The sequence below is a fragment of the Pteropus vampyrus genome, unplaced genomic scaffold (genome assembly GCF_000151845.1).
Source record: "Pteropus vampyrus isolate Shadow unplaced genomic scaffold, Pvam_2.0 Scaffold260, whole genome shotgun sequence".
Lineage (NCBI taxonomy): Eukaryota > Metazoa > Chordata > Mammalia > Chiroptera > Pteropodidae > Pteropus > Pteropus vampyrus.
Genome location: NW_011889041.1, coordinates 197,956 through 337,748, shown reverse-complemented (window position 1 = coordinate 337,748; position 139,793 = coordinate 197,956). Strand labels below are relative to the sequence as shown.

At 34.9% G+C, this 139,793-nt stretch overlaps 4 protein-coding genes and 3 pseudogenes across 7 annotated transcripts in view; 4 read left to right on the top strand and 3 right to left on the bottom strand.

The window, feature by feature from the left end:
• Positions 1-8,460: 8,460 nt before the first annotated feature.
• KIAA1586 (KIAA1586 ortholog) lies at positions 8,461-15,972 on the top strand. Of its 3 annotated transcripts, none has more exons than XM_023520363.1 (4): positions 8,461-8,715; positions 9,240-9,323; positions 12,198-12,275; positions 13,165-15,972. In XM_023520363.1, the coding sequence occupies exons 2-4, from the start codon at positions 9,240-9,242 to the stop codon at positions 15,337-15,339; spliced, it is 2,337 nt and encodes a 778-aa protein (XP_023376131.1). In that variant the 5' UTR covers positions 8,461-8,715; the 3' UTR covers positions 15,340-15,972. The 3 variants fall into 3 exon arrangements, with proteins under 3 accessions (XP_023376131.1, XP_011373305.1, XP_011373306.1); XM_011375003.2 differs by having other exon boundaries at positions 8,461-8,722; XM_011375004.2 differs by lacking the exon at positions 8,461-8,715 and adding an exon at positions 8,759-9,056.
• Positions 15,973-38,722: 22,750 nt separating this feature from the next.
• Positions 38,723-109,751, top strand: ZNF451 (zinc finger protein 451). Of its 2 annotated transcripts, XM_011375001.2 has the most exons (15): positions 38,728-39,072; positions 39,595-39,678; positions 46,214-46,294; positions 67,657-67,782; positions 71,846-71,957; positions 75,721-75,871; positions 77,089-77,215; positions 81,115-81,268; positions 81,760-81,907; positions 85,111-86,714; positions 88,552-88,695; positions 89,723-89,853; positions 90,701-90,887; positions 98,170-98,238; positions 107,986-109,751. In XM_011375001.2, exons 1-15 carry the CDS (start codon positions 39,052-39,054, stop codon positions 108,030-108,032), a joined length of 3,186 nt encoding a protein of 1,061 aa, XP_011373303.1. In that variant the 5' UTR covers positions 38,728-39,051; the 3' UTR covers positions 108,033-109,751. The 2 variants fall into 2 exon arrangements, with proteins under 2 accessions (XP_011373304.1, XP_011373303.1); XM_011375002.2 differs by lacking the exons at positions 67,657-67,782; positions 71,846-71,957; positions 75,721-75,871; ... (7 more) ...; positions 98,170-98,238; positions 107,986-109,751 and adding an exon at positions 47,685-57,798 and having other exon boundaries at positions 38,723-39,072.
• LOC111729382 lies at positions 62,138-62,256 on the top strand (annotated as a pseudogene).
• Positions 69,578-69,696, bottom strand: LOC111729379 (annotated as a pseudogene).
• LOC105302068 lies at positions 105,489-106,448 on the bottom strand (annotated as a pseudogene).
• Positions 109,752-111,648: 1,897 nt separating the features above from the next.
• On the top strand, positions 111,649-123,652 carry BAG2 (BCL2 associated athanogene 2). The gene is made up of 3 exons (XM_011374999.2): positions 111,649-112,116; positions 119,922-120,031; positions 122,254-123,652. Exons 1-3 carry the CDS (start codon positions 112,004-112,006, stop codon positions 122,664-122,666), a joined length of 636 nt encoding a protein of 211 aa, XP_011373301.1. The 5' UTR covers positions 111,649-112,003; the 3' UTR covers positions 122,667-123,652.
• Positions 123,653-126,223: 2,571 nt separating this feature from the next.
• Positions 126,224-139,793, bottom strand: part of RAB23 (RAB23, member RAS oncogene family) — a 21,471-nt gene continuing 7,901 nt past the window's right edge. The window contains exons 3-6 of the mRNA XM_011375000.2: positions 134,024-134,180; positions 132,419-132,501; positions 131,515-131,607; positions 126,224-130,013 (exon numbers count right to left, since the gene is read on the bottom strand). Coding sequence (XP_011373302.1) covers positions 129,874-130,013; positions 131,515-131,607; positions 132,419-132,501; positions 134,024-134,180 — 473 coding nt within the window. The 3' untranslated portion in view covers positions 126,224-129,873. The remainder of the gene's footprint in view (positions 130,014-131,514; positions 131,608-132,418; positions 132,502-134,023; positions 134,181-139,793) is intronic.

Here is a 139,793-nt window from a genome sequence, read left to right as displayed (position 1 = left end):
TATCATTGTATTATTATATCTATGTTATTTGTATTACATTAAATAATATTACCTAAACTCTCAGAGTCCCAGACGATCCTGGTTATAATAATGCCATTGATGATGGTGGAGATAACACATCACTCCACCCAAACTCTTCCTTACTTCACTGTTAGGATTCACTAATTTCTTTTATTTCTTTCTGTAAGGAATCAGGAGAAAAATGAAATGTCACTCAATATTCTTTCTTTTTCACAAATTTCCTGATTATTTGCATAATTGTCACAAATTTATTTTTCTAGATAAACGTTTAAGTTCTTTTGTCAATATTTTACTCTAAAAAAAATACTGCTGAAATTTTTCTTGGAATTATACTTAAGTAATTTTCTAATCTGAGAAGAATTTATCTTTACAAAACTGATTCTTCCTAAGAACAAGGTCAGAGTTAAATTATAGCTTTTCTATTCCTCAGTAAACATTTTCATTTTTTAATATAGTTCCTACACATTTCTTGGTATTTTAATGCATAGGTTATTTTATTTTTATTATTGGTATATAATTGATCATTGCTATATAAAAGAATTATTTGTCTTTCTTTTTTAAGCATCGAATCTACTGTACTTTTAAGCATCTACCTTACTGTATTCCTTTTTTCTTCTTGTTTTCCTGGCCAAAAGAAATTCTTCAAATAATGATAGTTTTGCCTCTCCTTTTTAACATTTTTTGCTATTTTCTCATCCTTATTTCATTGAATTGCTTACAATTCCCAAAATAATGTTAAATAATATTAATGGTAGTAGGCTTGTTCATTGTATCCCTCACTTGGTCTCTGTCAGTAAAATAGGGGATGAATGGCATCTATCTCATTATAGTTTAGTTTGCATTTCTCTACTTATGGATGATTAAAGGGGCATTTGTATTACTTCTCTTGTAAATAGTCTGTTAGCATCTTTCTTTGTTAACTTACTTAAAATATCAAGTTGTTAAGAGCTGAAAGGGACCATGGAGTCTATTTCCTCATGTTAACAGATGTGGAAGGTAACCCAGGAGAAGTTAGTGTCCAGGAACTGCTTCTCTCAAATTTACTGCAAGACCTATAAATTAAACTGGCTACTGAGCCATTCTTGCTTGACTATGAGACAGCAAATGGTCCCAACTCCTCCATTTTTCACCTAAAATACCCTGTGTGAAATGTAGGGCACCGTGTGAAATATAGTGTACTGTGGACAAGCAGGCATTCCTTCTGAAACCTAGAACCAAATTAAATTATTGGGACTGAACTTGGGTCCTAAGGCTTAGGATAGATTTCAAGTAGACTTCAAAGCAAAGAACATCACCTGGGATATATAGAGGGCTTTTTCATAATGGTGAAAGGATCAATTCATCAACAGTACAATCCTAAAGATTTAAGTACCAAATAACAGAGCTTTTAAGACATATGAAGCAAAAACTGATAGAGACAGATAAGGAGAAATAGAGAAATCCACAATTATAACTGGAGATTTCAAAACACTTTCCTCAAAAATTATAGATCAAGTAGACAGAACATCAAAAAGAGTATAGAAGACTTGAACAATACTATCAACCAATCTGACTTAATTGAGATTTATAGAACATTCTACACAATGACACTAAAGCACATATACTTTTTTAAGTATATGCAAAAGTGTTTTCCATGATAGACTACAGTCTAGACCATAAAACAAATCTCAATAAATTTGAAAGGATTCAAATCATACAAAGTATATTCTCAGAGCCTAATTAATTAAATTAGAAATCAATGGCAAAGATATTCTGAAAGTTCCCAAATATTTGAAATTAAATTTTATACTTCTAAAAAATTCATGGAGATAAAATACTGCCATTTGCGACAACCTGGATAGACCTCGAGATAATCATGCTAAGTGAAATGAGCCAGACTGAAAAAGGTGACAATCACATAATATCACTTATATGTGAGATATAAACTTAAAAGCAACAAATGAACAGAGCAAACAGAGACTCGGGAACATGGACAATGGACTAGTGGTTACCAGAGGGTAGGGGGTTGGGGAGGAGGGAAGAGGTAGACAGGGTAAATGGAGTCAAATATAGCGGTGTAGGGGGAGGGTGAAGTGGGTAAAGGGGATCAAATATATGGTAGTTGAAGGAAACTGGACTCTGTGTGGTAATCACACAATAAAATATATAGATGTCAAAATATAATGTATACTTCAAAATTATATAATTGTATTAACCAATGTTACCCCAATAAATGTTAAATAAATAAATAGATAGATAAATAAATAACTCATGGGACAAAGAAGAATTCAAAAGGGAAATTAGGCAGTACTTTTAACTAATGGAAAATTAAAACAGATATCAAAATTTGTGGGATGTACCTAAAGCAGTGCTTAAAGCAAAGTGTATAATATTAAATGCTACGTTAGAAAAAAGAAAAATCTCAAGCCTGCTTATCTCAGTCTTTCCCTTAAGAAAATAAAAAAGGAAGAGCTAGTGAACCTCAAATTAAGCAAAAGAAAGAAATAAAGTAGATCAGAGCAAAAATCAATGAAATACCAAACAGGTAAATAATAAAGTCTATAAAATCAAAAAGTGATTCTTTGAGAAGATAAATGAGGTTAATAAACTTCTAATCAGACATGTCAGGAACAAAAGAGGAAAGACACAAATTACCAAAATCAAGAATGGGAAAAGTGACATCACTATAAATCCTAAAAATATTAAGAGAATACCATGAACAGCATTATGACAACAAATTCAACAACTTAGATGAAATAGATACATTTCTTGAAAAGTATAAATTACCAAAGCTCACTCAAGAAGAAATAGATAACCTAAAAATTTTTCTTTTAACTTTTCTTTTACCTTAAAAATTTTTAAATCAATGTAATTTATTATGCTAGAAGACTAAAAGAGAAAAACCATATGATCACTGTAATAGATGCATAAAAAGCATTTGGCAAAATCATATATATATATATATATATATATATATATACATATATATATACATATATATATTTTTTTTTAATACATACTATACTTTCACAATCAAGATAGTTAAGCTGTTTTTCTGGAGTATGTTCAGAGTTGGCATATAACCCATACATAACAGCAGTGCTGTAATTTTAGTCATTTTATATTTAACGGTCCAAAATATATTATGTTCAAAAAACATTGTTTATGAATGTCAACTAGTTTATTATCCTTCAAAATCGCACTCCACCCTACTCATACACACTAATCTACATCACTGAAAATAACAAAAGATGATACCTAACAGAGCCTCACCTCTATATAGAAGTTCTAATTGACTCAAAAAGCAAAGGGCTACCCTGCACTAGAAAGGTGCAGATTAAATTCTCAACCTTTGAAAATGAGCAAAAATGCTCCAGTGCAATCACTATAGCCATGTATTTGGGCTTTGTATTTACAGCATTAGATATGAGAGCTAAATGAGGCCACATACATTGCAGTAAACTAACTCATCACCAAAAATAAAATAGAAAAGGATTTGAAGAGATTTTTGTCATTCCAATAGCACAGACTTGAAAAACTGAACACTTAGGCAAAACTCCTACATCTCTCTTTAATTAAGAGGTCATTGCCATACTTACAGGTTTCAAGGCAGGATAGTTAACCTAAGGAAGACCATCCCACCCTCTAGGATGCAGCTCTGGAATTTTTCCTCAGTTCCTTACTCAGCCCTCTCCCTGTTTTGATTTCAAGCTTGAGACCCCAGCATGAGAAACAAACCAAATCCAGGAGACAAGATAGATGGCCTTGGGCCACATCCTCCCCTCCTGATGGCATGGGAAACAAGCCAGGACCAGGAAGCAGGCTGGATAGCTTTGTACACTTCCCACCCACATGAAAACATAATTCAGATGGCTCACAGCAGACTTTCTGAGCTGCCCGTACTTTTCTCTTAAGTATGTACTTTCACTTTAATAAAGCTTGCACTTTCCTGCTTGCTATTTGTCATGTCTTTGAATTTCTTCTCACAACATAAGACAAGAACCTGGTCACTGGAGCTCCGGGGTTGGGGTCTCTGTTGAGCTCTCTGGCATCCGTTTGAGATAGTAATCTGTATTAGGGTGTAATTAAACAAAAATGCTCTTAACTACCACAAACTTGGGTCCAGTGCCATAGCACTCTTTTTGTTTCCTTCAAAGAATCATTCGCTCTTGAAGTAAAAGGTTTTTAAGGCGCAGTTCATCAAAAACCTATTGTATAGCCAGCTTAAAAATGGAAGTTCCACCTGGTTACAATAATATATATACCTAAGTAATATGTGATTTACCAGATAGGCAAATGTCTCTATCTTAAAGTCACCTAAGAAAATTTTTTCTTCATTTTCTTATTCAGAAAGGAAACATTCTGTAAAAAACAACAACAAAAAAGAAATTACAGAATTAGGTTTATAACAATAATCCATACACACCAGACCTATTGGTAAAGGTTCAATAGGGTAGAGATCTAGAAATTAAACCCACCCAGGTTTCTGAATAGGAATCATGAGGAAGGGAGTTAGGGAACATCAGTGATTTTTAGAAATTTCTTTCCAAAATACCCAGACCCTTGGGAGGGCTCAAATCTTAAGCCCCAATCAGTTACCATCTTAAATGGGAGGTACCAGTGTTAAAGAAATAGGACTTGGGGAGGAGGAGAGAGGATGGAACGAAGCCACAGACAGAAGTGGAAATTTCAAAGACAAATTGTTTTAGAAATTTTATACATTTTTCAAGGACCAGCTTTGATGTCTTTAGGAGGTTCTGTAGATAGGTAGGTAGGTAGATAGATGATAGATAGATAGATAGATAGATAGATAGATAGATAGATAGATAGATAGATAGATACATACATACATAAACAAGCTTTAGGGCACTGCCCCTTGGAATGGACCCAAAATTACTTAGTACTTGGAATGGTTTATAGTGCAGGTGGATACAAATTCATAGCTAACTGTTATGCCCGTTCTGGCCATCACGTTTCCACTGACCTTTAGAGGTTTTCAGGATGGCTTTACAGCTGTGCAGAGCATACTGGTGGTAATTTGAGCTCTGGTTGAATCATAAAGTGGGAATGAGCAGAGTACAGAAGGCACACTGTCTATAAATGAGGAGACTTAGAGGTGAAAAATTTCTCCACCAGGATTAAGCTCTGAGGTAGAGATCTGAGACTGGCTCCATTCCCTATAATGTTGATCTTTAACAAATAGACAGCCAGATATGTCTCCAGGAAAATAGGTTTATTCAGGAACAATAAAGAATTGCAATTCGAGACATGCAGTCTAATGGCAAAGCACTTAAGTCCAAAGAACAGAAGAGATGAAGATTCTTTTATGGGCTTAGGAGGAGCTGCTGTAAAGGAAGAATCCATTGGAGGAAACTGAAAGTTCAAAATATAATTTTCATTGGCTGAGTTATGGCAGTCTCCCATTGTCTGAGCTATTACTGGACAGGGAAGAATCTTTTCTTCCTCCTGCTGAGGTAATAGCGGTATCACTTCCTGTTGGAGATGCAAGGTACATCTCTTCCTGTTGGGGTCAGTACTGTACATTAAGTGACATGTGCATAAACGTAAATCTTAAGTCTTCTCACCACACACACAAAATGGTAACTATGTGAGGTGATAGAATGTTAATTAACTTGATTGTGGTAATCATTTCACAACATGTTGTACTACCCAAAGTGATCTGCAGATTCAATTGCAATCTCTATCAAAATTCCAATGGCATTTTCACAAAAATAGAACAAACAATCCTAAAATTTTTATGGAACCACACAAAACCCTGAATAGCCAAAGCTATCCTGAGAAAGAAGAACAAAGTTGGAGGCATCACATTCCTGATTTCAAATTATATTACATCACATTCCTGATTTCAAATGATATATAACAAAGAATATATCATTGTTTTCTCAACACCAATTATTGATTAAAGCTAGAGTAATCAATAATTGGTGTTGGGAAAACAATGATATATTCTTTATTATATTGACAGATGACTGGATAAAGACAATGCAATAAATATATATACAGTGGAATATTATTCTGCCTTAAAAAAGAAGGAAATTCTGCCATTTTGCAGCAACATGAATGAACCCAGAGGACACTATGCTAAGTGAAATAAACCAAAGTAAAACAAATATTATTTCACTATGCTAAGTGAAAGAAACCAGACAAGGTAAAACAAATATTGCATGATCTCATACGCAGAATCTAAAAAAGTTGAACTCATAGAATTAGAAAGTAGAACGGTTGTTTTCAGGTGTTGTGGGGGTGTGGGAAATCGGAAGATGTTGGCCCAACGGTATAAACTTTCAGTTACAATATTAATAAGTTCTGGAGATCTAATGTATAGCATAGTGGCTATAGCTGATAAATATTGTACACTTGAAATTTGCTAAGAGAGTAAATTTTAAGTGTTCTCACCACAAATACAAAATAGTAACTCTGTGAGGTGATGTATATGTTAATTAACTTGATTGTGGTAATCATTTCACAATGTGTAATATCAAAAACTGTCATACACCTAAATATACACAATTTTTATTTGCCAATCATACCTCAATGAAGCTAAGGAAAAATTAGTTTTATTTTTGTAATAGCAATGAACAATCAGAAATTAAAATTTGAAAAACTATACCCATTACAATAGCATTCAAAAATATGAAATACTTAGCGATTAATCTGACGAGATAGGTAAAACCTCCATACATTGAAAACTACAAAACATTGTTGAGAGTGCTCTTGGCTTTAGCGTTGTTTTCTTAGAAATCTCCATGCCATGAGAATTAAGTGGAAGAAGAAGTGAATGCACAGGCTGAAGCGCAAAAGAAGAAAGATGAAGAAGAGGTCCAAGTAAACTGCTAGCTTGTGCACCTGTGGAAGCCACAGCGGAAATAAGGAAAGCTGGAGACCAGGGACTCTAATACAAATTCTTGGACTGCATGCCTGCTGTCTAGAACTTCTCAGTGGATCTAGAATATCCACCACCATTTGATCACCGCAACCACCTTTTGAGAGACCTACCTTGCTTGTACAAAAGCAATGGACTAGTTCTGCTCTCGGTTATGGCTGAATGTAACGTGTACATTACCTCTTATACTGTCTTAGCTAAAGAAAAAAAAAAGCATTGCTGAGAGAAATTAAAGGAGACCTACATTTGTCATTCGGGTAATGCGAATTAAAATTTCAGTGTAGTATCACTGCACACCTACTAGGATATCTAAAATTGAAAAGACTATCCTTGCAACAATTACTGAATTGAGAGAAAGAGCATATTTGGGCTCTAGACACATACTTACTGATTGTTTCCCAGGCAGTAAGTACAAGTCCCAAATTTAGTTGGTACAAATTCAGCTGTAGTTACAGTGCACTTTGTGGAAATGCAAAATAAATAAATAAATAAATAACCGATTTATCTAATACTAGCTATAAACATAAATAATCACATGCCACATTTTCATTAGACGAGCAAAACAGGTCTCTGAGTAAGTGAATCTCTGCTGGGCTCAAATAACATACATAGATAAAGTCAGCTGAAAAATTAAAAAGACACAATACTTCTCCCGAAGAAATACTGCACTTATAGCGTCAAGGTGACTTTGGTGACTACTGCTTAATGAGAAAATTTGTTCTCTAAAATCATGGAATATCAGACATTTTGTTGTTTGAAAATGTATCAGTAATAATATGTCCTTCCTTGATTAGTCATTTCAACACAGAGCCATCCTCATATTCCAAACCCAGTTCAGGGCCACAGATAAGGGGTTTCTGGGACAACATTTAGTATCTATGTTAACTTGGTAGTTTCTAAGCTAACATGATCCAAGTCGACATTGCAGTCCAGACATGATTTGAATTCTTTGCATATAGCCGTAATTGGCTTTGAACCTATAAAAATACTATTTCACTTAAATTTCACCTATATTTCCCTTTCTTTAAACTCTTCTAATAAAAGTATCCATTCCTTTGAATGGTGAGATGCCTCACAGCTTCTCTGTTGTATGACCTCACTCAGTATAGACAGGAGTCAAAATCATAAAAGTGATTTGGGGAGACTGCAGATTTGTCAGACTACAGGTGATCTAAGGCTGATAGGGCTAATAGGAAACTCTTTAAAAGAATGTTGTTCTCAATTAACCTTTGTTTCATCAATGTTATTTGTTCACAATCGTTTGTGTGTACATATTGAAACGAAGAAGGTTGGCTGCTATATGGTAAGTCGACATCTGAGTAAATCACAAAAAAGAATTTTAACGCCATCGATCCATTATCTAGGCCAACATCTGACTGTAAAAATAAGGGAGAGATTGAGAAAGGTCTTCTACTATTCTGTTTCAGTGGAATAGCAGCCCGGAAAAACGCATACGCAAGCTCACTCCCTTTCCACTCTTCAAATACGCTCAGGGTGGTCTACGGTGCGCCGACAACTACAATTCCCAGCACCCTGCGCGGTGCGGGGACGGAAAGCCGGGACTGTGCCAAAGAGGTCCCGGAGGCTAGCGGGCCAAAGCCGGCCGCTCCTCTCTAAGTAGCTTTGCACCTCTTTCTGCCTGCCGCGTCGGTGGCGTCGGCGCTCACATAGAGGCTTGTCACAGCGGCGCGAAGCGGTGCTGGGCGGGAAAGGAGGTCTTGGCGGCGGCACGGACAGCAGCGACAGCGGCGGCTGCAGGGACAGCAGGCGCGGTGGTGCTGTCAGGCGGTCGAGGAAATGGGAGACCCAGGGTCCGAGGTGTAGTGGCGCGTCGGGGCGTGGGTTCTCCCAGGCGGACCGCCAAGGTCTGAGGCCTGGTGCTCGGCAGCAGCCGCGGGGCGATGCCCGAAGCGTCTCGAGCCGAGCCCAGGTTTTGGGGCTAGTGCATGGTCTGAGCGAGGAAGCAGCGGCAGCAATGGCCCCCCTGCCGCCCCCAGCCCCCTGCACCAGCTCCAGAATTCCGTGTTGCCGCTGCTCTGCCGGTGGGAGCGACTTTTTGAGACAGGCTTGCTCTTGATAGTAACTTGCATCCCACCTCCTTGAGCAGGTGCATTGGTACCTTGTTTTCGTCGTCCAGTCCCTACAGCCCCAGGTATTCAGAGGCATAACCAGACTCCATCGAGTTGTGTTCTTAGTCGCGTTGCGTGGAATTAGGCTCAGTTAGGTTTCCTTTAAAGCTCTTCATTTTACGTTCCTTTAGGGAAGATCTGTTGCTGCAAGTACGTGGCTGTACAGATAACCGTGTTTTGTTTTATTTATTTATTTATTTTTGTAGATGGTAGAATCTGTCTCTCCAGCTGGGCCTGAGGCATCTGAGTCCACAGCGGATGAAAATGAAGATGATATTCAGTTTGTTAGTGTAAGTAGCAATGACGTTCGGGTTTTTCCCAGAGTCAGAGACTGTGTGTGGTAAGCCATTATGTGATTAAACCTCACTTGTTCATAATTCAGCAAATATGTATGCATGCCCGATAGGTACTAGACAGTGTGAGCATGGCATAGGATTAGAAAATTTACCAAAATTGGTCTCTGAGCAATTACAGTTAGCCATCACAGGGACTGTGGCCTAAAGTACATGTTACAGTTAATCACTCTTCTCATGCCTTCATTTAGAGCCATTTTAAAATTAATCTACGCAAAGTTCTAAGCTCTTAAGACTGTTTTGAAATGGGGTAAGAATATCTTCTAAAAGATGACACACATCTTACAGATGGGAGGGACAGCTAAAGATGAGGAAAGAGGTAGAAAACAAGGTTTGCAAGAATTCAAAACCTAAGCATTATTGTAGCTTCATAATATGAAGGCAGATAGCTTGAAGGTCTCACGAACCTCTGTGGTCATGATGTTACAGCATAGTTCAACAATTGATGTTCATTATGAAGATCCCTTTGGGACAGTAGTTTTCAAGCAATATTAAGTGTAAATGTGGAGGTTCCCAGACTGCACCTCAAACTTATTGAATCAGAATTTGAAGGTGGGTACTGGGAATCTGTTTTTTGGCACAAATGCAGATATATATGAATCTCTGAACACACTTTATAAAGCATTGGTTTCGAAAATCGAAGGGGGTGTTATGATACATTCGGTATAATTTTCACCCAAAACTGTTACAAAGGTTCTATTTAAAGTGGTAATTTTGCTAGCTAAAGTCGCTCCTACTTGAAACCACTCTCTAATTTCTGTGAGGAGTTCAAGTTTGCTATTACAGGTGTATTTTTTTTAAATGAGTGTTTAATATGTGTATGTTTTTTAGTTGCTGTATGTTTAACCTCATAAATCACTTGTATTTTAAATCAAACTATTTCCTCCCTAAACATTGTGATGTTAATATTGTTTATTGTTCTAGTAAGGGCTCTAGAAATTCTTTATAAGATTATTTCCTTGACATTCTTTTCCATTAATAGTGCATGTGGTACCATTTTCTTGACACTTGGAACTTATAAATTTGGGGATACCAAGAGGGTTTGTATGCTGACTCTGCCTACTCTGTGGTGAGGAGTAAATGATGTAGCTGTGAAAATTGAAGAGCCACAGTGTCTGCTTTTATACTGAAGAAAAATTGGGAAGAGGATTCTGCAGGTCTATAGGAAAAGTTACTTTGGTTTCTCCTGACAGTGATATAAAGACAGAAATGAATGAGACACCGTAATCCTGATGGTATTTTGTGTAACCATAATCAGGAGTGACACATGTTTATGATCTGCACACCTTATTTGAGAAACACAGAAGGAATCTACAAAATTAAGTTTGGAAAAATAAATAGGTATAGGTAATTACCCTGAGGAATAAATAATTATATTGTACATTCTGACTGAGTTAATATATCAGCTTATGTTTAGCTGAGGTTTAATACCCTTAATTTAAATTTCATTTTAAATATAGAGAATTCTTTGTATTATGCATCCAGAGTTTTGTACATCCAGCTTGATAGAACCTCTTGTATTAAGTTTCATTTGCAAATAGAGAGAAGATCGAAGATTTGACAGCCCCATAAGGAAACGTGAATTAAGTATTCTAAGTGTAATTCTAAGTGCAGTACCAGAAAGAACCTAGTAAAAATATTCCTATTGCCTTTAAATGCTGCCACATTTTTTTTAAAAAAAGGTAATTTAATTCTTCTCTAAAATACATTTAGAGACATAATTTATTTCCTCTTTAACCCTACCTTATGCTGGGCTCCACCAGGATATGCTTATTTCTCTGTGTTTTTATAGTACCATCCAGAGAGATGAAGTGCTGCCAGGGACAGTTCTCTGCTTGAGGGTTCTCCATATACAAAAAGAAAAAATTTTATGTTCTTTTTATATCTTTTGTCAAGAAGTATGTTGCAGCTTAATGTGTTCTGGTTTGGATTCCTCAGACTTCTCGTGTAAATCTAATTTTCCAGCCTTCGTCTGTATTGTGGCACAGCATCCTCTTTGTATTCTGCCATATACTTAACCCCAAACTAAATAAAATGTGCTGAAAGAAAGAAACAATAAAAATTTGGCAGTACAAAAAAAGTGCTTATCTTTGGTGTAAGTTTTATGAAGTATACATAAAAGAGTGTACTTCTTCATTGTTCTCCTTGCCTTCTATTTTAGTACTACATATATCATTTGTCTGGATTATCTTGTTACTAGTCTTTCTACACTTAATAGTCTCCTAATCTTCCAAGAGCTCTGATGTTCCCATCTCAACATTATTTATTGATTCTTTTGCCTATAGAATAAAATCTAGGTTTCTGACTGTTTAAGGCCTAGTCTGTGTTGAAGGTAGTATGTATGTAAAGAAAGAACTGATTAAAAAAAAAGGGATCAAGAAGATTCAGGTTTCGATGTTTGATTGAATAAGGGTGTGGAAGAAGAAGCAGAGCTACCAAAGAACTCCATGATTTTTAGTTTAGCTATCTAAGAGATTACTGATAAGCACCCCAGTTAAAAAACACTGTACCATGATATCTGTGTCTTTTTATCACTACTCTTATACTATTTTCCATTTCCAAAAGAATCACATGGCTTTATTCCTCTGTAGAGTTAGACTCTTTTTGAATTTTGCTTTCATTACATATTCATATTCATCAACTCAGAATCTTTTCCTATGCTGCTTTTATTTCTGATTATTCTGTGCCACTACAAGGCCTTCTCAGAAGAATTCTTGCTAATTCTAACAACAAAAAACTCCACTGATTGTAAATGCAAGTTTGGTTTCGATGATTGTTCATGACTTATACATTTGCTCTCTTCCTTTTTAGGAAGGACCATCAAGACCTGTTCTTGAATATATTGATCTGGTCTGTGGGGATGAAGAGCCTACCACCTATCATAGTGATGTGAGTATATTATATTTATGTTTTCTCATTTCTGTGATTAGGTGCAATAGTGTGCTGGAGGTGGATTGAACTGGCTTGCTAGAACCAGTTAAATTTTCAGGAAGTTCAAGAGCTGATTGTTAAACATAGCCATTATTAACAATCACAGTATATAAACTTACAAGTAAATTATTGTTACATTTAAGATAATAAATACTCAAAACTCATTATGTCCTATTATCTATACATTCGAGGTATTTACATCTGTTGTATCTGTATGGTAGAAATACTATATTACTCCCTTCAGCATGATGGCAGGATTTATACCAAGGTAATCAGTAAACTAGAAATCAGGGCTTGATTTATTGTTGATTGTCTAAACTTACAAAAGTGAATATAAAATGTTGATGCAAATTAAACCTAAAAATGAGATACATCTCTAGCTGCTAGGCTGTCTGCTACACAAAAAATTGAGGAAAATCTTCAATATTTAAAAAATCTTTCATTGATTCAACAAAGATGTTAATGTTGTCATTGATAAATGAGTGGAATTCTGATAAACATCATCATTATTTTCACTTTCATCGTATTCATTAATGTAAATGAAGATATCAACCACTCTTCACTTTGGAACTATATTCATTTGCAAATCATATGAGCAACTTCCTTGTTGAATTGGATGATAAACATAGTCAGATTTTGTGACATTGGCTATAGAATTTTAAAAACCAATAGTGGATTTTTCAAGAAATAGTAATTTGTATTGAAGTTATAAGTGTAAACTAAAAATCAAGGTAAGTATTTTAGTTTAAATTTCAAAGATTATACAAAGAAATTATTAATAAAACTTTTTACATTAACCCTTAGAGTGTTAACATGAATTTTACTTACATGTAAAATTATTTTTCAGATTCTGTTCCCCAAAATGCCAAAACGACAGGGTGATTTTTTGCGTTTTTTAAATGTGAAGAAGTTGAAAACAGAAAGTAATAATAGGAACAAAAATCATTGTGGATTGCCTAAGTTGAAGGAATCACATTTCAAATATGTGGAAAAACCAGTCATTGAAGAAAAGCCATCATGTTCATCAAAGGAAGAAATAGATAACCTTGTGCTTCCAGATTGTTGGAATGAAAAACAGGCATTTATGTTCACAGAACAGTACAAATGGCTTGAAATAAAAGAAGGTAAATTAGGATGTAAGGATTGTTCAACAGTTCGGCATTTGGGATCAAAAGCAGAAAAGCATGTTCATGTGTCCAAGGAATGGATTGCATATTTAGTAACCCCTAATGGCAGTAATAAAACTACTAGACAAGCTTCTCTGCGAAAAAAAATTAAGGAACATGATATTTCTAAAGCTCATGGTAAAATTCAGGATTTGTTAAAGGAATCAACTAATGACTCAATTTCTAACATAGGGGATAAACAAAATAATAAAAATATTGATGCTACTGTAAAAGTTTTCAATGTTGTTTACAGTTTAGTAAAACATAACAGACCTTTATCTGATATTGAGGGGGCAATAGAATTACAAGAGAAAAATGGAGAGGTAAATTGTTTAAATACAAGATACAGTGCAACAAGAATAGCAGAACATATTGCAAAAGAAATGAAGATGAAGATATTTAAGAATATTATAGAAGAAAATGCCAAAATCTGCGTCATAATTGATGAGGCATCTACAGTTTCAAAGAAAAGCACCCTAGTGATTTATCTCCAGTGCACAGCTCAGTCAGTACCTGCACCAGTTATGTTATTTGTTGCTTTAAAAGAATTGGTGTCAACTACAGCAGAGTGTATTGTCAGTACGTTATTGAGTACTTTAAATGATTATGGTTTTACTAATGAATATTTGAAAGCAAATTTAATTGCATTTTGTTCTGATGGTGCTAATACAATGCTGGGAAGAAAATCTGGAGTAGCTACAAAGATGTTAGAAAATTTTCCTGAAATCATTATTTGGAACTGTTTAAACCATCGATTGCAATTGTCACTTGATGATTCAATATCAGAAATAAAACACGTTAATCATTTTAAAATATTTATTGATAAAATTTATTCCATTTATCATCAGTCTAATAAAAATCAAAACAAGCTTTTAGAACCTGTAGCTAAAGATCTTGAAATTGAAATTGTTAAAATTGGCCGGGTAATGGGACCAAGATGGGCAGCATGTAGTTTACAAGCTGCCACTGCAGTATGGTGCGCATATCCTATATTATATCTGCATTTTTCTCATTCTTATTCTGGTTTGGCAAATAGATTAGCTAATATTAATTTCTTGCAAGACCTTGCTTTAATGATTGACATTCTTGAAGAATTTTCACTACTTTCTACTGCATTACAGTCGAGATCAACTAACATTCAAAAAGCACAAAAATTAATCAAACGCACCATAAGGGCATTGGAAAATTTAAAAATTGGTACTGGAAAACATGAGTCTCAAATCGAAGGTCTGATTAAGTCAGATAAGTTTAAAGATATTCCATTTAATAAAAATAAGAAATTTAAAGCCCTTCCTAGGAATTTGTTACTAGAAAATATAATTCAACACATGAACTTACGTCTTTTATCTGACAGACAGTATGAGGAAAGTATTTTTAATTATTTTGATTTGCTAGAACCTTCTACATGGCCTTACGAAGAAATAACTTCACCATGGGTAGCTGGTGAAAAAAAGTTATTTCATCTATGTGAACTGTTAAAATATGAAATTGATTTAAAAGATTTTCGAGAATTTGTAAGTAATAACATAAAATCAAACAATGTTTCAATTCCTACAACCATACAAAAAGCTAAAAAGATAGTTGGCACTATTGCAATCAATAGTGCTGAAGCTGAAAGAGGTTTCAATTTAATGAACATAATTTGTACAAGAGTAAGAAATAGTTTAACAGTAGATCACATATCAGATTTAATGACAATAAATTTATTGGGGAAAGAGTTAGCAGATTGGGATGCAATTCCATTTGTAAAATCCTGGTCAAATTGCAACCATAGGTTGGCTACAGATACAAGAGTTAGGCAAAAATCATCAAAAGCCTTTTATGAGAATCAGTTGGCTATATGGAACTTAAAATAAAGAGTATTTATGCTTTTATCATTTGTAAGTAGTGTGCTATACATCTTTTATACATATACATAAATTTTTTTTGAAAGCCAGCTGTTAAATTTTTACCAGTTTGTTGCTACTTAAAAGACATTCACCAAAAACAAAGCGGATGTTTTTTTTAGGAGGGATAGGTTTTTGGTGATTAGCCCATATCTGCTAGAGTTGACCATAACACATATTTCAAGGAGTCCTGTACAGAAAATCCAACCATTTCCACTTTTGCTTTGTTTTAGTAAGGAGGCAAAAGAATAACATAATCCAGATAAATTCTAAGCCCTGGAAATTATGTCAAAAGAAATGGAATAAAAACTGTAAGCCTTTTGACTCTTGTCTTTCTCATTTCCATATCTGTTCTGTCTAATATAGTAACCACTAGCTACATGTGACTATTAAGCACTCAAAATGAGTTCAGTAGGACTAAGAAAGTAAGTCTTTTATTTAAATATAAAAACGAAAACAGTGTAAAATATTTTTGTTTCACTTAACTTTTTTTTCTTTAGAAATATGTTTAACTTTGTTACCTTGTTTAAAACGTGATTGTTGTAGTGTGCCTGTCAAACTCCTGTACCATGTCTAGTGTTACATAAAAACATTACTGATTGAGTTAGTGTTGACAGATGGATTCAATGCAAATTATTTTTTTCTATAAATCAACATAACATGTTTATCTAAACACTTTGTACAGACAACAGGAAGTAGCGATATTTATGTAAATTGTAATTGGTAATTGAAGTACTTATTTTAATTATAATTAAATTATTTTTCTAGTTTAGACATGAATATGAACAAATTTTAAAATTTAAAATGAAGGCATACTGAAAAAGTCAACTGGAGATGCAGAAACTAGTACTACAACTGGAACAGTAAACAGACTAGAAGAAGGTATGTTGCGGATTTCATGATAAATGACAATTTCAGTTTGCTGTGACAGAAAAACAAGCTGCTATTTACTAAAAAATTAGAGACCAAAGTGGACAATATTGAGATAGTTTTAGCAAATGCATAATGAATGAATGAAGTTATTTTTCACAGGTCAAAAAAGAATATAAGTTTGGCCAGATAGAAAACAGCTTAGATTCTTTCATGAAAAAACTAGTTTTAGATAAATAGGATAAATTATTTGTTTTAATTTATTCAGAAATTGTTAGAAAATTATGAGTTAAAGCCTAAACATGTTTTATTAAAAAAAAAGAAAAAGTGATGTCTTTAGTTAAGTCATTAAATATTATAGAATACAGGACCTAACAATAGTAAAGATTAATTAATTCAAAATCCAAAAAATTGCAAGTATTTTTCTTTAGTTTTAGATGAGTTATGTAAGAGACACCACCCAAGTAATACTTTAAGTATATTTTGTGTCACAGGACTTAGAAATTTGTGAAGAAACCATTTTGATTCATGGCCTAAAAAATCAAACTTGTATAGCTATTATTTAATCTTTAACATTTGTCAGAAGAGTTTCAGCTAGATGAGAATAAATTATTTTCTGTCACAATAAATGGTGTTCCAGCTAGGTTAGGTCAAAAGTCAGATTTCATTGGAATTTTTAAATGAGCCTGATGTTTCCCTTATTTCTTTGTTCCACCAAATGATACAGTTTAAAAATATTTGTGCTTAGTTTTCTAAAATGGTTTCTGACAGATGTCATGGTTATAATTGTTAAGTGTCCATTATATGAGTGCAGTGCTATAAATCAACATCAGTTTATAGGCTTACTGAAGAATTAGGAGACAATGAATTTAGTGATCTTGTATAGTCTATTAGTTGGTTGAATTGTGGAAGGGTGCTACAAAACCTCCTGTACTGTTAATACCAGTTCAAAATTTGCAACAACAGAAATGCTAGCCAAATATTTAATCATCAAAGAGAAAATGGTAGTTTGTTTGCTCCCCAATATCACATGGTATATGAATGATCTAAATTTGAAGCTCCAAGGAAGAAAAAACCAACTTATACTCTACCTAGACAAGTACTAAAATTTATTTTGAAATCAAAACTTTTAAAAATAAAAATTTTACACATTATTCTAATATAAATTGGTATGTATAAGATTTTAACTATATTTGACAGTTATGCAAATGTACTACAAAACTACAAGAAAATTTGAAAAATGTTTTATTGATAAATTTAGAGTTGCTTTTTAATTTACTAATAACTGAATTCAGTGTTAACTATACTCAGCTGACTCGAGATTTATTGACTTAGACAAATGTAGTTTTCAAACTGATATGTTTTTGCTCAGAATGCAAATCAATTCTTTTTAAAATTATGAATGGGATTTTCCTCAGCGTGGATGTAAATAATAAAGGGAATGATTTTCTTTCAGTTATTGGAAAACTTAACTCTTTGGAACAATTTGGGTGTATGAATCCACTTTTTCAACTGTAAATTTATGAAATTTATATACAAATCAAGTATTTGTGGTAAAGAAGGCATTCAGATGAAATAAGCGATGCTTTAAGTGTTAAATACACATCAAATTTTAAAGACAGCATGTAAATTATCACATTAATAACTTAATATGTTGAAATAATATTTTGGATATACTGAGTTAAATATTAAAATTTATTTGTACTTTAGAATTACATATGTGGCTTACATTATACAGTTGACACTTAAACAACATAGGTTTGAACTGCATGGGTCCACTTATATGTGGATTTTTTTCAGTAAATACTGTAAATGTATTTTCCTTAAGGTTTTCTTAACATTTTCTTTAGCTTTATTGTGAGAATACAGTATATAATGTATATACAATATATGTGTTAAGCGTTTGTTCTCAGTAAGGCTTCTGGTCAACAGTAGGCTATTAATAGTTAAATTTTCTGGGAGGTTAAAAGTTACATGTGGATTTTTAACTGTGCTAGGGAATCAGCACCCCTAACCCCTGCATTGTTCAAGGGTCAACTCTAGTTCTATTGGACAGTACTACCCATTATCATTGTAACTCTCAAATCTGGGTTTCTTCTATCCAGACCTCACTCTTGACTTCAAGATCCATAGTCATCTGCCTTTTTATAATTTTCACATTGTTGCCCCATAGGCATCTCAAACTTGAACATGGCCAAAGCAGAACTTATCAATCCCTTATTGTATTTGTTTTGGAGAATGACACAATCTTTGAGCATTGTGCTCAAACTAAAAACTTGGAAGACATCTGAAACCTTTTCTTGATCCTCTTTCTGTGTCTCTTCTACCTTTTAAATATCTCTGTAATCTGTATTTTCTTCACTATACCCATTGTGGTTATCTTATTTCAGGCCTTTGTTTTTTTTGCTTAAATTACTATAATAACTTCCTAACAAGTCTCCCTATCTTCATTCTTGCCCCTTCTTAATCCACGCTCTGTACTCAGAATGGCCATTCTAAAATACATATTTATTCTTATAACTTTTATTAGGAAGACAGGAAGACATTCAGACTCAGATAACAGAAAACCCAACTTAAATCACTGAGGTGGACTTATAATTTTGAATAGCAAGGGATCTGGAGATGACTGCAGGCTTTGCTGAATGGCGTCATTGCTGTGTTATCTAGGATGCTTTTGGTCTTGCCTTTAGCATTACGAGATGACTGGCATAATTTTAGACATACTGGGTTTAAGGCAAGTTAAAGGGTAGAGCAAGCCCTGGATATCCATCAGGAAATCAAAAGCTTTGCCAGAAGTATTTCAAATAGATTTACATTTCACTGGCTAGAACTATGTCAAAATGGCCATCCCTCACTGCAAGGGAGGCTTAGAATGGGAGCTTTTCCTTTTCATAACTTCTATAGTAAAGGTAGACAGGAGAGAGGAGAGTGGAGGTGGGTTAGCCTGTCTGTGAAGTTTATCATATTTTTCCTCTTGAAAATCCTTCACTGGTTCCCCACTTTCTTCAAAATACTGAAGTTCAACCTTTCTGGTTCCCTTATAATAAAAGTTCAGTCTTTTTGCCTTTCTCCCCTAGTAGATAGCAAGTTTCTTGAAAGGAGTCTATAACCCTGGTTATTAGCAGTTCCTAGCACATTGTAAAGGCTCAATAAACGTTTCTTTAGTATTTGAAGTTTCCTACATATTAGTTTATTTTTATGAGTCTTTACATCTCCAAATATTTCTACTTCCCAGTGGACTTCTAAGGGAAATAAAATGCTCTTAAATTTCAAGTATATTTTTATGCCTTAATTAACATTTCATGGTTACTTTCAAGATATATTGAGGTACCCTTAAAATGAGTTGAAAATATCTCCTGTTTTATTTTTTACTGTAGAGATTTTCATGGTTGCGACAATTTTTAACAAGAATTTTAATATTTAGTGTTTTTTAAAAGTTGCATTTGGTAATATGAAAAACACAGACATCACCTTATAACCAACTTACTTTATAATCAGTAGTGTCACCAGTTTCATTGTGTAAATTTCTGTTTTGGTGTCAAATGATATTTCTTTACTTTTCATGACTTAAATTAGGAAGGTCAGAACAGTCTTAATATGAAATATATGTATTAGTCCATATAAGGGTTAAATAGTGCTGCACTTTGCTAATCTTCAAGTTCAACTAATTTTGAGAAGTAGTGCAAGTTTGACTGAAAGGCATGAGATATGGTAAATAGAGAAATATAAAACCATTTTCTTGTTAATTTCTTTAAAATAAAGCAAAAATTATAACATGGTTTGTCATATGTAGTAGACACATGACAACTAGAGCATAAAAGGCGGAGTGGTAGTATAGAGAAGTATATGGTTACAATGTTTCTGTGTATTAAGTAGTGCAACATTAACTAGGTAGAAAGTTAAGAATGGATCATAATTTTTAGAATAACAATTTTGAAAAGAATGCAAAGAGGTATAACAAAAAGATAAAATGAAAAATTTTTAAGTGTTTAAATTTTTTAAGTTGGGAGATGGTATAGAAGAACAAAAAAAAGAAGACAAACAAAACTCATACAATTGTAGTTATAAACATAGCCATAGCAATAATTACATTAAATACTAATGGTCTAAATATACAAATTAATAAGGCAGAGATTACCAAAATGAGTAAATAGCAGACCCAACTATATCTATCTATAAGAAATAGATTTTAGATATAAAAATCACAATTTGAATGTAAATGGATGGAGAAATGTACTTTGCCCTCTTCCTCACAACTAAAACCTTAAACATTACATATCAACAAAAGAAGACTGAAAGATGAAGGGAACGCCAATAAGCTAGGGACCCTAGAACTCACGGAATGACAGTGATGAGTTCCCTGAATTTTCTGTTTGCCTCATATATCTCAGGCTTGGAGCTGAAGAAGCTAGCAACTTGGAAATACCAATGAATGCAGGCAGAAAAAAAAGCTCTGCAAAAAACCTGCCCTCTATAGTCAAAGGATCAGGAAAAGGTAGGCTAGCGAGACAGAAAACATTATTTTACACAGTAACTTCTGTTCTTCAGCAAATGCTGCAGAAAGAAATGTGGCTTCGCCCTCACCCAATCTGGCAAAGACTAAATAGGGAGCCCAGACTTCCGTCTTTGCCAGCTTATAATGAATCCCACCCCAGTGGGCTGGTGTCAGAGGGAGTCTAATGGAGAGCCATGACTTACCTTTGCCCAGCATTAAGGATCCCCTCCTCCTACCTCAGGTGTTAACAGAAGCTAACTTAGGGAGCTGGGACTTCTTCATTACCTGGGAGTGACAAAGCAGAAACATTCCCCTTTCTGCTCCTAAAGTGGTGTCTGAGGAAACCAAACCAACTAAAGCAGAAAGTTTAAGAACTGGAGTCTCATAACATAGTACCAATATATCTAGGTTTCGATTTAAAAAAATGTCATTCCAAAAACCAGTAATATCTTGACTAAAAAAAAAAAGATGCCAACATTGAGTTGACAGAGATGTTAGAATTATGACACATATTTTTAAGTAGCTGTTATTAAATGCTTCAACAAACAATTAAGATCATGCTTACAAAACAAATGAGAACATAAAATATCTCAGCACAGAAATAGTCAAACAGCAAAGAAATAGGAGATATGAAGAAGAACCAAATGGGAATTTTAGAATTGAAAAATACTATAACCTAAATCATTCAATAAATAAACACAATGGATTGACTTAACAGAACAATGGGTGGGACAGAGGAATCTGTGAACTTGATAGAATAAAAGGACCCAGCCACAGGAACCTGTGGAAATATGAAAAGGAACTAATATTCATGTTATGAGAGCCGAGGAGTGGAAAGAGGGCAGAGCTAAAAACATATTTGAAGAAATATTCTCCAAAAATGTCCCACACTGAGCAAAGACAGAAACCTCAATTTATGAAGCTGAATAAACTTTAAACAGGGTAAATCCAAAGAAATCTACACCTATATATATATCAGAGTCAAACTTCTGAAAACTTAAGGCAAAGAAAAATCTTGAAAGCATTGAGGGAGAAAGACGCCTTACATATAGGAGAAAATAATTTGAATGACAGAAGAGGCCAGAAAGAAGTGGCACATTTTTCAAATACTAAAAGAACTGTCAACACGAAATACTGTGTCTAGGGAAAATATCCTTCAGGAATGAAGGAGAAATTGAAACATTCTTACGTGAAGGAAAACTAAGAAAATTTGTCATCAACAGACTATGCTAGAAGAATGGCTAAAGGAAGTCTATAAACAAACCATTAAAGGAGGAATCTTGAGACATAAGGAAGTAAATACAGTAAGTAAAAATAAGAGTAAACATGAAACAGAAGTCTTATTTGAAAGTGGACTTAGATTAGTAGTAAGTGTATGTTTCAAATGCTAGAGTAACTAAAATATTTTTTTTAAGTATAATTGATATGATGAGAGGAGATAAAATATAATCATAGAAAAACTATCGGTTAAAACCAGAATAGGAGGAGAGTGGAAGACAAAACAAAAGAAAGAACAAGGTCACATATAGTAAGGTTATAAATGTTGTATAAATCCATCTATATCAATAATCACTTTAAATGTGAATGGTCTAAATATACCAATTAAAAGAGAGTGTCAAGTATACACAGAAAACAAGATCCAACTATATGTTGTCTATAAGAAGTACTTAGGTATAAAACTAATAAAATATGTATAAGATCTGTATGAGGAGAACTCATGAAAGAAATCAAAGTTCTCAATAAATTCCAGTTTCATGGATAATAAAACTCAATATTGTTAAAGATGTCAGTTGTTCTTACTTGATTTATAGAGTCAGTGCAACCCCATTCAAAATCCCAGCAAGTTACTTTGTGGATATCAACAGACTGATTCTAAGGTTCATATGGAAAGGCAAAGGCCCAGAATAGCCAGCATACTACTGAAGAAAACAAAACTGAAGAAAAGAACAGTATTGAAGAAAAGAAGGGGAAAAAAATAAATACGTGACTTCAAGATATATTATAAAGTGATAGTAATCAAGGTAGTTTTGGTATTGGCAAAAGAATGAACAAGTAGATTAATGGAACCAAATAGAGAGCCCAGAAGTAGACCCACAAACACAATCAACTGATCTTTTACATAGAAGCAAATACAACTCAAAGGAGAAAGGATCGTCTTTTCACCAAATGGTATTGGAACAACTGAACATCCACATGCACAAAGACATTGTGGTACATCTGTAGCTTAGAATACTACTCAGCAATAAAAAGAAACAAACTATTGATAGTTAAAAAACTTAGATGACTCTCTAAGAAATTATCCTGTGTGAAAAAAGTCAATTTCAAACAATTACATATTGTATAATTCCATTTGTATAATATTCTTGAAATGACAGAAATTTTTAAATAGAATATTAGTGGTTGCCAGGGGTTAAGGAGGTGGTGAGGATGGGAGGGAAGTGACTATGACCCTAAAAGGGCAATATTAGGGTTCTTGCAATGGAACTGTTCTGCACCTTGACCATATCACTGTCAATATCCTGGCTGTGATATTGTACTAGAGTTTTACAAGATTTTCCAAGGGGATACTGAGAAAAAAATACATGGAATCTCTCTGTATTATGTCTTATAATGCATGTGAATCTATTTTACAGAAAAAATTAAAACACTTAAATCTTGGCATGATTAATGAGTGAATCAGATACAGTACTACCCAGTTTGTGTAGTGCTATATTTTTTTCTCCTAAGTTGGTTAACGCAACAGAAACCTGAATGTAATGACACATATTCACCCCTATATATACTTTCGTGGGGGTGAGGGCATTTTCCTAAGAGTCATTATTAGCAAAGCATTGTATACTGCATATCATCAAATTTATACAAGTTTTAATGTGTCCAAGAACTAGCAACCCTTGTCCTACTGCCCTGTGATAGACTGTGCCCTACACCCTGTAGTGAGTTCAAGGAAGCAGCCATTGGCCTAGTTTTGAAGGGACAACTTAAAGATGATCTAGTAGGATCCCTCTTTTTTGTACACAGTGAACCAAAGTTTCAGGAGGTTAAATAAATTGCCATGGTCACATAGTTTGTCATGAACAAATAATCAACACTATCGAATGGTTCTTTGTATTTACTAGCCAATATTTTAGAGACTAAAAATGTGATTATCTATATAACCTTGGAGAATTGATTGATCTCTTTGAACTTCGATTTACTCATCTTTCAAAGGATAATATAATAACCCCTATATGGTTCTAGGTTTTGTGAGGCCTGTTGCTTATTGAATTTGGTGAGCTCTATTAAAAAAAAAAAAAAACCCACAAAATTATGAATACACTGTTAGGTACAATTTGAAATATTTATTTAGACCAATAAAAGCATACATTTTGAGTATCTCTTCATTTGATAACTTTGTAATATCCTTTTCTATAGAAGGAAGATAAAGCTAATTTAGAGTATCTTCTAAAATAGTTGATGGAAATTTGCTTATTTTTGACATTATACAGAGGTTTCTTTCAAATTCTCAACTTTTTATTAGTAATACAATATAATTTTTATCATTGTCAAATTTGAAGAAACCTCTATTGAGTTTCTTTGATATCTGAGCTATAAGATTTCAGAGCATTTCAAATTTTCTGTGGAGTGACTGCTCTTCAATATTCTTTGAATCGACCACATTCAAAATATTTCTAGAACACATCCCAAATTGAGATGGCCTGCAATAATGTAATTATACATAGAGGAGATTTTTAAAGCACAAAGTTATATTCTAGTCAGTCCTTAATAAAATCTCAGAAATGCTCACTAGCACCTCATAGTTATAATAGGAGGGGAAAGTATAAATGAGGGGCTGTCGAAATAGAAGGAGAGGGTGATCTTACCTGATTATGATTGAAATATCTAATTTTTGCAAACTTCGTAAAAACATATAAACTTGTAAAGATATTTCTAGGGCCCCTTTTTGGGAAGATATCCATGCAAGTAAACTTAATTGCTGTTATATTCTGACACTGACCTAGTTCATTGTGTTCTTTTGAGTTTTAATGGGGTAAGGCAGACTTGGGAAATTTTCAGACACTTCCCAAGTAATCAGTGTGTGTTACCTGAAAAATGACAGAATGGTTGATAATTTTTTAAAGATAGTTGTTAAGTATGTGTGTAGGGGGGTTCATTTTACTTGGGGTTTTAAAACTTCCTTAACAAATTTCTTTTGAAGTCAATTGAGACAAAAAAATAATAATTAAATATAAAATACTTTGTTTTCTATCCTGGAATTCCTCTGAATAAATTATGTAATATCTAACTCACTTCATGAATAATGGTTATTAACCATTTGTATTTTTAAATAAGATCGTTGTAGATACAAAAGTAACGTACAACTATTAATAGTATTATAAAACAATGACAAAAATTTGCCTTATTTTTTAAAATTTGCTTTTTATAGGTATTACAGGTACCCGAAACAAAGAACCTTCAGTTCTAAATCTAACATTGGATTTTGTTGGAGAATCTACAGCCTCCCTGGCAGTGAGCACAAAGAAATGTGCAGTGACAGAGACATCTGTAACATCGCTGGCTCTCCTGATGGAGCAACAACCTTGCTAAAGAAGCATTGGATCCAACAAGAGAAATTCTGGCAGCCAAATAAGCATGAACTATGTTGTTTGGAAATACACATTTCCCCATCCCAAAATAAAATTAGTATATGGAAAAGTTTTAAGTTCATTCCTATATCAAACCAAGTTCCAGAAAAAAAAGAGTTAAAATTGAAGCCATAGAGTAAAAACATTGATAAATATCTTTTTGTTCTATAAAGGGAAAGGACATTCTCAATATAAAAGCAGTTCAGCAAAAGTGGCAAAGTAAAAACTATGAGTTCCTGAATATCTGTTCTGTGGTCTTCCTCCATGGAAATGATAGTTTTGTTAAGATTTTTACCCCGTGGTTTCATTTTCATCTGTCACAGCATTTTTCTGTGAATGTCTTTCATGCATTTGTCAATTTTGCAGCTTTCTTTCACATGTTTTTAAATAAAATGTATGGATGCTGTGCCATAGTCTTTCTTGAACACATTTTTTAATGACATGGTTTTTCCTGGTCCAGCTATTTGCATGTGGATTCATGGATGGTGAAAGGGGCCTGGATTCCTTTCCAGGCTTCAAACTTTTCAAAGGCCTTCTCTTTACTGTCACAGACCACTCATCTGGTGGGTATGGATCCTCAGAAATTTTTCTGTATAGCCCTGCTTCTTCTGCTTCTCTGACCTAAGCTGAGTCTGGAAGGATTTCTGTCACCAGGCTTGCATCCTCAGGTCTTTCGCCAGCAGCAGCAAGCAGAGGAACAAGCTCTGGCACTTCCAGGTAAGCCCTTCACCTTGAAGGGTTATGATTTTGCTAGATCTTTCTGAGATCTGCTAGGAGCCCTGTAGATACTCTGTGCCTTTGTCTCTGCATCCCAACCTCCTGTCTTCTGCTGAAGTTCAGCTGACTTTACTCCTCAGTTGTTAGATTTATAAGATAGATTTTTCATTTCTGGATGAGTTTCTTCTTTTCAGGAGGTGTAATTTTACTGGTACTGAGATCTGCCACTTATGAGCCCTGTTGAGGTTCTCCACATTTTCTTAAATTTTAATTTTAATTCTTTGTTCTGCTGATTTTGTGTGTCACCTGTTTGCTGAGAAAGTGGGGCAATATTTTTTTAATTTTTGTTTTCTTGTTTCTATTTTTTCCTTGTTGCTCTTTTTGCTTTCTCTGAGAAGGAAAAGGACAGTGAGGTAACCAATTTATTCATACCAGAGTTACAGCCAGTGTTGCTATTCAGAAGTCGAATGCAACTCGGATCCTCATTCTTTTATTCAGAACCTGTCTCCTTATACTCCTTGAGGCTCTTTTAATCTTTTCTCTGATATACTAGAATTGGATAAAAATGTGCCTGTTGTTTATCTTTTTTTATTCATTGTGCTGGGTACGTCATGGACCCTTTCAATCTGGATACTTGTATCCTTCAATTCTGGGAAATTTTATTTTACTGTTTTTGTATACTTTCTATATAACATTCTCCTCCCCACTCATCATTTTATCTCCTAGAATTCCAATTATCCTGGGAATTCAGTGATCATGTACTGAGTCTCCTATCTTTTCTCTACATTTTAAAAAAGCCTCTGGGCTTTTTTTTTTTTTTTTCCCTCCTGTTTTTGAGAGATTTCCTTGGCTATATAACTTTCAGCCATCTATTGAATTTTTAATTTTGACTGTCAAAATTCTAGTTTCCACGACCTGTTTCTTGTTCTCTGTTTTCCTTTTCATTAAAATACTGTGCTTATTTCTGGATGCCCTTTATTCCTCTGGAAAAAATGTTTTTAAATATTTTCTGGGCATTATTTGTTTCACTCAAGATCCTTTTTCTCATTATCTTAAATTTTCTTTTCCTCTCCAGGGCCTGTTTTATCCTTGAATGTTCTTTTATATTTAATCTATTACCTGAGGAGCTTCATTTGCGAGTAATTGGGTAGAAAGCCATTTCTTTTTTTGAGGGGGTGAGTATTCTACATGTCAGTCTGATGTTGAGTCTTTTGGTTGGTGCTGTGTTCTTCAGAAGATCCCTTGGTTCTCCTGGCTGATAATAGTTTGCACACAGGACAGGAATAAGGGGCTGAAGGTGACCATATTCCTAAAAACAGACTTTCAATGAATTCTTTTTTCACCTCTAACGCGTCCCACACCTACACTTGGTGTCCTGGGCCCTGGATATCTCCTTTTAACTTAATATGGTGAATGTCTTATGAGTTGCTACATGGAAATGAGTAAGAGGAGAGATTTACAGTTTCCGTGTGCAGTCTTTCAACCTCTCTTTGTTATGTAGAACCTTCATCTATTGTACTTGCTGTCAATTCTTTGCCTGTCTTGGGTTTCCTGGGGCAAACTGATTTGCTTTCTCTCCTGTGAAAGCAGTTACTACTCCATCTATTTTCTGTCTCCCAAAGTTTTCTCAATTGTCTAATGACATAATACCAGATAATGCCTCATAAAGTTGTATGGATCAAATGAAGTTATGTATGTTATATGCATAACAGCATGTGGCATGTAATAATTATTCTATAAATGTAGTTATTTATTTTATATAACCTCTCAAAATCTCCAACAGTCCTAGTGATGTTAATTCTCTAGTGATAGTGCCCCCCCAAATCTGTCTTTGTGAACTTATCAATTTCTTTATATTCATTTTAGGAAAAAAAATTAAGAGAGAAATGAAATAAATTCACACTTTAATTCTGCCATTTCCATGTCTTAATTACTAGAAATTTATAAGTTATAAAATGATAATTATAACAGTATTTTCTTTTTAAAGAATATTTTGACTACTCATACATTTATTAATCCAGATAAATTCTATCATCATTTTGATTGTTCTTCCTCAATCCTTTACCCCAAAATACCCTTGAAATTTTGATGGGAATTACACTTAGGCAATTTTCAAATCTGGAAAGAAGTTATATCTCAACAAAATTCATTCTTCCAATTCAGAAACAAGGTCAGCTTATATTACAGTTTTTCTTTTCCTCAGTATACTTTTCCATTTTTTCATAATAGTGCTACACGCTTATGAATTTAATTCTTATGTATTATATATTTTCATATTTTATATGTTGTTACTCTAAATGGAACTTTGTTTTTACTTTCATAATGGATCATAGCTGTATAGAAAAATGGTGATATTTATATGTATTCCTTGTAAGTCTCCACACTATTCTCTTGATTTGGTTTTCTAGGCACAGGGAAAAAACTATTTTCTGCAAATAATGGTCATTTTACCTCCTCTTTCTCATACTTTTTGCAACTTTGCTATTCTTATCTCATAGCATTGCTTATGATTTCCAAAGATAAGAGTAGTGGTTGCAGACATGTTTATTTTATCCTCACTTGAATAGGAATCTTTTTAGTGTTGTGTCTACCTGATTACTTGTTTTGGTTAGATATATGACATTCTTTAACAAGTGTCCCAATGATTTGTATTTTGCTGTGTTAAGATTGTACACACACACACACACACACACACACACACACACACCTCACACATATACTCACTAAAGGAAAACAATTATTTGGGATTCTAATAGATATCTGAGTCCTTTGTAGTAGATAAGCTATATCCTCAGAGAAAAAAATGGACTGTATTGTATTGAGAGTGGTGGAACCCAGAAGCACAAAAGGAGGGGAAGGGGGAAGAAAGGAGCTTTTCTAGGGTCATTTGCTGCCCACACAATTCCATTTTATGATCATACTAACAGTGTATGAACACTATGCCTCATGACTTTGAAAGTAATCTATTTGGCATTATTTTCTTCTATCATGAATTAAACTGAACATGTGAACAGCAGTTTGGCTATCAGTTAACACAGAAAAAGCACTTGACAAAATTCAGCACTCATTTGTGATAAAAACAACAAAAAACTACAAAAACTTATAGTTAATATATTTAATGGTACAAGAGTGGATGCTTTCCCCCTAAGATCAGGAACGAGGTGAGGATATCCATTCTATTATTCCATACAGCACTGGACATTCTAGCCAGTACATAAAGGTAAGAAAAGTAAAAGGCGTGTAGTTTGGAAAGGAAGAAAGAAAAACTCCCTATTTGCAGATTATTAGCTACATAGGTAACCTCAGGGAATCTATAAACAAACCCTTCTATGACTAATAAGTGAGTTCAGCAAGGTCACAAACTATGAGATCAATATAAACAGGTCAACTCTATATCTGTATCTATATCTGTCAATGATCATAGGGACACCAAAGTTAAAAATACAGTACTATTTACCGTCACTCCAAAAATATACTAGCAAAACATGTGCAGGATTATATGCTGAAAACTACACAATGCTGATGAAAAAAATTACAGGAGATCTAAATAAATGGAGAAATGTGCTGTGTTCATCATTGGAATATTCGACATAGTAAAAATGTTTATTCTCATGAAATTGATATACAGCTACAATGTAATTCGAGTCAAAATCCCAGCAAGATTTTTGTTGATTTAGACAAGATTATTCTAAAATTTATATAGAAAGGCAAAGGAACTAGAATAGCTAAAACAGTTTTGAAAAAGAAGAACAAAGTGGAAGTAATCAGTCTATTAACTTTCAATATCTATTATGTAGCTGCAATAAGACTGTGTGGTATTGGTGGGAGGATAGACACAGATCAATGGAACAGAACAGGAAACACAGAAATAGACCCACACAGATATCTCCAGCTGCTTTTTTGATAAAGGTGCAAAAACAATGGAGGAAAGAGCTTTTTCAACAACTACTACTGGCCCAAGTGAGAATCTTCCCCAAAATGAACCTTAACCTAAACTTCATACTTTATTAAAAAATTAACTCAAAATGGATTACGAACAGAAATGTAAAATGTGAAACTATAAATGTTTTAGAAAACAGTATAAAACTTTTGAATCTAAATCTAGACAAAGAGCTCTTAAATAGTTAACACCAAAGGCATGGTCCATAAAAGGAAAAATTGATAAACTGGACTATCAAAATTAAAACTTTTGGTCTGTAAATATACTAAGAAGATGAGAGACAAGCTACAGACTTATGAGGAAATATTTACAGACCAAATATGTGAGGGACTAGTATCTAGAATATATAAATACCCTCAAATAGTAAAAAAAAAAAAAAAACCAGAAAATGGGTGAAAGACATGAACAGAAATTTCAACACACAGGCCAAACATATGGCAAGCATAAGAAAAATGGTCAATATCATTTACCATTAGGAAAATAAAATTAAACTTACAGTGTGACATTGCTATATATCAGAGTGGCTAAAATAAAAATTAGTGACACCACCAAATACTGGCAAGACTGAAGAAGCTTGATCCCTCATATACCGTTGACGGGAACGTAAGTGGTACAGCAACAGTCTGGAAAACAGTTTGGCAATTTCTTTTAAAAAAGTAAATATGCTAAGCCATATGACTCAGGAATTGCACTCTTGGGCATATATCTCAGAAAAACAAAAAATTATGTTCATATAAAAACCTGTATAGAAATGCTTTATTTCTATACAGCTTTATTTGTGACAGGCAAAAGCTGGAAACGACCCAGATGTCCTTCAACATGTAAGTGGTTAAACTGTGGTACATCCATACCATGGAATACTACTTAGCAATAAAAAGCAACAAAATATTGATACACGAAACAACCTGGAAGAATCTCCAGAAAATTATTCTGAATGAAAAATAAAGCCAATCCCAAAGGTCACATACTATATGATTCCATTTATATAACGTTCTTGAAATGACAGTTACAGAAATGGAGAATAAATTAGTGGTTGTCAAGGTTAAGGAGTACATGGATCTGGGAGGGAATGTGGTATGGCTATAAAAGGACTACAGGAGGAGTCCTTGTGGTAAAAGACAGAGTCTGTATCTTGACTGTATCACTGTCAGTATCCTGGTTGTGACACTATGTAGTTTTGCAAGATGTTGCCATTGGGGGAAACTGGGAAAAGGGCACATGGTACCTATCATCTTTCTTGTTTTAAAACAGCTTTATTGAGATGTAATTTACATACCAAACAAGTCACCCATTTAAAGTGTACAGTTCAATGGTTTTTAGTATAATCACAGATATGTACAACTATCACTACAGTTAATTTTAGACTGTAAAATTTTATTCATACTTCTCCCTCTCCGGGCCTAAGCAACCACTTATCTATTTTATTTCTCTGTAGATTTTACTGTTAAGGACATTTAATATAAATGAAATAATATAATGTGTAATATTTTCTGACTGCCTTCTTTCCCTTAGCACAATGATTTGAAGGTTCATCCATGTTGTAGTATGTATCAGTACTTCATTCTTTTTATGGGCAAATAAAACAGTATTCTCCCCTTTCCCTGGAGCGGGTGGGGAGATACATTCCAAGACTCTCAAATGGATGCCTGTAACTGCAGACAGTACTGAACTTTAGGTAGGTGTACTATGTTTTTTCCTATACATATATACTTTTTCACTTAAAGGTAGCACTGTATGGCTTCTCTTTGGCATATCCAAATTGCCAGCATCATAAATACTCTTGCACTTTGGGGCCCTTAAGTAAGATAAGGGTTACTTGAACACTAGCACTGTGATACCATGACAATTGGTCTGATAACCAAGATGGCTACTAAGTGACTACCAGGCGGGTAGCATATACAGCATGGATGTGTAGATAAAGGGGTGATTGTCGTCCAAGGCAGGATGGAGCAGCAGGACAGCCTGAGATTTCAACATGCTACTCAGAGTGACGTGCAATTTAAAACTAATAAATTGTTTATTTCTGGAATTTCTCATTGAATATTTTCAGACCATGGTTGACCACAGGTAACTGAAACTGTAGAAAGCAAAACCACGGATAAAGAGGGGACTACTGTAATCCATTGTGTAAGAATATACTACATTTTATTTACTCATTTATCAGTTGATGGGTATTTGGATTGTTTCTACCTCTTGGCTATTATGAATAATGCTGCTATAAAGATTCTTGGACAAGTTTTTGTACTGACATGTTTTTACTTCTTGAGTATATATATAAAAGTGGAATTGCTGGGTCATATGGTAACACTTACGTTTAATCATTCAAGGAACTGCCGCACTACTTTCCAAGTGGAAATGGCATGAAGTGATATTTCCTCATGGTTTTAATGTGTGCTTACCTGATAACTAATGATTTCGAGCATGATTCCTGTGCTTATTGGTCATTGTATATCTTTATATATCTTTGTATATATTTATATTCTGGATACAAGTCTCTTATCATATACATGATTCATTTTCCTCCAATTCCTTGGGTTGTCTTTTCATTTTCTTGGTGGTTTGTCCTTTGAAGCACAAAAGTTTTTAATTTCGATTAAGTCCAATTTATCTAGTGAGTTTTTAAATTTTTCAGTTATTGTGATGCAAGACAAGGCAAATCCTCCCAAGTAGGAACTCAAGTCCTTCACTGAAAGTCCTTGAGGGTTCTTGACAGTGCACAGAAAAGAATTCAAGTGCATGCAGAGTTAAGAGTCAAAAGGAAACTTTACTGAAGAAGTAATAATGCTCCATAGAGCGTGGTCTCTTCTCAGAGACAGAGAATGAGAGAGGGAGACAGAGACCATGAGTGTTCCAGGAATTCAGTTTATATATCGTTCTTAGTTTCTACGAATTACAATTTAAAGACTTTGTTTACCTATTTTCTTTTGATGGTGTGGGTATGTAGCATGAAAGGTATGCTAGCAATCCTGGCCTTTGATCTATAGGTTCACTATGATTTGGCCTCTGGGAATGAATGATTGGTTTTATTTTGTGTAGGAGATGACTTAAAGACTCTGTTTTCCCTTCACATTGTGGGTAAATGGTGGGTTAGTAATTCCAGCAGGAATCTTCCTTTGTTCTGCAGGTTTCCTCCTGGTCTAGCTTTAGGGCTGATCAGCACATTGCAGGCTCTGAATACAGCTTGATTTAACATTTAGTTCTCATGCCTCTTCCCTCCATTAATTGTACTTTCCAACTCCAGAATGTTCATGTTTTTTTTCCCTATAATTTCTATCTCTTTGTTGATATTCTCCATTTGATGTGACATCGTCATCATGCCTTTTTTACTTCTTAATCATGTTTTCCTGTAGTTCTATGAATGTGTGTATAATGGCTAATTTGAAATATTTTTTACAAACCCATTTTCACAAGCAGTTTCTATTGCCTGCTTTTTTTCTCTGTGTATGGGTTATATTTTTCTGTTTCTTTGCTTGCCTTTTAATTTTTTGTTGGAAACTGGACATTTTAGATAACACACTGTAGCAGCTCTGTGTACTGGTGTCCCCCTCCCTTCAGGACTTATTATTCTTATTTGCTCATTTATTTAGTTACTGGCTAGGTTATTTCTGTGAGTCTACTTCGCACCTCTCCCCCAGTGTAAAGCTTTCATGTTGCTTCTTAGAGAGGTGCAGCATCCCACAGTCACCAGGGGATGACATTGGTTTGGGTAGGGCTCTCTTGCTCTTTCCCTGAGCATATCCAAAAGTTAAAATGCACTAATTCCTGCTGGTTGCTATATTGTTTCCAACAATGCTGTGCTGGGGTTGAGGATAGATTGCTCTAAAAGTAATCCAGTCAAATTCTATCTCTGAAGAAACAATTTCTGAGATCAGTGATATTTATTTTTTCCCCAAGAGGACTCCTTTCAGCTATCGCATTCGTGGTTCTCAGGAACACTATGTACCTTACAGTTTATCTTGTATCTTAAATGTCCTCCCAGTTGCCCTACACCACAATTTCCACTGTTCTTGAGAGCATCTTTAGGGTTCAACTTCTCCACTATCTGTTGCAAATGAAGTCAACAATTTCGTGAAAGAGATTAGGAGCTATCTGTTTTACAGCCTTTCTCTCCCAGGCAAAATCTCTAAACCAGAACTCTGAAGATAGGGGTGGAAACAATGGCAATCTTCTCTTTTAGTGATATCCCATTCTAGCTGAACACTTGGTAGAGCAGTCGGGGCATCAGCCTGATGTCCGCTGGTCTTGTCTCTCCTGGCATAGAAGCCATCACCTTACCAAGTAGGACAAGGGTGATAAAGGCCCCAGTATTCTCAGTGCACTGTGTTCAACTAGAACTTCTGTTCTGTAAGTGTCAGCTGCACAGAAAAGGAGAACCTCTACCTCTCAACAACACTCACCCAAGGCTTACTCTTAGCAACAGACAGCTGAGGACAAGATGAGAAATGCTGATGTCTTGCTCCTTCTAGGAAAAGAGCTCTCTGACTGGGACTTGGGGGTGAAGGAGTGGAGAGAGAGCCCTTTGTTCTTCTCTGCAGCAATTCGAGTCTCTGTCTCACTGAGCTGGGAGAGCGGGTGATAGGGAATTGTCTTGGTTCAAATACCATAGACTCTTGCCTTTGTTGCAGAATTTTCATAATTTTCTTGAATAGATATTTCTTTATTTGCTCTTTGTCCTTAATACCACTTCCATCAGCTTTAAGTATTTTTAATGTAATTTTCATCAGTTTTACTTGAGAACAGGTCTGCACAGCTCTTCAGTGCCATACCAAAAGTACTCTGTATTATTTTTTTTTAAACTACATGTGAATGTAAAATTATCTCAAAAGAATAAACTAATCAGAACATAAATGTATAGCATGGCTAACACATCTAAGACAAGTGTTATAAGTTTCATGGTAGAAAAAGTAGACTCACAGGAAAAAATTGTTAATCAATTATCTCTTACATTTGGAATCCCTAATATCTACAAAGTAATTACCAGGTAACATGCAGTGAAGGCTCTCGATTTGATTCTGAATATCTGTTCTCTGTGCAAATGTCAAAAAAAAAAATCATGTAATGAAAGATTTTTTAAAAAAGGAATTAAAAAAAGGAATTAAATGTTCATACAATAACATTTTTCTAAAAAGAGAAGATAAGACTCTTTCTTACAAAAAAATGCTTATTAAAAAATGTTGAGAGAACAGTAGAGTTGGAATATTACCATTTTGTAACCATTATAATAAAGTTGCTATAGGCAAAAATCATCAGAATATGCTGTATATAAGGGAATACATTTCATGAGGAGCATGATGTTTGCATGGTGTGAAAGTATATCACCACAGATTGCTTATTGGTTGTAAGGGGTAAAATACATAGTGATGATACTGGACGACACTTTGGTTTGATAATTAATATTAATGTCCTCAGTGAGGGCAGATAGCCATCATATGCCTCTAGATGTGACAGTCTATCTAAAACACTTCAACATCACTTATAGTATTTTGTCTAGTAATGCATAACTTGAATATATTGAGAAAAGATCTGACAAACCAAAATTGAGGAATATTTTATAAAATAATTGGCCTTGGTACTTCAAAAACATCAATATTGTGAAAGATAAAGACTTAAAAACTCCAAATTAAAAAAGAATAAAGAGACATACAACTCCATGCATGATGTAATCCTGGACTGGACAAATGATAAAATGTAATAAGGACTATAGATTAGGAAAAAAGTATATCAATGTTAAATTTCCAGATTTTGATCATTCTGTTATGGACTGCATGTATGTGTTCTCCCTGCCCCCCATTCATATGTTAAAACCCTAATCCCCTGTGGTATTTGGTTGGTATTTGGAGATGGGACCTTTGGGAGGTAATCAGGTCATGAGGGTAAGAGCCCTCATGATGGAATTATATCCTTGTGAGAAAGATACAAGAGAGCTTGCTTCTCTGCTGTCCTCCATGAGAAGATACAAGAAGACTGTCTGCAAACCAGGAAGAGTGTCACAGTTAGGAACTGGGCCACAGAGCAGGAGGTAAGTGGCAGGCAAGCAAGCAAAGTTTCATCTGTATTTGCTGCTGCACCCAAAAGCTAGCATCACTGCCTCAGCTCCACCTCATAGGAATACCAAAAAGGTTGGAGACCGCTGTGAGAACCAAATGCTCTTTGTTCTGATCCCATAATCACAGGAAATGACAATGACAATTGGTTCCATAGTATACAAAAAGCCATCTTCTTCTCTGAAGGATATTGTTTTGGAATAAATGCCTTCACATCTATTTCTTATTTTATTAGAAATTGTTAAAGAGACCATTCCAATTGCGAGGTTTTAAATGAAGAGCATTTAATCCAACGCAAATATGGTTCTTAATAATTGCATTGGAAATATTTGTGCTTTTACTAAAGCATAATAAAATTTGGTATTGTGTATACATGAACTCTTTCACCCAAGTTGAATTTTCCTTAAATAAGTACAAGCTCATTCTGGCCAGACTTCCTTTTTTATTTTTATTTTTTTGAGATTTATGATTATTGAGTAAAGATTCTTAACAAGAGTTTGAGCCTTATTGATGAATTTAATTTGCATCTTGGTAGCATTCCCTTAGTCAAGGACCAGGTCTCCACAATCTTAAATGCTGCCATGCAGCCAATATTCAGACAGATTGTTCTATAAATAATCGTTCAATAAGAACAGCAAGTAGTCAATAGAAAACCGATGAAAATAAAGCTAATGTTGAAGTCTTTACTTCTTTGTTACATAATGAGTTGAAGGAAGAATGTCAACATAATGTCACCAACATAGATCTGGAAATCTATTATGATGTTGCTTAGGACAAATCTAAGAGAACTAAATCCAAGCAGTTATCAAACCAATGATGGGCTCCTTTCAAGACCTTAACTCATAAAGCAAAATAATGGATCAGCAGCCCAAGAAAACATAAAATTCCCTAAGTCACACAAAAAGCGTTTCCCCATAATTAAAAGTCTCCATTTTAAACCTCAAGCCAATCAGCAAAACAACTCCACTTTTTCCAATTCTAACCAATTCCCTACTTCACAGACTGGCCTTAAAATCACAAAACCTAATCTCTTCTTAATTTTCTAGGATTGAGAGACTCCTAAGCTTTGCCTATGGTTTGTTCTCCTTTGCTACACCAAGCTAAACAAACTGGGCTTTGTGGGAACTACCGGCAGTCTCTAATAAATCTGTTAGTGGGTTTCAAAGGAGTTTCTTATAAATGCATAGTCCAGGATATAAAGAAAATTACTATTAAGTAGGTTTCCTATTTCAGGTACAGTTTGCCTGGTGGTTTGACATGGTACTGATCATATTACATATATCTTACAGTTTTTAAAAAACATGCTAAACATTTTTTTTGCTAAACATTTCAGTGACAGTAAAAACACTATAGTGTTATGTTGGTAGAGTGCATGTCAAAGTTGAACCATTCCATTTCCCAATTATTAGACATTTAGATGTTTTTCAAATTTTGCTATTACAAACAAACCTGTGATAAACAATATTTTGCATAAAGCATTTCCTGCAGATTAAGTTATGTCTTCAGGATAAATCCTTGCAATAGCAACTGAATTAAAGGGTATGAGTGTTTGGGGGCTCTAGCCATATGTTTGTTTTCTAAGAGTTTTACCCACTCCTACCTAAAACCTGTTAACGTAAATGTTCCACTGAACTTTCACCAGCATATCAGAAGAAACTTAAGTACAAGTTTTGCCTAGGCATTTAAGTTTTAGAGATATTTACATATAGCTTTTGAGGAACACCACAGGCATTTCTCTTTCTCAATTTGCCTCTAAATTTCTCAAACGTACTAGGTCGAAAAGCAACTGAAGTCAAAAGGCACTTGGAGGAAATGCAGGAAATATCAAATATTAAGTAATAGTTACTACAGGCACGGGTAAGTTTGTTCAGCTGGTAGGTTTGTATATAGACAAAATCAGGAATCTAAGATTTAAAAGAATTTTCCAACTTGAATTAATTTCAAAACCTTTATTGACAGTTGCTGGTGCATTAACAAAAGGCTTTTTGTAAGGTATTGAGAAAAATTAAAACACAGTTGAACGTGAGGGAACCGTTTTATAGACTGCTTTTTGAGCGTGAGCATTGAGAAAAGTTCAACGATTCTATTTATTAAGGAAATATTCTATTTAATAAGATAATATTTAAAAGAACATTTTATTATCATGGGTATAAGACATTAAAAAATATTAAAAGTACATTTTAATATATTTATTACAGGTTTGTTTGATAAAGTTAGCTAGGCCTTGGCCTTCTGTCCGACTGGACCATGGGTTCTCTAGCTTTGCCCGTGTTCTCCAGAGTAACCTAGAGACAGGACCTCTGGTCCTCAATTTTCTTCCTCATAATACACGCTGCGGCTGGGAGACTGGAATTGGGGAACGGGTGAATAATGTAAAGGCACATTAGATTTCTTTCCCAATCTTAGAATTTAGCTAAACCTCCACATTCCTGGTCCTCCACAAAAAAAGAAAAAAAAAAAAGGAAAACTGAGAAATTAGTCTCCACCACCCGCTTCGCTTCCATAACCATACAAAATCCAACTCGAGACCCTCCTCCACATCCTCGTCCCCGCCCCTCTCTATAAAACGGAACCTAGCACGCCCACCGCTCCGCGGAACAGCAGAAGACGACACCCTGGCAAAACGCATGCGCTGTGCCTTGGGGTCCTTTTCCGATACTTTCCACAGTCGCTCGAGGCGGTCTGGGGGTGCGCCGAGAACTACAGTTCCCAGCATCCTGCGCGGTGCGGGGACGGAAAGCCGGGATTGTGCGAAAGAGGCCCCGGAGGCTAGCGGGCCAAAGCAGGCTGCTCCTCCCAAAGAGGTTTTGCACCTCTTTCCGCCGGCCGCGTCGGTGGCGTCGGCGCTCACGTAGGGGCGGGTCACGGCGACGCGAAGCGGTGCTGGGCGGGAAGGGAGGTCGTGGCGGCGGCGGCACGGACGGCAGCGGCGGCGTCGGCGGCCGTGGGGACAGCAGGCAGGAGGGGAGTGCTATCAGTTAGGCCGTCAGAGAAATGGGAGACCCAGGGTCCGAGGTGAGTAGTGGCGCGTCGGGGCGTGGGTTCTCCCAGGCGGACCGCCAAGGTCTGAGGCCTGGTGCTCGGCAGCAGCCGCGGGGCAATGCCCGCAGCGTCTCGAGCCGAGCCCAGCTTTTGGGGCCGGTGCAGGTCTGAGCGAGGAAGCAGCGGCAACAATGGCCGCCCTGCCGCCCCCGGCCCCCTGCACCAGCTCCGGAATTCCGTGTTGCCGCTGCTCTGCCGGTAGGAGCGACATTTTGAGACAGGCTTGCTCTTGGTAGTGAGCTTGCATCCCTCCTCCTTGAGCAGATTGGGGAATTCGAAGGGGCTGGTACCTTGTTTTCGTCGTCAGGTTCCTACAGCCCCAGGTATGCAGAGGCATAACCGGACTCCATCGAGTTGTGTTCTTAGTCGCGTTGCGTGGAATTAGGCTCAGTTAGGTTTCCTATAAAGCTCTTCCTTTTTCGTTCCTTTCAAGAAGATCTGTTGCTGCGAGTACGTGGTTGTATAGATAACCGTGTTTTGGCTTATTTTTTATAGATGGTAGAATCTGTCCCTCCAGCTGGGCCCGAGGCATCTGAGTCCACAGCGGATGAAAATGAAGATGATATTCAGTTTGTTAGTGTAAGTAGCAATGACATTCGGTTTTTCCCAGAGTCAGAGACTGTGCGTGGTAAGCCATTATGTGACTATCTCACGTGTTCAGCAGATAGTATGCATGTCTGATAGGTGCTAGACAGTGTGAGCATGGCATAGGATTAGGAAATTTACCAAAAGAAGTCTCTGGGCAACCACAGTAGCCATCACAGAGATTGTGGCCTAAAGTACGTGTTGTACAGTTAATCACTTCTCATGCCTTCATTTAGAGCTATTTTATATGTAATCTATGCAAAGTTTTGGTCTTTTAAGACTGTTTTGAAGTGGGATAAGAATATCTTCTAAAAGATGACACACGTGAGGGAGAAGAATGTAGAAAACAAGAATTGCAAGAACGTAAAACCTGAGCATTATGTAGCTTCATAAGATGAAGGCAGATAGCTTGAAGATGTCACTTATCTCTGAGGTCATGATGTTACAGCATAGTACAACAATTGATGTTCATAATGAAGATCCCTGCATCACCAGGAACTTACTGTATTTTCTGATTTTATTTCCTTTGAGACAGTTGTTTTCAAGCATTTGTATGTATAGGTTCCTAGGACACACTCTGGAACTATTGAATCAGTTTGTAGGTGGGGCTTAGGAATCTTCATTTTGGAACAATGCAAGGACAGACAAATATCCAAACCACACTTTATAAAGCACTGGTTTAGGGAAAAGGGTGGTATGACATATTTTGGGATGATTTTCACCCAAAACTGTTAAAGTATCACAGAGGCTCTGCTTAAAGTAGTATCTTAGCTAGAGAATACTTCTACTCTAAACTACTCATTTTGAATGCTATAGTTAGTTGAGGTTTGCTATTAAGGGTGTATAATTATTTTTATTTAATTTAGTGTCTGATGTATATTTGCTTGTTGATTTTGGGGCAACTTTGTAAAACTGGTTATTAGACAATATCTTCTAGTGCTCCAGCATTAGGGCCTTTGTGGTGATCCATTGTTGTGTTTTAATCAGTTTGTTAATAGGAATCTTTCACAAGATCATTTCTGTGGCTTTTTCCCCAATGCTAGTGCATATGGTATTCTGTCCTTTTCATTTTAAATTTAAGGATTGGAGGAAAGGGTAGAAGAATTGTATCCTGCCCCTTTATTCCCTGTGGACCGACGTATGGTAACAGGATTCCATGTCTCTTTAGGACAGATATTTCAGGTTCTTCTTGAATATTGATATACTCGTGAATAGAGAATATTTATTTTGATATTTTCTGCAACTAAAAGTAAGAATGACACACTTTTTTCTGAGCTATGGGCCTTGCTTTAAAAGTCACAGACTCTACTAAAATAAGTTTGGAAAACTTTTTTTTTTTTGATACTTAATGGAATGAAGAATTGTAGTGTAGCTTGCGACTAATTAATATAACCTTGTATTAAATTGAAGTTTAAAAATAATTTTAAGTTTTATTTTAAATAAAGAGATGTTATATCTTTGCATCGGAAATAAAAAATATACAGTCAATGTTTTGTGTATTCAACTTTATACATCTTGTATTTATTCCTGTTTCCAAATATAGATTCAAAGGTTCGATAGTTGCAAATGGGGAAATAAATTATATGTATTAAGTGCAATTACAATACTAGAAGAAATCTATTAAAAACATTCTCCTCTGCCTTTTTAGTGACACTTAAATGGCAGTAATGGCCTTAAGTCAATTCTAGAACACATTTAGAGACAGAAATTTCTGCTTCTCTGATCCAATCTTATACTTGACTCCTCCAGATATTACTTGTACAATAATGATAAATAGTTCTCTGCTTAAGATTTCTTCAGAAACCAAAAAAGCATTATGATGTCATTTCTTGATTTATTCTGGTTTGAATTTCTTAGTTCGCTGTTATTAATTTAATTTTCTCATCTTTAATCCACATGGTAGAACAGTTTCTCTGTGGTTTGCAAAATGTGGAATATGAAGCTAAACATAGCATGCTGAAGGAAAGGGATAATGTAGATGTAGAAGTGCAAAAATGACCTCTTTCATTTAAATTTTATTGGAATATAACAAAGTTCATAAGTGTACTGTTTGATTTTTGTAAAGCCATTACACCTGTGTAAACAGGGATCAGATCAACAAACAAAATGTTACCATAACAAAAACTTTTCATTTAGGTCTTTTCCTCTCATTTTCTGTTAAGTTTAATGATATGACTCTTTATTCAGCCATCATCTTCATGTCTTTCTTTGAAACTGCAGATATTGTAATTTACTCCCAGAAAACTTTTAGCTAAGAGCTGACGACATGATTTTGCATAGTGCTACTCTGGATACAAAGGTATAAAAACTGCTGAGGCGGTTTATCATAATCTTGAGAACAGCACATGAGATTTAGGTTTCAGCTAAGATTATTGGTATAATGTAGAATCATTGAACATGTACAAATAATGAAGGAAATCAAGGTATAATTTCATAAATAACTTCAGGAGCACAAAAGTCAAGTAATAATACTTTAACTGCAATAGAAAGGGGTCATGGCCAAAAAATTAGGATATCTTTTGGCTGGGTGTCTTGGGACTGTACTTAGCTTAATAAAAATAATGTTGGAACCTATAACATGCAAAGTCATGAATTAAGTGGATTAATTGGAAATATATCCTACCCATAAGTATCAGTGCGGGAGATCAAATACTAGATGAGAACTGTGTAAATAGTTTTAGTAGAAAGTTCTTTTATAAAAGTACATGGTGCTATCAAAAAAAAAAAAAAAAGACAAGATTTTTCAGCTTATTACTTTGGTTAGGTAGCATTTAGTATTTGTATATGTTTAAGAAGTCATTTTGAGAAGAAAGAAGGAAAGGCATCAAAATTGGGAAAGCAGGATTTTGTGTAGTTCTGGATAATAAGAATTTTTTAAGTGAAAGAGGGAAGGATGGGCCAGATAGTATAGATCTTGAATTGTGGACTGAATTTGAACTTAAAATAGGCAGTTGGGAACCATTTGAAATTTTTGAACTGGGCAGGACTGCAGAAGTAAACTGTGTCTCTAACTTCTCTAGATGGGTGGGGATGGGTGGTAGTGGTTGGGAAATGAATTATTTAGGGTTTTAGATTATATTTTTGCATTTGTGCCAAAGCCATATCCTTTGTTTTAGGCTAGAGTAAACTTTTTTGGGGGGTGAGGAGGCATAGTATACTGTATCTTAGTGTATTAACATCACTTGTCATTTAATAGGTAATTGGTGTTTTGGTTTTATATGAGAATCAGTTTTCTATTAACAGGAATGAAAGTTTTTTGTTTCATTAAAAAAATTTTTTTTAACTTAGAATATTAATTCAACTGTGTTCCTGATCTGTTTTGCTTGTGCCTGTGCTCCTGCCCCTAAATTGTGTGGCCTTAGAAGTACAATCCTCTGATTTTGTTATTGGTACAGAGGAAATGAGACTTGCTACAGAGGTTTTCTAGTTGATGGATGGAGCAGTCAAATAAAATACCTTGTAAATGGAGGACCGCATGCATTTATACTTGTTAAGGATACAAGCAGTCATTATAAGTATTATAAGAAATTATTTCTTCTTGATCTTTGTATTATAAACATTACCTCTTTGGGGATGTTAACTTGTTTTTTGGTCAGTATTATTAATTATTTGGAGTTGGGCATATAGCAGGTAGTCTTTTTCTCTTATTGAAAATTATCTTAAAAATTTAGGTAGTAAGCATTGATTTAAAAATAGTATGTGTATTTTGAACGACCTCAGAGTTGCATTGACCATGTAACCAATTATGTGTTTAGAGAACCAGGTGTACCTCACTTAGTTTTCCTGTTCGTTAAATAGGACAATAGTAATAATTCAGTATCTCATCTTGTAAAGTAATTGTAGGGATTAAAAGAAATCATGTTCATGAGAAGTTTAGCACAATCCCTGTACAGGGCTCATGACAAATGTTTTTGATTAGCAGTAAAATAAATGGGACACTAAAATGTTTTGGTAGAAGTTTGGTAGCAGTTTTTCCATAACCACTGTGGAAATTAGCTGAAGTGTGGAGTATTTGTTTATAAGTAATCTTTTCTTTTGTGATACTTCTCTTTATTTTCACTCAACCTCTTTGCCTTTTTGGTCGTCTCACATGCTTGTCGTCATCCTCTTGTCATTATGTCACAACTCCGTAATCATTTGTTGAGTAAATGGCTCCTGATTTTTCTTACTTTTGGATTTCATATCTTGATTCTTTTTATTCTTAGTGTGAACGACATGAAGTTGTCATTGTTTAATTCAAAAGTGGTTGCATGTCAGTCTGACGGTTAATTCCTATAGTAAATTTCTGATAGTCTTCTTATACCTATTTTTACACCTGTCCCTTCTACTATTTCTGCATCTACTTTGTAATCCTATTTGTAACCATTTTCATTATTCCATTTTTTCCTACCCATTCTACTTTTTGCTTTGTGGCCTGTTACCCTCTGTCATTCTCCTGATTTCTGTATCTACTGTCTGTTCATGGAAGCTCTACCCCTACATCTATGTATTTCTGGTAACCTGGGGACTATCTCGATGTGCTATTGTTATGGGCATGTAATAACATTTCCTAATGCATTTTTCTTGAACAGCTCAACCTCAGGTAATTATATGAACAGGAGAAGCTATTTTTATCTCCTCTACTTCCTTCTTAGATTGACCATGTGATTTCGATAATACTAGTGGTAGGTTTTAGTCACTTGTTTATGCGATTAAAGTAGGTGATGCATCTCTGTTGACTATACATTGGGAATTATCTGTCTCTCTTTTCCTCTTTTTTAAACTTCTATTTTTATAGCTCTGGCAAAAATTCCAATTACTTTATTCCATGATCTTTGCTCAGAAGTTATGCTCTCTGGTTTTATGTCAGTGGCTGGATCACTACCTGCCAGGATAGCAATTTTCTACTTGAATTCTCCCCTAGTTGTAGCCTAGGGGGAGAAACAAGCTATCTTTGAGACTGGTTGCTTCTTTCAGGAAGAGATCTTTAATTAGATCTTAGCTTCTGTCTCCTGACTCTAGGGTCTCTTTCTGTTAGTTTTTCTACTAAATTACTTTGGCTTGCCAACAGTCAATTTTTTCTATCCTAAAAAAAAATCTTTCCTTCAGCCATCTTTTTCTGTGTTCTTTTCTCTTGTTCTCAATATATTAGATTATTTTAAAGAATAATCTTTATTCATGTCTTTTATTACCTTATTTTCTACTTAATTTTTTAGAGAATGCCTTCAATGCCCACTACTTTCTTGAGTTGTTCTCTCGAAGGCATTTTAAAATCTCCTTGTTGCCAAATTCAGTGGCTTTTTTTTTTTTTTTTGGCACATTTAGCACTGATAACTTTTGTGGAGGTTTACTCTATCTTTAGCTTCTTTGAATTTATGCATTCCTGGTTCTTCTCCAATCTCTGATTACCTACTTAGCTCTTCTTCCTGAACCCTAAAAATCCAGCATTTCTTCAAGAGCCTCCTTGAATCTCTTCTTTCTCCTCTTTGCTTTCTTCCTTGGCAACATCATAATTTCAATATGAACCTAGAGTTAAAAGTCTCTTGGAGGAGCCACTCCCAAATCTCTGTTCTCAGTTATGGTCATACATCCAGATTTGAGGCCTGAATTTCCAGCTCTCCGCCAAATACCTCTGTGTACCTCTGGCACATCAACTTATTAAAGAATGTCAGCTTGCTGTTTCTGTATTCCAAATTTATATTAATGGCATTAATGAATGTCCTTCTAGTTGCCCAAGCTTGAAACCTTAGGGACCACTTCAATTTCTTGTTATTGTTAGGGTTTTGTTTTATAGCCAGTCAGCACCCTCCCTGCGCCCCCCCCCCCGCCATTAGACCCATGTATTCTTTTGTATAGGCACCAACACGCTGTTCTTGCTACCACCACTATTTTAGTTCTGCATTATTATGTGCCTAGACTGATTGATTATCTTGCTTTCCCCCATGCCCATACTTGTTTATGTGATTAATCTTAAAGTACAGCTCTCATAATGTTATTCCATCTTAATATTTATTGAGTTCCTTTTGCCTGTAAAATAATATCCAGGCTTTTAAGCTTAGCATTCAAAGCCTAGTCCATGATGGAGTCAGTATGGATGGAAAGAAAGGATGGAGAAGAATCAGGTGTCATCTTTGACTCTATAGGAGTGGAAGATAAAGCGAGGCTTTTAATCAAAGAACTCCGTCCGTGACTTTGAGCTTGGATATCTAACAAACCACTGACATCCATCCTGTTTGAAAAGAACTGGATCATATTATCTGTGTCCTTGTAGCCTATTTCTATATTAATAGACCTTTTTCCTAAGAATTGATATAGTCCTAATACTTTTACTGGGGTTTAGGCTCTTCCTTTTAGGTTTCATCATCATTTCTTATTCACGTACTTACTCTGAATATCTTCCTCTTGTGTTTTTTCTGATTATTTTCAGCCAGCCTTAAAGCTTCCTCTTCAGAATTCTTGCCAATCCTAACCAAAAAACATGATTATTTTAAATGTTATTTTAGTTTAAGTAACTATTCATGACTTGTTAATTTGCTCAATTCTTTCATAGGAAGGACCTTTAAGACCCGTTCTTGAATACATTGATCTGGTCAGCAGTGATGATGAAGAGCCTACCACCTCTCATAGTGATGTAAGTACATTATGTTTGATTTGCATTTCTTTACTTCTGTCATTTAAGAGGCATTCTCTAAAGAGAGTTATCAAATCAATAATGGCAGTGTTTAGTGCTTTAGAGAATGGCCCACTTCTGTTAGGATGGGCCATAATAGGTAGTCCAAGGAGTTCTTTGCCCAGAATGTCTCCTACCTCCAGTTTTGTTCCTCTACTTTCAGTGAGGATGTGAAAGGATATCATGACAAAGGAAAATTTCTAAGCCTTGGAGATGATATCTGATGAAAGGGTAATGGAATAAAAACTGCAAACTTTTTGGCTCCTTGTGCCCTCCTCCTTTCCTTTCTCTCTTCAGGTGCCCTATAGAACTGGATCCTTTTCATCCAGAACCATGTGGCCACAGAAAATTTGTTTTATCTTGGAAGAAAGTATATGTGAAGATCTTTTAGGAAATGGAATGTGGGGAAGGGTTATAGGTGGTAAATTACTTCAGTCGTCATTCCTTTTAACCTCCTGTGTCCCCATGTTTGGAATTTTCTCTCATATCTGTGATTTTTTTTCCTTGTGGGTATGACCCTTAAACTAATACTTCCCTTATCTTGAGAACCATACTAGCTGAGCCCTTTATAGCAGTCTTGTCTTTCATTTGTCTTAGCCCAAATTGCTATTAATGGGCTATTTTCTTGATGGATTAGAGAACTCTCGACTCTTGTTCAAGGTAGCCAGAAAGCTTCTGGCTCTGTGATATAGGGGATTGAGACTTAGACTTGGAATCGAAATACCTAGGTTTTAGTCTCAGCTTTACTCCTTATTCTGTGACTTCAGATAAGTAGCCTTTTAAACTTAGTTTCTTTAACAAATAAGAATAGTACCTACCTCACAGGGTTGTTGTGGGGATGAAATGAGGTAACAAATATGTGTAAGCTCCTTGAAAGCTACATACCATAAAGTAAGGACTAAGTAACTGGAAAGTTTTGTTATTCATGGAGAGTAAACGGAGAGAATTTTTAAAAGGGCTTAAAAGTGATTCTGCAATGGGAGACTTTTCGGAAAAAAAAAATTTTTAAATTATTATCACCAACAGTTTCACCACCTCTTCTTGTCCTAGCAGTGGGACCAAGCAACAGGCTAGGATGGCGCCACTTGAACTGGGCTTATTTATACTCTCTCTTTTTCTTAGAGTACCAGATGAATGCCAGTAGTTTGGGCCTTTGGGGTAGTGAAGTGTGTGGATTTAATTTCTGTAATCCCCTTGCTGACCTGTAGTGGATTGCATCTTTCATTGTTAATTATAAGCATTTTAAAAATTGAATTCTACTTACTGGACATGCATCTCTGCACTTGAAAGTTAACATATTAAAAGCATTTTTTTTTCTTCCTTGGTTTTCTTGTTCATGTGGATAACCCAGAGAATGCCTGAGTCTAAGGTGCCATCCTCTGAGAATCATCGCCCAGAAATGTGCTCTAGCTGCAATGTTCCTCTTCCCATTGGAGACAGCAGCTCCTCCTCTGGGAGTTGCACCAGCAGTCCACAAAGGATAGTTTCTCAACCTCCTTCTGTTGAGAACCCATTGGAGAACCAGAAAAATGATCAAAACAATTCAGATATTAAGATCTCTGAGACAGAGACACTTACACCATCACAAAATTGTCAGACTCTGCCTTCATCTCCAGTTGCGGTCCCCCAAGAATCTTTGGCTTCTTCAGAGGTCAAGGAGGATTTACCTCCAGAGTCTTCAGCTTCACAGCATGGACAGGATGCCATCCTCTATCTCCAGACACAAGTGGCTGAGATGTCCCGAGTGATACGTGATCTTCAGTCCAGGAGCTGCTTCAGATTTCATCATTCTAGGTCAGGTGAGAACAACTCAGTTCCTTGGGACATCTCCACTTCCAAGGAAGAAAATTTATCCACAGTTGAAGAAGAAGGTGACTGCAAATCCCCCTCAGCTGATGACAAAGGGCAGCCAACTGATCCCAGTCAGTCTAGTTTCACAGGTCTTTTGAAGAGAATGGAACAAAGAGGTGTTATAAAGAGAGTAACGTTACAATCTGAAGCAGAATCGTGTGACGGGAAACCTGATTATGTGAACTCTAAGAAACGTTTGGTTCCTCCATTGCATCCTCTTCTGAGAATTGCCACCACTGAAGTTTTTAAAGACCCTGCTGATTGCCATCCTTCATCCTTCATGGGACACAGAGTATATCCTGTGGCCAAGGATACCTCTCCCTTTCAACCAAATCCACCAGCTGAGGGCCCCATTGTAGAAGCATTAGAGCATAGCAAAAGAGGAAGTACAACATCTCCTCTAGATTCTACCTCAAAAGAAATGGAGGTCATGGGTTGTAGATTCTACCACGCAGCTTCCATTGCAGCCCGAGCTGCTAGCTACATGGCCTATATGACTCAATATCAGCGTAAACTGTGGGAAGACATGGAAGATCTGGTCCATGACCCAGAGTTTGATCGTGGAAAAGCAAGATGTATAATATCTGATGGTATGGATGCAGGCCTTTGGCAACTTTGTACTACTAGGGACATAATGGACTCTGTAGTCAGAGTTATGGCAATGGCAGTAGACTACAGAAGGCAAGCCTGGCTCCGACTTACATCTCTCACTAAAAAAACCCAGGAGAAGATCTCACACTTGCCCTTTGATGGTACTTCCCTCTTTGGACAGGATGTGAATGCTGTTGTTGCAGAAGAAAACAGTATAAAAGAAAATGATTATAAAGACCACAACAAATACTATAACCAACATCGATATTTTTATAGTCATGATCAGAAGGCACATTACCACAATAGAGGATACTCCAAAGGGGATTGGTACAAACCCCGAAACCACCCCTATAGATATAGAAAAAAGGGAGACTCTCCAGAACGCCATGGATACAAGAATTAATAGCCTATTTTGTTCAGCATTGTAGCCATCCAACATCCTACATATTTTACTTGTTTCTCCTGATTCAAACAGGATCTGCAGGTAGGAGGTCACCTCAAAAACAGTGTATGTCTGGAATTGCCACAGCTTACATTTGAATTCTCGTCTTTTGGAATGAAGTGTATAATAAAGAGAATCATACTTATTGGCCAAGTGAGCAGTAAAGACTTCCATCAGAGTTGGACAAAAATTTACCCATTATTTCTGGTCCAAAGTAAGTGCAGAGGAGGGTACTCAGGAATCTGAATCCTCTTGTGATTAAAGAAAAATATAAAGATTTGTTCCTCAGGAAAATCTTGCTGGTAAACTGAGGACTAGCAGATTTTGGATCTGGATATAACCTACTACTAGATTTCTGTTTAACACCAGAGGCAAATTCTTTGTTTTTAGGTAATCAGTGCTTCCTTGTTCAGGCAACCGCTTTTCAGATCTTCACAAAATGACATATCTGTCACAATTTTTTTATGTCAGGATGAGTCCATACTACTCTCAAGCTCTATGAGACTTCAAAACCAACAATGAAGCCGTTTATCAAGAATGGAATTCAAATCAAATTTTGCCAAATCCAATTTACTTCTAGTGGGATGGCTAGACGTCACAGGTGTACTGTGGACACCAGCTGGAAAAAGACATTTCTACTTGTAACATCTCTGTAGAAATTTTCACAGTAACTATCTTCATCAAGACTGATGGTTATCACTCCAAGTTACATGTGAGAGGATTCTTTGTTGTCATCACTCATAGGTTTTTGACCTCTCAAGCTATGAGAGCCGATACTGGTGTTCTCTCAGTATAATCTGGGCCTTTCACCAAGATGATCTTAAACCTACCTTCTAAACAGTTGACTTTTTTGAGCTGGATAATTCATCACACTCTAAATACAAAAAAGATATGTACATTAGTGCCCTGGAAATAAAGGATGTTACGCCATCCAGGCATGAAAATCTGAACTCTTAAAAGAGCAAGAATTTCAAACATGCCTGAAAGTCTAGTCCTCTTATTGTAATAAAAAGGGATGCCATCAATCAGTGTTACTCAGAAATCCTTAAGAGTTAGAGTATAACCGTGGATGTAGTGAAGAGAACATCGCACACAGTTCTGTTTCTGGATCTCTATTTAAATCATGATATTCATTAATGATTTTTTGAAAGTCTGAAATCAAGACGTCATTGACATGTTCTTGGTTTATTGGTCCCTTAATCTAGTCAGACTCTTACCATGAGAGACAACTTACCTTTTTGCTCCTGATTAGTTCAATTAATAGTTCACCATACTGGAACTGGCAGCAGATACCTCAGTTACATGTCCTACAGTATCTTTTTAATCTCAAGGCAGTGGCTGTGCAGTATACCAGCTTTTAGATCTTTGTTTTTGCAGCATGACTTCAGAAATGGAGAAAATGTCAAGTTTGAGAGGTCTGAATACCTCACCTAGTATTATTGCTTGGCAGACATTTTTTTATCAAAAGACCTAATTTTGTAACTTGTTTTTCAACATGTACACATCTATATTTTTTTCATCTGCTTGGGCAAAGTATATTGGGTCTACTGTTAGAATAGAACACTGTTTAGGGGTTCATGTGGTTTCTTTTTTCGGCCATAGTTTTTGCATAGTGATAATTGACAGTTTCCCTGGTGCCCCACTTTTTAATGATTTATTGGAAGCTCATTCTCCCTCCCATCATAATGATATTCAGCACCCTTTTTATCTTCTTTTCCTATTTGTACTATAGAGGTTGAAGAGGCAAATAATACTACTTGGAAGAAGTTATTTTGTCAGATAATTTCAGGGTGCTGTATTGGTCCTATATGTAGATTATGCCTAAACTGCAGTCTTGATTGAGGAGATCATCTTGCATACTTGGTCAGGTTATATTTAGAGTTAACATTTACCTTGATTTCTCTATTTTCCACAAAATTTTACTTCTGCTTTTTAAGGTCCATGCCAGTGCTCTAAGAACTCTCTTTCAAATTGAACTCTAGAGGAGCGTTGATTAACTACCTGTAAAGAAACAAGGGCCTGAGAAATCGTACAAAGATTTTTATAGTTCATGTGTACTACACCAGTCAGGCAGTCTCATGTGGCTTTGATATGACACTGTAGTTTCTTCTGTGAAAGGACTAGCCACTGGGGATCTCATTGGAGAGAGTGAGACCTCGGAACTGTTCTATAGGCTGCACATAGGTATTCCCAATTAGTTAAGGCTACTTCAGACTGTTACTACTTTTCCATTTCTCTCTTTTCCTTCCCTGAATTAAAACCTGGTTACAAACTTGATGATTTTTGAGGTACTCTCATTTCCCAGAAACCAAACCAAATAAATGATGGTTGAAGATAATGATTCTTTGAAACTGCTTTGGCACTTCTGCTTAAAATGCTCCTCCTCTTTAATTTTTCTATTTTTTATTGTTAAAAAACACAACATAAAATTTATCATCTTAGCCATTTTTTAGTGTACAGTTCAGTAGTGTTAACTATATTTACATTGTTGTGTAGCTACTCCTTATTTATATAACAGCATTGCTATTCTATTTTGTGTTATATTACTCAGTAATAGAGATGAATAGCATTGCTTTATCACTAATTGGTATGGCCAAGCCTCCAGAGAATTTTTCTAAAAGTAAGAACATATTGGGAAATTATTGAATTCAAGTAGGTAATTTCTGAAGGGATTTAACAGGGGTAGAATGCTGTAGTGTGGAAAGTTTTTAGCTGTGGATTAGTCTCGACTACAAAAGAAACAGTATCCTTAACCTGTTTTTTATTTTAAAATCTTTCTCTGGCATACTTGAATGACGATGGTGTTATAAAACTAAAAATGGGGATTCTTGGTCTAGAGAGACAACCCTGATAGTGTATGGAACTCATAATTAGATAATAAGTTTTCATATTGGGCTGGCCATGTGCAGAGCCTGTGACAAAATCATTAGGCCAACCTCTTATGTTTAAATACTGATAGGTTTTTTTAGAAAGCCTTGGAGTGATTGCAAGTTTAATGATTTGCTATTATCAAAAGGGAGGTGTCTGGTGACCCTTTTTCTTCAAAATGTTATTTTCTGACTAGACATAAGGTGTATGTGGTGACAATATAATTTTTTGTAGTTACCGTTTATAGGGAAATACTTTTTCCATTAATTTTTATATGAAGTGCCTTTTTAAATTTCACACTATTGTTTAAAACAACATTTTGATGTCTTGCCTATGTTGCTGGTGATATGTGAATTTTGTACAGTGATTTTTAATCTTGTAGTTTATTCATAATTTGTACAATTGCACTATCTAAATGTACTCTCCTTCTAAATGTTAGTTTTCTTTATAGCACCGTTGATCTATTTCAGAAAGTTGTAGACTATATCCCTCTTTTATTTAAATACTTCATTGTAGTTCATTTTAGTTATTAGTGATTAGCTCAGTTTTTGGATATTAAGGCAGCTGTGTTTTCTATCTGTAGGTTCTAGACTTTCTGATTGAGTCATTTGTTTCTAGCGATGGTAGCAACTTTGATAGGTGAATGTTCTTGGTAAGAAGAAACAAGGACATTGGTAAAAATTAGCAAATTTGCTGACACTATCTTTTTTAAAAAAACTGCGACAGCTTCTTTATCAGTGTAATTGCATTTAAACTTTAACTGTGTAGCAGTGTCTTTATCAGTATAATTCCATTATTAGTCTTCAAAATGACATTTTGAGAGGAGCATAAACTCTTTTAGGGTACTTGGATACTATTTAGTATGTTACATTAGTACTATACTAATATACTGAATGATGCCTAAGTGGCATGATTGATAATGTCCTTAAAGTCCCAATACATCTAAGATAACCTCTCAGGTACTATAAGCAAGGAGATTGGAATAGATATAATCCAGAATCTCTTCTAGCTATAAAATGGATACACAGTTAAATGACATGAATGAACAGTTAACAAATGCCACATTTAGTATTTTTGAGGATATAATTGAGTGGGATTCTGATGAAGGCTAGAAATTATGGATTAGATCTTTGTAGAAAGTTTTAAAGATTGCAATAATTGAATTTTTTTTAATGTGAGGCATGTTTTGCCTGTGCCTTGCACTATTTAATTTCCCTTTTAAAATTTATCATTCTTAATGTTAGCAGCGAGTCCAATAATTGTCACATATATGCATCTTATGTATGTTGTTCAATTGACCAGATCCATTCTATATAGTTTTTCATTAGTGGATACACAAACCAAGCAATTCTTCATTTTTCACTTAAGAAAATATACAGATGTTATTGGTAAACTGATGATAATCACTGTATTGAATGCAAATATTTTAGTTATTTTTTTCAGCTAAACGAGTTTTGTAAGCCATTAAAATATCCTTTTATTGGAATTTCCCTTCCTTGGTGAATGATGAAAATACTGTTTTATTAAATCTTTTTTTCTCATTGCTTAGTGGGTGATATTTTTATACTACTTTGTCTTTTCATTTGCTTGATTTTATAGTAATGAAAACTTTTTTTATAGTGGTTTTTGATACCACTGAGATATCTTATTACTGGAAATTATGTTTGCTTCCAGTTGGATATATCTGGAAGTGGTCACAGTCCAACTGTATCTTTTTGGCATTATTATTATCAGTTATTTTATTGTATTGATCTTCCTCCTTATGTAAAATCTCTTTTTAGAAGGATGTCTGATCTTCCCTTTATCTCTTTGTTGTAGATTATAGTTTTTATTCTACCAGTATATACTAGCCGGGATTTTGATGTGGCTTTGTGTTTGCATATTTAAATACAATGCCTTCAGCATTGTAAGAGATTTTCTAGTTTTCTCTTATAATGTCCTTTTTTTTTTTTTTTAAGTAGCCAGTCCAGTCTCTCAAACTATTTTCCTGGCTATTAAACTTTCATAAATTTTTAATACCTTCTTGTTTAATGGTAGTATTATTTTCTCATTTTGATATATTCCCACAAATGTATTGTTACATATAGTTTATGGTCACTTGCATCTTCACCATGAATTTATAACAGCTCTGACATATACTGTATCTTAACGTTAGCCAGTTTTCTTTTAAGTCTTAAGGGCTTTACTGGTTTTGTTGTGGTAACTGTCTATTTCAAGTGGTCTATTAGATTTTCTGATGCCTTGTTAAGAATTCAACAAGAGTTCTCAGGTTTACTGGACTTACGTTTAAGATTTTGGAGATCTCTCAAGTAGTATTGTATTTTCTAATATTCCTGAGTATATTCCTTGGTAGAGATGAAAGTAAATGCTTTATGTCTGGTAATAATTTAAAATATTCTCCTTTGATCTTAAATGCTTTAAGTGTTATTGTGTTATGAGTTTTGTTAGTAGTCTCTTTATAAGACTAACTTTTATATGCTATTTTTGTCCCAGGAGCTATCATATGTTTCCTGTTTTTTTCCATTACCCATAAGAGTGGTTCTATCATAGCATTCAGTTTTAAGGGCTAAGTTAGACCTCTTGTTAACTCCCATTTTTACCTGTGTTGGCTGTTTCACGCTACCTTGATTTATATATAGTAGTGTGCTAAAATAACTTTGTTTGTGGCCCCTTTATAAAACTGCTTTTAATGAATGAGGTAACAATGATGTGAATGATGGAGAGACATTTTTTGAGTCATTAAACAGTTCCAGATTTTCATTTCTCTTTTTTTAAACATTTATTTACATTACGCTTCCTGCTGTTGTGCAGCCTGTTCCTTTCTGTCTTAGGTAGAATATAGTTATTCTGTAATTAGTCTCATTTAGAATCTTAGCAGAGTTGCATGCATGTTGATCTTTGTTTAATGTCTTATAATAATGCCTATTTTCATTTACTTTTGGCAAAAATATTTGGACAGATCTTAGAAGCACCTTGGTAGCCTTGGGTCGAATTGTCATCCTCTTGCCTGGGAAGGAAGTAGAGTAGAGAACCTTCATTTATACTACACTCGATCCTAGCCAAGAGGCCAAGAAGCGATGAGAACCTTCATTTATAGAGCTTATATTTACTATGCTCTGAGCTAGTTGCAAGGCACTCTTGAAGCATAAATTCACCCTTATTTTGCAGATGAGGAAATAAAATTTACCAGTAAGTTACTTTCTTAAGTGGTGGAACTGAGCTTTGAAAATAGATTCTGTTCTGTCAGTCTCAATTCAACATTGTACAAGGCTGCTCCATGTGTTTGTCAAGGCTCAACTTAAATTTTACCTCTCTGATAAGCTAATTTGACATTTGCTAATCTTAGTCTTCCCTGAACTTTGTGTTTATGGCTGTACTTTCATCCCTTAGTACTTGATGTCTTATATAAACTAATTTCTGGTTATTTCCTTCTTAGATCAAAAACCTAACCTCTTAGTTTTTCAACTGAAGTTTCACTGTGATGAACTAAGATTATTCTGTCTTTGGCTTCTCTTACATATATTGCTTATTTGCATTCCATTTATTTTTGGCATTGATTATTTTTAGTTTTTTTGTTGCTTTTTTTTTTTTCCTACCTTTTTGTTTGTTACACTTGTTTTGTTTGAGATAAACACTCAGTTTTTTTACTGGTAGCTAGAGTGTTTTGGCTTAATGAAAGGAAGGTGGAATGATACAAAGCACATGGTATTTGAATGCCAAACACCTTGATCTGCGTATTAACAAGTCACTCATTCTCTGAGTTCATTTTTCTACTCTCACGAAGTAATGCCCACAAATATTTTGAAAACTCAAAAGCCTAACATAGATTTCCTTTCTTTAGTAGTTGTGCTGTTTCTATCCATATTCCTAGATTTGTAACTGTGGGATGGTATTAAATATAAATTCAGATACATTTGAAGATGTATTTGATAGCATGTAATAGTTCATTTTATGTCATCAGATCATGTTCCCCTTGTTTGCAGGTTTTTTTTAAAGGCTGAATCATTAAACTATATTACAAGCCAACAGTGGACTAAGTCATCGAAAGACATTTAAAGTAAACTAATCTTTTCTCAAGTGCAAGCTAAGAAATGTTCATAGTTAACAATTAAAAAAGAATATAGAATGAAGAGCTAGGATATATAGGTATGTGTATACAATTTTTCATGGTATTTTGTCATTTCGTGTCAATGTTGGAAACAATCTTTTCATTTGTCAGGCATCTTTTTCAATACTTGCCACATACAGGCAGGTACTGAAGAAGGTCTGGAGTTACTGGGAGTTAATAAGTGGTGGTATATTCTCTTAAGAAGAGAAAGAAATACCAGTAGAGTGTAATTATCCTGTTTAGAGGGATGTCTGTGATGAGGTTGGAACAAAAGAGAGGGCCATCTACAGGGGTCAAGGAAGCTTTTCTTACCAAATTCTTGAGCTGAGGTTTGGAACATGATTAGAGAAGAGGTAGGTGGATTAGTGGAGAAATAACAGCCAGGCATTCAGGCGAAGGAATCAGTGTGTGCATACAAGGGCATAAGGAACATCACGTTTCTGGTTTCAGATACATTTATGAGATCAGAATTGGAGGAGATTAATCTGAAAAAAAGGATACCTATGAAAATATATTGGTTCCTACAATTCCTACCTATTCAAAGTGTACTGTTTGTGTAGCCTTTACTTGTAAGGTTATAGAAATTGTCTACCGGTCGGTTTGTACCATAGTCCACTATAGACATCTAGAGCAATTATTTTTCTTCCCTGAACTGAGCCAATCAATGCACCTCTAGCCCCAAGGGACAGACAAGACAGTTCAAGCATTGAAATAGAACTGAGGTACTGCTAGAGAACAACTTTGAAGATGAACAGGATAATGTCACTAAAGTGGAATGTGACATCTCATTATGGGTGTATAGGACTGCCTATGGGCAGAGTGTACTCAGTGTAGCTAAGTATGGGTAATTTCCTTCTATGTTGGTTTAAGATAACTTGAGGGTACACTTGGGGAAAATGAAGATATTTCTAAAAATGTTTTGTTGGAGTTTGGAGGTATTGTATTGAAGAAGGACTTGTGAACCTTGTGCCAGTGGTATCTCCAGCAGCACCCAAAACACATTTTGTTAACTCCGTTTGTCGTTTCCTTAGGTTTGTGTTTCTTTCCTTGCTGCTGTTGCCACTTTTCACCTTTTCACTCCATAATTCATCCTTTTTCTTTCTGTGCCAGAGGTAGAGAGCAGTAGCACGCAAGGTTGAAAAGTTTTAACTCCCCTTTGCTTTATATTCAGAGATATTTAAAAATTCCTTTAACTTCTTGGGTCACATTTATTTATTTTTGTCCTGTACTGAAGGAAAATCAAAGTCATTCTTCCTAGAGGGCGTTTTTATAAATATAGACATTGGCAGTTTACCTGAAAGACAGCACAGAATTAATCTGATTTAACAGGTTTGGTGGTACTCGCCTTCTTAACTGACTAAAGTACTTTACAGAATGGAGTATATCTGTATGTATGTTTTAAATTTGTTCATATAAATCAGATGTTCTGTGTACTTTGTATTTGTAAACAATAACCACTTGGGGGTGGGAAGGAGATTGTACAAAAGGGTTGTTTTCTGGTTCCAAAGTTTTGCTGCTGGAGATGGTAAATAAACATTGTACTGCTTTGCTGTGTTCATCTCTTCTACTCTTATCTGTATTTGAATATAAAATTTTTGAGAAAAACTGCTGCTTTTCAAAATGTTATTTGGGATGTGGTTTGAGTTACAAGTTGGGCAGAAGAAGCTTCTGGTAAACAGCACTTCTGGAAGTGCAAACTTCAGACCAAACTATGGACCAAAGCTTTAGGATGGACAATAATCAGGCTTGGAATTTGACTTTGTATGAACTAATGCAGTTGTTTCAGGAATTCTGTTCAAACCAAGTGCACTAGTCAGATGGATAATATGATTTGCAAAGTTAATTCATTCCAATTTTGCAGTTGGTTGCTTCTTTGAGCTTCTCTGAACTTGAGATCCCTTACATAGAAGATAAAGGTGATGGAGGGAATAATCATCCTCCAGTTGGTGCCCCTTTAATCAGTACTGGCTGACTGACATTCAAAGAGAGAGAACAACCAATAAATAAATCTCCGCCTGGTATTGTTCTATTTACATTCTCCCTTTTCTCACCCTCTCCACTACCTCCTACGAAGTTCATCTTTTTTTATTACTGACTTTTTCTGTAGACAAAAAGTGCCTTTGATGAGTCAGAACTCAACAACTGAGTTGTCACCACTTCTCTGGATAATAACTATTTTTACAGAGTGCTTTCTCATAGTGCTTTCTCACAGATGTACCCATTTTTCACAGAGAGGTCCAGCGACTATTCACATGTTCATTAAAGAAAGTAATTCTGTAGAAAATGCTGGATTTGATCATTTTTGTTAGTTACCCAAGAACTAACATGCTTATTAGAGATTAGTAATAATGATTTTAAAATATAAATTATTTGCTTATAAAAAGCAACAAAATGATACAGTGCACAAACTTGTAAAATCATTTCTTCTGTGTAGCTCTGCTTTTCAGTGCTGTGTTTCTAGAAGTTGCTTAAAGTAGAATTGCTTTCATTCTACATTTCCCTTGACTTGATCTCGGCAAATATTTTTAGAAAACTGGTTTAGCTAGTTGTGACAGTAAGAAGTGACTTAGAGGCTCAAATTTTGGGTGAGCAGATGAGTGAAAAGTGAAGTGAAACATCTGCTAGTATTTAATGTTTGAGAAAATTTGGATGCAGAAATCCTCAAAATATGACCAAACTGAATTCAACAGTAGATTGAAAGAGTCATACACCATGATAAAATGTGATGGATTCCAGGGATGCAAGAACAGTTTAACATCTGCAAATCAATTCACATGATACACCACATTAACAAAATGAAGGATAAAAATCATGTGATCATCTCAATAAATGCAGAAAAAGCATTTGACAAATTCAGCATCCATTTATGTTAAAAACCCCGACCAAAATGAGTATAAGGGGAATGTACCTCAACGTAATAAAGGCCGTGCATGTGTGACAAACCTGCAGGTAACATGCTCAGTGGTGAAAAGTTGAAATCTTTTCCTCTAAGATAGAAACAATGCAAGGATTCCCACTCTTGCTACTTTTATTCAGCATAGTATTGGAAGTCCTAGTCAGCGCAATTAGGGCAAAAAAAGAAAAGCCATCCAAATTGAAATGAAGTAAAACTCAACTATTTGCAGATGATGTGATACTATACAGATGGTCCCTGACTTAAGAATAGTTCAACTTAATGATCTTTTGACTTCATGATGGGGTGAAAGTGATATGCATTCAGTAGAAACTAGCTAGGCTAAGCTATAATATTTGGTAGGTTAGGTGTATTAAATGCATTTTTGATTTATAGTAATATCAACTTAAGGTGTGTTTATTGGAATGTAACTCCATCATGAGTCAAGGAACATTTGTATATAGAAAACCCTAAAGACTCCACCTTTAAGTGTTGGAAAAAAGAGAATCCTCTTACTGTTAAAACTGATAAAGGAATTCAGTAAAATCACAAGGTACAAAGTCAACATACTGTTGCGGTTTTATACACTAATAATGATCAGAGAAATTAAAATTCCATCTATAATTGCTAAAACAATAAAGTATCTAGGAACACATTTAACCAAGGAAGTGAAAGACCTGTACACTGAACACTATGACACTGGCGAAAGAGATTGAAGAAGACACAAATGGAAAGATATTTCATGCTCATGGATAGGAAGAATTAATATTGTTAAAATGTCCATGCTACCCAAAGCAATCTATATATTCAAATGCAATCCTATCAAAATTTAAACACTAGTTTTCACAGAACTAGAACAAATCTAAAATTTGTATAGAACCATAATGTATCTCATTCTTGAGAAAGAACAGAGAGATAATCACACTCTGATTTCAAACTATATTACAAAGCTATAGTAAAACAATATGGTATTGGCATAAAAACATACCCATCAATGGAAACCAATAGAGAGCCATTATATGGACAATTTATGAAAAGACAGTCTTTTCAATAAATACTGTTGGGAAAACTGGATGGCCACATTTAATATAATGACCACTATCTTAAAAAATTAAAATATATTAAAGGCCTGAAACCATAAAACTCCTAGAGGAAAACATAGGCAGTAAACCCCCTGACATTGGTCTTGGCATTGAATCTTTGGATCTGACTCCAAAAGCAAGGGCAACAAAAGCAAAAATAAACAAGTGAGAATACATCGAACTAAAAAGCTTCAGAGCAAAGTAAACCATTAACGAAATGAAAAGGCAGTCTACTGAATGGGAGAAAATATTTGCAAGTTATATATCCAAGAAGGGATTAATATTCCAAAAATATATAAAGAACTTAATAAATCAGATTAAAAGTGAGCAGAGGTGATAAGTAGACGATTTTCCCAGAGAAGACAGAAGACCAATGAGCACACGAAAAGATGTTCAACATCAGTAATTATCAGAGAATTGCAGGTTAAAACCACAATGAGAGATCACCTCACGTCTGTTAGAATGACTGTTAATCAGAAAGACAGGAAATAAGTGTTGGAGAAGATGTGGAGAAAAGGGAACCCTCTTACACTGTTGGTAGGAATGTAAAGTAATACAGCCACTATGGAAAACAATATGAAAGTTCCTCAAAAAAATTAAAAATAGACCTACCAGCTATATCACTTCTGGGTGTTTATCCAAAAAAACCTCGAAAATACTAATTCAGAAGGATATGTATGCCCCTATGATAATTGCAACATTATTTACAGTAGCCAATATGTTATCCATCTTATTGATGGATGAATGGAACTTATTGATGGATGAATGGAATAGAACTCAGCTATAAATAAGTCATATAAAAAACTAAGTTACTATTTGCAACGACATGGTTAGATCTTGAGGGTATTATGCTAAGTGAAATAAGACACAAATACTGTATAATTTTACTTATATGTGAAATCTAAAAAACAAAACAGCATAGATAGAACAGATTGGTGGTTATGAGAAGGGAAGGGGATTAGGAGATGGGAAAAATGGGCAAAGGGGGTCAATTCTGTGGTGACAGATGGTAACTAGACTTATGGTGATTACTTTGAGGTATTATCTAAGATCAAATTATTATGTTGTACATCTGAAACTAATATGTTACATTTTACCTCAAAAAATTAGTATAAAAATATTTGATGAAATTCAAAAGACCATAGAAAAGTTTTATAAAACAATTTATAGCCAGTTTTTTTTTTTTTTGCATTCAATACCAAGATCAGCTTTTAACTACCAAAGTGGAGGTTGGCAAGCATGTGGCTCTTAGCTACCTAAACCATAATACATTTCAAGATCGAGGGTCAATGTTGCAAGTAATAGGCATTTGTAGGTGAAATTTTTTTTTTAAGTCCACTTGTGAAGTCATTTCAGTATGCGTTCATCAAGACTAGTCAGAGGAACAGAAATTCAGGTTCTAGTAAAAATTTCTTTGTGACATAATTAGCTTCTTTTTGAATAAATCTATTAAACATTAAGAAATTGCCTTTATGTTTGAAAAAACTAAGAATTTTGCTTTATATATTTACAATCCAAACCAGAAAAGAGGAAGGTCAGGTCTAAGCTGAATAGACTGATATTTTTAGGTTTCAACTTTTAATTTGACTACATGTGCTTTTAGGATTTTAAATATATTTTAAAATGTAAATCAGTACATGTGTGTTGGATTTTTTAAAAAGCATTTATATAATTAAAGAAAAATACAAATTTATAAGTATGCTTCAGCTAAATGCTTTTTGCTTTAAGTCATAATGGTGTTTGACATCAAAACTGTGTGAAAATATTTCCCAGTAGCTGTTAAACCTGTTGAACTGAAAATAACATACCTTAATTCTTGATCAGTATCTGTTTCTGTTAGGTTTGGAAAATAATGTAATTCAGTCATTATTTCACTAGAGACAAAATTTTTGTCTATCTCTATGAAGGGTAGTTGTTAAACTTTTATTTTCATAAGGCGTAAGTCAGTGAATTAAAACAAATCCGTATTGTCTATGGCCATGCTAACCTGAACAAGCCCAATCCCATCTGATCTCGGAAGCTAAACAGGTTCAGGCCTGGTTAGTACTTGGATGAGAGACCACCTAGGAAGACCAAGTGCTGTAAAAAATAAAATAAAAAACTAAAAAATAAAACATAAAAAAAATCCATTACATTCCCAAACAAGAGAGATTCTCAATACTTTTTGTCTTTATACCATTTTGTTCATTAATAATTGAAATTTTGTTAATAATTTTATTACATATGCTGATTTTAGAACTGTTAGAAAACAGGGATAAAGGAAAAAACTCCAGACAGAAATAACTATTAACATTTTGATAACTTTCTAGATTTTACTTATATATTTTTACAAAAAAAGAATCATCTTCACTTAAAAACAAATAAGTGATAGGGAAAAAAAGACATTGTTCTTTTCTAGCTCTTTAAGATGTAATGTTAGGTTGTTTATTTGAGATTTTTCCTATTTCTTGAGATAGGCCTGTCATGATGTGAACTCTCTTATTACCGCTTTTGCTGTATCCTAAAAGTTTTGATATATTTTCATTCTTATTTGTTTGTAGGTATCTTTTGATCTCTCCTTTTATTTCTTTGACCCAGTTCTTCTTTAGTAGCAGCATGTTGTTTAATCCCTACATACTTGTAGTTTTTCCTGCTTGCTTTTTGCAGGTGATCTCCAGTTTCAAAGCATTGTGGTCAGAGAATATGCTTGGTATGATTTCAGTCTTCTTAAATTTGTTGAGGCTAGTCTTGTGTCCCAGCATATGGTCTATCCTTCAGAATGTTCCATGTGCACTAGAAAAGAGTGTATAATCTGGTGCTATTTAAGGTTGATTTTCTGTTTAGATCTACCCATAGCTGTCAGTAGAGTATTTAGATCCCCTACTATAATTGTATTTTTGTAAGTTTCCCCCTTAAGTTATGTTAGTAGTTGCTTTATATATTTTAGTGCTCCCTGATTGGGAACATATATATTGGTAAGACATATTCATCTAGCCTGAAATCAGTTCACTTTCTGCCATGTTCCTGACAGATAACACCACAGCTTTAATTCTGCATTTGAATCAGTAACAAGATGGCCTGTAGTAAGTTTTTTTCCCCTTGCATTCTTATAAGTTAAAATTTATGTTTCTGAATGTATCAATTCTTTGAATTACCTGTTTTATACTTGTACGCAAAATAAGGCTTTCTGCAACCTAACGGGTAAAATCCCTAACATGCATTTTAAGGTTAATGATCCGTCTGTTTTGCCAATACCAGTTTTTTTCCCCCCCAGAACCACAAAAGAGTGTAATTCTGTAAGATCTAGGGGCCACCCTCATCTTGGATCACTAGTAATTGAAATCTAAGGGACTTGACTTTCTTGAGAGAGTAAGTGTTCATAGATAACTCATACCTGCCTTTAACCAGAAACTTTGATCCCCAAACCCTTGATTTCCCATCCCCAAGCTTGTAATGGGAAAAATCATATATTATACCCTGCTTCTTATACTTAATTTCCCCCTAGTTTAAGAGAAAACATCTTTATTTTAAATACTTTAATTTTTCTCATTTTTTTAAATGCCGAAGGTTTCAAAGTTGAAGTTCTTCCTATAGCTAACTACTATTCCTTTTCCTTTACCCCAGCAGATTGTCTCCCAAATCTACTTATCTGCTTTCAATATAGTTAGCAGCTAGAGTTTCTTTTCTTTTCTTTTTTCTTCAAAGAAGAAAATAAAAATTTTCCCTTAGAGGGAAAGGAGAAGGAGACCAGTAATTCTAAATGTCTTTTATTTTCAGCATCAGGACTGTTAGGTCTTTTGAGCCCTTAAAAGTTATGAAAGATAATAAACAGGTCATCAGAATTAGTTGGAAATAACAAAGGTAATCTTTTTATTGACATAACCATATAGTTAAATGAAAGATAACATAGGCTACTGTCAGCTAAATATAAGAAAACAACTTAATAATACCAATAGGTTTTACTTATTTAACCTTCAAAAGGGCTAAAGATTAATTTTAGAATGAAGCTGAAGAGATTTAAACAAATGTTTAAATGTTCATTGAAGGACTCAGGGAGTTAAAGTTTTAGAAACATAAATTTTGCGACAATTATTAAAAATTTTTCCCATTGGATATATAATCATTATATTTCTGACTTTAATTTTCATTTTGCTTTGTGTCCAGGGTATATTTATATTTTATAATGTAATTCAGAGAATCAGTAATTGTGCTTTAAAGTGAACTTTAAGAAGAAAAAATGTGTAAAGTCTTCCTAAGGTAGTATAACTTCAGAAGTAATTCAGAGTAGTTATTTTGTTGTGGCCTGGGGAAAACTAAAATGATAATGGAACCAACAATTCGAGGGTAGCTCTTCCTAGATTAGTATTACCTTAATCCAAAACATGTCCTCCTTCCTGTCCCCAGAATATTCTTCTTGTGACACAACATTTTATTCTGAGTAAACGCTAATTTATACCTTCTCTACCTCTCTTGTGTGTTACTATGACCTTGGTTTACCTTGCCTTCCAAGCACGACTTTTGCTAGTGTTTAAAACCTAAAAAATGTTACCTCTGTCAGGAAGACTGACACACTCTAGGCCCATGTTTAAACATTATTGACTTTCTTAAATTATTATTTTTTTAAGATGTAATACCTACATTTTAAATAGAGAGAATACTTTTTGTCTTCCCAAGGAGTAGATAACTTTTAAGAGAGAGAAATTTGCCTTTACAAAAGGATCAGAGCTTAGATAGCTTTTTGTGACTGTTATTTCTAATAAGCTGCATTACCTTATGATTTATAAAAGGACATTTTGAAGTTAGTAGAATGTCACCTACTACCCGGTACATAGGCTTGCCAAATAGTCAGAAAGTTAGCTGAGACTCCTTCCACCCAGAGTGATCCTGTGATCATTCCTTATTGTAAAGTTGTATCCTCATACTGAAAATATGAATTGGGCCTTTTTATATATGCTTTCTCCAGTGTAATTTCTGTGTACTTGCAAAATCATACCTGCTGTTCAACTTTATCTCCTATCCCACCTTAGATAAAATTTGGATTATATATATATAACTGATTTGCTTAAAGAGTAATATTTTAGATAGTAACCCAATCTTTCTAGTAGAAAAATTTTTTTAGTAGACTTTATTTTTTAGAGAAGTTTTACATTCACAGCAAAATTCAGAGGAAGGTAGATTTTCCAAATACTGCCTGTTCTCATACATGCATAGCTTCCCCATTATCAACATCCCCCAGCTTAGTGGTACATTTGCTATAATTGATGAACCTACGTTGGCACATCATTATCACCCAAATTTATAGTTTACATTGGGGTTCACTCTTGGTGTTATAATTCTGTGGGTTTGGACAAAGGTATAATGACAAATATCATCCTTTATAGTATTATATAGAATAGTTTTACTGCTCAAGAAATCCCTTGTGCTCTGCCAATTCATCCCTTCCTCTTCCTCTATCCCCTAACAACCACTCTTTTACTGTCACCATAGTTTCATGTTTTCCAGAATTCCATATAGTTAGAATCATATGTGGCCTTTTCAGATTGGGTCCTTTTATTTAGTGATATGTATTTAAATGTCCTCCATGTCTTTTCATGGCTTGATAGTTTATTTCTTTTTAACATTGAATAACATTTATCACTTGATGTACCACAGTTTATTTATCCATTCATTTACTAAAGGACATATAGGTTCTTTTCAAGTTTGGGCAGTTATTTATAAAGTTGCTATAAATACATAATTAACACAGGTTACTTTACCCCTAACTACTGTTTATTTTATTTGCGTGTTGTTCATCTGTGAACAAAGAGGGTTTTCTTCCTTGATTTGTGGTTTGGTGTCTGACATCGATTTAGGGAAATTCTGTCACTGTTGCATCAAATATTTCTTCTATTCCTGTCTTTCTTCTTCGGGTATTCCTATTATCCATATGTTATACCTTTTGTAACACTTATTGGATATTCTATTTTTTTTTTTTCAATCTTTTTTTCTCTTTGTTTTTCAGTTTTGAAAGTTTCTGTTGACATATCCTCAAGCAGAGATTCTTTCCTCAGGAGTGTACTAGTGGCCCTTAAGGCATTTTTCATTTCTGTTATCGTGTTTTTGATCTCTAGCATTTCTCTTTGGTCCTTTTTTAAGATTTCCATCTCACTTACATTACACATCTGTTCTTTCACGTTGCCAGTTTTTTCATTAGAGCCCTTAGTCATAGTTGTTTTAAATTCCTGATCTGATCATTGAAACATCCCTGCCATGTCTGCCATTCTGTGCTTGTTCTGACTCTTCATACTGTTTTTTGCCTTTTAGTATACCTTGAAATTTTTTGTTGAAAGATGGACATGATATACTAGGTAAAATAAACTGGTAAATAGGCCTTTAGTAATGTAGTGGTAATGTTGGGAGAAGTGGTGGCATTCTGTAGTCCTGTGATTAGGTCTTCTTGGTGGTACTATGTCCCTGGACTGTAAACTTCAGCAGTGCTTCTTAGTTCCTCCCCTCAAGTGGGACAGGCTAGCTAGAGGGGCCTGGGATTGAGTATTTCCCTTCTGCGGGATCTGATAAACCTCTGATAAGCTCTGATAAACCTCGAGCAGGTTAGGCTCTAGTAAAATAGTTTCTCTTGAGGGCAGGCCCTGTTAGTGCTCTGGCATATTTTAAAGTGCTTAGTTTTCTTCTCCATGCTGGAAGCATGAAAGGATTTTTCTCCAGTCTTCACAGTGAGAACCTATAGAACTCACAAAAGTGTGAGGGACCCCATGACTGGGTTTCTCTGGAGTCTTTAACTCTTAGACTTATCTACACTGAGCCTTTAGCAATTTATCAATTACAGTTCAGGTTTTACTACCCAGTGCTGGTTCCTGCTGAGGTTTCTACTCATGGGTTTCTGCTCCACCGAGTTGTGAGTCTTTGTGTCTGCCCCACTTTCTCTCTCATTTCGGGGGTAGCAGCTTACACTGTGACCTCACTTCTTTGTTGAATCTAAGAAGAGTTGTTGACTTTTTCGTTTGTTCACCTTATTACTTGTTAAGATGGAGTGGCGACTTCTGAGCTTCTTACATGTTGGACCAGGAACTGAAAGTTAGATCTATTTTTTTTAGTCAATAGTTTCTCCTAAGTAATACTCTCCTGGCATTGCTGAAAAACCAGAGCCAAGAATGTTTGTTCTGTTAGACTTTTTTGGAGGGTAGACTAATGGCTTGATGGCATTACTTTATAGACTCAGAGCAAAGCAGCCCCAAACTCGTCAATATCTAGATGATTATAAAGTAAATCAAGATGAGAAATGTTGTAGCAGCTAGTTTAACTTTTTGAAAACAAAGATGCTGGTAGATGATTGGCTGACCTACAAAATGCCACATAAAATGTAAAATATGCAAGGCAGGTTCTTAGAAATTTGATAATGATAAAGGTAAATGGTTCTTTAATACAATAACTTTTTGGTAAATGGGTATATATTATCTCAAAGCTAATTTTGTTTGTTAAAAGGAATGAAAATTGTTTTTCCAATTTTAGGATAAGGCTAAGCTTAAAGACCATATTGACCATCAGAAGGATAAAGTCGCATTAACTCTGGCTCGTCTAGCCCGGCATGTTGAAGTGGAGAAACAGCAGAAAGAAGAGAAGAATAGAGCATTCAGGGTATGTGGTTGTTTTAATTGATACTTTACTAAATTATAGAATTGTTTATAATAAAACTTTAAAGAGAAATTTGTAATAAAAAACGTATAATTGAATCCATGTTAAGCATGGACTCTAGATAGCTTGTCAGTTTAGTAGTAAATCATGATACCTTTTTACATCCCTGTTTTTAGTTTGTTGGATTCCGCACATACATATATACAGGAAAAAAAGAAAAAAATAGAATTACTTGAGTGGACTTTATTTTTGGAAATTAAAAATCATTGGATTTCTCAAAGCAAATGAGCTATTAAGGGTTTCTGGTTACTTCATCACAATAGTGAAAAGAGTTTATCAGGTTTGTGACATAAATTACTGAAAGGTTTTCTGCTAAATAGAGCCAGACCACTTTCTCAAACTTCAGCCTGTCCTTTCAGATTAATTTGATACTAAAAGGAAGAAATTTGAATCTAGGTTGTAGAAGAGCTGCAATGTGGAAAATGAAGCCTAATTTAGACTCTCACATGATATGTCTTTTCCTAAACTTGCTCTGTAAAGCCCCAAATGAAATTACTTAAAAGAACTTCCTCAGTATTGACAAATGTCTGCTAGGAGTAGAGCGTTGATAAGTTGGTAAAAAAAAATCTTCATAGTAGGATTTAAAAAATGGATTTTAGCAGATCACCTGACTTTTTTTATATATAGACTTTGGGCTTTAATCTGTAAAGGAGCAGAGTTGGAGATGATCTCCCAGGTTGGGATAAGCACTATGATTTTATAATTTTAACATCTGTTTTTGAGTCCTTGAGTATTTATTCATCGGTTATTATAAGGAATTTATATATTTCTGTAGCCTGTTTTAGTATCTCCTAATCCGATACAGAATAAATTAATCTTTAGATTTAGAACTAGATTTGTTTGGGGACTAGACTATGTAATACCAGTTAAGTTAGAGCATAGTATTCTAATTGTATGTTTAAAATGCTTAAGGCATAGAAATATTACAAAATAGGATTATTTCTTTTCTGGCAGAAACACAATTCAATTTTAAAGAAGATTCTTTCCCAAACTATGTTAAGTGTATTGTTTACAGGTCAAGGAAAAATCTTTTTGAGAGGAGAGTTGTTTACAAACTGTCCTCCCTTTCTGTGGAATTCCTGAGTGATGCTAGCTTCTTTTCCCAGGCAGTATTAATGCCCACATAAATGATAAAGCTTTTGTGATGAGTTCAGAATCTTTTAGTCTCTATGACAACTAGGATTTTCCTCAAGGATAGTTTCATCTTCCATCCGTGTAAAGGTTCATACATTGTATTAAGACTACTTTAGCATTGAAGAAAATTTTTTAAATTTTGAAATTCTTGTTTAAGCAATTGTAAAGAATAAATTTATCAAGATTTCCTTATTTTCTAAGGTAGAAACTGATTCACACAGATGCTTTAGCTCATTGCTTGCCATCCAGTCATGATTTTTTTCGTTTTTATTTGGTTTTCTTTACGGATTAGTTGTTTTTTAAAATTAGATGGCAGAAAACAAAACAATATAAACTATGCAGAAAGGAAGATAATGAAACTGAAATAAAAATTCTTGAAGAATTTTAGTGGCTGATAGGTAGCTCTGACTGAAAATAGATAATAGTAGAAAATGTCATTTAACTGTTCTAGGCCTTTGTGAATAGTTGATGTCTCACTATTAGAGTGGATTGTTCGTTTTTTATGATGGAGATGTTTTTATTTTTATTTTTATTTTTTAGATGAGGCAACCCTTGGTTGACCACACAGATTGCAACTTACAATCTTTTTTTTTTTTTTTTTTTACGCCTGCAGCGCCTGGTCTTCCTAGGTGATCTCCTATCCAAGTACTAACCAGGCCCGACCCTGCTTAGCTTCCGAGATCAGACGGGATTGGGCTTGTTCAGGGTAGCATGGCCGTAGACTGTGATGGAGATGTATTAAAGATAATAAAAGAAAATTCATTAAAATCTTCGCTGAGTAAATTACTTTCAGAGGAAATGTGCTGTGCTGACTAGTTGACCGTCTACCAGCTTTGCTTATTGATATTTTAGGGGTTAAAATGACTTGCAAGAGGTAATATAACCCTAAAACTTGTGGAAGTAGCTTTGTAACATAGGACATGGATGGCTTATTTGGAGATGATTTCAGCCAGCAAATATTTTTTGAACATTGACTGTGTATGGCCACAGAGTTCAAATTCTATTGTGAAGAATGCTAGAAAATTTAAGAAAACTTGCTTATTTTTAATTATTGGCAATTATTTAAAATAAGTAGACTACTAGTTGGTATTTAGTCATATTTAATCTTAATATGTTAATTTATTTTAAAATTTTTATTGTGATATATTTTTGTAAGGAACTTTGATAAATGGTTTAATTTTATAAATAAAGTCATTATAGTCTACCGGAAGCTTGCCATATTGCTTTCTTTGAATAAACTATCTTCGTTTCCCATAGCATGTTATTCAGAGCACTGATCCTGTAGGATACAATTTGAAAGAAAAAATACTTGGTGATTTATTAAGTTGGGATACTGTGAGTACTCTATGGGAAATCACACACTCATTAGTACTTTAAGGCTTTGAAAATCCTGCACTAAAGGAACCTTTTAAACTTTGTATTAAAACTAGTGTTTATGTACTTAAGTTGATTACAGGGGATTTTTAAAAATGTTTATAATGCTTATTAACATCTTCGAGAATTAGTATTCTATGGTTGTACTTAGAACAGTGTTGTGTAGAAGATTTTTTCAGATTACAGTCTTGAATCTCCCTGTCCCCCTACTTACCATTCCTGAGATCCTGTTACATTGCTTACTAGGCCATTCATTATTCTGACCTATATCTTGCAAATCTAGTGTTTGTGAATCAGTGATTTCATTTCAAGAACACAACCTTTTTGAAAGGTAGTATGGCATATGTGTAAGTGCATGAATCCTAGAATCAGATTGCAAGAGTTTAAATCCTGGCATTGTTATTTGACCTTCTGTACTTCAGTTCTCCCATCATAAAATGAGAACAATAATAGTACCTATTGCATAGAGTTATTGCGAAATTAAAATAATTTTAGAACAGTGCCTGTCATGTGGTAAGCGGTTATTGTTAATTGTTAGATATAGCATGATTCGGGAGTATGCAAACAGATTTATAGATAATATAACTAGAAAGATTTAGAGACTTTAATAGTCTAAAGCATCTAATTTAGTGGTTGGTGCTGGCGGCTGCATGTTTTTATAAATAAATTTTTATTGGAACATAGCTATACCCATTTGTTTACATATTATCTATGGCTGCTTTCATGCTACATTGTTAGAGTTATGTAGTTGCTGTAGAGACTGTATGGGCTGCAAAGCCTAAAATATTTACTGTCTGGCCCTTTTTGAAAAAAGTTTGCCAATCCTTAATCAAGGTGCCAATAAATACTTTATATTGGCACATATTAAGTACTAATGATTGTCTGCTCTTATTAATACTATTCACTGAACAAATATTTAATAGGCTTCTGTACACTTCAGACTATGTGTGGAAAATTTGAAAAAAAAAATGTAAATTTTTAAAAATGAAAAATCATCATTCCTATCTCCACTCCCAGAGATAGCCATTGACACTTCATATATTTATTTGTGGCCTTTCCCCCTCTGCAGATACACTTACATATAAGCTTGAAATTAATCCTTGTTAATTTTTTTTATATTTGGCCTCATTGGTTTGATACTACTTGGTGACCTACTTGATAGCAAAAGTATATTCCTACTTCATTGAAAAAGTTTGGTTAGTGTTTATCTAATGACTTTAATGAAATATACTTACCATAATTTACTAAAACAGTGCCCTATTGTTGGAGACGTAGGTTGTAGTGAACTTTGTGCAAAATAGGTAAACACTGGGATCAACATATTAGAGCATGAACCTTTGTTTTGACTTACCTCTTTGGGATATAGATTTTTTAGATGCGAAGTTCCAGGGCTAAAGGGTAGTCAGTATTTTCTGATCACTGATGTGTCAAAATCTTTTTCTCAAGGAAATCAGGTTAGAAATCACAGGTTAATTGATTTTTTTCTTAATATCTTTAGGAAAAAATTGATTTTCAGCATGCTCATGGGTTACAAGAATTGGAATTTATTCGAGGACATTCTGATACAGAAGCAGCAAGACTGTGTGTGGACCAGTGGCTAAAAATGCCAGGTATTCTTTAGAGATCACAGTGGAACACTAAGGTTACCTACCTTCGCTAAAGCCTTAAAATATTATGACCCTTTATTTGATTGCTAACGAGTATGTAAAGTATTGAAATTTAGTTTCAGTGATACTTAATAATGGCCTACTTTACCAGTTGTCTTCCTACTTTGGCAAAAGTATATTTTGAGTATAAGTAATATAGGTCATTTATTCATTACATATTGCTTATTTATTTGTTCATGATGTAGTTATGATGACATGAAATATTACATGTGTCTGGGTGAGTGTATAATAGGTTATTTGAGGTCAGGAAAGGCTTCTCTGAGGACATGGAATTTAAACTGAGATCTAAAGGATTAGTGTTTACTTATTCTTCAGTGCAGCCTATGTAGATACTTTGTAAGTGTCCACATGGAAGGCTCATCTAAAGCATTGGGTAGTTTCTTCATTATTAACTCTGCAGACCTGAGATTCCTGGAAGAGTCACTGTGGAACATTTTCCCCCTACTAGATAATTTGATGGGATTTTTAAAGAGCTAGTAGGACTGTCCCACTATGGCAACTCTTCTAGCCTGTCTTGTAAGAGACCCACTCAGCCCTTAAAGGCTTAGAATATCCACAGAAACCTTAGCTGTGGAGTTAATCCAGAATAAGGTTTAACTGTAAAGTATGTAGTACTCACTTGTTCTAAAACTTACTTGTTCTAAAGTAAGTTTTCAGAGGGTTTTCTTTTTCTTTTGAGTAGAGTCAAATGCCACTTATAAAATAGTTCCAGTAATTTGTAGTTATTTTGACATTTGGCCACTCCCTGAAACTATATTTCCTTCTTATCTCCTAATCTGTTTGTGCCTGACAAATTCCCATCTGGCCCCATCCTCCGTTTTAAATACCTTTTCTTCTTTTTTCTTCTAACTTACCTGTGGGGTTAGCCCCACAGATAATAACACTAGAGTTTGCTAGGTTTATTTATTTCACATAAGTTTGGTAGCTCATCCTTCTTTGATCTCACAGTGCTTTATTCGTTTCTCTGATATAGTTTTTACCCTGTTCTATTGAATTATTATGTTTGCATGTCTGTCTCTTATACTGTAGACTACATGCTCTATGGGGATGAAGACCAAGACAATCCTATTTAGTGTCAGTGTCTAAAAAGAATGTTCAGCATAGAGGTGCTTGATAAATGTTGGTTGACTATTACACCAAAGAAGGCTAGAATAAACATTTGTAGATGAAAACAGAAAACAAGCCTAGACCTTGGGCTCCAAATGTGACTTCATTCACCTAAATGAAAGAATTGTTTGGCATTCCAGACCTACTTTAGCAAAAGATACTTAGAAATGATGGCAAGTAATTTTGCTTCTTGGAGTGTTCTTTTAAGGCTATAGTTATTTTTTAAAAATCCTTCTTGATATGCATTCAATTCTCAGTAGTTGTTAATGACTAGTTCAGTGGTTTTACCTTAGCTGCATCACAATTACCTGGGAACTTTTAAATACAGGCCGGGGTCTCACCTGCAGAGATAATTAGGGTATCTGTAGTTTTGAGGGGATTTGTAGGTAACTTTGATAGGAAAGTGGGCTGGAACTACAAGACTTTATCATCTCTAAAATCTCTTCTAAAAATCATTTATCTCATATGAACTAACTTTCAAGTCCTGTCTAGAATGGTTTGGTCCAGTAATATGCCTCTTTAGTCCTAATTCCTGACCTCTAGATTGTCAGAATAATTAATGCATTGTAAATTAAATTCATAAGCATCTGTTTGTGCATTTACCCAAGCAGACCAAGTGGGAACAAATAAGTCATTTAGCTGTGTCTATGATTCTAGGCAAGACTTGGTATTTTATATATCTTTAGGTCACATCTGGTTCATCGGTAGCTGATAAGCTTGAGCCTGGAGTTAAGGTCTTTAAAGTAGTATTCTTATGTGATCGTTTGATCTTTTGCTTGGTCTATGCAAAACTGTAAAACTGAAGTTTGGGATCAATTGCTAGAACAGCTGTTTTATCATTGCTCTGTATTTGGTATGGGTGCTTATCTTCCATAAGTGGGCTTCAGAGAGAAATGAGGTCTTTGAAAAGGGTGTAGCTGGGAAAAACAAAGATGAGTCATTGTACTCTTTAATTTTAAAAAGTGAGATTCTACTTCTCAGTAAGGGACTCATTCAGTCTATTCCAAAGTATCTAGCTATTGTAATTCAGTTTTTAGATTAGAAGTAGTTTAAGTCCTTTATAATTACTCTAACTTTGGAAATCCATCTTTTATATATCTTTATAGTTAGGCCAATTTGCATACATTTAATACTTAATAACTTAGAAACTGCATTCTCCAGTCTATTTAAATCTCTCTCTATGTTGTCTTTTTATGAGTAAAGCTTATTTTCTTTCACTTGATTGTTTTCTCTAATTTTTATCTAGCACTCTTTGGCTAAATGAAGGTTTTAATGGGTGACATCTGGAATATGTATGGATAATAAATAAAAATTGTCATAATTCTGACTGCATTAAAAAAGGAAATATAAAAAGGTGTATTGTTATTGAATGCCTCTAATATTAAAATATGATTAATGCTATGCTCTTCATTGTTCGTTGGAAGAACACATGTATAAGCATTTTGGCAGCTTTTAATAGTGGCATTCTTCCTGTAAGGACTAAAACAGCAGAAAGGCAGTTGAAACCTTTAGCATATATAATCACTTAGAGATCTTAAAACTAGACGATGTTAAAGGAATAATATTCTACTCTAGGTAAATGCTTAAGGGCTTTGTAGAATATGTCATAAAGATAAATACCCAGTTTTCTGTTGTATGAAATAGTTATGACATTTGATTAAAATAGTCCACAAGAAATAATAAGAGATAATAATCAAACTATATGTTAGAATCCTCCAGGCAGTCTGACAATTCTTTTTTTATACAACATATTTCTAAATTTTTAGTTGTATATCATGTACTGGGAATTCCCTGGGAACAAAATTTGGTTAGGGGGTATTAATTACAAGAGTTTGTGACTGTAAGATTAAGATTATGAAGGAAGAAAAGGGATGAACAATGGACCAGTATAAGAGGGTATTAATTAAGAGAAGGTAATGATGGACACACTGCTTTTAATTGGCTTTGAAAGGAGAAAAAGAGAAAGGACAAAATAGGCTAAATAGAAAGGAGAGAGATAACAGCAAATAAATCTCTGCTTTGTGTTGTATAAATTTGTTATCACTGATACCTTCCTTCCTTGATATCCAGGTTGGAACTGATTCATCAGTGGCTGGATTCCTTAGAAGTATTGCTCTTATTCTTTCCTTGCCTCCCTTACTTCTCCACTTCTCCCTGTTACATTGTTTAACATAATTTTTGTAGAACTCAGATCCTCTATAATATAATTAACCCTTATAATGTGTTTAAGATAGTTAAAAGAGAAAATAAGAGTTAGAAAAGATCTTTGCAAACTTACATAAATGGGAAGAAAGGTTCTATAAGGGTTCTATAGAGCAGCTGATTTTCTGATATATTTGATCTTTGATATTTCTTGGCTGTTGAATTTAGAAACATTTTTTTTTTCTTCAAGAGAATGCTATTTGGAAGTGTTAACTGCTTTCCTTGTCCCAAATAACTATTTACTTTTATGTTATTATATCTTTTATAAGAAAACTTATAAACATTTAATTACAATTAGTACCGCCTAGTTGATGCTGTATCATAATTTTCATTGTTTTAGTAAGTCCAAAGGACAGATATCTGAAATAGGAACTTAATTTATATTCCAATGATGCAGGACTCAAAACAGGCACAATTAATTCGGGAACAAAAAGTTCATTTCGAAGAGGAGGCCAAATGCAGGTGTCTGGGAAACCAATTTTATGTCCCATAATGCACTGTAACAAGGAATTTGATAATGGGCACCTTCTATTAGGACATTTAAAAAGGTAAGTGTGGTATTCAGAGCAGTGGATATTGAAGATCAAATAAGTTACAAAGTGATTTCATAAAATGAAAGAAAGCATGATGCACTTCTGCCATTGTGATTATAGCTTTATGTTCCAACTCAAATTGTTTTGTGCTGTTATGATATCATTATTTCTAATTTATATTTCTTAGGTTTCCTAGAAGGCTTGTTGAAGTCAGATTTTTCTAATAATGTTCTCTCTTTAAAGGCATATAGCCTTTAAATATGTATTTGTTACTAATATGTCTCATAAAATTCCAAACAGACTTTTTGCATTGATATGCAGTTGGATCAGTTTTGGAGAAATCCAGCCCATATATGCAAATTTTAAGAGACATAAAGCAGTTACAGATATTCCGTCTAGCCTAAAGAAAGCTAGTATGGCATTACAAAAGTGCTAAAGGCAAACCAAATGTTGCAAAATTAACAATAAATATTCTATTTATGAAACATATTAATTTACTGAATTTGGAATAGTAGAGCTTGAGAAAGTAAATATCAAGGAAGGCAGTATTACAGGCATTAAACATTCTTATCTTCACAATCACTTTCTGATAGTTTAAAGATAGGAATTGAGAGTTTGGGGCTCTACGCCATTATCTTTTCTAGATGTCTCACCCTACTTATGCTTTACCTTACCAAGAGAAGCTTCTAGAAGGAGCTTCAGCATTCAACAAATAACTGGGTAGCATACTGTATCCTAACTATTTTAAAAAGTCTTTGAGGGAGTTTACAATGACAAATTTTTTATATGGTTAAGATGAACATTAAAAGGATTAAAAGCCAGTTTTAGGAAACAAGTGTGCCAGAAATCTTGACATGAGATTATTCTAATCGTTCATTTAAAATTGTGACTTTTGTGGTAAATAAGGCAAAAAGAAAAGGTGATGGGTCTCCCATTTTCAAACTGGAAGTTTACCAGTTTGGCAAGACACACCTGAATCCATTTTATTGGATCTTGAGTACTTTTATGAAATTTTGAACAAACTGTTTGTCACTGTCTGAAGGGATTATATCGCATGTGGGAGCCACTTGATATTTCCTAAATATGAAAAACGTTATTTAATATTTCAGTAGAGAATTGTAAAGTTCTGAATGTGTATTTGTGTTTTTTTTTTTAGCTTAACAAATGAAGCTTAATAGTCTGCCCCTAGAATGTGGGCTTTTTTCTAATGTTACCTCTCTTTTGCCGAGTAGGTTCGATCACTCCCCATGTGATCCAACAATCACACTCCATGGATCTTTCATCAATTCCTTTGCTTGTGTAGTATGTTATAAAAATTTCGTTACTCAGCAACAATATAGGGATCACCTTTTTGCTAAGGTAAGAGCATGTCCTAAGTTAAGAGTAGGTATACTTTTTCTAGAGAACCATGGAGTTCAATGTAGGTGCTTTCTTGCTGCTCTTAAGCTTGTATTCACCAGTGATACACTAAAGAATCAAAATTGTGATTGCCTATGGAGAATAAAATTATTTGGAACATTAAATTATCGTGGGCAGGAATTTGATAGCTGAAAGCCAGAAATCCAAAAGATTATTAGAGAAACCCTTCCTTTTATGGAGTTGCTCTGTGAAATTAACTTACCGTATTTAAGATGTTCTGTGAGTTAGTCACATGATGAGAACTAGAACCTTATTCTTAAGTCCACTGTCTTTCACTGCCTGCTAAAACATTGGAGCCATGTAGTAAATAACAATTATTTTATTAATGCTAATATTAAGAAATAGATCTAGCATTTAAAAGGCTGTCTTATATAACTCATTAAGTGCTATATTTCAAAGGACATGAGTTGATTCATGGTATATGCAAATCCATGTAATATGGAAATCTGTAATGAGTGTTTATCATATTTGATATGATATAGCTCTCGATTAGCTCTCTTTATTGCTTATTCTTTGGAATGTGTCACAAGGACTCTAAAGGAAAGTAGTATGCTTTAGATTGTAATTGTCTATCTTGAATCAGCCAGAAGAGGTCGCTAGAAGATTGTATACCTATGAATTCTGTTTTGTGAAGATGGCATTCTTCAAGGAAAGAGAGTGAAATTATCCAGTTTTCATTATTTTCCTTGCTTGCCTCCTCTTTTCCTTTCATCTCCAATTTGTTCTGACTAGACTAGTGCTTCTCAAACTTTAATGTACAAACAAAGCACTCAGGAATCTTGTTAAAATGCAGATTTCTGACATAGGAGATCTGAGGTGGGGCCATTTCTAACAAGCCTCTAGGTGATGTCAGTGCTGCTGATCCTGGGTCATACTAAGTAGCAAGTATCTAGTATTTTTTGACACAAAGTCATCTAATGGATATATCACTAAATAGCTTCTCAGCTTTGCTCCCTTTTTGATGGTAGTGGTGGTGGTGGTGGTGGTGGTAGACACATTATAAGCTCCAGGGTGCCTCAGTGTCACTTGTGGATCAATAGGTACTACCATTGCTTCTCATCTGTTTCTAGGGCCATTCTATCATCAAAGGTTATTTTCCCCTTGCTAGCCTATCCTTCCCAGCCCTAGGAAACCAATAAACTACTTTTTGCCTCTATGGTTTTACATTTTCTGGACATTTCATATAAATGGAGTCATAGAATATGTGGCCTTTTGTGATAAGATTCTGTCACCATAATAATTTTCAATGCTCATTTATGTTGTAGCATGTATCAGTACCTCATGGCTTTGTGTTGTCAAGTGATGTTTCATTGTATGGCTATATTCTGCATTTTGTTTATTGGTTTATCCAGTTGATGAACACTTGGGTTGGTCTCACTTTGGCTGTTGTAAATAATGCTGCTCTAAACAAGTGTTCAGGTCTTTGTGTGGACATATGTTTTCACTTCTCTGATGAGTTAAGTTATTGGGTTGTATAGTAATTATGCTTAATTTTTTGAATAACTGCCCAGCTGTTAATTCGACACCCTATATACTATTTTACTTTCCCAGCAGCAATGAATGCGGGTTCCAATTTTTCCACATCATTGCCAATACTTATTGTCTGTCTTTCAAAATAGTCATTTTAGTGGATATGAAGTAGTATCTTATTGTTATGCTACTTTATATATATATATACACACATATATATATACACACATATATATAGCATATATACATATATATGCTACTTTATATATATATATACATATATATACACACACACACACACAAATTTTTATGGTATATTTTATTTTAATGTAGCCAGATTTATCATGGTAAAAAGAAACTGAGTACTTTAACTTACCAGACATTCCATTTCCCATTCCTCCCCCCAGTTTGTAGATGGTATTTGCAAATATGTAATAGGTATAATCCAATAAAATTTTATGTAGAATTGCATTTTTGTTCTATTGAGCAAATAATTTAAATAAGCTTTATATTGAATCTCTTTATAACTCACAATTGAACTAAAAATTATTTTCTTAGTTTAGAATTAAGGAATATTTGTATAAATTGGTGGTTAGTAAATGCCTTTGATGCCCTTATCACTTAGAACCTTGTAATTGAAATGCAAAATATCTTCCTGGGTGTTATCTTCTATGTGGCACCCACCGAATTAAAACACAGTGGGGAATAGTGGAAGGAGCATAGAATTTATAACCAAAGATATAAAACTATGTTTGAATGGTAGCTTTGTCTCTTCTAAGATTACACTTTGGTTGAAGGAACTGGTAATTTTGTTGACTTGCCTAAATTTCAGTTTTCTTATTTGTAAATAATGAAAAGAATAGTTCATGGGGTTTTTATAAGGATTAAATGGAAAAGCGCATTTTGAATCCTAATATGGTGCATGACATGTCCTCATTATAAATATAAATTTGCTATTTCTCCTCCCGTTGTATCTCATAAGACTACACAAACTATTTTGATATCCCTAATGTAAATTTAAGATAGTAAATGTAAAAAGACACAGTACACCTTTTAAGGCTATTATTCTAAAGACCGTTAACAAGAAGTTAAACTCTATTAATATACAAGCACACACACACATACATATACATATAAACATACACAAGTATACACTTAAAAATATTTCCAGTTTTGGAAAAAAGAGGCTCTTAACTAAGTTTGGAAACTTAGACCCTAGAAAAGACAGACCTGTTTGACTATGTTAAAATTTTAAGGTGAGCATATGCAAAATTAATTGACAGATATTTGAAAAATATTTGCAAAATGGAGGATGAGACGTAGAGTTTCAATAATGAAGAATGATACAAGTTGACCAGAAGGGGAGAAAACAAAACCAATAAACATGAGGTTAAAGAATATGAATAAGCAATCCACAGAATATAGAATATCCAGAGAATTGTATAAATAAATGCTTAAACTCACTAATAGACAGGAAATGCAAATTAACAGTGAATATCACAACATCTGTCAGACTGCAAAAATGAAAAAAAGTTTCATAATAGCTATTACTGCCAGGCTTATTTAGTTCTAGGAGACATGTGAATTCGTATAGCTATTTTGAAAAGCAAGCATACAATTCAAATAATACAACTTTGAACTCAATGGGGCCACTCCAGAGAAGAGAAAAGCACCAACAAATAAAGATATATATTCAAGAATGTTTACAACATCATTGTTAATAGTTACCAAAAAAAAAAAAGGCCTAAAAATGAATACTCGACTAGATCCAAAACATGGAGTAGTTTGCCACCATTAGGAAGAATGAATTAAAGCTATGCCAGTTGATTTTTAGGGATTTCCATTAAGTATCGTGGAATAAGAAAACTAAGAAGCAGAAGAGTCTGTAAGTTGACAATATTTGCTGAAACAATGCAATCCCTCTTGTATATTTATTTATATATATATTTTGTAAATTATTAAGCATGGAATGACTTATGGATACGTATATGTAAACATAAGTTATATTGCAGAGTAGAGTTGAACAAAGCAAAACAAAAAATATGTGATGTGAAAACATTTATACATTTATATAATATTCCAAATGGATGTGTATTTATAAAAGAAAATATATATAGAAAACATATGTACTTGTACATTTATTGTCACAGACAGATGATTGTAATTTGTTTTCAAGGAAAAAATTTTATTTTCATATATGGGACCTCATTTATAAGTTCCATACTTCACACTCAGGAAAGAAAAATTTTCATGTTAAAAACTGATAGATAATATTCTAAATAAATAATAAACATTTGAAAATTGATTTTAAGAAACCAAATATCAATTTATTTTAGATGTGTATAATAAAGCTTTGCCTTATATTTTAGGAAGCTGCAGATGATGGACATAAAAACAACCTTCTTCCTCAGGTTATTCAGTGTTTTGCGTGTCCAGGTTGCTTCCTTCTTTTTAGCAGCAAGGATGAGTGTTTGAAGCATATGTCTGGAAAGAATCATTTCCATCAGCGTTTTAAACTGGGTGGTATGTTTATACTCTTTTCTGAAAATTATTAAACTTCTTTAATTTTTACTGATTTATCATACTTCTGAGATAATTCCTGAGGTTATTTATTCTCACATTAGTTTAAAACCCAGGAAAGTGAAAGATTTTTATTTTAATTTTTTTTCCAAAAGAAGATTATCAATATTTATCTGTACCTAAGAGCAAGGTTTACTTACTTTGAAGAATGAAGAGAAACTTAGGAAGAGAACATTTATTCAGAATGTTTTTTTATATCCATGATTATCTGGAAAGTTGTTTTTTTTTTTTTTTTTTCGTATTGGACTCTAATTTTAATTTGAGCATGAGTTCAGCATCTTTTAAACTTAAGGCTAGAAAATTAATTCCTTAAGGTTTTTGTCACATAAATATTTTACTTCAGCTGATGTTGAGAAAGGCAAAGGCAGGGGGTGGGGAGGTTGGATCACTCTCTGCTCAAATCTTTGCAAGTTATAGTTTATTTTATCTTTCAGATGGCAAGGGAATAGCACATCCAATATCATTTCCATCTTTTGCAAAGAAACTTTTGATCTCTCTGTGCAAAGATGTTCCATTTCAAGTTAAATGTGTGGCCTGCCACCAGACACTGCGTTCCCACATGGAGCTCACTGCCCATTTCAGGTTTGTACAGGTCTAGTCTTAGGCTGTAAGGGAATCCTGCCCAACAAGCTCTTCACCAGTAAGATTTAACAAATACTTTTCTATTCCATGTTTCTCTCCTTTTAAAATGAACATATACATTTGCCTGGAAATCAACAAAATTAGCAAATTGAGAGAAATTAGAAGCGTGGGAAAAGTGGATATATTGATATTGCTGTGAATGTAAAACGAGCTAACATTTCTAAGATCTGTGAATAATTTTCCTGTGTGTTCTATAAGTGTATGTGTAGGGAGGAGAGGCTTAAAATAGAACCTTGGCTTTAAGTCAACCAGAATGGAAAGTATTATATACATGTGAAAGATTAAATTTCAGTGAAAGGCCAAATTTATCAAATAATCAAGAAGATTTTAGTATGATTTTTTTTATGGTCTTTTCGATGGAAATTATCAAGCAATACACAAAAGTAAGGAGAATAATATAATGAACCCCTATATACCTTTCATCCACCTTCACTAGTTATTAACACATGGCAGTGGTGTTTCATTTATATTTTCACCTCCTGCAACTTATTATTTTGAAGCAAATCATGTCATTTTATCTGTAAATATTTTAATATGTATATATAAATGATAAAGACTCTAAAAAATGTTATCCCAGCTTAAAAATTAAGTTTTTTAATATCAAATACCTAGTCAATTATAAAATTTCTGTTTATCGCATGAAGTTTTTTTCCTGTTATTTCTTTAAAATGTATTGAAAGTTTATTTACAATTGTATTTGTTTAAATAGAACAATTGTTTTCGCAAACTGAAGTATTTATATGTCTTGATAAAACTAAGACTGCAGAGTATAATTACTCTCTATATACTCAGTATAATTACTGAGGTTAGCAATCCTGGTTCTGACTTATATTTCATGAGTTTAAATCCTGGTTCTGCTTTTATTTTTATTCTTAATGTTTTATTATGGAAATGTTTATACGAAGTCAATAGACTAGTTTAACGAACCTCCATTTACCCATCACCCAGCTTTAATAATAACACTGCCATTCTTGTTTTCTTTATTCATCGGATTAGTCCCTACTCCCCTTTTAAAAGTTTTGTTTATTTTTGAGGTAGAATTTAAATTTGTTCAGCTGTACAAATCTTAACTTTCACAGTTTTGACAAATGGATACATCCGTTTAACTTATATTTTTATCAAAATATATTCCCTCTCTGTGGAAAGTTCCATTATGTCTCCTCCCATTTTCCACCCCTTCACCCCCAATCTGTATTCTGATATTTTTTTCACTTTACATTGGTTTATCTCCTCTTGAACTTCATGTAAATGGAACAGTATAGTGTATACTCTTGTGTTTGTCATAGTATATGTTTATATTGATTAGCACATTGTTCCTTTTTATTGGTGAGTAGTATTTTATTGTATAAATATAGCTCAATTTGTTTATTCATTCTCATGTTGATGGACATTTGGATTTTTTTTACAGTTTTTACCTATTGTAAATAAAGCTGCTATTTACATTTTGTACAAGTCTTTTTATGGATATATATTTTCATTTCTCTTGGATGAATATCTAAGAGTGGAACTATTGGGTCAAAGAGTAGTTGTGTATTTAGTTTCATAGGAAACTACTAAATATTTTTCCAAAGTGTTTGTACTAATGTGCATTTCTACCAGCAAGGTATGAGAGTTCCAGTTATTTTACATCCTTACCATGGTTTGGTGTTACCAGTTATTTTCATTTTAGCTGTTCTTTTGAGTGTCTCATTATGGTTTTAATCTACATTTCCCTGATGAACAATGATATTGAGCACTTCTTCATGCACTTTTGGGCCATTCATTTATCTTTGTGAAGTGTCTGCAAGTCTTTTGCCTGTTTCAAGAAAATGAATTATTTGCCTTTAGTGAGTTGGGATTCTTTATATATTTTAGATATAAATCTTTTGTCAGATATATGTACTGTGAATATATTCTTTCCCAGTCTAGTTACATATTCATATTGTTAATGATGGCTTTTAATGAGCAGAAGCTTTTAATCTCATGAAGTGTAATTTATTGATTTTTATAAAATTGATATGGTTATGTTTTCTCTTTCCTATCTGAGAAACTTTTGCTTCTTGCTTTAGGAATATATTTTGTTTACTTCATTATTTTTTTAAAAAGCTTTTCTTAACTCTTATGTTTATATCTTAACAAATTTTCGTTGATCTTTAAAACAACTAGCATTTGATTTCGCTGATGATTCTTTGTTATTTGCCTATTTTTTACTTTGTAAATTTCTGTTCTTTAAACTTTGGGTTTAATTTGCTTATCTTTTTCTAGCTTCTCAAGGTAGAAGTTTTGATTAACTTTGGGCCTTCTTTTTCTGTATAAACATTCAAAGTTATAAATTCTTCTTTAAGCATTGCTTTACCTGCATCCCTCGGATTTTGATAAGTTGTTTTCATTTTTATTAAGTTAAAAATATTTTACCTTTTGTTTTTTGATATTTTTTCTTTGACCCCATAGATTTATTAGAAATGTGTTGCTTAACTTCTAAAGCGTTAGGGATTTAATTTCCAAATATTTAGATATTTTTATTATCATTTTTTGTTTCTAATTTAATTCCACTATAACTAAAGACCATACTTTATATAATTTCCCACTTTTAAAATATATTAAATACATGGAATGGTAGCAGGTCTGTTTTTTTTTTTTGGTTTAGTAGTGAAAGGAAGACAGTTTAAGCACAGTTCCATTTTTCTTTTCCCCTTGAGAAATTGATTTATTTTTAGTTAATTTTTGGAATTGTGTGCAGTCTTAATTGAGCCTGATTCTTTAGTATAAGAGCAGCTATGGGCATAGCATATTCCTGACATAAAGTAAATCAGTTATTAAAGAGTAGGTATCAGATTATTGAGAATCTTACCATAGTGTTCCTCTACACAGTGTAATTATCATAGGTCCTCTATCAGTGCATTCGATACTGTTTTTAGCTCTCTGAAGTTTGTCTGAATTTTTTGGATATTTTGACTCTAGTTTTACCCTTTTGTATATAGGATAGAAAGAGACAAAATGTAGGTAATACTCAGGTATTTTGAGATGCTAGAATATTTTATCTTTCTAAAATACCTTTTAGTGCTTATGTATACACTGTTTGTTTTGTAATTCCTGCAATAAAAGCAGAGATACTCTATTTAAAAAATACTTATGAAAGAGTTTATTTTTCTTATCCACTTTAGAGTTCGTTGTCGAAATGCTGGTCCTGTAGCTGTAGCTGAGAAAAGCATTGCCCAGGTTGCAGAGAAATTCATATTAAGAGGTTATTGTCCAAATTGCAACCAAGTCTTTGTGGATGAAACCAGTACCCGAAATCACAAGCAGAATTTAGGACACAAAGTCCGAGTGATTAACTCAATGGAAGAATCAGTCTTACTTTATTGCCACAGCAGTGAAGGGAACAAACCTCCTTCTGACTTGAATCTATTGCTAGATCAATCAAAGTTTTCATCACTTAAAAGAACTATGTCTCTTCAAGAATCTAGCTCACAAGACTACAGCACCATTCCAAAAAAAAAGATGAATTTAGAAGGTAAAAGCCACGAAGGTATGGTTTGTGCCCAGAAAGAAAAGTCAGTTATTAAAACCTGGTTTTGTGAATGCCATGAACGATTCCCAAGTGAAGATTTAGTAGAAAAGCACGTTTTCTCAGCAAATACAATGTGTTATAAGTGTGTGGTGTGTGGAAAGGTGTGTGAAGATTTAGGAGTCATTCGTTTACATATGAGCAGGATTCATGGAGGCGCCCATTTAAATAACTTTCTCTTCTGGTGTCGGACATGCAAAAAGGAGTTAACAAGGAAAGAGACTATTATGGCACATGTGACTGAATTTCATAATGGTCACAGATATTTCTATGAGATGGATGAGGTAGAAAGTGAAACTTTGCCGTCATCCTCTACAACAATGGGGAGTAATTTGGCTGCTAAGAATCCTTCTTCAACGATTACTATTATTGACCATTCCCCAGCAAACAATCCTCCAAGGGGCAAATGGCAATGCCGAATCTGTGAAGATATGTTTGATTCCCAAGAATGTGTGAAACAGCACTGCATGTCTTTAGCAAGTCACCAGTTTCACAGATACAGCTGTGCTCATTGCAAAAAGACTTTTCACAAGATAGAAACACTATATCGACATTGCCAAGATGAGCATGACAATGAAATAAATATTAAATACTTCTGTGGGCTTTGTGATCTTACCTTTAATGTGGAAGAAGCATTTTTGAGTCATTACAAGGAGCACCATGGCATAGATTATGTGTTTGTGTCAGAAAAAACTGAAACTTCAATTAAAACTGAGAATGATTATTCAGTAATAGAGACCAGTAACCTGTTAACCTGTGGTTGCCGTGAGAGTTACATCTGCAAAGTCAACAGAAAGGAAGATTATAGTAAATGTCTTCAAATCATGCTGGATAAGGGCAAACTGTGGTTTCGCTGCAGTTTGTGTTCAGCAACAGCACAGAATGTTGCCGACATGAACACTCATATCCGTCAAGTGCACAAATTAAAGAGCGAGGAGGAGGAGCAACAGTATGTGATCAAGTGTGGCACCTGCACCAAAGCATTTCATGATCCCGAGAGTGCTCAGCAGCACTTCCATAGAAAACATTGCTTCTTACAGAAACCCAGTGTGGCTCATTTTGGATCTGAAAAAACAAGCCCGTACAAGTTTGCTGCTAGTGCCTCACGTACAGAGAGAAAACTGAAACAGGCAGTAAGCTATCCAAAAAATTCAGACACGGAGAAAGGAGCCGAGAATGACCTAAGCTATCAGAATATAGGTATGGCTTTACAACTCTAATGTCTGTGCAAATTTCACATATTAATATAGAAATATACATGTATTGTAGCCATCGTTTTGTGGAAGCTAATAATGATTCAGTTTTGAAGCAAGAAACATAATAGGATGATATGTTAATTACTGTAGCATATGCTTTTTAGCCAGAATGTAGCTACTACATTTAGCCAGCCATTCTCTAAACTTAAGGGGACAAAGAATATATGTTAGCTTTAAATAATATGTAGTTTAGATAAGATTTTCTTTTCTTTTACAAAAGGCTTGGGAATTTTGAGAGATGAAGGAAATCGACAGTGTTTCTGAAAGTAGAATTTGAAAGTTATCCCGAACATATTATTAGATTTTGGTTCATTCAAAAGATGATAAATCAAGTGAATTATTTTGTTTCTATTTTGGCTTTATTCTGTGAGAAATCTTGAAGTTCACTTTAGAATTTGTATATTTTTGTTATGATTATCTTGGAAGCATAACTTTTACTTACAGTTAAAATAGGAATTAGAAGTAGAGTTACAAGTGGTAGCAAGAAACAATGGAAAGATATGAGGTAAGGATCCCCCTGTTTTACTTACTCTAGACTTTCCTTCTTCCATATGATAAGGTTAGATAAGTCTAGAAGACTGCAATGTTTTTATTTTGTTTAGAGTATAATTTATTTTGTCTAGAATATAATTTTAAGTCTATATCCTTTTAAATATTAACTCAGTAAGTTAAGAGCGGAGACGATGAGGATATGTGAAAATTTTGGTTAATAAAATATTTTTTATGAAACTTTGAATTTTTACAGGCTCACTCTATAGGACATGTAGGTATCAACATCACCTTTAGCCATGGCACGTTTTATGTAAGAAATGATTAAATGAAATACTACAGATCCATTTAACTCTACTCCAAACTGTGAAACAGCGGTCATACCATTTTTGTTCTCTTGTACTTTTCTTTTGCTCTTCTGATTACTTTTTGGGAATTTGTGTTGGTCTTCGATAGAACATGATTCTAGTATCTAAATCTGAGAATGGCTGAGAATTTTAAGAAAAGACAAGGTGATAGGTGGCTTGGAAATGGGAGGGGATGCAGCGTGTATTTGAGAGCGTCTCCATTGGATAGAGGAGAAACTATGTGTTTTAAAAATAATTTAATATCTTAAGGTTTGCATTGCTGCCACTAGAAACTTTAAGGTAGAAAGGAGGAAAATAAAGGAGAATGAAAGTTGGAGAATGGTGGAAGGTGAAAGAACCTGAGAACCAAGAAAGATGTTTGTGGCGAATGGTGCTGAAGTGCCACTGGTACCTGTAATGCACCACCTTATGATATAACAGTGTTGTAGGTTACCTCATTTCTGCTCTATGAGGTGTTTAACCACAGAGCCAGAGGAGTACTAATAAATCAGTCTAGGTTAGGAAAATAACAAAATTCTTATAGGGAGAACGTTTATAGCAGGTAACCTTGACATTTTATTTTGATGATAATGCAATTTTTGGGTTATTTAGCCTTAAAACTTTGTCTTCTAGTTCTTCTAGTACACCGTTTTAAAAAAAAATTACTTTTATAAATGACATTAAAAAAAAAATTCTTAGGATCAATAGCCTGTGGTTTTAGAAAGGATATATAATCAAATTTCTGAAATATTCAGAATATTTTTTATTTGATTTAAATGTACTGCATCATGTATAGGTTTGGACTTTATGAAAAGGTTTAGCTAGAAATGAATAACATAAGATTAATATTTTGCATATTAGTTCTCTGATATCTTTTAAACTTTTGAGAAATTAAAATGTTTCTAGCTAATTCTTACCAAATTCATGTAAATGTTTCTTTCTTAGATGAAGAAGTTGTTGAGCTTCCAGATTTGGATTACTTGAGAACCATGACTCATATAGTCTTTGTAGATTTTGATAACTGGTCAAACTTTTTTGGTCATCTACCAGGGCATCTTAACCAAGGAACATTTATTTGGGGCTTTCAAGGTATGGTTAATAAAAACATTTGAGGCAATTTCTCTGTTTTCCCCTTAGAATATGGTTCACTTTAAAGGACTCCTCTTGAACCTTCCTGAATAGAACACAGGAACATAATTGGAATATTGTCACTTTGCATTATAGTTACTCTGCTAGAATATTTTTCTCTTTACATTTCTCTGTGGTAAATGTTCTATTTGATGGCCCAAAGTTTGTGGATCTTTAGATACGGATCGAAAAAGCCTTTATTCAATACCTACATTGTGCCAGGTACTATATTTGGTACTAATACATGCTTACTAATTATTATAGTTATCTCCCCTTTAAAATATAAGGAAGTAGGCTGAGAAGTTTTTATTTTTCCCAAAGTTTAAAACTAATAAATAGCAGTTAGCTTTTGAGCTTAGGCCTTGTGGCAATTATGTTAGTATGTTAATTATTCATAAATGTGCATCTTCATCTAAATCTCTTTACAAACCATTGACCAAACCATGGAGAGAGACTTCTTTGATTTATAGTTTAGTATAATGAGCATCTAATATACTTCATGTTTGATAGGAAACAGCATATGAAGAGGATTGGAATTTAAGATAGAAACATATCAATCTGGATAAATTAGCCAGTACAGGCTTTTAGTAAGTCTGACTTTACTGATTGCTCGTCATAACTGTCCACTAAACAGCCTTGACTTATTTGTAAAAAACCACTAATGCTTACATTCATATAGAATGATATCATTCAAAGAATTTTTACACATTACTTTTGATTCTCCTTAAGATCACTGTGAGTTTTCAGATAAATAGGTAGATTCAGGGAGGTTGTTCTACTTTCCCAAGATTGTAAAGTAACAAAATGATGATAACCTGCATTAGAACTGGGTTCTTCTGCATTCTCACCTGGTACTTTTTCTCTAGCACTTTTTTTTCTAGTATGTGTTTTTCCTTGATAGAATTTTCAATTGTATCTAGTGTTCTTTTCTTTTTCTATCATGACTTTTTCTACCATTTGATTATCATGCCTTTTCTAAAAATAACAGGAGGAAACACCAATTGGAAGCCTCCACTCAATTGTAAGATCTATAATTACCTGAATAGGATTGGATGCTTCTTCCTTCATCCACGCTGTAGTAAAAGAAAAGATGCTGCTGATTTTGCCATATGTATGCATGTGAGTTCTTGTTTTATTCAAACTAATGTGAATCTAGGACCCGTTTGGATTTTTTTCGCTTTAATCATAATGACACTGTAGGTCATTCTTCAATGGTATATTTTCATATAACCTTCTGTATCATGTTCTGCTTATGACTACTATGCGGGCAGGAGCCCATAGCATAATTATTTACTGCTTTATCCCTAACTCCTAGCAGAATCTAAGCTACACATAGTAGACCTTAAACTTTTTATGGAATAAATGATAAAGAGATGACACTGTACTCGAAGTTACTGAGACACTTTCACATTTCAACGTCTCTGAAATTGAGAGGCACCTGAACAATCATTGTTGGCTAGATGGGATTTGCATTTGCTTCTGTCTCTGCCAGTCACCTAGAGAAATTACCAACCTGAGACACAGTTTAAAGTCTCTGCTTAATGGGTTTATGTATCACACTTACAACATGAATTTACTCTGAAAACTTGTTGACTGATGCTTATGTTTTAAACCACAAGAGATTTCTTTTTCTACCTATCCAGTGCCAAGATTGAGTGTGCAAATTACATTGCCTACCTTTTCTCTATAGTTGATTTAAAGCACTTCAGCTTTATGAGGGGGCCTCCTATTGGACTTTTGGTCTTTCTTTCTTTCTTAGTGGCACATAAGCTAGCTTATAATAATTGATAACATTTTATATTTGATTAAGTATGGTATATTTCATTTACGAAGGAGATCTTTGGTGGGAGCTGGGGAACAAGCTAAATATATCTTACTAGGTATGCGTTCATTCTGAAATATATGTAACTTGATTTGAAACTCAAATGCTAATTTTCATCAACATATGCCATTTATTCCAACTTAGGCTGGCCGTCTAGATGAACAACTACCCAAGCAAATTCCTTTCACCATCCTCTCAGGAGATCAAGGTTTTCTGGAGCTAGAAAATCAATTTAAGAAGACTCAGAGGCCAGCACATATACTAAACCCTCACCATTTAGAGGGAGATATGATGTGTGCCTTGTTAAATAGTATATCCGATACCACCAAAGGTATGCAGCTGCAGTCACAGTGCAGACCATCCAAGAGGAGGAGACTTCACTGCTGAGAGAAACCAATAAACTGCTGTCCACTAGTGTACTGTTGGCTGCTTACTAAACATCATGCTCTCATACTTCTATCTTATTTATTTTTCCTTATCTCACTTTCATTCTTTAGTGTTTTAAAAGAGGATGAATTTATAATTTTCTGGAGTCTTTTTGAACTAAGAGACAAACTCTATATTAACGTATATAACATATATTCATGGTATGAAATAATGTTAGTACAACTTTGTAAACCTCAGAATCCAGATCTTCAATTTGTTTCTAAAATTCCAAATTCATCTTTAATTTTTCAAAAAGGAAAGTCTTACAGGTGAAACCAGAAAGCAATAAATAATAATATGGCAGTACCACACTCTCCACTCCTCCTTCCCACCGCAAAAAAGACCATTTAAGAGGTTAACAATGACAAAAGTGAAGCCCCGAAAGATCTTTAGTTCCTTAGAAGGGGTAGGTACTTCTTATCTTATTCCTGGGACTTAACACACTCTGCTCTACCTTTCCGAGGTTGTTCAAAGAAAGGCAGTACTGATGCCCAATTTCACTAACTGGTATGTAAGAAAGAATGACATTCTAGGGATTCAGAAAGATTTTTTTTTCATGATTTCTGAAATAAATGTGGTAGAAGAGAATAATAATTTTTAAATATCCTAAAAATTTATAGCCATGAGTAAGATTTGAATATATTAATGAATGACCTCAATGAAAAGCTGACTACTTTGGGGCATTTTTATTATGTGCCTTTAAATTTTCCAGCTCTGCTTGCCTCCTAGCTGTTTTTTTCTTTGAACTTACCCAGAGCCACATTTTGATTAGAAACCCATTCTGAAGAATTTTGCTGTAATCACACATTACAGTGGATTGATTCACTTCAACAAAGTTAGGGATCATTAATCTAACTCAACTGTGCTCTTTAAAGGAAAATCAACACTGTTTTGCATATCTTAGTATTGAATTTTATCTTTCTGTTCTGTAATTTTTGTTTTCATTCACTTGTTTTTTCTCTCTTTGGCTTTTTTTTTTTAGAATCTCTTTTTTCTTTCACTTTTTTGCCATCCCTTTCCCAGTCTTTACCATTTATTTAATATTCTGTAAAATACTTTTTACCTTTTCCACCATAGGCCAGCCCCCTTTTTCTTCTCTTTTGCTGATGCTTTTGGAAACATTTCTTTTGCAATTTAGAATGTGAAACCTGTATGAATTTGCCTTTATTTCAACTTTATTTGGAATGAGAGCTGCATATGAATAGATCTGCATGGGTATATCAGGGTTGGAGGTGAGAGAATAGGTTACTGTTATATGCCGATTGTTTACTTCTGAATGCTTCTTATACTCTTTTTTTTTTTTAAATCACTCAGTAATAATCATTGCTCTTTTGAACTTACTGCTCTTTGGGGGTACATGTGTACTTTATTCTGAATTTTTATGAAATGCAGAGATCATGCAGTGCATAAAGAAGGTCATTGGCTTTGGTTCAAACGCTGACTTTGCTGCTTCCTAGCTGATTTCAGTCAAGTTACATTTTCTGAGTCTCACTTTTCTTATCTTTAAGGTTGTAAGAATTAGTGATATATATAAAGTATCTAGCACAGTATATAAAGCACTGTATGTGCTCAATAAATAGCAGCTGTTTTTTATTACTACTGTAAATATTCCTAGCCACTAGGTTTTTTTTTTTTTACTTTCCAATTTTTTTATCATGGTAAAATACACATAAGTCTTACCATCTTAACTGAAGTGTACAGTTCAGTGGTGTTAACTACATTTACGTTGTGTAACCATGATCATCATCCATCCTCAGAATTATTCTCATCTTGCAAAACTGAAACTTGGTACCCATTTAAGAATAACTCCCCATCCCCTTTCCCCCAAGGCCCTGACAACCACCATTCTACTTTCTGTCTCTGTTTTTGACTACACTAAGTACCTCATATAAGTGAAATACAGCATTTGTCTTTCTGTGACTGGCTTATTTCACTTAGCATAATGTCCTCAAGTTTCATTTATATTATAACATGTGAGAATTTCATTTTTTAAGGCTGAATAATATTCTATTCTATGTATATACCCCATTTTGCTCATCCATTTATCCATCCATGGATACTTGGCTTGTAGCCATGTTTTAGCTACTGTGAATAATACTGCTATGAAGATAGGTATATAAATATCTCTTTTGAGACCCTGCTTTCACTTCTTTTGAGTACATACCCAGAAATGGAATTGCTGAATCATGTAGTAATTCTATCTTTAATTTTTTGAGAAACTTCCATACTGACTTCCACAGGAATAGCACCATTTTACTTACACTCCCACCAACAGTGCATTAGGGTCCCAGTTTCTCTACATACTTGTCAGCACTTGTTATTTTCTGATTGTGTTTGTTTGTGGTTGATAGTAGCCATGCTAATAGGTATCTCAATTTTGATTTGCATTTCCTTAATGATTAGTAATGTTGAGCATCTTTTCATTTTAAAAGTAATGGAAATTATTAAGTGGCTAAAGAAGTATAGAATTCTTAAATCATGGTATTTGATTTGATTTAAAGATGCTTTTGTAATTCCAAAATACAGAAAAAGTTTTCTGAATCATAGTATATTCAGATTCAGTTATTTGATTTAAGACAAATCAAATTCATGGTAGGAAGACTTAAAGGCATCAAACTGCCTGGTAGTAAACTTTATATAGTAGTCCCCCCCTTATCTGCAGGTGAAACATTCTAAGACTGCCAGTGGGTGTCTGAAACCACGATAATATCAAATTCTATATATATAGTGTTTTTTCCTTTACATACATTTTCACTTAAAGAAAGCACTTTATAGTTTCTCTTTGGCATATCTGAATTGCCAACATTACTACTCTTGTGCTTTGGGGACATTATTAAGTACAATAAGGGTTACTTCAACACAGGCATTATAGGTTACTGTGACAGTCATTCTGATAACTGAGACAGCTAACGAGTAAGGGGCAGATGGCATGTACAGTTGATTCTTGCACAACTTGGGGCTAGGGGTGCTAACCTCCTGCACAGGTGAAAATCTACATATTACTACAGTTGGTCCTCTGAATACACAGATTCCCAACTACGGAGTAGACCCTTCAACAACATGGGTTTGAACTGTGGCGCAGTTGAAAAAATAAGTGGACCCACACAATTTAAACCTATGTTGCCCAAGGATCAAATGTACAGTGTGGATACACTGGACAAAGGGATGATTCATGTCCTGGGCGGGATGGAACTGGACAACATGAGATTTCATCATGCTACTCAAAACAGTGCACAGTTTAAAACTTATGAATTGTTTACTTCTAGTATTTTCCGTTTAATATTTTTGGACCATGGCATGTGACTGAAACCACAGAAAGTGAAACTGCAGATAAGGGTAGGACCACTGTAGTAAGAAAGTCAAAGAATAATCACTTTCTCGGTTAACTTTATTCCATTACCTTTCCTAAGAAATGGCTTTGTGAATAGTAGAGTAATAGTTTCTTTTAAGGAGTGTATTGAGACTTAGAAAATCTCTCAATGTCCATAAATACTATATCTTATTGGGCCTTTAGGGTAATTTTGGTTACCATAAAAATGCCAGGATAGCTCCTTTCATCTCCCTTAGCGTAGTGTTCCTAGCTTCAGATCTGACCACAATTTCTTAAGGAACTGTGATTTTTGGTAGGGAGTCAGTGGACCTTTCTAAGAATCTGATAAAAGCTTTCTATGGCTCTTTCCCTAAAAATGAACATGTATATGCGATATCACATACAGTTTCAGAGAATTTGTGATCTCAAACTCTCTTTGGTACAAAAGTTCATACTATAAGTAACATACAGTAGAAGTTCTCTCATATTATTTTATAAGAAATCTGATTTTTCCAGTTTTAAAAATCACCATTGTATAGCCAAACGATACAAGTTTGAACCTATTATTTTTCTCAGACTTTTCAGAAATTTTTCATTATTAGGACTAAAAAAATTTTTTTTTTGGACAGGAGCTTCCTATATAAACAGGAAGAGTCTGTTGAATAGTGTCATGGGAATCAATGGTCATATGGTATTTTATACTCTGAGAATTTAATCTTTTACTAATTTTTCAGTTAATTAGACGTTTTTTCAGGAGGTACTTGTCTCAGTAGAAATAGAGTATTTGGAATTGCTGGTTTCATATACAGATGTGTTGTCATTTGGCCATAGGTATTACTTTTTGCTTGGTAGAAAGGGGACAGGTAGTTAAGTAGCTTTACTACCGGTACTTTTTTTAGATTTCTGACTTGGTTACTTAAGCTAAATCGGTTATTCTTTGCAGCAAGGTGAGCCTTTAAACTAATTTTGAGATTTGAATGTGTCATGGTTTTTGCCCTATAAAATCTCTCTCCACCTAAGCATCAGGGTTCCAGCACAAACATTTTTATTACAGCTATGATATATAAAGATTTATATCTTTATAGAGATATTTAAAAATATTAATAGCCTTAATTAACACCCTTGGCCCCCTTATCCTTCATCAATTCTATTTTATAATGTATTCACCCTCACCTTTTTAAAACTTGCCAAGAAACATGGATCTTTTCTAGGAATCCTAATCAGAGAAGCCAGATAGAGACTCTTTTTCTTAGACCTTTTACATTTTATTTACAAATATATGTGCATTCTAACTCAAGTCTAATGTCTCAAAGATGCACATATAACTTGTTACTTAAACATTTTAAAGAAAAGAAAGGACTTACTGATGTCTCACTATGTGCCAGCCAACCATGCTAGCTGGTTTTTATATTCCTAGTGTTTAAAGATGTTTAAAGAACTTACACGTTTTATTTAATTCTCTTTACAACACTGTGAGGTAGGGTGTGTTAGATTACCCTATTTTATAGATGAGAAGCAGAGATCTAGAAAGGTTAAAATATGCTACCTGTGGCTACACAAGTGGTTTTTTTTTTTTTTTCAGTATCACTGACAGAAACACCTGATTTTATGATGTAGATAGAGTCCCGTGCGAATTATTGTCTCTAATCTCATCCTTGAAGAGTGAAGATAATGAGAGCCATTCTGCTGCAGTCTAATGACATTTGCAGAATCCATGTTAATGATACCAAATATGAGAATTAAAAAAAAATAACATTCAGGAAGAGGGGCTTTTTTTTGTTTTTTGTTTTTTTGGTTTTAATTTGATTGTGGGTTGTGGTACTTTAAAAAGTAGGCTGATTGTATGTGAAACATAGCCAAGGAAAGTGATTAACTTCGTAAGATCCTTAGGATCTTTTGTCTAATTAAACAAGCCCCATTTTCTTTTTTTCTGACTGTAAAAATGCAGTCTCAGTATGATGAGCACAAACTGAGTTAAAGGAACCATGCAAGCACCCTTTTTCATTTACCTTGTGTGACATTGCTCCCTGCTTGTAATACATTCTCCATAAGATGAAATAAGTATGTTTCTTGTTTTTACTACACTGACCATACATTTTAAGGGCTTTTTGTTTGTTTTCACTTTCCAAAGTGTTGGGTTATTGTATCTACCTCAGCCATATTCCTTGATGACTGAATTTCTGAGTTACTATTTTCCACTATTTAATTGGTGACAGCTATAGCTTATATAAAAAATTCTGTGGGTTCTTAGTGATCCGTTTATGTAATAGGACTTGACCATATCTTGTAGTTTAGTTGAAGAACATTAACTTGATTAATGTAAGATTTTCTTTTCAGGGTTTTCGTTTGTTTGCGTGTCCATTTTAATGGGTTCAAAATGATTTCATGTATCCTCAGAAATATTAGAAGTATGTGAGGTGACATACAGATGGAAGTCAAATTAATATTTCTTCCATATGAAATCCCAGATTGCAAAAATGTGTACTTTTCTCATTAAATGATTTAAGTGACTAAAGTACAAAATATTAAAATTTTATAGTTTGATACCGTTAGCATGACTACTAATGCTAAATCATTTTTCTTTAATATTTTAAAAATTTTATTGAATGTTTTGGGGTGACATTGGTTAATAAAATTACATAAGTTTCAAATGTGCAAGTCAACAATATGTCATATGTATATTGTGTTCACCACCCAGAGTTAAATTTCCTTTCACCACCATCTATTTGACTGCCTTTACTCTCATCTACCTCTTCTCCCCACCCAAGATTTTGTTTTTAAAGACACAGTTTTTTATATTCAGTTGTTTATAGTTCTTAAGTAAATTAAACATCCTCTTCGCAGTTTTATATAAAGCATTAACTTACCTAGAATATTTTTTCTTAGGTAATGCAAGGATGAACTTGAGCATAAGTTGTTATATATTAGCAAATCCAAATTGACAACAGATTTTACTGTGCGTCAAGATAATTTTTGTTGAATCTGAACACTCTCCTTGGACTGTCTGGTTTATGGGCCTAGGACTTTGTTGCATCTCTTTGGTTTGTGTCTTTGTTTTGGAATGAATAAGAGGCATTAAATATAGTTGTTATCTATATATAGAAACATACCAAATACACAGATTTTAAAAGCCTTCTTAAAGATTGAGTATAAAAGTTCACCCATGCTGTTATATCTATTTGACTTATATTCAGTTATTTAAACCCTGATTCAGTCACTGTGTGTGTGTGTGTGTGTGTGTGTGTGTGTGTGTGTGTGTGTATTTTTATATATAATCACTGATAGTACCATGGTTCAAATTTTAAGTGACTTTTGCAATACCTGGTCAGTCATGTCATTTTTACGAAGTCTTAGGTCTCTCATTATGAAAGCATGTAAGACATCAGGTAAGTGAGTTTGTGCCATGCAGAGGCATTGTTAATTTAATCCTTTGGTTTCTATAGAGATGAATGCATATGATTTTCAAAATGCAGGAGAATTTTATCTGTCACCATTTTTTAAAATTGTAAGATGATTTTATGCAAATGAAACTTTGGAGTTTATTTGCTACATCCAAATAAACATGCTAGGGTTCAAATTTTTTAGTTTTTTTAAATACTTGAATTTTCTGTTTCCTCGATGTTATATTACAATAACTTTTTCAAATAATGTTTTTGAATATAGAACTAAAATTGAATTGCTTGTTTCATTAGTTTTTATTTTTCTTGAATTAAGTGATTCGGTAATCATTTAAAAAATAAACTAAAAGGAAAGTGGTGTACTACTTACTAATGAATTGTAATTAGTAAGCTTGAGTATGAGAATTGAGTTGTTAAAAAATATTGGCACAATAACTTTTTTCAGAAATACATTTGCATTTATTGATTCTGCCTTACAGAATGTGACAGTGATGATAACCTGGGTATAAAAAGTACTCCAATAGAAGAAGAATTCAGATCCACAGAAGGTAACGTAATGGAATTAATCTTTTCCCTACTTGACTGTATCTTTATTTAAAAAAATTTTCCCCTCTTACCTGTTCATCCCTTCTACTCTTCCTTACCCCTGAATTTAAAAAAGAGTTGTTTCCTCTTTCAAAGGACAGTTTGCATATAAGATGATATAGGGATGATACCAGTTTAGGAAGCTAGATCAGGAATCAGCCAATTATGGCCCTTGGACCAAATCCAGTCCACCACCTGGTTTTGTAAATAAAGTTTTAAGTATTGACTGTGCTGTTGCTTTCACATTGCAAGAGCAAGGTTGAATAGTTGTGACACAAACAGTATAGACTCTCCTACCTCCCCAAGCCTAAAATAATTATTTTCTGACTTTTTGCCAAAAAAATCTCTAAACTCCATGACTAGAAGATTTTGTTATCCTAATTTTGAGTAGTATTAAGAATATTAAAAGTTATACAGTGGAACTGTGAAAGCAAGCACTTATATCTAAATATTAATGGGTTTCTGTAAATCAAAATTTTTTCCCTCTTTGCAAAGGAAAAGTTACATATTTTCTCCCATAAGTTAAAAAGAACTTTATGTATTACTTCACAACAAATAATTGACTGGCTATACCACTATATTGTTGTGTCATATGCTCATTTTTTTTCTTTGGTTTTTCCATAAAAGATTATGTGCTTTTTAATAACCATGGGAAAAAAATGAAACAATGGATTTTAGAAAATACTTGATGCTTCATTGAAGAAGTTAAAACTATTAAAACTATTAAATGTGGCATAAAGGACAAAAGTAGGAGTCATAACATATATTCCAATATAGTCTTTGTTGTTAGAGATTCGAGAGTGGGAATGTGGAGACTAGAGAGGAGAAAAATGTGGCTAGACAAACAGAATGGCCAAGCTGATTTGTTTTCTGTGTATTTGTTTGACCTCTCATATAATGAAATTAATTTGACCAAAAGCATACTAGAACTTTATGCTATTAGGAGTTTGGGAATTTCAGTCTGGGAGTAGAATAGATTCATCCATTCAATGAAGTAGAAAACTCTGATCTTTCTCTCTTATAGCCGGAATCCACTGGTTAAACAAAGTTGGCAGTAAACCTACAGCCTAATTGGAAGCAAGTTTTTTGACAAACTTGTTTTCCCCAACATGGTCTTTCAAGGTCTAGCACAATGCTTAGCAGCCACATAATGATGAGTTAAATGAAAGAACTTTTGTAAGTTTTAAACAAAAACTGCCAGCTAAGTTGTTTATCAAGGCCACTAAAAGATAAACAACATTGAGCATCTAAGTAGTTAAGACTTTGCAACCTTTATTTGCCACCCATGACTAATCCCATGGAGAATGCCAGACAAAATTATAACTTTTAAATAACCACACTTGGGAAGCCTTCACAATTTTATGGGTTCCCTAGCTAGCCCAGGAAATCTGAGATGTGTATAACTGAATATATACCAGAATTTCTACCATTTTATTATCTATGTAATTTTATAGTTTGGAGATTTGGAGAGGTTTTATATTTTTGTGATTCTTTAGTTTGGAAAAAGGATTACTGTTAAAGGATTCAAGAGTTTAGACTTTTAACTAGTTATGAGATATGGACATAATGCATTAATTCTAAGAAAAATCAAAGGAGTGTTATGTGTGTGTTTTCTTTCATTTCCTGATGCTTTATGTAAAATAAGAGTGAGAAGCACACAAGATTCCATATAAGTTAAGGAATCTGGTCTCCTCTGCACTTCCTTTAAAACTCTCTCCCCCCACCCCTCCTTTTTACCCAACAAGATCAAGCTCAAATATCATCTCCTAGTTGAATCATATATATTGCCATTCTTGTAGGCAATTTTGTATGGTCAGTGTCTCTCCTAGATTTTTCATCTTTAAAGAGACCTAACCACTGCCTCTAGGCTCCCTCTGTACCATACCAAGTGGCATTATGGAATTTGTCCTTGTCTTTCATTTTCACTGGACTGTGAGCAACTCAAGGAGAAGGATCATGTTTTATCTTTTATTCAACAGCACCTAGCACAGTGTTTGGCACTAAATAATTGTTTATTGAATGAATAAGCTTTAATAACAAACTTAAAACATGTTAGAGCTACCAAGACCCATCTCTCTATAACTGGATAAAGGAAATTAAAACAGAAGCCATTTGGCTGGGAGAATATTGGATGATTTTGTTGACCCTGCGCCATGAAGGCAAAGTGATGTTTTATTCCAGACCTAATTGCAAAACTCAAAAAGTTGAAATAACTTCTCAAATCTCTCTTCCTTCCTTCCCTTCCGTTCCCAACACAACACTGTAAATGCCTGACAAATGGTAAAAGTCAGGATAAATTTGCACATGGCTTTTTGCCTTGGGAAAAGGTAGATTCCCTTATCTGCCCTGCCCCCCTGCTCCCCTGCCCCCCGTCCCACACACACACCATGATTAGTCTTATTCTTTAGTCTCTGTAGGCCAATATCAGATTCTAACTACCCAGGCCAATCATAAAGTTCTAATATAACCTATTTTGTATACCAGATGTGAAGTAGAGCACACATGATGTGGTGAAGAGTATAGACTTTAGATTTGGACTGCCTGGGTTAAAACTCAGCTCTTTAACCCAAGTTAAAGAAAGCAGATGACAAACATGGACCAGAGCAGAGAGAATGCTGGTGTTTATGAATTTGCCAATTGCACTTTCTACCAACAAATGAGATTTTCAAAGACATGACTTCAAATCTTGCACTCAAGGCTGGTGGGTCAGAGTGAAGCACTCAACTAGAGAGCGAGTCCAGTTACTTGAGGACAGATACATTGGAATACAAGGTGGTTGTCCTTACTCATTGCTGACATGGTAAATATTCACATGAAGAAATTAAAAACTAGAAAATCAACATCTATCTAGTGGTGCTGATATACAGGAAGAGAGAGAAGAGATCAAAGACAGTGATCGTTACATTTCTTATTTTATATTAGCAAACTCTGGTAGATGTTAGCACCTCATGTGAGTTTGTATATTGTAAGTCTACTTTCTGAGAGAAGCATTAATTCTGTTTAAATCTAACTCCTATTCCACACTTGCACCCATGTAACTAAATGTGACTGAAACAAAACACAACCATATTGACTATTCTCACTTTAAATTCATGACACTGACCTTAAGGGGCCCTTAGTGGTGATGGTATTCTGCTTCCCTAGTCCTTTCATTCTTCCACTCTTCCCACCTTATCTTCTCTCTAAACCTTCAACATACCCCAACCTATCCCTTTTCTCAGCCATCGCCTTCACTTCCTATTTCACTGAGGAACAGAAGGCATGGGAGGCTCCCACTACCACATCTCCTTACTTCCTGTATTGGGGCCCATTTCTCTCCCTTCACTCTATTACTGTGGATGAACTATCCTCCTCCTGGTTAGGTCATCCTCTCTGCTTACATTCTGTATCCCATCTCATCTTGTGTGCTTAAGGAAATCAGTCCAGCAGTTCTCCCTTCTCGCTCCTGCAGTGTCATTTTTTCCCTTCTCTACTGGATCTTTCCCATAGATACATATTGTGCCAGAGTTGATCACACTCCTCCTTCAAACACGTTCCTCATCTGGCTTCCAGAACACCCCACTCTCCTGGTTTTCCTCCTACCTCACTGGCTGTTCTCTCTCATTCTCTTTTGCTGGTTCCTCCTCTCCTCAATCTAGGTCCCAGTCTTGGAAGTCTTCTCTTCTATACTCACTGTCTCAGTGATTCATCCAGTCTCAACATCATCTGTGAGCTGACAACTCTCTCATTTCTCTCTCTAGCCCAGTTTTCTACCCTAAACTCCAGACTTAATATCCAGTGGCCTACTTGACATCTCTGCCTTGTTGTCTAATGGTCATCTTCCATTTTACGAGTCCAAACTGAGCTCCTGCTCTTCCTCCAACTCCACTTCCCCTCTAGTCTTCCTTTCTCAGGGAAACACAATGCTACCCTTTCAGCATCTCAGGCTTGAAACTCGAGTCATCCTTGAGGCCTCTCTTTTGCTCATTCCTTACATCCATTCAATCAGCAGACCCTCCATCTCTTTCTTCAAAAGAGATCCAGAGTATAATTATTCCTCAGCACCTCCACTGTTTCACCCACCCCAGCTACCTCATTATTTACCTAGATTACAGCAGAAGCTTCCCAAATGTTCTCATGTTTCCTCTTGCCAGTCTTTTTATTTTTAACCTGATATTCTAAGACACTCCTGTATGCATGCCTTCCTATCTCACTGAGGGAAAATAAGTTTTTAAATTTGCCTCTACCGCCCCTCTGATATTTCTTCCTACCAGCCTTAACCCTCCAGCTCCCCTGACACCTTTCTGGTCCTTAAGTTCATCAATTCCATGCCTGCTTAGGGATCTGTACTAGCTGTTCTTTCTGCCCAGGTCTCAGTGTGGCTCACTCTCTGTCGCCTTCAGGTCTTTATTTAGGTGGCATCTTCTCAGTGAGAACTTCCCTGATGACTCTGTGACCACTGCAGCCCGCTGCTTTTCCTTTTCCTCCTCCTGCTTTTATTTTCCTCCTTACCATTTACGACTATCTAATGAATTACATATTTAATTATGGTGTTATTTTCTATACTCTTTGCTATCCACATAATCTCCACAAGGGCAAAGATACTTATCTGCTTTGTTCCCTCCTATCTGTGCCCAAAATGGTGCCTAAGACAGTACCTGACAGATTTTAGTGCAAAACTAGTTTTTGAATAAATATGAGATGAACCTTAAAATTTTAGACTGCAGAGCATGGGCCAGCTTCTAGAAGAGATGACGACCCTCCCAGGTGTAACAGCCCATGAGGCCTCTTAGTTCAAAGAAGGGAAGTCAAAAAGGAAGTAGCCAGAAAAAAAAAATTCCAAGAAAATATTTTCTCTACAGTTTTTGTGTTTTTCTGAAAATCGAATACTTTTATATCGTGATTTTATTTTTAGAATAATGACTAAGGTATTTTAGTATTTGTGTATTACTACCTACCTTCATTCTCCCCAAATGGTTTATAAAACTTTGATAATTTTTAGATTTTATTTTTAAAAATCATAGTTCCAGATTAAAATTCCTGTATACTTGGGAAAAACATTACAGTCTCACTTCAAAACGAAAAATTCGCCTCTATTTCTGCCTCCTGGGACACTCACAGAGAGAGGAAAAACAATTCTGTGCCTTTTTCCCATGTGGTCTTCTCTTTGTTGATCAGCTGTAGAATTTCTTGGCCATGTCCTTGCCCTCTAGCAAAGCGTGAGGTCTAGGAGGGGTGCAGGCCCTGTTGGGAAGTTGTGTTTATTTTTGTAGAATGAGAAACAAGAACTCATTGGCCTCCTTGCACAAAAGTATCATGATAGGAGGTAAGAGCCACTTTAAAGATCTAGCTTCCCTGGACTTTGAGATCCAAAACGGTAGTACTAGTAAGCGTCCAATATTTTTTTGTTGAAAGGTAAATTAACATTTACCAGAATTAAGAATAGTTTTGTTTTTAGCTTTGTTTGCCTACGTTCACCACCCATGTAAGTCAAATACACATTCGTACTTAACCAAGGGAGAGTGAGACTCTGAATAAGGGAGAGGGGCTAGGAGGGAAATTATCTAATCTCATAGTTGCAGGTTTCTACATGCTGTAACCTAGTATTCATAACTAGACTATTAGCTAGAAATCATTTCTTTCCTTTATTTCCTCCTTTTATTTTTCATATGATTGCACAAGTAAATAGCTATGATCTATCTAATATTTGGATATCCAGCACTTCCTTTCCTTTTACTCCCTTCGGCAAATGTTTTTTCATGTTCATATTCCATCTTAGGTACAAATTCTTCTCTAACAGTTAATTGTAGGAAACAAATCTTTTCCTTGGTAAGTAAAACATCTTTAAACAACCTACAAATGAGTCATAAGCTTCCTAGACTTCAGTGGGAGATTTACTCCTGAAGTCTTCAGAATATGTATTTTCTTTATAAATATGTAACCCAATAAAACAGTTAATGAATATATGATAAAGTTTAAAAGTCCCTTAAATGATTTGCTGAACTGAACTTTGAATTAAGGAGTTCATTCAGATTGTCACTGTTAACAAGACAAACAGGTAAAGAAAACAGTTTGGGGTGGTGAAGGGAAGTGTCATTTTAATGTGTTGGTCTGTTTAACTGTTTATATATCACTACCAATGTCTAAAATAATAGCTCATAGAATACAGAATTATTATCAAATTACCTACTTTGAATATCCATTGAATACAGACACTTCAATTAATTTTTTCACAATATTGGTTGGTTGTTAGATTAAATCAACAAGTTCTTTTGCTTTTAAGTAAATAAAAGAAAAATAAAGTCAAGTCAAATGATGTTAAAAACTATTGTGAGAATGAAAAAAGCATATTTAGGGATTTTTAAGACTCAAAAGGGTGCTTCCTAAAGTAGGAAGGAATGTCTTTAGATTCTGTGACTTCTTAGATTAGCTCCTACATTAAAACCCACATCTTATGGTAACACATTTTTTCCTGGGGAAAAACAGTAAATAAGAACATTTAATTAGATCAGCATTTGGCACCATTTTACATCCAGTTGCTCAAGCAAAACTTGAGGCACTCATCCTAATTCCTCTCTTTCCCTCACTTCTCACATTCAGCCCCTCAGCAAGTCCTTTGTTTATATATGAAAAACAAACAAAAAAACCTCAGCTCTCCTGCTTACAAGTTATGTAATTTGGGGCAGGGTACTTCACTGTGTGCCAGTGTCCTCATTTTAAAAATGGAAATACTGCTATACCTACTTTAATAGAATATCCACGTAGTTACCTTTCCAGTGACCTTCGTTCTCTCTAATGGATTAGAGTTTCCATCTGGTTTCATTTTTCTTCAGCCTAAAGAATTTCTTTCTGTTTTATGTAGTGCAGTTTTGCTAATGATTAATATCCTGGTTTTGTTTAAATCTTTATTTTATCTTTAATTTTTAAGGACAATTTCTCTGGCTTTAGGATTCTGGTTGACTAATATTTTTTCCTTAAGCACTTTTAAGATGTCATTCTATTGTCTTCTGGCTTTTATTGTCATGATAAGTTACCATAATTTGCATTAGTGGTCTCCTGTACGTAATGTGTCATATTTTTTCCTCTTGCTACTTTCACATTTCCTCCCCCCCCCCCCCCCCCCCCCCCACCCCCCCCCCTCCCCCCCTCCTTCCCTTTTTTCCTCTCTCCCTCTCTCGAATTTTATTGGTCCTGGGGAAGGGTTGGTTAGTACTTCCGGCTGAGGGTGCCACAGGCTCTCACTGTTTCCCCCTGCCATCGATGGGCAGGTTCATGTGCTCAGGGGAGACCAGGAAGGCCTTGAGCTTGGGCTGGACACTGAGGTGAGCTACGTAGGCGAGAGCAAGAAGAAGGAGTCCAGGCAGCTGGGGCCAGGACCTGGTGATTCAGTAGCAAGTCCAGCAGATTGTAGTCGGGGAAGGAGATCTGGTTGCCCACAATGAAGGCCTGGCCCCTCTGGTCTGGGACAGCGGGATCTCAAAAAAATTCAGGTGACCCAGCAGCTCCTTCCAATAGTCTTCCTTGCCTGCCTCGTAGTTGGTGTAGATGAAGATGATGTATTTGCAGCGGAGGTCTTCCACGCCGTCATTCACCACATCCATCAGGGCCACTTCACGCTGGTCCTTCCCATACAGCCCAAGGGCGCAGGATGGCATTGTACTGGTGCAGGCTGAGGTCTCCATCTTGGAACTTGGGGAGCTGCGCGTACAGACAGGAGGCCTTGAGAGGGCCCTGCAGCCGGGTCTTAGTCACCACTTCCTCCTTACACCTGTGGCCCTGGTCAGCCAGCAGCATATGCATGACCTCGCAGTGCCCTCGAACAGGGAAGTAGACGGTGGTGTAGGATAGCATGGTTGCGGTGTAGACAAAGATGGCGGCGGTGGAAGAGTGCCCAGGCAACCTTATTTTACAAATTCAGCCAGATGTTAGCATGTGGTTTCGATTTGTTCATTTCCAATACTTGTATAATATTCTATTTTTATGTATATATCACCATTTATTTATAGATATTTGGTTTCTACTTTTTGGCTCCTACAACTAATTTTTTATGAACATTCTCATGTCTCTTGATGGACATATATCCACATTTCTGGGGATATATACTTAGGAGTTGCTTCTGTTCATCTTTAGTAAGTAATGCCAAATTGTTTTTCTAAAGTGATTATTCCAATTTCTTTAATTCCAATAGTGTATATGAGTTCCCATCGATCTACATCTTTACTAATCATTGAAAAAATTTTTTTCATTTTATCTAGTGATGACTATGAACTAATATTTTTTTGTGGTTTTAATTTACATTTTTCTGATGATTGAGATTTATTGACCATTTTGACAATCTTGTCAGTGCCTTTTCAAATTTCTTGACACTTTTTTTTACATTATCTTTTTATTGATTTTTCTGGGCTGAAAATCTTTCAATTCTGAGTACGGATTCCATGTACTGTGAATATTTTCTCCCACTCCATGGCTTGCCTTTTTGCTCATTTAATGGTATCTTTTGATGAATACAAGTAATTTTAATGCATCCTAAATTCCCTTTTCCATAATGTTTTTGTATGTTTGTGACCCATCACCATTTGTTAAATTAAAAAGACCATCTTTCCACGCCCCCATGCTGCAGTGCTACCCTGGTCAAAAATCAGATTTCCATATATGCATGGGTCTGTTTCTTAGATATCTATGCTGTTCCTTTCATCTGTTCATCTATTCTTGCACCAGTGCCACACTCTTAATTTCTGTAACTTTATAATAAGTTTTCGTATCTTTACAAATCTTGTCACCTTATTCTTTGCTAAGAGCATCTTGGCTTTTCTTTGTATTTCTTCATCCCTTTGAATTCATCTTAGGGCAAATCACTGACCTAGAATCTAGCTTTAACTTAACACATAGTATATACTAGCTTGAAGTATTTTAAATTACAGACAACACCAGTGCCTCAGTCCAGAGGAAGGTACAGTTGCATCTTAGAGGAATCACTGGTCCTATAAACCAACTAGGCTCTAAGAGACTGCAGACTGAATGGGATGAAATGAATGTGGTGTAAGAAGCTAGTGAAGGCCAAGAATTGACACCTAATTCTACCCTCCTTCGGTAGCATTCTTAGGGAGGAAATGGAGAAAGACATGTGAACCCAAGAATGGTCTGTCTTGTTCACTGTTGTATTTCTGTGCCTAATACACAGTGGGCATTCAATAAATATTTGTTAAATGAGTGCATATGTGTATGTATGCTTCTTAGAAGATATTACATAGCCATGAGTTTCACTTTGCCTTAGACGCTAGAAAGCTTAAAACTAAAATGTTAATCGTTTGAGATTTTGCCATTTCATGGTTTTGCCTCTTTATATTTGTTTTGTTTTTTTTGTTGTTGTTTTATATGCATTACCTTAAGTCTTTTTGGAAATAAGTGCATAGATTTTTTTTTTTAATGTTGAATTTTGTGATTACCTATCTGTGATTCTAGAAGTTTGTTGAGTCTGCATCCCTAAATGGAAATAATTTACAAGTTCTTAGCACATTAAGTTCATATATATTATAATTCAGTCTGAGTTTATATCTAGATTCTCATATTTTGAAATATTCATATTTTATGATGGAGAAACTGCCAAGTTATCCTAATTTTCTCCATTTTTATTTTTCTTCTTGAAAAGATGGATGTAGTTGATGAGACTTACATAAAGCACATGTTTGTTTTCTGCCCTAAATATTAAAATACTGTGTTTTTTGATGCAGATGTGGAATTAGAAGAAGCTATTAGAAGAAGCCTTGAGGAAATGTAATTAAAGATATTACCACACAACATCAAGTAGCCTTGAAGATACTCAGGATAATGAATTCTTGAGTTTGTTTTCTAAAGGAGGCCAGAAAACTACTAGTACAGATGTATTTGAAAACATGCTTTTTTTGCTTTTTCATGTTCAAAATTTGATATTTGCTTTTGTTTGTGTGCTACTTTGCAAAATGTACAGAGGAAGAGAATACATGTTAATGCAAATATAAATCATATATTCCAATATAGGTATCACAATTTACCAGTTAACTTTGAATTCATATATTTAGTTTAAAAGAATTAAAAAATAGAAAAGCTCTTGACTATTGTTTATGTTTCTCAAATAGTATTAGGTCTTTATTTGTACTGTATAGATGATTCTAGTTTAATTTTTTTAGGAGTGAAAATGAACATAAATAAAGCTGTCATAGTTTAGTTTTTCTGTAAATTCTACTTCTCATGTGGCAGTAATATATATAATACCTTTGAGATATTTGTTTGTGATTATTAGAAGAGAGTAATGGAAACTGATCATGGAAACAGATTAAAAATTTTACCAGCAATGTTTTTTGTGGGTTTCGCTCAGACGATTTTCTTTCTTTAATTAGAGCAGCACATTGCTGGAATGATAACACCCTAATTTCTTTGAAATAATTATAAAGAAACCTTTACTATTCCTTTACCTCCTTAGATTTTTATGTGACTTGTATTACCTACTGTTTAAAGGGAATGGTGTCAAAATACTTGCATAGAATTAAACTTATTTTTAATAATATTAGTCCTTTTTTATATATTTGTGTAAAAATAATCTTAAAAAATAATCTTCAAGGTCTACTCAGGAAGAATTTTCTTTAACTTTAAAAATTTTTATTTCATATGAAAGTATCTTCATTTTAGTTAGTCATTAAATTATCAGGTTCCTACATGAAGTGTTACATATTTAATTTTTAAATGTTGAGGCCCCATTGCGAATAAAAAATTACATAATTAGAAGACAAAGAAGGGCTTGTCATACTATCTTTGTGTATGTGCTTCATGTTATTTGACCAAAAATGTCATCCTTAAAATTTTTGAATAGTAATTACTTACCAAACTTAAAATTCTCTATAATTTTTCAAGAAAAGAATCATGACTTGAATTTTGTTCTTTCTCTGCAATTACATATTTTAGTGTGAAATAGCATTGCTTTTTTTTTTTTTATTAGTATAGCATTGCTGTTTTTTTATTAGCATAGTTTTTTCAATCCACATTAGAAACACATTTTATTTCTTAAGATGTCAGGTCTATTCTACCTGCTTGTATTTTTTTTTTTTTAAGTAGACATTGTAGCTTGAGAATTTACTAGTCATTTTCTAGAATGACTACATTGTGCTTTTAATTTGTATGTTAAAGTGGTCAAGCAAAGCTTTTGGAGATATTCACTGAGTCAGACCTTAAAGACAGCTGCAGGAGCTTGCTCAGTAGTGAGGAGCAAAAAGGACATTCCAGAAAGAAGTGTGGTTAAGCAGATACAGGGAAGAGGAACCGATACCTCTTTGTCAGAGGTGCCACATACAGGTGTGATGTACACTGATACTGTATAGAGAAGCTTTCGTGTGTATGGTAGAGAGAACTGAAGCTTTTCATCATGACCCTTAAAAAAGGTAATTGGGTTGTTTAATGTTTTAATTAATAATTGTCGCTGATTGTATTTCTACTTGTTAAGCAATTAAAAATCATTTTTAAATTACTTCATAATTTGAATTTAATTTAGATACAAAGGGGGAAGATGTAATCAATGGATGACATTACAGAAAGTTATATGGATTACTAAATTACCAAAGTAAATGTTTTTAATATTTCTAACATCTTTTCATTACATCATTTTTTCATTCGGCTCACTCACAAAAGATTTATTGAGTACTTACCATGTGCCAGCAACTGTTCTAAGTACTTGAAATATACCAGTGAGCAAAACAAAGCCCATATTACTCCTCTGTAGAGTTCACACTAGGGGAGAGGAGGGTTGGATAAAGTGTTAGATAATAAGTCTATCCAATGGTGATAAATGTAATGAAGGAAAATAAGGAAGGGAAAAATAGTGTGGGGGTGGGGAGGCTTGCTGTTTTAATAGGGTGGTCAGGAAAGACCCTGACCAGGTGAACTTAGCAAAGAACTGAAAAAGGTGACAGGGAGCCATGCAAATATGTATGAGGAAGAGTGCCAGCCAGATGGAGAGCGAAAAGGCCTAGAAACTTGATATATCCATGGAAAAGCAAGAAAGCTAGTAGTATGAGCTATGAGAGTAATAGATGAAGCTGCTGAGGCCTAAGGTCCTTGGTTTTTACTCTGAAATGAGCCGTTGAAGGTTTCTGTGAATAAGTGGTGTGATCTGCCCTATTTAGGATTACTATAGTTACTGTACTGAGTGCATACATGAGAGGCAAGAGTAAAAGCAGGAGACAGGAGGGTGTTGTAGTGTAGTCCAGGTGAGAATTGATGGTGGCTTGGACCAGAGTGGTGGCAGCGAATTGGGGAAACGAATTTGGATAAATTCTGAAGGTAGAGCTGACGGGATTTACTTATGGAATGGATCTAGTATGTAAGGGGAAAAAAAGTCCAGGATGATTTTTAAATTGCTTGATAGACTTTTAAACCATTCATGAAATGCCTTCAATTCCAAGTATGTGTCATGATATGACAAAATATATTTGAGGTCCAGTAATCCCCTACACCAGTGGTTCATCAGTGTTCAGACTGAGTTTAGAGGGAATTGGGATCTGGGTTTAAGAGCCTTACCTCTCTCTGTTCAAGTATTTAAATGGCTTTGATTTCAGATTAAAGGTTGACTGAGCTTTAAACTTTCAATCATTTTATGTGTCCTGTACACTCTCATCCTTGCAATGAAGCATACAGCTATGATGAGATGGGGGCAAATCAAAAGTTTTAAGTAGATAAATCTTTGTACTCCCAGCCCTACTCCACTTCTACTGACCTTTATTAGTATCTGACCTAGTGGCCTACTGCATCTTTTCATTCTTAACAGAATTACATAAATTAGGTGTGAAATGGCCTTAATACTAATTATTTCACTGAAATTACAACAGGAATCATTTTTTAATAGGAAAAAACTCATTAAAAATTTCTTCATTACAATAGGTGAAAATGAAGCAAATTCACCTTGCTTCCTCCTGCAGCTGGAAAGAGATAGGGTAGCCTGCAGTGGTGTTATCCAGGCTATCATTATTCTCATCTCAGGAAAGTAGTAACAACAGGGCAGGTCGGGTAAATATATTTTGCTTAAGAGCTGTACTTAAATCCCATCTGTTCCACAAAGGGACCTTTTCTCCATATATCCATGGACTTAAACGTTTTTGTTTTTGCTGTGAATTATGGGGGCTGGGAGAAACTAAGGCGAAGCCATCGTATAGTAGTAATACATTACCCACAGCCTACCCTTCGATTCCTTCGCGTGTGGGAGTTGGTTACTTTGGGGCTGCACGGAGACTCGGGGCTTCGCGTGGCGGAGTGGGGGTGGGGGGGTGGGGGTGGGGGGAGAGAAGGGTCCCGTGAGTCTCCGCAGGGGTCTCGGTTCCTGGATCCGCAGAGCGGAAGGATCCGCGGATCGCGTTAGGGCCTCCCGCTTCTACGTGGGTCCCCCCAGGCGTCTCAGACTCCGCCTGACTTTGCTCCTCGGGCCTCCCGGCCCTAAGGGCCTATCTTCGATCCCCTGTGACCAGCGAGCGCTCTCCGGCAGCCGCGGCAGCTGTCCCACCGGGCCCCGCAGCCCCAGAGCCCCGCGGGCGGCGCGCCTGTCCTTGTTTGGCCACGCGGCAGCAGCGGTGCCGCCGTCCTCCCGGGCCGCCCCCCTCCTCCCCGCGGGCGTCAGAGGGAGGCGGGCGCCCCGCGCGGTGACCGCGACGCCTGCGGCCGGGGGAGCCCTCCAGTCCCCACCGCCGGAGAGGCCGGTGACCTCTTGGCTGCCCCGCCTTAGAGGCTCAGATGGCTCAGGCGAAGATCAATGCGAAAGCCAACGAGGGGCGCTTCTGCCGCTCGTCCTCCATGGCCGACCGCTCCAGCCGCCTGCTGGAGAGCCTGGACCAGCTGGAGCTCAGGTGAGCGGCGGCGGGGTCGGGGCCGAGGCCGCGCGCGGCGGGGCGGCGGGGGCACAGCCCCCGGACCGGCTGCAGCAAGGTAAGCTGCTCGCTGGAGACTTGTTTCTGATGGAGATGGTGCAGTTTGGTGTTTCCTGGTGGTTTTCTCTCTCCTTGCCCGAGAGGAAACACATTCGACTTAAGCAAAACCTGTGAGCGCGCTCTTGGCGGCCACATGAACATTGACAGACCTGAGCGTTTGAGAGAGGAGAAAAATCAGAAAATAAAAGTTAAGTGACGTCATTTGAGATTAGGGACTGTGACACTCCCAGTCTAACAGAACTTCGAGAAGCTTCTGCGTGCGGCTATATGGTCTTCCCAAATGTTTTTAACTTGGTCTTTTCCTATTATGCACTTTTAAGAGAAGTAGCAGTTTAGCGGTCCCAGGTGTTCATGGACAGTTTCTTTGCTCCAAAACACTTCAGAGGAAGAAATGTAAAAATCCAGGAATCCTGAGAGCAAGGACTAGAGAGGAGTAGGACAAATGAGGAGCTGCTGGTTGAGCGGTAGGTGGATACTTTGTGGAATAAAGACACTGCAACTTCCGTTTTCCCCCTAACCCCCGCGTACTGTATTCAGCTCTAACGTTAGTTAGTCTCTCAATATTTGTGTACCTCCTTCCATAGAAGACACTGCCGATACCTTGAAAATGCTGGTCACTGGCCTGAAAGCATAAGGTAGTGACAGTTTTTCCATCTTAACTGATTACGATTTTATTAAGTAATTAATATAGTGGTAGGCTTGTATAGAATTTGTAAATTATATTAAATTTTGGAAATATTTTTTCCTTTAGCAGTGTATGAAAACTTTTATGTACTTCCTTTAAACGTTCGTGCCACTGAAGTCACCGTGTAAATTGTGTGCAGGTGCAGTTAAAAATCTTAATAAGGCACCCCCTCAACCCCCTGACACTACGCAGAATTTTTTCCCATAATTTTCACCAGGTTCTGGGTGAGCAAAGGAGTACATGAACCAAAAATTTTAAGAAGCATTGCATTATGTCTTTACCTCCCTCGATAAATATACCAAAACAAGAAGTGTCTCTTTTCCAATGAAGTGCATTAATAACCACAGTGTATCTTAGCAAATGAGGCATTTATTAGTATTACTAACCCAAGAAAGGAGACAGAATATGAGAACTCCATCCACAATGATTTCGTGGATGGGAACTGTTAGAGAAACCTGAGCCAAAACCACATTCTGGGGTTCTGCTCAAAATGAGACAAGCAGAAGGAGAGGAAAATAATGCTTCCTCATTACTTTTAACACTAACATTTTTACATCAACCTCTAGAGATCAGTGTCCTCAGCTATTTAATGTCCCTCTGAAAAATAATATTTCTTTTTATATAGCAGCATAACAAGTAACTCACACATCTCCCCATGTTTTTAGAACTTTGAGGGCACGTTCTCAACCATTTCAAGAGTTTCGCTCCCTTAAACAGAAAGGATTTTAAGGATTTTTTTTCCTTAAAGGAATGAGGGTGTTGCCCATCTTCAAGCTGAGTCATTGTCCTCAAACTTGAATTAATGCCTGTGTGTGTGGGGAGGCGGGGGAGGGGGATATAAAAGCAGTCAAATACTGATCACTAAAAGCCTCTGGTTTTGGGTATTATATTCTAATATTGATTAATATAAATGAATTATGATTACTATATACAAGTGATTAAATTTATAACTTAATTAGCCATTGAGCTGAGGTGGAAAGACTGATTAATATGTGTCCAGTTGTTCATTTTAAGGACTTTTCTTGTAATATTAGACTGTTGTAAGCTTTCTTTCTTTAAAAAAAGTAATATTGACTGGAAACTAAGGATCTGTTTCAGAAGGTAAGTAAAAATAGAGAAAAATGCGATGTTCGTCCATTTAAGTTTATTTGAAACCACATGGGCATGGTCACAGAGCACTACACTGTTAAAAACTAGAATAATGCCTAGAAGAGCAATTTTTAAAAGAAAACATTCATATATAATTTTGCTCTAATGGTTTAATTTCATATTAAGGACTACTAACAAAACAGTATATTAGGTTGAGTTTATACTTAGACGCTTACATTTTCAATTCCTCACCAGTTCTTATTTTGTCATTTGTGGTAGAAACTTTTTCCATGTGACACTGAAAACAGAATTATGCTAAATGCTCTATGACCCGGAGGTCGAACTGGTGTACATGATGTTTAAAATGCTTTAAGATGTTTGGTAGCATTCTGCAAACTGTTAAAGAAATTCCATTTGTTTCTCACATTTTACCATAACACTGGCCTTCCTTTTTTTGATTCCTCCTAAAAAGGTGATTTCTTTATCTTCTGGTTTTCATTACCAATTCTAAATGGTGTCTGATTTTTGCATTCATCAGTGGCTTAAGACACCTTGCTTATTTTTATTTTTTTAAAAAGTTATTGTAATTTATAAATAATTCATGCTAACAATTATTCATTTAATGAGAACTGACTATATGCCAAGCCCATGCCTTTCTGGAAGTTATTATTACCTCCATTTTCCTGATGAAAAAATGAGGCTTAGGAAGTTAAATGACTTGTTCAGGGTCACATAGCTAGACCCCAGGAAGGTTGGCTATAGAGCTTACTACTTTATTACGGAATTTTCTTAAGTGTGTCATATTTCAAAATGTGGAACTAGTATATAGACATATATATAATTTTACTGAAAGAGGTGAAAATTCCATTTAAATTGGTGTTTAATTCAATAAATATTGAACACCCGCTCTGTGCCAGGTATTGAATGGCTCCTAGAAGGCTCTGGATGGTAATGAATGTGGATTGTGGAGATACAGGATGTGGAGAATGGTACAGGGGCAAATGACAGCATGAGAGATTGGCTGTTCACAAATTTCCCCAAACTGATCTTATTGTGGCTCCTTCCACTCTTATCAGCCATTTGCAATGGCTTACGTAGCAGCCAGGGAATAAAGAGTTGAGACAGGTGGGTGATATGGATCATTTGTCTGGCTGAAAGTTTCCCGTTGTTTAAAGTTTCTTAGGGTGTGCCAATGTCCCAGGAGTCATAAAACAAGATGGTATCATAATTAATATAGTATAACAGCCTATAATTTAAAAGAACACTTTTCATAAACATTGTCATTTGAGGTAGGAGGAAGGCAGATATTATCTCTTTTAGAAATGTGGGAACTGAGGTTCTAAGGGACCAGGTGGCTTGCCTAAGGCCATACTACTGATAAGTAGCTGCCAATACTAACTAAACATCAGCCCCACTTTTACACCAATGTGTCTCAGTAGTGAATATAATTTAATATTTTGGTTATGATTAGGAAAACCCTTTGAAATCTTACATTGCCTAAAATACAGGTGATCATTGTTGTCTTCTGATACAAGAGTACTGAATAAGAGACAGGAGTATGACTTTAAGAACCTGTTTTAGAAATTATTTCTTTCAAATAAATCCATGATATGAGCATTTGCCAGTTCTCCTCCTTTTTATGAAATCACAGGTTCTTGTTATTTATAAGTCTGAGTTCATAATGGTATATACATAATAAATACATGAAGCTAATGTTTGCCTGTACCAGTTCTGGGCACAATACACATATTAACATAGGTAATTTTTTTAGATGTTGTCAGTCACTGTGTTAAATTTTTTACATGTTTTACTTCATTCAGTCACAGCCACCATCTCGTTATCCCTGTTTCATAGATAAGGAACATTGAGGCGAGGGGAGTTTAAGCAACTGTTTAAGGTCATACAGCTAATGAGTGATGGCACTAGTTTGAACAGCCTGACTGAAAAGACATTTCAGTTTCCACTGTACACTATATTAACTGAAGAAGTAGTAGCCACAATCTGGTGAAATTGCTGTTGGGTCTCTCTTCAGTCTCTTTTGGGAGCTAGGCTGCAGAGATCTGTGAGGTGCCGAAGACCTGAGGACTAGCTGAGGATGACTGTGCTTCAATTTTGTCCTCATAGAAATATTCTGACTACGATTTATTTTTGTAAAAGCCAGTTTGGTTGTGATTTCATGGAGAGAGTTTTCCAGGAGCATAGCCCGGGCCAGCGTTGATGTGAGGATAAGTTCTTTCCCAATTTGGACTTGTAACTGCTTCCAGGATCTGTTAGTGAAAACAGAACTGCTCCTGTCCGCCAAGGGAAGTGTTGTCAAATTGTGTTAAAAAACGTGAAGGATAAAGTGAGATGGTCCAACACTTGTCTATCCAGAGTTCCAGAAAAAATAATGGAATGGAGGACAGGGAATATTTGAAGATAAAATGGCTAAGAATTTTCTAGAATTAATGGAAAGGTTATAGATGAAAAGATTATATATGAGTTAAATTTAAGGATACCAATAGCTGGTAAACAGTATTGACACTACTTAAACAAGCTGAATAGAGATCTAGGTTCAGCTTTAATAATTTTTTTTTTTTTAAATATGGTGTAGTCCATACACTAGACATGAGTACAGTGCCAAGGGAGACATTGATTGCCTCAAGGGAGAGGAGGGGGAAGTTGTTAAGGAAACAGTTCCTGCCAACAGGATTGGGTTTTGAAAAAAGATCACTTAGTAGACAAGAGTCAGGGATAAAGAGTGTTGCAGAAGAAGGAATAGCAAATGAAAAGTCAAGAATGCCAAAAAAACAAAACAAAACAAAACAAAACTTTGGTTCTGAGGAATGACACTTTACTTTTGCTAAATGAAAAAGGTATACTAAAAACATATGTAAGAAGTTCTGTAAAAGATGAAATCTGTTTTTCACAGGGAAAATGCCCTATCAATTTCTAGCCTCGTGGAAAAAAAATGTAAAAGTTTCATCTAGTTTCCTCTGTATTTGGTCTCATTTAATGACAAAATACTTCTTAATATGACCAGTTACATTTTTCCTAGTGTCTTTTTAAACCATTTTGTTGTTGTTGTTGTTGTTGTTGTTAACAACTCCATGAACTTACTGTTGTAACATTGTTGTAAAGGAAGACTTCCTTTTTAGAATAACGTTCAGTTCTTTATCATCTTACATTGGAATACAAACTCAAGTGTTGAAAAATTAATCTCTTCTTTCAGCATCTTCTCATTTACCAGTTACATGGTTCATCTGTGTCATTTAAATACTAGAGTCATGGTTTATGTTTTTAGCATAAATATTAATATTAGTACCAACTCAATCTCTTTTGTATGTCCTGGGCCCTATTTTATCTGTTGGAGAGTTTCCTAATGTAAAATGTTTAAGTACATAATGAATGGTCCTGGAAAAGGGCCTGATACTGTATTATTATCCTTATATAGATTATTATTTTTTATTGTGTTTTCTAGCCACATTTGTCACATTAGATTCTTACCAGCTCTTTGCTTTTACTGGCTCTTATAAACAGAGCGGTTGCAACATATATTTAGTATCTTGATGAATAAAGAGACCCTGTGACTTTACTGCCTATCAGTGCTATTTTGGGGTATAACAGGTGGGTGACTGTTGGAGAAGAGGCATATATGTGTGGTTGGGGTGAGGAGGGAGGATCCTTATGTGGAATGGACGCGTGCTAACACATTGGTGAAGTTGTTCCTTTTGTGCCCACTTAAGGCAGCAATCAGGATTAGATCTTCTATGATGTTGTGTTTCTAAGACCATCTGAATACTGGGGATAGATCTGTCACTATTTATTTTGGAAAAGTTGTCAATTTATTTAGTTGTGGTGTAATATATAGCAAGAGAGTGCCTTGGAAACAGAACACTTTAAATATACAGGATTTTTTTTTCTTCTTCTCTCAGGATTCCACAGCCTAGTTCCTTAGTGACTGGGTATGTTCATGTGTATGTGTAATAACTACATGAGTGTGTAGAGTTGGGGGAGTTGGGGAAGGTATGACTTCTATAGTTCGATCAGGGCTTTATACCAAAAACTTACAGAGGCATTCCCTTTAAATTCGGGAAAAGACAGAGGTGCCCTCTCTTACCACTACTGTATGATACAGGACCAGAGGACTTTAGTCAGTCCTATAAAGAAAGAAAAATTGGAGCTAATAGCATTGAAAAAGAAAAGATAACAACTATCATTTTATGATCATCAATCTAGAAGAACCAATAGAATTCAAAAGGCAAACCATGTAAGTGTAAATCATGGTTGCTAGTTACAAGATAAACCTAGAAAAACAGCATTTCTCTAACCAGCAATAACCACCTGGAAAATATCATTAAAATATATTGTTCAAAATGGCAACAATATCCACGAAGTATCTAGAGCACACTTCAAAACTCTGATAAATACAGAAGAGGATCTGAATAAATGGAGGCATATCATGCCCTTGCATGGAATGACAGTATTATAAAGATGTCACATTTACTCCAGTGTTTTGAAAACCCCCAAAACTTACTCTAGCGTTTATATGGAGGAATAAAAGTCTAAATAGCTAAGTTATCTTTAAAGATGATTAGAGGGCCGTTCCTACTGAATATTAAGGCAATGTTACAAGGCTGGTGCTATTGTTTTAAAGTGGGTGTTGGTGTAAGAACATTCAAATAAATGGAAGGAATAGAGATTTCAGAGGTAGACAATCTACAAATCATTGGGGGAAAGATAGAGTTTTGGTGGATAATGCTAGGGAAAATATTCACTATTTGGAGAAAAATAAAATCCTTACCTAACTACATACAAGGGTGGATTCTAGATGGATTAAGATGTAAATATGAGAAAGGTAAAACATTATAGAGTTAAGAGGACGTGTAGGCAAATATGACCTAGGGATGGGTAAAACCCTGAAACAAAATTTCATAAAGCATAAAGCCATAAAGCAAACTAAACCAAGGAAAGATGAATTTGATCACTTCGAAGTAAGGATCTCTGTTCAGTGAAGGGTATCCCAAAGTTTATATATGATAGGATGGGAGAAGATGGTTGCATTGTCTGTAACCAACAAGGGATTCGTACCTTGAGTATGCAAATCAACAAAAGGGCAGTAACCTGTTTAAAAAGAAAAAACAAAATAGGCAAAAGCTATTGGACAAGATATATGAACAAGCTAACAAGGATGCAGAGATGTTCAAATTAATAAAATAATTGCAAATTAAGTACTGACATATCACTGTACACTCATTAGACTGGCAACAAGTAGTTAGAAAATTGGAACATGCTGAGTATTGGTAGGAATGTGGGGACACAGGGACTCCTATGCTTTGCTTCCAGGAGTATGGCCTGGTATGGCCATTCTAGAGAGAAATCCTAGTACTGAGTCAAATTGAGGGTCCACATACTCTTTGTCATAGTACTTCTGCCCTGAGATATATCCTGCGGAGATTCTCATTCAGGTCCATAAGGGGACGTGTGTTCGTTGAAGTGTTATTTGTGGCGATGAATAGCTGGGGGACAAGGTGAATGTCTCCACTGGGAGAATAGTGGAGGTCAACTCAGGTGGGTATACATGTGGAGTCTTAGGCACCAATTAGGAGCTACTGATTAGATGCTCACATAGGAACGTGCGTGGTTCTTAATAAAATAATGCTAAGTGAAAAAAGAAACAAAGTGAAATATAAAAAAATTGAAAATAGATGAATATACAAATACATACTTCGAAAGAACAAACAGACAAACAGTAAATAGAATAATTGCCCTATGAGCCAGGAGGAAAATGGGTGCCGGTTAAGTGGATTAAAAAGAATAGAAAAATGGAAGAATACAAAATAAAAAGGAATAAAGACTTCTTGAAAAGTTTTACTAATGATCTTTTAAACCTGAGTTGGATGCACTGATAGGAAGATGAGGAAAACTAATTTTCCATATAGTAACTGTCGTGTTTTCCCAATTTATATAGGGTGGAAGCTTTGAGAGAAGCAGCAACTGCTGTCGAGCAAGAGAAAGAAATCCTCCTGGAAATGATTCACAGTATCCAAAATAGCCAGGACATGAGGCAGATCAGCGACGGTGAGAGCTGTTTCCACAGATGGGGACTTCCCGTTTATGCTCCTTTAAGGGGTTTATAAGTGTGGCGCAATTTTTCCTTGACTTGTGGCATGAGTACGCTAAGTTTTAGCCGTTAATGTTGGCAGCAGGCAGAAGCTGCAGCTGTCAGTTTATTACAAGAGCCACTGACCCAGAGATTGTACTCCATGCCGAGGTCGGGGCTGGAAGTGATAGAAAAAGGCCTTCAAGCTACTTTGGCGGAAGAGCTGACCCCAAGCAATAAGACCAAGCATTTGACCTCAGGTTCACATTCTAACCTCAGTTCTTTAGAAGTTCCTAGAATGTAGAAGATGTAAAAGCAGAGGGAAAAGGTGAGAGATTGGAAGCAGAGAAGTAAAGACAAGAGATGAATTGATGTGTAACTTAGATGAAGGGGAGAAAATGCAGAGAAAATAAATTATAGACCCAGTAAAACCCCATTAATGGAAAAATGTGCTATCATTTTCCTGCAAAAAGCAAGACTGCCTATGGAGGAACAGGTCATGTGATTTTCTTTCATTGGCAGTGGACTTTTTAATTTAGCTGCTTTGGTGCATTATAGGACAAACTAGTGGGCCAGGTAGCTGGTGTGGTAAGTGTGCAGTCTAACTCCACACCCAAACTGTTACACAGGGTCAAGATCTAGTCTGTCTCTTCACCATCCTGGCCAAAGATAAATTAGGAAGGAGGTTGCAGAACAGAACAAATAGATTGCTGAATTGTTCATGTAAATAAATAATGAAATGTTGACAGAGCCCTTTTCCCCATCATTGCCTTTTAGTGCTGGTCAAGACTTAGAGCACTGGCCATCTTAAATTTGTTTGGAGGGAGTGAAGTCAATGCCTAATTTTCGAGGCCAGTTTTTCTTCCACTATCATGACTATGTTTTCTCAGCCAAAATTGGGGGCATTGTAGTCTGATAAACATGCAGAATATGCCACCCCAAAATATCCCTCTCTGGCATAAGGATCGTTTTGGGCTGATTATTTTTGAGAAACTGCAGACACAGGAGCAGCTCTGAAAACAGAGCAGAAGTTATTTTTTTGTAAGGGTATTACATTTATAAATTTACATTTGCGTGTCTCCCTCTCTATACCACGAAGAGGATGGTAAATCTTACCCTTGTTTACTGTGCTTTTCCTGGCAACCTCCTGTAACTGGCTTCCCTCTCTCCCCAACGTCTTTCTTTTGTCTTTAGCTGAAGATAGTATTTAAGGCAGTGGTTTGGGCCATCTTAGAGTTACTCAGTTTCTCACATATATGTGAGAAATACATGTTAATAAATGTTTTTTTTTCTTGTTAATCTGTCTCTTATTACAAGGGTTCTCAGATAAGAACTCAGATAGAGGGAAAATTATTTTTCCTCCCCACGTGCGCATCCTTATAGAGAGATCCAGAACATCTAAGCAGCACAGAACTCTGGTTATGCTCACTGCTCATTCTGTGTTAATTATGCATAACTGCACAAACTTTTGCAAACTTACAACTAAGGAAGTCATCTGGTCTCCCATGTATGAAGACTTTCAGGGAAAAGTATTCTACAGCCTCTCTGTAATCCAGTACATTTCATCAGTTCATTTCATATGCTATAGTTTTAACTCTTACCCTTAAAAAATTCATAGCAGGGGTGATTACAGAAAACAGACTTAGCCACAAATGAATACCTTAGTGTTCTTGACACTGTTAGGGAAGGAATTTTCTCTACCTTTCTAGATTCTTTCGGCTGGTCTAATAATTAAATTGACATGAGACAGATTAATGAGGAAAATAACCAAATTTAATTACACACGTACATGTGGTAACCCCACATACTTGAAAGAAAGGTAGAAGCAGATTGGAAAAATGAGGTATATGTGACAGTGTGAGCTACGGAATGAGGTAAGGCACCTGGGGCTTCAGAGGGCCTCGAGGAGGGAGATTTGTAGGATAAGAGCGGATGTTCAGTAATTCGAAGTTTGCTCTGCCCTATGGATAGGTCTTAAAAAGCTTCTCTGGTAACCACTCTTGTTATAAGCAAGACCCCTAACTTAAATTCTTTAAGGGAGAGACAAAAGTTTTTGTGAGCGCACAGTTCTAAATCGCCTTCAGCTCAAAATAATTCACATGCCAGAGTGGCACATCTTGGAGAGGCCTGTTCTGAACCCTTTCAACATAGGTAAGTTTATGTATCATATTGATTGATATTTCAAACTTTTTATGTTTAGGAGAAAGAGAAGAATTAAATATAACTGCAAACCGTTTGATGGGACGAACCCTCACTGTTGAAGTTTCAGTAGAAACTATTAGAAACCCTCAGCAGCAAGAGTCCCTAGAGCATGCCACCAGGATTATTGATGAGGTGGTCAGTAAGTTTCTGGATGATGTGGGAAATGCCAGGAGTCACCTAATGTCGCTCTACAGTGCATGCTCGTCTGAGGTGCCACCTGGGCCAGTTGATCAGAAGTTTCAATCCATAGTAATTGGCTGTGCATTGGAAGATCAGAAGAAAATTAAGAGAAGATTAGAGACTCTGCTTAGAAATATTGAAAATTCTGACAAGGCCATCAAGCTGTTAGAGCATTCTAAAGGAGCTGGTTGCAAAACTCTGCAACAAAATGCTGAAAGCAGATTTAATTAGTTTTCAAACCTGAGAGCACTTAGAAATAATGGCATAAAAATGATAAAATACTATTTTAGGTGGTAACTAGTTCTTTATGTTAGGCATAACCACTCATTTGATACTGAAAGTTGTTTCAGATGATGAAAATATTCCAGTGTCATCAGTTTTGTGTATAACAAAAGTAGAAATATTTTATCTTTCTAGAGATTTTTAGATTGAATTCTTGTCTTGTACTAGGATCTAGCACCTAATCTACATGTTTTTTACTATTCTGTGGATGAATACTTTGTATGTAGGGGCAAGTAAGTGCTCAGCTAGGGGGTAAAAAAAGTATCACTGTTCTTTCCTGGGCTTTGTCTGGTGTGGAGACACGTGGGCATGTGGGGCATGTGGTTGCCCAGAAATTCTTTACCTTAAGCAGCAGCACACACTTCACATCTAGTGCTGGCTAAGCAGTGTGCTTAGAGGAATAAAAGGAATCATACGATAAGAACCTTTCTCAACATCTTCTCATTCAGCAGTTTAAGACATCTGTATCAAATTATCTGAACTTAAAAGATTTATGCATCTCATACTGTATTTCTTCATATACATGAAAACATGACAAAATTCACATCTGATTTTAACACTGTCAACTACATATCTTTTTCCAGATGCATCATTTCTCTAAAATTTTAATCATTATGTAAATATGTTGTAACTTGCCTTTTTAAAAAAAAAAAAAATTAAATGCTGCTATAAAGTGTGCTTAATTGTCAACTTAAAAATCTCTGACTTACCCATTCCCCCTACTGGACACTTAGGTTTCCAATTTGTTGCTATTACTGCATATGTACCATTTATGTACATAGAGCTTTTTCTTTCTTTTTTGATTTTCTTTGTATAAATTCTCAGCAGTGAAATTTACTGGGTCAAGGGTATATACATTTTCATGTCCTGACATATTTACGGTTTTTTTTGTATGAGTTGTCTTCAATAATTAAAATGTAGCTATTTCACTGAAAGCTTTCCAGCATTGAGCTTTATTTTTTCTAACATCAGATATGAAACACTTTTAGTTTGTGTTTTGTTTACCAATAAGGTTGACTAGTGTATTCTTTTATCTGTGATAAATGAAGCAACTATAGAGTACTTTTATTTATTATTAGTTATTGATACACAAAACCCTCAATTTTCCCAAATACTACTGCAAATGAATATATCAAACTCAGTTTTTATTATTCTTTTACACTGGAAAAAAATTTAAGATCCAGGTTGGTTTTATATATTTATATGTATATTTCTAAATGCAGTATGGAACTTTGTTTTCTGGACAAAATGCCGAATTACTCTATCATAAAAAGCAATTACAATCTAAGGACATTCATGGTTGCTTTACCAGCCCCAAGTCATTCATGGGAAACACTGATTCTCATTGATAACATTGGCAAAGGCTCTTGATTTGTCAACAGATTCTGCTTTATCGTCATCAGATTCACTGTCAGATAAGGATTTTTTGTGCCATCTTTTTATTGGCTTTTTGAAAATTAAACAGACAACCAAGTTTTCCTCATGTTCTCAAGGAGTCAGTATCTGCAGATCCCTTCTACTCAGGGAAATACTATCCCCTTCCATTTACACTGCATCAGGACTTTTCCTACCACAAACTATTCCGGCTCTACCTCCTCAACCTTTGTATTCTTTTGCATTGTTTCTGTCTCATTTTTTCACTGGAGTTTACTGGAGGCCATTCCCTATCAGACTTCTGTAGCTGTGATCTGTAATATCCAAGCTGTTTCAGTTCCTGGTCTGCCAGCCTCCAGCCCTCTGTACTTCTTTCCAGCTACAGCCGCATTCAAGGGGTAGTGACCTCAATGTGTTGATTCTAAGAACTGAAGTGTAATTTTTAAGAACTGAAAATTTAAGAACAAAGTGTAATTTTTCTTCAAATGATGAACCCCCAAGCGTCACATTTTTACCCTCATTTAGGTTGTCTTTTATAGAAGTAATAGAGTGGGATCGTAAGGGAATTCAGAGTATATGTTTTGTTGATACATTACATTCCCTAACAACCCTATCCCGATGTCATACCATTTCTAGAATGTAGTGTAAAATTTTAGGGCAACGCTTTTGCCATCTCTCATGAGCATGGCTACCCAGTAGTGTTCCCATCCCCACCCTGGCTCTTCTAGTGCAAAGCTAGCAGGACCTGCAGAAGAGCTAACAGAAGAGCACTCCATGTTCATCAACTGAGGACAGAGTGACACTGCCGCCTTATTAAAAATTTGACAAATGTAGAATTGTCCCTCCTAGTATTATTCTAGTGTAGGAATTCCTGACATTGAAGAAGAAAAATCCCTAAAGTTTTCAGAGGGATAAGAATAGTAATAAACGGGAACTGGTGGTGGCTTCCCACTGTGCTTCCCTCCCAGTACTAGTACTGCATCCTCTAGGGGGCACCCCATTCACACTGTATTCTTTATGAAGGGAGTACACCCTTTAGTAAAACATTAGCCAAGTGAGGTATTTTGTATAGGGATACAATAAATGCAGGCATGGTCTTTTGTATTGGAGCTGAGTCTAGTACCCTGATTCAGAATGCTCAGAATTCATCCTGAAGAGGTGATAACTAGAGAACTTTGCTTCAACATTTTAAAATTGGAAAGCATGAGAGAACTGAACAACCACTGAAAGTAGCAGAGTCAGGATCTGACCAATGAAAGTAACACACAGTGATTTTTAACTAGGAAACATCTATGCATTTGTCCCTTTCAAATGTTGATTTTGATAAAGCTAATACTTCTGGAGTACATATATGTGATCATGCTATTTTTGAAAGCTGGGTTTTACAATTATTCAAAAAAAAATGGAAAGTAAAAGCTGAGAATTTTGGAAAAGGCAAGACAACAAGGACAGCAGTAAACTTGAACTTTTTGTGTCTGTTCACAACAAACAAGCAAAATGAAATGGACCTTCTGCTTAGGGACATAACCATTTTAAGTTTTTAGTCATGAACTAAGAGTAAACAACTTCAACGGGACCACACAAATCTTTTAATCATTCACCTCAGACCAGTAAATATTGTAGCAAATATGCTTCCTTTGCATATAGTGGGCATTTGAATCACTGTGACAGTCACACATTTGGTGAGGGCCAATTACAGTATACAGCCCAGCTTTAATACGCCGTATTTCAAGGGGGACCAAAACAGGTTAAGCGGGGCACAATTGTGCAGGAATTGACAAAATATGTCAGGAAAGATCGAAAAACTCAGAACTGGAAAACTGACCTAGCATTTGGATCCAGGGAGTATTACAAATTCATCTCCAACTGTAATCATCAGACCTCAGGGACAAAGATAATACAAGGCCTGTGACAAAACAAACCACATAGGCAGTGTGTTAAGCTTCGCAGCAGGAAGACCTGGCGCAAGCTTCCAGCCCCATCTCCTACCAGCAGAGGGCCCAGGGCACAACCCTGCCCTCCCCAGCAGTAAAATGGTGGTGATAATGCTCCTGTGAATTGAGATACGCCACGCAAGGTACTTAGCATAATAGCTAACATAGAAAGCACTTGTTAAATAAATCTGAACTACATTTTGTACCACAGGACAAAGTAAATGTATTAATTCACGGGGGTGGGGGGCTTGGAGGTGGACAGAGACTCGAAACAACACAAAAATTTTTTTAAAAACAGACTGATACAGAATTAGAAAAGAAACTTAGTTTCCAGGGCAAAATACTTAAACCACAGTGCTACTAAGTTGCATGAAATATCCACTATCAATAAAACAAGGATGCTAAATACTGGCAGAGTATCTGAAATATGAAATATTTTTAAGTTATTTTGATTCTTAAAGAAGTCATATTATACCTTTTACTGTTTGGTTCCACATTGGTGATACATTATCATACAAAATTCTAGCTATGAAATGCATTTAGTTTTTGATTACTGGAATTCATCTTCATGAAATTTTTATGTAGTATATTTTAAATTAAACTCAAGGGCTTAACTGTAACTCAATAGCAATACTTACAAGTGGTTTTCCATTCAAATTTGTAAAAGCATTATTTAATAGTAATAAAAATATAGAAGGGGTTCAGATTTCTTTTTAATCTAAAGTTTTTATTTTTAAGACTACTCACCAACATCCTTCTATAGATAATTCAAGAGAGAAGAAAAGGAGCACTACTTAATAAAGGTTATTACAGCCAAACCATCCAGTTACCTGGGAGTTAGGTGACTGGATATATCAGAGTCCACTGTGGTTTTAAATATTTGTTAGCAAATAAATTCACCTGTATGATAGGCTTACATGTTTTAGGGTGTAAACCTAAAGAGAAATGTACACATGGTATTTATGACTAACAGTTAAAACTGAATAAATCTGTTCATTAGATTGACTCTACAGTGTGGGACAGATTTTTACAGTTTTCAGAGAAACAGATACCCAAATAATATAGTAAGTGGAGCATTTCAGCAAGTTACCAGTAACTGTTTCAAAGGTTTTGAAAAGGACATTAACTACCATATTTTACATTAAAGCAGTTCACTTTAACTTGGAACATTCGGTCCTGAGGTCTGTTTCCCATTGTAAGATCTTCAAAAAAGATCCCAGCTCCTCAAAGGCACAGGCACAATGGAGTGTGTTGAGAGTTCTTTCTAAGCACTGCATTGCCAACTTCTGAAGCAACCGTCTCACTTCACTCCACAATGAGGAAAAGTGTTTATTCTTTTTTTGTTAGTGTCAGTTTTACTTTATTTTGAAAAAGTACATGTGTGCTATAAACTTTGGGCAGATAAATGGAAACCATTTAGCCTGGTTTTATTTAACTATGTTGCCTATTATGGGGTATTCTGTATGCTATTTAATTCAATAGGGAAACTGAAAGGAAAAGGATACCTTAGAAACTTTGAAATATTACAATTATTCCACAGCTATACATCTGTGTGCTAAAAATTAGTTATAACGTAAAAAAGTACATTAGAGCACAAATGCACAACATCCTGGAGTCTTAGACAAGTTTTCTTTAGCAACCACAGTTCATTAAAAATTAACAGAATTTTAAAAGTGTCAAGGGAAAAAAAAATTAATGTCAATTTAGAAGGTTTTATAATTAAGTTGTGAAAGTATTTAACATATCACCTGTGGCTGATTTTCAAGCCTACTTATTTTAAATGATTAAGGTTAAATTTAAAATACAGAAGAACAAATTAAAAATTTAAATGTGTAACAAAGATCTCTCTTCAGTTTTTATAAAGGGAAAAAAGGACAAAACTAAGTACATAAAATTATATTACAAATATCAGAGGAATTGCAACCATCATCAGATTATTACATTGTTTATATATAAAAGTAACAAACTTTTACCCACACATTTAATTAATATGAAATAGAACTACACCATAGAACATAATGTGATTTTTCTGTTACTAAAGACTATTTGACGCTTACTAAATTTTGTGCAAAAATTAAAAAGACTATATGTTTCAAGAGAGTAGAAAAGGAAAGATGAATCACTAGCAGGTACCCATTGTGAGGAACTGAGTTTTTCCCCAACACCTATCCCACTGCCAACAATGGGAGTGGTGACAACTGGTGACACAAAAATAAACATATTGTACTACTTTGAAATAGATAATGCCAGATTATTTCAATGTTATGAAAAGCAAACATCCACTCTTGACTACTTAACAAAGACATGCCCCCGAAAATTCTAGTAGGTTCTCAACATTAATCTGGACAGAAGTATGAGAGTGGTATAGATGGAAGACTTCAAAAAAAAAACAAAAAAAAGAAATTCAAAAGGAATATATAAAACATGATGCATTTAGTACAATGAAAAAGGACTTTGACACATTTTCCAAGAAAAGTTATTTTTACATATTTTGAAATCCTGTAAAAACCAGGTAATCAGTTTTAACAGAGTTCATGCAATTATCTTAGAAAGCTATTGTCCCAAGTCACAAAATTTATACCCTGCCACATGATTACATATTAAAAAAGAAATTATTTTGTATCTGGTCCTGACAGAGGTCTTGAGAAAGTGCTATACAAACCAAAGGTTATAGAAATTTTTAAGTGATAATCTTAAAATACCATACAAAAATGTGTAAACAAAAAGATGCTTTACAGTTGTAGGGCATTATAAAATCCATAATATGGATTATGACAAAAGATCATCTCTGTGCATTTAAAAACATTGTTAGCATAACCCTAAAAGTTCAAAATTGCATCTTCAGTCAGCAGCAAAAGTGTTAGATGCCCTACCACACTTCACAGGTCCTAAGGAATAACTGCAGATGTGCTGTGTATCTTCTTAAGGACTTGGCCAGCACAAGCTCACCGTGCTTATGGATGAACATACGAAAAAGATCTGCAACAAGTCTCACCTGAGAGAAACTCTAGCATTAAACCATTTATACTCCTCTTTTATCTACCCTGTCAGAGAGGAAAACTGCTTTTAAAAGATATTATAAACAATATAAATTCTGATAGTAAAGCACTGTAAAAATTAGGTATGGTACTTTTGGCACAAAGCACTTTTTAATCCCATCTCCTTTGCAAAATATGTCTGGAATTTCTTATTTGAAAATAAAAACTTTTAACATACATACGATGTGTAAATGGTTCAATGAATGAATTAATTAGATTCTGTTTCCTTAAACACTGCGCACACCTTCAGTTTACTTCAGTACCAGATATCTGCATGCATACCTCCACATTCCACATTATACAGATATTGCACAAGTAACATTGCCAAAATACACACCAATGCAGTCTGACAAGATTTAGGGTTTACCATTCAATATTATTTTTTTTAAGTATTTGGATTCAATACTATTTTCTAGAAAAGCTAGATGACCCATTTCAGAAAAAGAATGCTTGCTATCTTTCCTTTACCCATAATAATAAATCTGTACCAATATATTTAGGCATTTCATTTATGTTTTCCAGCATTTAAAATTCAGCAAAACCTGTTTTTGACATTTCTTACAGCATTCCTTCAAAAACAGGAGAAGCTTCGTCTAACGTAAAAAATTAAAATAAGTCCACAGGGCAGTAACTTTTCCACCAAAGATCTTACTCCATACTGAAAAGCACTGGCAAACAATATTTAAGTCTGTCAACTTTCAGAGAGCCATTAGGTGCAAAGTCTGCTAAAAAATTTGTAACATCATGACAGCTGGATATAGCTCTTACTGAATTGCACAATATAGTCAATCCTTTTCTTCCCTAAACATTTTAAGGTATGCTACAGCTGCTAAAAGGATTTCTGTTTTTCTTGGTCCTCTGTTTGTTGGGTCTAAGATTGATGACATCTCCACCATTAAGGGTACTTGAATTCTGACCCAAGTGACTTCCACCAGATGTATTAAAGACACCTGTATAAATTGAGGGAAAACACACAGATTGACACTGATACGCTTCAAGGTTACAGGAGACTGTGCATCTGGTTTCTTAGTAAATCAGTAATATTTTCAAGTATTTACAAATTTAATACAATTTTGCTTTCATTTATTTTTAATAGCCGATATAGATAGTTCAAAGTTAAAGGATACAAAAGGAGTCACAGTGAAGTCTCCCTTCCATCCTTAGCCATCCACCCCGTGACAGTTTCCCTCCCGCAAGGCATGGATGTTTTGTTTCCCTGTGTATCCTTCCAGAGTTATTTTACATATATGTAGACAAAAATGTATATATACTCTTCTTTTCCTCCCTTTGCTACCCAAATATGACTTACTCTACACATTGTTCTGCATCTTTTCATTAACAATCTGTTTTTGAAATTCTGTATCAGTAATTACAATAATTTTAATAATTTCACTTATTAACTTTACATCATCTAACTTCCTCAAGAATACCTTATTTGTAGTTAACAGTATTTGTGAAATTTTATATGAATTAAAAATACTGCAGATGTAAAAGCTGGTAGTAACATACGACTTTCCTGTCTAGGCTAGAATAACACAGAATGGTCTACAGATAATTAAAGTCATGAGTAGATAAAAGGGATGAACTAAAGAAAGACTTTTAACTTTTATAATTTCCATTTTGAACTCTGCTGATCTTAAAATGTAAAATCCAATTAACGAACTATTTATCATCCATGATACAAAAACTCTGGGCCAGAGACACTATAAACGATATAAAGGTGACTAAGACCAAATCCTGCCCATGAGAAGTTGACAATCTCAAGTGTGGTGAGTTAGTATACAAACAAGTAATGCTCTAAGACGTTATATGTTAAGTGCATTAAAGACACACAAGATCCCACATATGGTTCAAAGGAAGGACTGATTACAGCTAATTCATAAGAAAGGATGAACTACATGAAGAAGGTGGAACTAGACACTTGGCAATGTCCTGGACTTAGATTAGATCTCTCTTTGTTTAGAGGAAAAGCATGAGGTTCTTGCTTGAGCCAACTATATAGCTGAGAGAGCTTTCTAGACAGTCACTGAGGAATGAATAGTTCTTTGACAGAGGATGGGAAAGGAAGTCATTTTTGATGGAAGAAATGAAATGAGCAAAAGTGAAGAAGACAGACAGCACTGGGCATGCTCAAGAAATAGCAAGACCTCTGGTGGAACCAGTAAATGGGTATACATATAATAATGAGGCACAAGGTCGCATAGGAAGGACAAATGGTCTTTGGATGTTGTAATGAAGAGAGCCTGTATTCAATATATCCTACAGTGAGAATCAATATACCTTTAGTAAGAGAGCTGATACTCCTAAATTTACTAATTTCTGACCTAAAACTTTATAATTACGTTTCTTAAAAAAATGAGCATATTGTATAAAATATTGTAACTATGGTAATAATGAACAGAAAATCAATTTACCAGGTAAACATGGTTCTAAAACTTCCTGGGTACTTACCAATTTTGTTACTACTTGAATGCATTGATTCTGGATCCTCAGCTATTTGTTGTTTGAGTTTCTGAAGATATTTTTCAGCCAAATATTTAAAAACTAGAATAAAAACAAAAACGAAAACCCTAACCAGGTCAGTATGATTTATACATATAAAATCTGTTATTTCAATTACTTAACTATATTTATACTTACTAAACGAATTTAAAATTGAAATAGAATTAGAAGTATACGATCTAATTGAAAAAATTCAACTTTAAAAATGTGTTTGAGCAATACCTAAGTACAACGGTAATAAACATATAGTGGCATTAGTAAAGAAATGAATAATATTTGTAGTCATTGGCTCTTTAGTTTTAAGTAATAGTAAATAGTAATATTCAGCAACACAAATGACTCAGTCTTAAAAAAGATGTCTCCTTTCTATAGGTGAAAAAAACTATCCAGAAGACATCTCAACAACAACCAGGTTGGAATTTAATAAAATTAAGTAACAATTGTGGAATGAGAAAAATAACAATCATCTTTCTCTAATATCACTTTCTTGAACTAGGAAGTCTTATTAAACAAATTAAGGTCATTGTAACTACCTAATGGAATATCCACTACTGTGAAATTCTAAAACAATTCAGTAATTTTAAGTTATGGATGAAAAACACATACAAGCATACTCACTTACACAGTATTTTATTTTTAAAGACTAAAAAAAAAAACAAGTTTTTTTTTTGCTGTAGAGTAATAAGTGTTCTAAGACATTAGTAAATAAAGACTAACTCAAAGATGATACCTTTAAATTTTACTTAATAAGTAACAAGAAAATTCTTTTATTAAAAATGTTTTCTAAACAACACAATAGAAAAAACATAATAATAAAACAAACTTCCTGTTAATTTTTTTAAAGGCAGTTTACCTTCATTCACATTTAGATCTTCTTTCACTGATGTTCTGTAGAATCTTAGCTTTAGCTTTTTTGCCAGTGCTTCAGCTTCCTCACTATATACATCAATTAAAAAAAATGCTTATAAAGGTACTTTCTGGTAGTTTGTTTTAAAAAATCACTTTTATTACATTTAGTGAATACAGCTTGGGGGTGAGGGATGTCAGACATTCCAGACTGGTTAAAGTTATGTTCTCAGTGCTTGAACAGGATTTTTAGTTTTCACCACTGTTGGGGGATAAACACCAACCATTATACTGTAACTGTAAAGTCACTCAACTCTAGCCTTAAAATATCTAAATATCACTTTTTTAATATAATACTTTAATTTCCTCTCCTCTACTTTTAAAATCTGAATTGAACTCTGAAAAGCATATACTGACATTACTTATTTTACTCTTACTGGCTCTGAAACTACTTTGCTGCCAAAGGCAAAGTCAGTACATTAATGACTGTGTCTACAAAAGTGGACTCCTCATTTTAGTTTTATTATGACTTCTGACTGTGGACACCTGATTTTATGAACACTGTAGTAGTAGCTATGCTCCAAAATGGTTCCCAATGATTCCGTCCCCCACCCCTCCTTCTGGCTTCATACCTTTGTGTAGTCTCCTCCCACACTGTAACCAGGGTTGGTCTGTGTAATCAATAACACACAGAAGTGATAGTATATTACTTCTGAGACTAGGCCATAAGAGACATTGTGGCTTCTGCCTTGCTCTCTCTTGAATCACCTGCTAAGGCAAGCCAGCTGCCATGTTGTGAGAACACTCAAGCGGCCCTAGGGAAAAGTCCACAGGGCAAGGAACTTTGGCCCCCTGCCAACAGCTAAGTGAGTGAACCATCCTGGAAGTAGATCTTCCAGCCCCAGTCAAGACTGTATGTGACTATAGGCCTCGCTGACACCCTGACTACAACTTCGTGAAAAACTGAACCAGAACCACCACCAAGCCACTCTAAATCCCTGACCCACAGAAACTGAAATAATAAATGTTTGTTGTTTTAAGTCACTAAGTTTTGGACTAATTTATTAACAGATAACATAACATAAAACAATAAAGTAAAAGCCAAGCAAAGATTTTCAAAGCTAGCAAGACGTTAATAATACAAAGAGCAAATACTAATAGAAAGAAATTATCTAGATGCTAAACTTCATTCACAAATTTGAGCATAACAGTTCTGAATATTCAAAACAATATGAATCTGAACTACTTATCTTTAAACTCATCAACATAAGATAGCTACTTATTCCAGACATTAAAACATCTAGGGATGTTTTTCTTAACATTCTTACTAAATTTAGATTTGACTTAACATGAAGAATTGGATTTGTGGTGCAAGGATGTAACACTAGAATTCTAAAAGGGCATTCAAAATTTATTCCTTTAATTTTCTATACCTTTGCTTCGGTATGAACATGTTTAAAACCAAACCAATCACTCAGAATAGCTCACAGAAACTTTAAGTATAAGGCAGTCTTTATAAAAACTTCCCTAGGTTTCTAATGTCTATGCAAAAGTTAAAATAGGTTTTAACTTTATAGAATTATTACCACCCCCTCAAAAGTAGCTATCTTACTTCTTTATACAGGAATCATCCAAGAGATCAATCTTGTTTTGTACAAGTACAGTTGGTATATCTCCAACTTCAGCTACTACTTTCTCTCTCCAACTGGAAATTGCTTCAAAAGATTCCCTGTCTGTGGTAGAAAATACAAGCACACAAGCCTGGGCTCCTGTAAGGTCATAAAATAAAAATGTTATTTACATTAATGAAACAATACTATGTAGGGTAAGGGCAACTTTTACCTATCAAAGCAATTTTTATGTAAATAAATGTTGAATTCATCTTTGTAGCACTCTGCTTATTTTTTAACATATAAACTATTTCCTAATCCAAAGAACCATTTTTTTACCAAAAACAGTGGTTCTCAAACTTGTATAAGCATCAAAGTACCTCAAAACTATACATAATGTGTATGGAACACCCCAAAATACTGATATATTTAAATACATTGTAAGGGCTAGAGAGAATGGTAAACTAAGCATAAATGATAGGCTGTTGCCAAGTTCTTCCTGTTAATATTTGTCATTTGCTTCTTAATTTCTTTTCACACAGATCTAAGAAAAGCTAAGAGGAAAAAAATCATAATTTGCTCATTCTATTTACTTTTTTTTTAAAAAAAATCTATATTATTTTCTTTCGGTAGCAGAATAACAATGATGCTAACATAATTTAAGAACCAGTGCCGGGGGGGCGGGGAGAATACACACACACACACACACACACACACACACACACACACACATTACATATATATAATATGTATATATAAAAAACACAGAAGGAAAAAGTTTAATTTAGTTTTACCCTGTTTAACTGCTTAATTCTCATACTACACTCATTGATAATATTTTATCTATCAATTATCACATTAGGTTGATAAAATCTAAGATTAAATATAAGCAACCTTCTGGAAAAAGCTCTTTTATTAATGATTCACTGTTGAATCAGGCAGCATATTGACAAAAGCAGGTGTGTAGGCAACAAGAGAAAATTACACCAAGGTCAAGAGGATTTCCTAGAATCAAGGCATGTTTTCCTACTGTTGCCCCTTTCTTCCAGATCCCTTAGGTACAAGAATTTCCTACTAAGATTCAAGACATACATACCTGGGCTACCTAAGATACTCTAAGGCCAAAAAAGTTTAGTTTATCATCAGAGGGAATACTGTAGAAAGCATAAGAGCATATAAGAAAAGTGAAAACTGGCAGTTCACCATTACTGTAAAAGCAGAAGATTCATCTGGGAAAATCTTCCCTACTCTAGACAGGTTTTAATTAATTATACAGAATTTGGAGGGGGATAAAAGAGAGACAGACAGACACACTCTAAGACCTTGTCAGAATTTAAGGAGGAATAAAATGGATAAGATTATACTAGTATATTGGTAAATAAATTTATATTTACTTGAATTTACTCTAATATTTACTTAAATTACAAATATTATTTAATCATTCTTTAACTTTTCTTTAACTAAGTTTTACTATACCACTATTTGTTAAATTTAAACCTAGAATTTTATGTCAATTGTCATTTAAATTTAAGGGCCCGATAGGGTATTTCCAGGAATACAAGATCTTAGACACTTAAAAAGTTTTTTTCAAAAAAACCCTTAGAGGAAGTATATAATTTTTAAAAAGTGACTCTGGTCAAGATAGCAGAGTAAGTAAATGCTGTGCTCGCCTCCTCCCACGACCATGTCAAAATTATAACTAATTATAGAACAATTACCCTGGATAACCATCTGAAGACTAGCTGAACAGAACTCCCACAACTAAGGATATAAAGAAGACGACACATCAAAACTGAAATATTAAAAAAATAATGTTACGACGATTAAAAAATAAAACAACCCAAACTATGCAGATAGTACTAGAGATATGGGCAGCAAGAATGATGGCCTAATAAAAACAATGTTGAAAAAAATCAAGGATCAAAGGATAAAAGAAAGTGTCCATAACAATCCCAGGGGAAGAAGATAAAATATTGATATGTTTAAGTAATCAAGGGAGATAAATAAACAAGTGAGGTCCTACACTTGTCCCCTCAGCCTCTGATTTCACTACAGCTGTGGAGGACAGTTCCTGCCTGTTGCTAGTATCCTACCTCAAGCATATGCTGCACTTGGCTCCTGCTTTTCTGCCTCAGGGCTTTTACTGATATTTCAGAAAGAACCTTTGGTTTATCACATCCTCAAAGGGGAATTAATGCCTCTGGTGGGGAAGCTTCAACTTATGGGAGATGGGGTAAATACTGCAGCTTCACCTTGATGGGACCATCCTGAGAACTGTCTACATGGTTCTTCAGAAGAATTAATCCCCAATTGCCTACAGAAATAATGTGCTCATCACTACACCCTTTATGAGTTTTTCTCCCTCTTTCCTTGGTCTTTCACTTCTGCTTCTTGGGATCACCTCCCAAATATACCACCCCTACTGTGTGTATTTTAGCAGGGTTAGGGAGAAGAGGCTCAGCTGTGTGTATTTTAGTGGGGTTAGGGAGAAGAGGCTCAAACTAAGACATCAAGTGTCTTTAGGGCAATTGCCATAAGAATAAAGAAAGAAAGTGTGCTTATTAACCCACAGGGGAAAAGTAGACCTACCCAATGTACAAGAAGAAAGAAAATAGCAAAAAAACAAAAATAAAAAAAAAACAACTGCAGAAAATATAAAACCTGGACTAGATGACAGAAATAATTTATAACCAGAGAAATTACAATCTCCAGAAAGAGTGGTACAACAATCTGAAGCAGGATGGTTTACCTGATACTAAGCCTTCACATTGGATGCTATAACCACCTCATCTTATTTAACCTAAATATATTACCAGAATGAAACAAAAATACAAAAAACAGACAACCTGATTGCTTTTGCAGTTACATAATAATTCTGACAAATGCTGGACAACTACTTGTTTTAATTTCCCCGAGAAATTATCATTCATACATAGAGATAAAATACTGTCAAATTGTGATGCATATGGTTCTTTTATGTTTAGGAAAATCCTAAAAAGCACCCCCTCCCCCCAAAAAAACCCTTTCAAATAAATATTAAAAGAACTTAAAAGAGGGCTCTTTTTTTTACTGAGGTATCAATAAAAGAAAGCAAATATCAGATTCAAGATACGTGTGAGAAGATCGTTATTTGCAGAAATTACAAAGGAAATAGCTATAAATCCTACACAATTCTGGAACTCCCTCAAGCACGTCAAGAATCTTTTTTTTTTTTTTTAAACAATTGAGAAGAGGGGGAAAGGAAGATGATTTATAACAAATTTCTTTAGAGAAAGTACTATCCACCCCAGCCCTTCTCTCTTGAAAGTGAGGTGAGTGGAAAAGTGTAGTATCATTATCTCCTTCATCTCAACCTAGAAGGATTGGACTTCAGCAAGTACACTTAAGGAGCTTGATACGTGTTCCCAGCCATTGAGGGATACTCTGGACTCATCATGCCTTAATTCAACCCTGAGAAAGATGGAAGCAAGAGTGGAAAGACAGGCCAACAGATAAAAAGAGAACTGCATTTGGGAGCAACTGCACTCCCATTGATAGCAAGAGAGAATGCACAAGAATTTCGTGTACGTAAAGGAGAACCATGTCTAAGAGACATGCCAGCATGGAGTCATTTTAAATCAAGTCCAACAGAGCCACTTACAGGGTGATGAGAGCTTAGCATAAAGAAGATGGAAATAGAATATTGACTCCCACAAAAGGGCAAAGCAACTTCCAGAATCAAGTAGACATTTGCCCAGAAGAACATCCCCAAGAATGGGAACCTTGGAGGAATCCAGGATGATTACCTAGAGAATCATCTTTAAACATCTGCCATCCAGAGGGTCCCACCATCAGACAACAAGAGCACCTACCACAGTGTTCTTGTCTCTCAATTTCTATTCCTGCAAGGCCTGACCCAGGAGAAAAAAGAAACATCTTTAGCAAGCCAGGAAGAAAGTGAGAGGAGGAAAGCAACCAATATTCTTTTCCCAGACCACTGGTACTGGCCTGCTAAAACCCCCAAAAGGTTAAGAGATTTAATGCTAAATTACTTTGGAGTTTTGATTCATACACAGGACTGGTTATTCTAATTACCAAATTGAGATTACGTTCATGACTAGAAATAACTATGAGGCAGCTGAAAAAATTACTTGAGAGTGACCAGAAAAGACATGAGCTGAAGGGAGTTTTCACTGAGGGTCAAGGAAAGGACTTCTCCTACTGCCTAATCAAATAAACATAAGGGATGGCAAGAGACAAAAGTTGCATTTTGTAACTTCATGAGCTGTGCCTGTTGAACATACCAACTATTATAAATATTCTTAATTCAAAAATGACCCTATACTGTTATACTTTTGTTTTCTACTTTTAACCTCCAGTTCAGTGTTGGTACCCATGCCTTTAGGACAGTTAATGTTTTAACTCTTCTGTTGTAGTTATTTGGACATATTTACCTTTGATATTTAAAAGCAGGAGGTGTTTTCTATCCATATATCTCACAGATCTTTATTTTTTGTACTATTCAATTTTCCTTCGATACTACCTACCCTAAAAATCACACTGTTGGAAAGGTACTTCATCATAGATAATAGTAAACTACCCACAAAGGAGTCTCTAATAGTTAACAAGCTACTCACTTATCCACTTATCAGGAATACAGACATCAGAGTAAGTTTTGGTGTCAATTATAAGATCACCAATAGCAAATATTTATTCCTAATTAATAAGATCATTAAAAAAATGTTACTATTTCTGAATGCAATTCAAAAAATACCCCCCAAGACACATAATTTGTAGAGAGTAATTCTGTCTTCGAATCACTGAAAGACCCTACTTGTAAGATGATCTCTAGACTTGTTCTGAGTATAGCTGAGTTCCAGCAGCATCGGTGCCAACTGGGAGGTTGTAGAAATGAGGAATCTTAGAGCCACCCACAGATTTACTGAATTAGAGTTTGCATTTTAACAAGCTCCCTGGGGTATTCATTTGCACATTAAAATTTAAACTCTGCTCTAAAGAACACAGTGTAAAATTTGACTACGGCAAAGATCAAACAAAAACACAAGGCTTTATATACTGTCATAGATATTACTCTAGATTTTAAATGCTTGTCCCCTATTCTCTTTGACACTCTGTAATCTAAAGCACACAAATTGTTCAATGAACCAATCTATCACAGATTTCATGCTCCTAGAACTTCAAAACAAATCTGAGACTTGCATAGACTAATTCTGTTCTTCCTTAATTCTGGCATTTATAATTGTAATTTATAAATAGCTTCTTGTGTCCAGAGCTATTTCTAACAACTGATACTCAGTTATGTTTGTGATAGTACTTTTTCTTAAAAAAATAAGTTTCCTATTTATGTGCATAATCTCAGATAAGTCTCAACTCTATAACCTCATTTCCATATATTGCTAGTCAGAGCATCTTTTTGTAAAACCAAATCATAGTAAAAAAACTATAAAGAAAATCTAATATTTTATGTTGTATCTAACTTTCCATACTAAATATGGTTTCTGCTACCTAATACGGATTTTCTTAAGAGCTCAAGAGGAATAATTTGGGATCCCAAAAAGCTTCCTAATGTGATCTGTGCTCTGTTCTAACCTATATACAAGGAGGTAGTGTTTCAACATGTCTCACTACACAATTAAGCCAGCATTCCAAGAACATAATAGTACCTTTAAGCAATGGTCTTCGGTATAACAGGTCTTTTAAATGAATTATAATACATTTTTTAAAAGAAATTTACAAAATTTTTATGCACTTGACAAATACATTTCTAAGACA

What these genes read in the sequence shown, in the direction of transcription:
- BAG2 (XM_011374999.2), top strand. Translation starts at nt 112,004, where the DNA reads ATGGCTCAGGCGAAGATCAATGCGAAAGCCAACGAGGGGCGCTTCTGC. An exon ending in CTGGACCAGCTGGAGCTCAG is followed by an intron (nt 112,117 to 119,921) that starts GTGAGCGGCGGC and finishes CAATTTATATAG; the next exon opens with GGTGGAAGCTTTGAGAGAAG. An exon ending in CATGAGGCAGATCAGCGACG is followed by an intron (nt 120,032 to 122,253) that starts GTGAGAGCTGTT and finishes TTTTATGTTTAG; the next exon opens with GAGAAAGAGAAGAATTAAAT.
- ZNF451 (XM_011375001.2), top strand. Translation starts at nt 39,052, where the DNA reads ATGGGAGACCCAGGGTCCGAG. An exon ending in ATTTTGCCATATGTATGCAT is followed by an intron (nt 89,854 to 90,700) that starts GTGAGTTCTTGT and finishes ATTCCAACTTAG; the next exon opens with GCTGGCCGTCTAGATGAACA. An exon ending in TATATCCGATACCACCAAAG is followed by an intron (nt 90,888 to 98,169) that starts GTATGCAGCTGC and finishes TCTGCCTTACAG; the next exon opens with AATGTGACAGTGATGATAAC.
- KIAA1586 (XM_011375003.2), top strand. Translation starts at nt 8,702, where the DNA reads ATGGGAGACCCAGGGTCCGAG. An exon ending in ATGATATTCAGTTTGTTAGT is followed by an intron (nt 9,324 to 12,197) that starts GTAAGTAGCAAT and finishes CTTCCTTTTTAG; the next exon opens with GAAGGACCATCAAGACCTGT. An exon ending in CTACCACCTATCATAGTGAT is followed by an intron (nt 12,276 to 13,164) that starts GTGAGTATATTA and finishes ATTATTTTTCAG; the next exon opens with ATTCTGTTCCCCAAAATGCC.